Here is a 144,179-nt window from a genome sequence, read left to right on the forward strand (position 1 = left end):
TCAGTTACTTCTGGATTATTGCTGCCCAGCCTAATTCTGGTTTCCCTTACATTCTTGTTTCTGTGAGCCCCAAGAACCTGAAGTACAGTCAGGTTTGGGGGGATGATCGCTATGATATGTGGCTCCAGCGTCTTGCCTTCACTTCTATAAAGACTGGTTTATTTTTCATGCTCCAGCTCTGTGGGGTGGTGCTCTTGGGAAGGAAGGAAGCTCCTAACCCCACCAAGTTGCATGGGTACCTGGATGATGCTGCCCATTCTATGATCGTTGCCACTACTTTTTAGTTACTGCACCCCAAATAATTGTTCACCTTACTCCAACCCCCCAAAACAGAAGGAAGTTTCCTTTTCAAGTAGGAAAACTTTTTAAGGCATTTTCAGAGATGCCTGCGTGTTTATAACTCTTTAAGTGCCAAAGATAGCCTTTCTTTTTCAATTTGTGGTACCTTCCATTAAGCAAATTACATTAGGTTTCCCCACAGGATATGCTCTGGGATGATTTGTGTGCCACCATGCTGGTCTCACTCTTGCCAGCCTTTTTCTTAACAAGCACTTGTGTGCACCTATAACCTCTCTCCTACCTTGGAGCGTTCTGGGTTGCCTACTAAAATCCAGGGATTGAGGCAGTCATAGTCTGTCCTCTGTTTGAGAATGGATGTCTGTGGTTTAAATACTTTCCTATAGAACCACAGGATTTAGGGATTTCCATTCTAAATGACCTGGATTTCTAGAGTTCCTGATCTGGGTATGCAAATGAGCCTTCTTATAACCAGCACTTCTTTATTTTAAAGAGATGTTGCACACCCCTCATACTTTAGAGTTTGGATGGACCACATATTTCTAGAGCCTGGCCTTTGTATTCCTCTTTTACTGATGGTTTTAATTTCTTTGTTCTTTTAGCCTTGGCAAGAAAAATCCTATCTCTATTTGTGGCTTTAGATCCTCTGGTTTATCTAACTTGGATTAGTGATGAGAATGCCCTCCTATCTAGCTCTCAGAAGACAATGGATATTGCTTTGCAATCAGCCTCACTATACCCCACCCATTTTTTTTTTTTACAGTTTAATTTTTTAAATTGAGAGAGAATTGACATATATTAGTTTCAGGTGTACAACATAATGGTTCAATATATGTATAATGATATAGTTTACATTTTGTTGCCTTTTTTTGCTTTTCAGCCAGCCTAAAAATTTTTTTTAAATAACATGTCCTTTTATTTATTTATTTAATTTTTATTTTATATTGGAGTGTAGTTGATTTACAATGTGTTAGTTTCAGGTGTACAGCAAAGTGATTCAGTTATGCATATACATGTATGCATTCTTTTTCAGATTCTTTTCCCGTATAGTTTATTACAGAATATTGAGTAGAGTTCCTTGTGTCCTTGTTGATTATCTATTTTATATATAGTAGTGTGTATATGTTAATCCCAAACTCCTAATTTATCCCTCCCCCATACTTTTACCCTTTGGTAATCGTAAGTTTGTTTTTGAAGTCTGTGAGTCTGTTTCTGTTTGGCAAATAAGTTCATTTGTATCATTGTTTTAGATTCTGTCCCCACCCATTGTTAGTTTACACCATGTGGCACTTTTCCTGATTTTAAAAGATAAATTCTGGGCTTCCCTGGTGGCGCAGTGGTTGGGAGTCCGCCTGCCGATGCAGGGGACGCGGGTTCGTGCCCCCGTCTGGGAGGATCCCACGTGCCGCGGGGCGGCTGGGCCCGTGAGCCATGGCCGCTGAGCCTGCGCGTCTGGAGCCTGTGCTCCGCAACGGGAGAGGCCACAACAGTGAGAGGCCCGCGTACCGCAAAAAAAAAAAAAAAAAAAAAAAAAAAGATAAATTCCTTCTGAAATATGTTCTTACTTGTTTCTGGTTTTGTGTGGTTAACTTTGACACACAATGAGTATTGACTGGTAAAATTAACTGCTTATTTTACCTTGCGTTAACTACAGCACATATACATATTACCCTGATTTACTGTTTAGTGTGCAGAATGATGTGGCTTAGAAATAAGTTTAAAAATTTATTTCTCGGGCTTCCCTGGTGGCGCAGTGGTTGGGAGTCCGCCTGCCGATGCAGGGGACACGGCTTCGTGCCCCGGTCCGGGAAGATCCCACGTGCCGCGGAGCGGCTGGGCCCGTGAGCCATGGCCGCTGAGCCTGCGCGTCCGGAGCCTGTGCTCCGCAATGGGAGAGGCCGCAACAGTGAGAGGCCCGCGTACCGGAAAAAAAAAAAATTTATTTCTCAAGGGAATTTTCTGTGCAAAACATAATAGATGAATATGTAATTAGAACTCTATTCCTTTTAAAGGAACATAGGACAGCTTAGCACTTCCATGTGTTTGATTTTAACGTATTAAAAGTTAGAAAACATGATGAACAAGAAGGGTTAATTATGAGCTTATTATAACTACTTGTCTTAATGTTTACATTGTTCTAGATACATTTAGTTAGATTTCATGCTGACTCCAAAATGACAGAACTCTCTGGAGACCCCATTTTGTAGAATGATGCTTCTTCCATTTTCATTGAAAAGTGACAAAACTTTTTTCCACTTCACAGTTTTTGTGGACAGTATGCCAGCACTGCCCAATAGAAACTTTTAGAGATGGAAATGTTCTAGTTTTGCACTGTCCACATATGGCAAGTGACTATCATATTGGACAGTGCAGGCCTTGACTTTGGGGTTAAAACCATCCCTCATTTGCTAGCCGTGTAGCTCCTAACTTGTCTCAGAGAGCTTATTCTTCTGGGCAGACACAGCTGCACAATGAGGCACACAACTGGGCAAGTGGTCCAGCGCTTGCTGGATTCCAGCCCTGCCTCTCCCACTTAGTCACATGCCCTTGTACAGTGACAAGGACCATCCCCCTGACCACTCCTAGGCTCTGCACCTTGACTGCTAAAACAGGAGAAAACCCTGGTCCCGTTTCGCCAAGAAATCTCCCCAGTCACAGTGGGGCCCATTCTTTCCTGAGTTACAAATCAATGCTGAGAGGCTTGGCTGTTGACAAGGAAAATTGTCGTGTTAGAATTCTTCCTCTACCCAGATCTTTTAGAACTGGATTTCTGTTTTCCCGTATTCAGGAGGCCACGAACCAGCCAATGGATTATTTATTGTACCTACTGACTTATGAAAAAACTTCTCAGCACAGAACTTCTGAAAGTGATGGGAGAAAGGGATAATAGTGGATCGCTTTCTGGTCGAAAGCAGAGCTGCGTGGTATGGAGCTGGTCCATGCTGTTCTCTTTGGTCCCCACCCCTTCTTCTGGAAAATGAGATAGAGTGGGAGAGGTCTGACCCTTCTAACTTACTTCTCCCTGTTCGTTTTCAGCAAGCAAATCATTCACTGGACGCTGATTGTTTTTAATTCAGCTCCATCTTCACCGCACTTAATAGATACTACACTGCACTTAGTGTATATTATTCCCAGGTTCTTATAAATGGCTGGCTGCTCTTCTTGGTTTCAGAGCCAATTTTGAGTTTTTGCCTCTTTGTCTTTATGTGTATTTTAACTGGAAATTAGGTGGGGACAGTCAGGGAATTTGGGCTAATGTCATCTTTATTCAGAAGTCAGTTTATGACCATTTACAGTATGAGTTATTTAATCATAGCTTTTGCTTGTAAGGAAATGCCTCTGGTTGAACTGGCTGATCTCAAAGGTTTTGGACGTTAATGTTTCTTAAGAGGATTGACACAGCCGCACTGAGAGTCACGCGGTGTATAGGAATTACCTTTTGACAGATCAAATTCCATTTCCAAATGATGTAAAACCTGTGTCCTCATCCCTCTGCCTTCTTTCAAATTTATAATTTAAGAGCTTAAAAAAAACCTCTGTATGAGTTAGATATTGCCTTTCCAGTAGAGCTATAATATGATCTTGTGCTCATGAACAGGAAGTGAATTTAAGAAACCTCAGATGTGTTGTCCAGTCCTTTTTTTTTTTTTTTCCGTCCAGTCCTTTTTTAAAGGAGAGCTTGCTGTGGACTTCGTCAGAACTAAAGCTGTTGCGTTTGCCAGACACCCTTCACCATTCAGATGGAGACATTAAATAGCTCCACTCCACAGGCCACTTCATATGATGTGGTGGGTACATCGCAGCTCTTTTATTCTTATGGACACACAGTGGGATCAAGTCCTGCTCAAAAACAACTTGTTCTTAGCAGCTTCGCTAAGTGTGTTTTTAAAAAAGTGTCCAAGGTTTATGAATGGTTCTACCTGCCCTGCATTTTTCTGTGGTGTTTCAGTTAGTCTTTATTGAATAATCCAAAAGCTCCTTCCTGAGAAAATTCCTGGCTATCCTCATCATTGAATAGGTGAAATGACCCTCAATTTGGATTATAATCTAATTTGTTTTGTTTGTTAAAGAAAATTCCAAATGCCTGGTATCAAAAGCACATGAGGGGGCTTCCCTGGTGGCGCAGTGGTTGAGAGTCCGCCTGCCGATGCAGGGGACACGGGTTCGTGCCCCGGTCCGGGAAGATCCCACATGCTGCGGAGCCGGCTGGGCCCGTGAGCCATGGCCGCTGAACCTGCGCATCCGGAGCCTGTGCTCCTCAACGGGAGAGGCCACGGCAGTGAGAGGCCCGCGTACCGCAAAAAAAAAAAAAAAAAAAAAAGTATGTTTCAGGGGGTTTTTAGTATATTTACAGAGATGTGCAGCCATCATCATCATCTAATTTTAGACCATTTTCATTATCACAAAAGAAACTGCGTGCCCAATAGCAGTCAACTCCCATTTTCCCCTCCCACCAGCCCCTGACGACTGCTAATCTGTATCTGTGGATTTGCCTATTCTGGGTGAGTTCGCGTTTTTAGATTTCATACATGAGTGAGATATTATAGTATTTCGTCTTTTTCTTTCTGACTTATTTCACTTTGCATAATGCATTCTGGGTTCATCTATGTTGTGGCAAATGGCAGGATTTCTTTCTCTTTTATTGTTGAATATTCCATTGTGTATATGTTATACATATACACCATATTTTCTTTATCCATTTATCCAATGATACACACTTAGGTTGTTTCCATGTCTTATTGTAAATAATGCTGCAGGGAACATGGGGGTACGGTTATCTCTTTGAGATAGTGATTTTCTTTCCTTTGGATATATACCCAGAAGTAGGATTGGTAGATCATATGGTAATTCTATTTTTGATTTTTTGAGGAAACTTCATACTGTTTTCTGTAGTGGCTGAACCAATTTACATTCCCACCAACAGTGCACAAGGGTTCTTTTTTCTCCACAGTGTTGCCAACACTTGTCTCTTTTTGATAATAGCTTTTCTAAGGGGTGTGAGTTGATATATCATAGTGGTTTTGATTTGCATTTTTCTGATGATTAGTGGCGAACATTTTTCATATATGTGTTGGCCATTTGCATGCCTTCTGTGGAAAATGTCTATTCAAGGCCTTTGCCCATTGTTAATTGAATTGTTTGTTGTTTTGCTATTGTTGTATGGGTTCCTTATATATTTTGAATATTAACCCCTGACCCAGATAGATGGTTTGCAACTTTTTCTCCCATTCCATGGATTGCCTTTTCATTTTGTTGATGGTTTCATTCGATGTGCAAAAGTTTTTAGTTTGATGTAGTCCCACTTGTTTTTGCTTTTATTGTTTGTGCTTTTGGTGCTATATCTAAACTATCATTGCCAAGACCAATGTCTAGGAACTTCTTCCGTATGTTTTTTTCTAGTAGTTTTATAGTTTTGGGTCTTTGCTTGTTTGTACATACAATGTCATATCATTTGCAAATATTTTTCTTTATCCATTCATCTGTTGATGGATACTTGGTTTGCTTCCACATCTTAGCTATTGTAAATAGTGCTGCTTTGGACAGTGGGGTGCATGTATCTTTTCAAATTAGTGTTTTCATTTTTGCTACAAATATATCCAGGAGTGGAATTGCTAGATCATACGGTAGTTCTATTGTTAGCTTTCTGAGGAACCTACATACTGTTTTCTACAGTGGCTGCACCAGTTTACATTCCCACCAGCAGTTGTACAAGAGTTCCCTTTTCTCCGCATCCTCACCAACATGTTATTTGTATTTTGATGATAGCCATTCTGACAAGTGTGAGATGATATCTCATTTTGATTTGTATTTCTCTAATAATTAATGATGTTGAGCATCTTTTCATGTGCCTATTCACCATCTGTATGTCTTCTTTGGAAAAATGTTTCTTCAGGTCTTTTGCCCATTTTTTGATTGGGTTGTTTGTTTTTTGATATTGAGCTCTATGAACTGTTTATATTTATGTATTTTGGACATTAACCCCTTATTGGTAGTTTCATTTACAAATATTTTCTCCTATTCTGTAGGTTGTCTTTTTTTTTGTCAGTGATTTCCTTTGCTGTACAAAAGCATTTAAGTTTAATTAGGTCCCATAGAGAATAGATTGGTGGTTGCCAAGGAGTGGGGGCGGTTGGGAGAGGGTTGGATTGGGAGTTTGGGATTAGCAGATGCAAACTGGTATATGTAGAATGGGTAAACAACAAGGTACTACTGTATAACACAGGGAACTATATTCAATATCCTGTGATAAACCATAATGGAAAAGAATATGAAAAAAATGTATATATATGTATAACTGAGTCACTTTGCTGTACAGCAGTAATTAACACAACATTGTAATTCACCTATACTTCAATAAAAATAAATTAAAAAAAGAAAAGTTTAATTAGGTCCCATTTGTTTATTCTTGCTTTTATTTCTTTTGCCTTAGGAAATGGATCCAAAAATTATTGCTACAATTTATGTCAAACAGTGTTCTATGTTCTCCTTTAGGCATTTTATGGTTTCAGGGCTTACATTTAGGTCTTTAATCCATTTTGAGTTTATTTTTATATATGATGTGAGGAAATGTTCTAATTTCATTGTTTTACATGTAGCTATTCAGTTTTCCTAGCACCACTTATTGAAGAGACTGTCTTTTCTTCATTGTGTACTCTTGCCTCCTATGTCTTAGATTAATTGACCATAGGTACATGGGTTCATTTGTGGGCTCTTTCTTCAGTTCCATTGATCTATGTGTCTGTTTTTGTGCCAGTACCATGCCATTTTGAGTACTGTAGCTTTGTAATATAATCTGAAGTCTGGGAGCCTGACACCTCCAGCGTTGTTCTTTTTTCTTTTTTCTCAAGATTGCTTTGGCAATTTGGGGTCTTTTGTGGTTCTGTATGAATTTTAGGATTATTCTAGTTCTGTGAAAAATGTCCTGGGCATTTTGATAGGGATTGCATTAAATCTGTAGATTGCTTTGGGTAGCATAGCCATTTAACAATATTAATTCTTCCAATCCAAGAGCTTTCCATTTCTTTGTGTCATCTTCAGTTTCCTTTGTCAGTATTTTATAGTTTTCAGAGCATAGGTCTTTCACCTTCTAGGTTAAGTTTATTCCTAGATATTTTATTCTTTTGATGTGATTTTGAACAAGATTGTTTTTTAACTTTCTCTTCCTGAGAGTTAATAGTGTATAGAAAAGCAACAGATTTGTGCACACTAATCTTGTATCCTGCTACTTTGCTGAATTCATTTATTTTTTTAAATTTATTTATTTTTTTGCGGTACACGGGCCTCTTACTGTTGTGGCCTCTCCCGTTGTGGAGCACAGGCTCCAGATACACAGGCTCAGCGGCCATGGCTCACGGGCCCAGCCACTCTGCAGCATGTGGGATCCTTCTGGACCGGGGCACGAACCTGCGTCCCCTGCAATGGCAGGCGGACTCTCAACCATTGCGCCACGAGGGAAGCCCTGAATTCATTTATTAGTTATAATTTTTCAGTGGAGACTTTAGGATTTTCTATATAAGTTATCATGTCATCTACAAATAGTTACAGTTTCACTTCTTCCCTTCCAATTTGGATGCCTTTTATTTCTTTTTCTTGTCTGATTGCTGTGGCTAGGACTTACAATACTATGTTAAATAGAAGTGATAAGAGTGGGCATCTTGTCTTGTTCCTGAATTTAGAGGAAATGCTTTCAACTTTTCACTGTTGAATATGATGTTAGCTATGGGCTTATCATAAATGGCCTTCATTATGTTGAGATATGTTTCCTCTGTACCCACTTTGATGAGAGTTTGTGCCATGAATGGATGTTGTATTTTGTCAGATGCTTTTTTGGCATCTATTGAAATGATCATATGATTTTTATCATTACTTTTGTTAGTGTGGTGTATCACACTGACTGATTTGCAAATGTTGAACCATCCTGTGTCCCTTTAATAAATTCAACTTGATCATGGTGTATGATCCTTTTTATATATTGTTGGATTTGGTTTGCTAATATTTTGTTGAAGATTTTTGCATCTATATTCATGAAAGATATTGGCCTGTAATTTTCTTTTTTTTGTAGTGCCTTTGCCTGATTTTGATATAAGGGTAATGGTATGGCCCGGTAGAATAATTTGAGAGTGTTCTATCCTCTTCAGTTTCTTGGAATCATTTGAGAAGGATAAGTATTAGTTCTTCTTTATATGTTTGATAAAATTCCCCTGTGAAGCCATCTGGTCCTGGATTTTGTTTGCTGGGAGGTTTTTTTTTCCTTTTTATTAAAAGTTCAATTCCACTTTTAGTGATAGGTCTGTTCAGGTTGTTCATTCCTTCTTGATTCAGTCTTGGCAGGTTGTATTGAGTATGTTTCTAGGAATTTGTCCATTGCTTCTAGGTTGCCCAATTGGTTGGCATATCACTGTTGTAGTGTTCTCTTATGATTGTTGTACCTCTGTGGTATTGGTTCTTATTTTTTCTCTTTCGTTTCTTATTTTGCTTATTTGGGTCCTCGCTCTTTTCTTCTTGGTGAGCCTGGCTAGAGGTTTGTTGATTTTGTTTTTCCTTTCAAAAAAACAGCTCTTGGTTTTATTGATCTTTTGTATTGTTTTTTGATATCTATTTTATTTATTTCCTCTCTGATCTTTATTATTTTCTTCTGTCTGCTGAATTTGGGCTTTATTTGTCGTTTTTCTAATTCCTTTATGTGGTAGGTTAGGTTGTTTATTTGAGATTTTTCTTGTTTCTTGAGAAAGGTCTATCACTGTAAACTTTCCTCTTAGGGCTGCTTTTGCTGCATCCCATAGATTTTGGAGTGTTGTGTTTCCATTTTCATTTGTCTTGAGGTATTTTCTGATTTCCTCTTTGATTTCTACATTGACCCATTGTTTTTGTTTTTTTAATTATTTTTTTTTTTTCTGTGTTGGGTGTTCGTTTCTGTGTGTGGGCTTTTTCTAGTTGCAGCGAGCGGGGGCCACTCTTCATCGCAGTGCACGGGCCTCCCACTGTCGCAGCCTCTCTTGTTGCGTAGCACAAGCTCCAGATGTGCAGGCTCAGTAGTTGTGGCTCATGGGCCTAGTTGCTCTGTGGCCTGTGGGATCTTCCCAGACCAGGGCTCGAACCCGTCTCCCCTGCATTGGCAGGCAGATTCTCAACCACTGCGTCACCAGGGAAGCCCAACCCATTGGTTTTTTAGTAGCACTTTGTTTAGTCTCCACATGTTTGTTCTTTCTCCATTTTTCCTTCTGTAGTTGCTTTCTAGTTTCATTCTGTTGTGGTTGGAAAAAATGATTGATATTTCTATTCTCTTAAATTTGTTGAGACTTGTTTTGTGGCCTAGCATGTGATCTATCCTGGAGAATGATTAATGTGCACTTGAAAAGAATGTGTATTCTGTTGTTTTTGGATGTAATGTCCTGCAGATATCTATTAAGTCCAACTGGACTTGTTGTCTCTTTTAAGACCACTGTTGCCTTATTAATTTTCTGTCTGGATGGTCTCTCCATTGATGTGAGTGGGGTGTTCTCACCTACTATTATTGTACTGTTGTCAATTTATCCCTTTATGTTTGTTAGTATTTGCTTTATATGTGTAGGTGCTTTTGCATTGGGTGCATATATTGTTAATGCGTGTAACATCCTGTTCCTGTACTGATCTCTTATATAATCACCTTCTTTGTCTTTTGTTATAGCCTTTGTTTTAAAGTCTGTTTTATCTGATATGAGTTTTGTTGTCCTTGCTTTCTTGTCATTTATGTTTGCATGCAACTTTTTTTTCCATTACTGCACTTTCAGTCCATATATGTCTTTAGCCCAGAAGTGAGTCTCTTGTAGGCAGCATGTAGAAGGGTCTTGTTTTTTTTTTTTAATAAATTTATTTATTTATTTTTGGCTGTGTTGAGTCCCCATTGCTGCATGTGGGCTTTTCTCTAGTTGTGGCGAGTGGGGGCTACTCTTTGTTGCAGTGTGCGGGCTTCTCATTGCGGTGGCTTCTCTTGTTGCGGAGCACGGGCTCTAGGCGCGTGGGCTTCAGTAGTTGTGGCACACAGGCTCAGTAGCTGTGGCTTGCAGGCTCTAGAGCACAGGCTTAGTAGTTGTGGCACATGGGCTTAGTTTCTCTGCGGCGTATGGGATCTTCCTGGACCAGGGCTTGAACCCGTGTCTCCCGCATTGACAGGCAGATTCTTAACCACTGTGCCACCAGGGAAACCGGCTCTTGTTTTTTTATTCAGTTAGTTGCCCTATGTCTTTTGATTGGCGTATTTATTAGTCATTGACATTTAAAGTAATTATTGATAGGTATGTACTTATTGCCATTTTAGTACTTGTTTTCCAGTTGTTTTTGTAGTTCTTCTCTGTTCATTTTAAATTCTTTTTGTTTTTTTTTCTCTTGCAGTTTGATGGTTTGCTTTACTAGTATGTTTGTGTTCCTTCCTTTTTGGTTTTTATATATCTGTTGTAGATTTTTGATTTGTGGTTACCATGACGTTCATATATGTTGACCTGTAACTGTATCTACTTGCTTTAAACTGGTAGTCATTTAAGTTCAAGCATATTCTAAGAGATGTACATTTTTTTTTACTCCGCTCACCCCAATTTTGTGTTTTTGATGTCCTATTTTACATCTTCGTGTTTGTCCTTTTACTGCTTATTGCAGTTATAGTTGCTTTTACAATATTTTTGTCTTTTAATCCATGTACTGGCTTATTTATGTGGTTGATCCTTAATCCTTATCATATATTTGCCTCTTCTAGTGGGGTTTTCCCTTTCCTGTGGATTCTTTCTTTTCCATTTAGAGAAGACACATCAACATTTCTTTTAGGGGAGGTTTAGTATTAATGAACTCTTCTAGTTTTTGCTTCTCTGAGAAGTTCTTTATTCCTCCTTCTATTCTAAATGATAATCTTGTTGGGTACAGTGTTCCAGGTTTCAAGTTTTTCCCTTTCAGCGCTTTGAATATGTTATGCTGCTTCCATCTGGCCTGCAAATTTTCTGCAGAGAAATCAGCTGATAGCCTTATGGGGATTCCCTTGTATCTGACTTTTTTTTTTTTTTTTTCTCTTGCTGCCTTTAGAATTCTCTCTTTAACTTTTGCCATTTTAATTATGATATGTCCTGGTGTGGGTCTGTTTCAGTTCATCTTGTTTTGGACCCTCTGTGCTTCCCATACCTGGATATCATTTTCCTTCTTCAGGTTTGGGAAGTTTTCAGCCATAATTGCCTCAAATACATTTTTTGATCCCCTTCTCTCTCTTCTTTTTCTGGAACCCCTATAATGTGAATGTTGGAACACTTAATGTTATCCCAGAGATCTCTTAAATTGCTTTCATTTTTAAAAATTTGTTTTTCTTTCTGACTTTCTGATTGGGTGGTTCCCATTATTCCATCTTCCAGATCACTTATGGATTCTTCTGTATCACTTAGTCTGCTATTCATTCCTTCTAGTGTGTGTTTTATTTCAGCTATTGAATCATTAATTTCTGATCGGGTCTTTTTTATATATTCTAGTTCCTTGTTCAGTGTTTAAGTCAATTCTTTTTCCTAATTCAGTTAACGTTTTTGTTAGCAGTGTTTTGAATTATTTATCTGGTAAATTGTTTATTTCTATTTCATTATTTTTTCAGGGGTTTTCTTTTCCTCTTTCAATTGAGTAGTTCCTCTACCTTTTCATTTTGCTAAACTTTCTCTGCCTCTGTGAACTTAGATAAAACAGTTACCTATTGTGGTCTTGAAGGGGTGTTCTTATGTGGGAGCATCCCTATACAGACTGCTTTTAGCCAGTGCCTTTGGTGGGAGTGCTGGGTTTGACATGGATGCCATTCCCATCTTTCCTTAGGGTGTGCTGGCAGCTTTCACCTTGGTGGGGGTGGGGGTGCTAGAGATGGAGGGGCAAGAGCTGGAGGCAGGTGTGAGGTGGGACTTCCTTTCTGCTGCTCAGTGGCTGTCACTGCCCTGTCAGGGGTGGGGGGGTCTGATCCCAAGTTGCTGGGGCAGAAGCCCTGGGGGTGGAGCTCATGTTGGCTCTGTTCCCTTTAAGTGTGTGTTTTCCCTTCTCCCTTCACTGGGACTTTGCCCCAGAAGAGGGAAGTGCTGCAGCAAGTGGGGCCTGTGCATAGACAGAGGTCTAATGTGTTGCCTCCGTAGGTGGCTGTGGCTCTGCTCAGACACAGCCTCAGGTGTGAGCCCCCTTTGTCTCTCATAGCCGATCATTCTCCCCTTCCTTTACCACCCCTGCCCTGTTGTGGAACTACTCCACAGGGCTGGTGGGTACCCGCATGGATTCTCAAGGAGTGTTGGAGAGTTAGCTGTGGTAGGGGGACGCCATCAGAGATCTGGGCAGCTCCTGGGGCACTACCTAGGTAAGCACATTGCTCACGCATGCTCCTTATGAGTGGAGTCCAGTCTTCTCCAGCCTTTCTGTCTGACTCAGTGGTCTTCCAAATAGCCAAGGGGGCTTGTCTCCACTGTGTCGGACCCCAGGACTAGGATGCCCAGTCTCTGGCTTGACCTGCTGACTCCCCGGGGCAGGTGTCCACTTGTGTAATCTCCCTTTTTCTCTGGGTCCCTTCCCAGGGGCACAGGTCCCAAGCTGACTGCTTTTCTTCCCTTCCTACTTGACTACTTTTGTATCTTTCTTACAGCCTTGGATGTATAGGCGTCCTTCTGCCAGTTTCCAGGTTTCAGTGAGAATTTTTCCACATGTAGATGTATTTTTGATGTGTTTGTGGGAGATGATGAGCTCTACGTCCTTTTACTCGGCCATCTTGATCTTGTTCCCCATACTGTTTTGATTACTGTAGCTTTGTAATGAAGCTTGAAATCAGGAATTGTGATGCTTCCAGCTTTATTCTTCTTTCCCAGGATTGCTTTGGCTATGTGGGATCTTTTATGGTTCCATATCAATTTAGGATTGTTTGTTCTATTTCTGTGAAAAATGCCTTTGGAATTTTGATTTGGATTGCATTGAGTCTATAGATAGCTTTGGGTAGTATGGATATGGTAACAATATTCTTCTGATCCATGAGCACAAGATATCTTTCGATTTATTTGTGTCTTCAGTTTTTCTCATCAGTCTCTTGTAATTTTCAGTGTACAGATCTTTCACTTCCTTTGTTAAATGTATTCCTAAGAATTTTATTGTTTTAGATGCTATTATAATTGGGGTTGTCTTTCTTTATTTTTCAGGTATTCATCATTAGAGTATAAAAACACAACGGATTTTTGTATGTTTATTTTTATATCTTGCAACTTTACTGAATTAGTTTATTACAGCTAACAGTTTTTTGATGGAATCTGTAGGATTTTATATAGTTAAGATTGCATCATCTGCAAACAACTTTACTGCTTCCTTTTGATTTGGATACCTTTTATTTTTATTGTCTAATTGCTCTGGTTAGGACTTCCAGGTCTATATTGAATAGGAGTGGTAAGAGTGGACATCCTTGTCTTGTTCCTGATCTTGGTGGGAAAAATTTCAGTTTGTCATAATAGCCTTTATTATGTTGAGGTACATTCCTGCTATACCCAGTTTGTTTTGAGTTTTTATCATGAACGTATGTTGAATTTGTCAAATACTTCTTCTGCACCTATTAAGAGGATCATATGACCTTTATCCTTTATTCTGTTAATGTGGTGTATTACATTAATGGATTTTTATTATGTTGACCCATTCTTATATCCTAGAGATAAATCCCACTTGATCATGGTGTCTCATCCTTTTAACATGGTGTTGAATTTGGTTTGCTAGAATTTTGTTGAGAATTTTTGCATCTGTATTCATCAGGGATACTGGCCTGTAGTTTTCTTTTCTTGTAGTATCCTTATTTGGCTTTGGTATCAGGGTATGCTGGTCTTGTAAAATGAGTTTGGGAGTGTTCCCTCCTCTTCAGTTTTTTTGGGAGAGTTTGAGAAAGATTGGTATTAATTCTTCTTTAAGTGTTTGATAGAATTCACCAGTGAAACCTTCTGGTCCTAGTCTTTCCCTTTTGGGAGGTTTTGCTTTTTCAGTCTCCTTATTATTGGTCTGTTCAGTTTTTCTATTTCTTTATGATTCTGTCATGGCGGATTGTATGTTTCTAGGAATTTATCCATTTCTTCTAGATCATCCAATTTGTTGGCTTATAATTGTTCATAGTCATGACTCTTGTTCTTTTATAACCTCTTGGAACCTGGCTGAAACTTGTTTGGAGATAAATGGGATCCAGAAAGTAAGTAAATGATGGAATATCTGCCTCTGCTTTGAAACGAGCTTCTTGTTTGGAGAAACTTTCCCAGCTCTTGGTCAGTATTTCTTTATGTCTCCTCCATTTGATGGATGCACTACAGTTATTGCCTGGCTGTGAAAGAGTTAATGTTTCCCATTACCAGGCACTGACATAGGCAGTAGGGGAAGTCTGGCTCATTTTGTTTCAAAATACACCATACCTCAAATAAGTACAAACAGCTGCAATGTGGGATTGGGGCCAAAAGAAATCCATGTGATGCTCTGAGCTCCAACTGAGAGGAGTTCATGTAACATGGACCTGAGATCAGGCTCCAAAACAAAACCATCAGGTCCCAACAGGAGGAGAGTCCTTGCTTGTCATCCTGGTCACCTCCACAGCCACCGCCCAAAGAAACTGGTGTGGTTCGAGGTGACCTTTTCCTTTTCCCTCTGGAACCACTTCTCTGTAGTGGGTTTAACACTACATTCAGTTTCTTGGAGCCCAGAACTACAGTAGTGTAAATTGGAGACATCTTGGAACACAAAGCATTTATAGATATGTTGCCTGCTTATTTTATTTCCATGACTTGGCTTAAAATAGCAATCACACTGAGTCCGACCCTCCAGCACACTCCTCCTTTTCAAGCCCCCGTTTCAAGCCCCAGTTCTTGGTCAGGTAGAAACTGCTGCAGCTGAGTCTGTTTGGTTGTTTCTTCATCTTCCAGATTTTTTAGGTAATATCGGTTTAGCAAAACCTTTTTTTTTTTTCTGATCCCTTTTATAACCAGAATTTCATTTTTCATGTTATAATGCCTTATCTTCTCTTTGGAGTGGCCATATAATCCCTTTCACACTAGTGAGAAATATTCTGCATGACACTCTTCATTCTCCACATGTTTGGATTTCCCCCTGTGATCTTCTGGACATTCAGGATAGCATCTTTCAGGCTGATGGTTGGATGGTTAGAAGTCTTTAAAGTGGCACCTCACAGCTGTTTTTAGGTCTCCACTTGGTTTTTAGGTCACATCTCAGGCAGAGGGACTTGTGGCTACTTTGTGGCTTTATTATCGCCTCACAGTTTAAAAAAGGCTTCTTTTCCTGTCTATATTCTGCTTTTGTGATAAACAGCTTCAACAACAATCGAAAAAGATGCCAGATATCCACTGTTACATTGAAAACCCTTTCATAAAAGGAAAACAGGAGTTTGAATACCATTCACTTGAGAGTTAGGGAGGAGCCCTTTTTTGGTTTATTTGTTATCATGGTTACTGAGTTATTGTGAACAGAGAGGAGTCATTTGATTCCCTTTGCTTTTCACATTCCTGATTTCTTCCACAGGGTGATATGTTTGAAATGTTGCTCACAGAATTGTTACATTAATGAATGAGGCCATCCTTTCCTTGTTGACCTCTCAAGTGGGCAAAAGCATGTATGTGAATTCTCAGGAAAACGACAGTCTTCACGTATCTTCAACCCAGCTGGGAATAACTCATTCTCCAACACAATACTAGTTTTCTTTAGATTTCCCTCTATTACCTACTGTTTTAAAGAGGTATTTCCAAGAAGGACTTCACTAAAGAAAAGTGATATCTATTGTAGCAGGAAAGGAAATGAAATTTCATTTTTTTCCCCCATGGTGAATTAGATACTAGGGTTGTATTCAACAGGTTTGATTTTTTTTTTTTTCCCCTTAAAACTTTGGGCAGGATCTATAAGTCTAGATTTAGGATATACACTGATTTTCTTTTTTTTAAAAGCTGTTATCTCCGACTTAATTAGAAGTTAGTGAAGGAAACAAAGTTTCTTATTTGGTTCTTGAACTCTGAAAATAAACAAAAATTTCATATTTTTGAATAGCACACTGTGGACCAAACAACATCTGGAAGAGATTATTCTCACTAGTTGGCAGAAGAAATTTCATAATCCACCGCCTCAAAGAACATGGTACCTTGTCACATTTTCCCTATATATGGGAAACAAGACATTCTTAGGACCACATTTGTGGGGTATCTGCCCTTTTCTTTGTTCTGCATTGAATATAAATGTGTCTCTCTACTACTGTAGTGTTTCTTTAGCTTTTGGAAATACAGCAAAACTTGGTGGGATGTTGCTGCCTGCACTGTTTACTGTGGTCCAGATTTCTCCTTTTTCAAAAGACCTATTTGCCTTTCGGCAGCATGCCTCCTCTACTCTGCCATTTGTCTGACGTCTTTTCCTGTCTTCCCTAAAATAAGGCACATGTGTGTCTGGGATAGTCATGTAATTTGTAACAGTAACTTCTAACTAGATTAAAATGTTTTTTCTTTAAATTCAGTTTCTTCTTGTGCACATCTATTCTTATGGTTAGTAGTGACACAGGAACACTCTCTTCCAATTAAACACATTTTATTGTAGATCATGGGGCTTCTCCTCCTCCCCCACTCCTCCTTTCTCAAACTTACAGAAAAGTTGCAAGTGCAGTACAAAAATGCAAAGAACCTTTTATCTTGCCAAGTCAATTAGGAATGAATTACTGACATGATGTCCTAACACTCTCAAGTACTTTATAATGTATTTCCTAAAAACAAGAACATTCTTCCACATAGTCACAAAACAATCATCAGAGTTCAGAAATTAACATCATTATTATACTATCCTCTAATATTCAAATCCATTTAAGTTTTCCCCAATTGTCTCAATAATAACCTTTATAGCAAAGGATTCATTTCAGAATCTTGCATTGTGTTAGTTGGTCATGTCTCTTGTTAGTCTCTTTTAATATGGGGACAGTTTCTCAGTTTTTTTTCTTTTATGACCTTGATCTTTTAAAGATTATAGGATGGTTATTTTGTAGAATGTTTCGCAATTTGAGTTTGACCCTGTTTTTTTTTTGTTAATTAAACTCAGATTTTGAAACTTTGACAGGAATATCACAAAAGTGATGCCATAGTCTTCTCATTGCATCCTATCAGGTGGCACACAATGTGTATTTGTCCCAGTTTCTGGTGATGTTTACTTTGATCACTTGATGAAGGTAGTGTCTTCCAGACTTGTCCACTGTAAAGTTACTGTTTTTCCTTTGTAAGTAGTAAGAATTTTGTGGGCAAGTATTTGAGTCTATGTAAATATCCTATTTCTTGTCAAACTTTTATTAATTAATTTATGTTATAATGAACTCAAAGATTCCTGTTTTATTCAAAGTGTTATAAATCTGTTCTGTCATTTATTTTGAATCTCAAAAATGTCCATTTGAGGCCAGGGAGGGGCCCTTTAAGCTAATTTCCTTGTGTTTTTAACCTCTTCATAATTCTTTGAGTGCTTTCTTTCTTTCGGGCACAAGAAGATGTTCCAAGTCATTGTATACTTCCCTGGCCACAGCTCTGGACTCAGGCGTTTCTCCAAAGAGCCTGGTTCCTTTCAGTAGAGAATGGTATTTAGAGACCAAGATCGAAGTGCTAGGATACTCATAGTTTTTGGGGTGCCACTACCCCCAGACCTCTGACTTGCATACACACACATGTACACCCCACCACACACTCTTAAACCTCTATTTTTATTTCTATAGCTCTTGAAAACCATGAGTCTGTATCTCTCTCTCCTCCTCTGCTGGATGCCCCTTTACCTTTTATGCTCTGACAAGTGCTGTCAGCTGCCTTCCCATGGGGACATCCTCCTTACCTCACTTAACCTCTGACACTCGGCATTGGGCTGCCCTTGCATTGTTACAAATATATGTATATATTATAGTTGGTTCTCAGATTTTCTTATAAGCCAGTGTTTTCCTTTCAAGGAAAATATTCTTTAAATATTGTATTTTAAAAATCTGTATCATAGCATTTTTCTTTATTATAAGACATGCTTCGTATTAATACTTTTTATCGGGGACGTACATGAAGTGCATATATTTAAAATGTGCAATTTGATTTGTTTTGACGTGTGTATATACTCTTGAAACCATCGCCACCATCAAGATAATGAACATATCTACCACCCCTCAAATTTTCTCCTGTCCCTTTGAAGTCCTTCCTTCTGTTACCTTACCCTCCCCTCATATTTCCTGGCAATTACTGATCTGCTTTTGGTCACTATAAATTAGTTTGCTTTTTCTATAGTTTTATATAAATGGAATCATACAGCCATGCTGTGTTTTGTTTGGCTTCTTTCACTCAGTGTAATTATTCTGAGATTGGTACATGCTTTTGTGTCTCTAACTAGTTCATGTCTTTTTATTGCTGAGTAGTAATTCCACTGTATGGACGTTAGAGCAATTTGTTTATCTGTTTGTTTGTGAATTGACATTTGAGCTGTTTCCAGTTTTGGGCTATTAAAGATAAAGCTACTATAAACATTTGTGCTCAGGTCTTTGTGCTGACATACTTTCTTTACTCTTGAGTAAATACCTAGGAGTGAAATGGCTTGATTGGATAGTAAGTGCATATTTAATTTTAAAAAAACCTGCCCAATTGTTTTCCAAATTGATCCTATCTTCCATTCCCATAGCAGTGTGTGAGAGTTGCAGTTGATTCATATTCTCACCAACACTTGGTATGGTCAGTCTTTTAAATTTTGGTTATTCTATTGATATGTAGTGGTATTTCATTGTGGTTTTAATTTGTTTCTTCCGAATTGCTCTTCTGTGCTTATTTGCTGCCTGTATATTATCTTTGGTGAAGTGTCTAAATCTTTTGCCCAGTTTAAAAAGTGAGTTTGGTTTTTTACTGAATATTGAGATTTTTTAAAAATACATGTTGGATACAAGTCCTTTATTAGACATGATTTGAAAGTATTTTCACCCAGTTTGTGGCTTGTTTTTTAAATTTACTTAGTGTCTTTTTTGTTTGTTTGTTTTTTTTGCGGTACGCGGGCCTCTCACTGTTGTGGCCTTTCCCGTTGCGGAGCACAGGCTCCGGACGCGCAGGCTCAGCGGCCATGGCTCACGGGCCCAGCCGCTCAGCGGCATATGGGATCCTCCCAGACCGGGGCACGAACCCGCGTCCCCTGCATCGGAAGGCAGACTCTCAACCACTGCGCCACCAGGGAAGCCCCTTACTTAGTGTCTTTTGAAGAACAGAAGAACTTTTGATGAAGACTAGTGTTTCAGTTTGTTTTTTTATGGATCATGCTTTTGATATCTTTCCTAAGAAAAATTTGCCTGACCCAACTCCGCAGAGATTTTCTCTTATGTTTTCTTCTAGCAGTTTTATATCAATAGTCCTAGGTTTTACGTTTAGGTCTAATGAGCTAATTTAAGATTACTTTAAGTTAATTTTTGTGATTTGAATTATGAAGCAAAGTTGTTTTTTGTTTTGTATTCAAATAAACAGTAGTTCAGCACAATTTGTTGGAAAGGCTCTTCTTTCTCCACTGCATGGCCTATTTACCTTTGTCCAAAATTAGTTGTTTATTTAAGTATAGGGCTACTCAACTTTCTATTATGTTCCATTAATCTGTTTGTCTTTCTTTAGGCCCATACCACACTATCTTTATTCTTTATATCCTTTAATGTCTGTTGGGTCAGTAGTGACCATCCCTCTTTTGTTTCTGCCATTAAAAATTTGTGTCATCTTTTTTTCCTCTAACCAGTTTGGTTAGAGGGTTAGCAATTGTATTGATTTTCTCAAAGAAACAGCTTTTGGGTTTATTGCTTTTATTTTCTGCTATTATAATATTATTGTTATCTGCTGTTATTCACTGTTTCCTTTCTGCTTACTTTGGGTTATGAGATCATCTTTTTCTGGTTTCTGATGGTCATTTATTTGAGACTTCTTTTCTACTATAAATGTTTAATGCTATCATTTTCCTCTTCGACACTGCTTTAGTGGCACCCCATAAATACTGATGCTTTGTTTTTTTCTTCATTCAAAACACTCAAAATATTCAACTCAAAATACTTTCTAATTCCTCCTTCAATTTCTTCTTTATTGCATAAGGTATTTAGAGAGATGATAGTTTTCCAGCATTTAGTGATCTTCCAAAGATCTTTCTGTTATTGATTTCTAGTTTAATTCAGTTGTGGTCAGAGACCATACTTTATATGACTTGAATCCTTTTAAATTTATTGAGACTTGTTTTATGGCCCAGAATATGGTCTATCTTGGTACCAGTTCTTTTTGCACTTGAGGAGAATGTGTATTCTGCTGGCACTCAGTTAAGTGTTCTAAAAATGTCAGTCAGATCAAGTTGATTGATTATGTTGTTCAAGTTCTTGTTATCCATATTGATTTTCTGTTCTATCCGTTAATTACAGAGGGGTATTGCAATTTTGGCTGTAATTGCGGATTTATGTGTTGCTCCTCTCATCAGTTTTTACTTCATATCATTGGAAGTTCCCTTATTAGATGTATAAACTTTTATTATTGCTGTGTCATCTTGATGAATTGACCCCTTTATCATTATTAAATGACTTTCTTTATCCTTGGTAATGTATTCTGCTCTAAAATCTACTCTGCCAGATATTAATATAGGCACTCCAGTTTTATTTTTAGTGTCAGCTTGGCAGATCTTTTTCCTTTTCCTTTTAAACTATTTGTGTCTTCATATTTAAAGTATGGTTCTTGTAGGGAGTTGGGTCTTGCTTTTTTATCCAGTGTGACAATATCTGCCTTTTAATTGGGTTGTGTAGACCACTTCTTGTGTGTGTGTATTTTGTTATGGTTTTATTTAAGTCCATCATCTTGCTCATCTTGCTGTTTGCTTATTTGTCCTGTCCATTCTTTGTTTCTCATTTTTTTTTTTTGCATTTGGTATATTTTATGATTTTTATCTCCTCCTAAGCATATTAGCTATAATTCCTTGTTTTGTTTTTAGTGGTTGATTCAGCATTTATAGTAGGCTTAACTTTATTTTAAGGTATATTTATTTAATTAAATTAATTATATTAAGTGATATTTTCTTAAGTGATACTTTTAAGTGATATTATAATCCTTTATAGTATACAACAGTATATTTACTTTTCTCCCTCCTAACTTTTCTAAAACTTTTATTTCTGTAATAAATCCCATCATTATTATTTTTGTCAGTTCTCTTTTTAGCAGCTTTATTGGGATGTAATTCAACTATTTAAGGAATACAGTTCAGTGGTTTTTGATATATTCAGAGCTGTGCAACTATCACCACGGTGTTAGAAAATTTTCTCCATCCCCAAAGGAAACCCCACATCTGTTATCAGTCATTCCCTATTTATTGTTTCCAATCCCCTGGCAAACAACTAATCTACGTTTTTGTCTCAGAGATTTGCCTAGACTGGGCATTTCATATAAATGGAATCACAGTATTTGGCCTTGTACGACTGGCTTTTTTCACACAGAATAATGCTTTTAAGGTTCATGCATGCTACAGTAGCATTTATTATCATTTTTTTTTCTTGCCCAGTAATATTCTATTGGTAAGTCCCCTACATACGAACCCTCAAGTTGCAAACTTTCAAAGATGCGAAAGTGCATTTGCATGTCCAATTGTGTTAGTTAATGTGTCTGGTGTGAACTACTGTACTTTTCAAGGTACTGTACTGTAAGATTTAAAATGTTTTCTTTATTTTTCGTGTTTCTTTACTTTTCTGTCTTTCTGGTTCTCTCTTTTGTGGTACTGTGTTCTGTGAACTCTCGCTGCCTTGAGCTTCTTGGGTTCTCATATCTGCCTCTTTAACTCAGTAGGTTCTGTGGATCCCACCTGGATTTCCCCCGTACTGTGGCTGGACACTCTTGAGGCAGGAAGCTGGGGCAATCATAGGGCTCACCTTGTTCTTTTCCCGCTTCTTAGATGTCCAGTATTTTATAGTTTCTTTTTTTTTTTTAGACACACAGTCATCAGGTCCCTGTTGCTCTATCTTAGCCCTGTACATTACTTTTCTGTAGAAACTTAAAATACTCATACCACCTCAGGGCACAATAGATATATATGTATAATCTTGTTGTGTGTATGTGTTTCCCAAATGGGAGTGATATATAGATACCTAATTTCAGTACAATTTAATTTTTATTGTCTGTATAAAATTGAATTGCATGTGAACATAGTTTTAATAACTCAGTTGGCAAGCACTATATTATTAGATAGTTTCTACAATTTTCTAGTAATATATTGCATTAAGCCCTCTTGTAGCAAAATCTTTGTCCTTTATTAACACTTTGCACAGTATAAACTCCTAGTTGTAGAGTTACATACCCTCTGATTCAACGTACTTTTTAGGATCTTGATGCAAACCATACACACACATCCATATTGTATTCCAGGAAGATTATAACAGTTTATCTATACCAGAAATAAATTTGAGTGCCGATTCTCTTACGTTGTGGCAAACACATCAGAAAGCTGTCTTCCAGGCATAACCTTTTTATGTTGAGGTACGGTCTTATTTTTATTTTTAAAAATTTATTTTTTTATATTGAAGTATAGTTGATTTACAATGTGTTAATTTCTGCCTTATGGCAAGGTGATTCATATATATATATATTCTTTTTCATATTCATTTCTATTATGGTTTATCACAGGATATTGAATACAGTTCCGTGTGCTATACAATGGGACCTTGTTGTGTACCCATTCTATATGTAATAGTTTGCATCTGCTAATCCCAAACTCCCACTCCATCCTTCCCCCCATGCCCCCCAACTTGGCAACCACAAGTCTGAGGTACAGTTTTAAACGGCTCTTCTTCAATTCAGGCCCTCAGAATGGATTTTCATTTACTCTCTGAAAAGAACTTGAAATTTAAGCTACTGGAAACCTTAAGTCATGGAAGATGCCTCTGTCCACAGACTCCTTTGCTGTTAGTTTTTTTTCTTTTTTTAATATATTTATTTACTTTTGGCTGCATTGGGTCCTCGTTGCTGCACATGGGCTTTCTCTAGTTGCAGCGAGCGGGGGCTACTCTTCGTTGCGGTGCGTGGGCTTCTCATTGCGGTGGCTCCTCGTGGAGCACGGGCTCTAGGCACACGGGCTTCAGGAGTTGTGGCTCACGGGCTCAGTAGTTGTGGCTCACGGGCTCTAGAACGCAGGCTCAGTAGTTGTGGCACACGGGCTTAGTTGCTCCATGGCATGTGGGATCTTCCTGGACCAGGGCTCAAACCCATGTCACCTGCATAGGCAGGTGGATTCTTAACGACTGCGCCACCAGGGAAACCCTCCTTTGCTGTTGTTTACTGTTATTCTGGGCTGAATACTTTTCTTATCACAGCTGTAGACTTCTGCATTCTGGCCAGCTATTTTGACACTCTGCCCCCACCCGCATTTGCTTTCCCTTTTTCCCTCTTTCCCTTCCCCTTACACCCTTCTATTCTAAGTAATCTGGGAATTACTTCTGATTTTAAAACATGCGCTTCTCTTAGAAGGAACTATCCCCCAAGACTCCTCCATTGGCTCTGGTTGGAAGAGTCTAGCTCAGCCTGAGGGTTGGTTATAAAGTTGTAATCTCCTTGTCCTGAAACGTGTGGACTGCAGCCGCTCCAGCATGGCTCAGAGGCTCGCTCCATGAACACTCCTCAGTAGAAACGTATCAACCCTATCTATGCTTCCACTTTCTTGCGTGGAGCTCTTGATTACCGTTAGTCTTTTCAGGACTCTGGCTCTGGGTCCCTGTACAGCTGGCTGAGTCAAGGCATGCAGATACTAAAGAGATCAGGAGTTTAGACACTGTGGGCCTTGGGTAATGGAAAGAAACAGGGTGGTAGTAAGTAAAGAGTAATTCTTATTCAAAGAGTAATTCTTTTAATTGTCCTGTCTTTCAAGAGGATTTTCTCAGTCTTTTGAGTTGACTTCTCTTCCTTTGTTCTCATCACCTAGTTCTTCTTGCTCTCTCCCTTATGATTGAGCACCATTCTTTTATTTTTTTTTTGAACTTAGAGGGTGTGTTTCTCTTTTGGCCAATTTCTGACCCATTATTCCTAAACTTCAGCTTTCCCCCATTTTCTAAATAATATAGCACAAAGTAGCTTGAGCTTGAAACTGTAAATAGAGTATGGCCAATACATCCTTGGACCTAGTAGTGACAATGTTCTGAGATTTTTCTGAAAATTGTGTTTTTACCATTCCTGGTTATTTTGACAAGTTTCAGGATAGCATCGCTCCCCAGCAGGAACACTTTCCAAAAGGGAAAACTGTATGTCTGTCAATACAGGCTTTAAAATCCAAACAGTGAGTTTATTTAAATACTTTTTGGCCAGTTCCTTCCATCTGTAGAATCCTGAACTCTGAACTGTTAAAATACGTGTAAAACAGTGCGACTGTGGTGCTTGTGTTTCTTTTGTGCAGACAGCACAAGCAGGATGGGCTAGCTGTATTCCTGCCCTTGAATGCATTAGCTGAGTGCCACGTGGAAAGAACGGTAGACTTTTAGGCCAAATGTAGGTCTGATTGAAAAGCTGGAGAAGCAAATGGAAAAACTGATCCTATATGTGGAAAAGGAAAGATTTTTAAGAGCATGAAATATACTGTCTTCAGTGAGTATATTGAAGCAAGATCTTGGGTCTGATCCTTTGAAGAAGAAATCTGCTGCTGCCGTAGGTAGAAGGTGGTATTTTAAAACAAAACATGAGGAAATTATTTGGTCTCTCAAGTGCTTTTCTGACTTCCTTGTTCTAAATCTGCATGTGAAGCAAATGGACTCTGAAAGTGATCACAGCTTTCTTCATCCCAGCTGGACCATTTGCCTCCCTGGTTTTACGGGAAGCAGTGGTAAGGATAGGAAGCTCAGATAAAAAAGTGTAGCACTGCCATCCCTTTGTCACCCATTTCCCCTTTCGCTCTTTAAATTTGGCCTGAAATTCCTCTTTTAGCAACTTTAGAAATAAAACAGTATTGATTGACTCTCAAAAGGTGAAGAATGTTTTCTTTCTTCTTGCGATTTCCTGGAGTTTTTATCTTCGTTTATTACAGTGACATGCATTTCAGTCATATAGCTTTTCTTTCAGTAGTTATAATAGCTACATTTTTTGGTCACCGTTATTATCACAGATATCCTTGGTTTACATGGATTGAGAAGAAGCTCATGCCGAGGCTCTCCTGAGCACATTAATTTGATTTGACACATGGTTACCTGCATTATGTCGTCAAGTGGAGATTTCAGGGTGAAATAAATCCTGATTATATTTAATACACGTGCCTTGTTCTAGCTATTGCATGTAAATGACACCTTGGCCGAATGTATACTTTTTGAGTCATTCTATATTTCTGACAAAATAATGAAAATTGCTTCTGTGTCTTGTCATCTGTTGTGGCCAAGCTGATGACTGTGTCCAGCCTAAGTTTCTCCCTTTGTGATTTGATTTTCCCCCACTTTGTTTTTTAATGGGAATTCTTTTAGCTCTTGAAGTTTAGTTATTTAACAAACCTGCCTTTTAACTTTGGTAACATATAAATGACATGTAATTTACCATCTTAACCGTTTTCAAGTTCAGTAGTGCTAAGTATATTTACATTGTTGTGAAACAGATCTTCAGAATTCTCTTCATCTTGCAAAACGGAATCTCTCTACCTATTAAACAATTCCCTGTTCCCTCCTCCCCCAGCCCCTGGCAACTACCATTCTACGTACTGTCTTCTATGAATTTGATTGCGATAGGCACCTCATTAATAAGTGGAATCACAAAGTATTTGTCTTTTTGTCACTGGCTTATTTCACTTAGCATAATGTCCTCATGGTTCACCCATGTTGTAGTATGTGCCAGAATTTCCTTCTTCTTTAAGACTGAATAATATTCAATTGCATGCATATACTACGTTTTGTTTATCCATTCCATCTGTCCATGGGTTGCTTCCACCTTTTTGTCTATCATGAATAATGTTGCTATGAACATGGTGTACAAATCTCTCTTTGAGACCTTGCTTTCAATTCTTTTGGGTATATATGCCCAGCAATGGAATTGCTGGATAATATGATACTTCTATTTTTATTTTATTTATTTATTTTTTCAATTTAATTTTATTTTTAACATCTTTATTGGAGTATAATTGCTTTACAAGGGTGTTAGTTTCTGTTTTATAACAAAGTGAATCAGTTATACATATACATATGTCCCCATATCTCTTCCCTCTTGCATCTCCCTCCCTCCCACCCTCCCTATCCCACCCCTCTAGGTGGTCACAAAGCACCGAGCTGATCTCCCTGTGCTATGCGGCTGCTTCCCACTAGCTATCTGTTTTACGTTTGGTAGTGTATATGTCCATGCCACTCTCTCACTTCATCCCAGCTTACCCTTCCCCCTCCCTGTGTCCTCAAGTCCATTTTCTAGTAGGTCTGCTTCTTTATTCCCGTCTTGCCCCTAGGTTCTTCTGATAATTTTTTTTTTCTTTTTTTTTTTTTTAGATGCTATATATATGTGTTAGCATACAGTATTTGTTTTTCTCTTTCTGACTTACTTCACTCTGTATGAGAGTCTCTAGGTCCATCCACCTTACTACAGATAACTCAGTTTCATTCCCTTTAATGGCTGAGTAGTATTCTGTTGTATATATGTGCCACATCTTCTTTATCCATTCATCTGTTGATGGACACCGGTTGATTCCATGTCCTGGCTATTGTAAAAAGAGCTGCAATGAACATTTTGGTACATGACTCTTTTTGAATTATGGTTTTCTCAGGGTATATGCCCAGTAGTGGGATTGCTGGGTCGTATGGTAGTTCTATTTTTAGTTTTTTAAGGAACCTCCATACTGTTCTCCATAGTGGCTGTATCAATTTACATTCCCACCAACAGTGCAAGAGGGTTCCCTTTTCTCCACACCCTCTCCATCATTTATTGTTTGTAGATTTTTTGATGATGGCCATTCTGGATAATTCTATTTTTAAGTTTTTGAGGAACTGCCATTCTGATTTGCGTAGGAGCTGAACCATTTTACATTCCCACTGGCAGTACATAGAGATTCCAGTTTCTTCACATCCTTGTTTATTTTGTTAGCAACCATTCTAATGGATGTGAGGTGTTATCTCATTGTGGTTTTGATATGTATTTCCCTAACTATTAGTGATGTTGACTATCTTTTCAGGTGCTTTTTGGCCATTTGAATATCTTTGGAGAAATATTTATTCAAGTCTTTTAATTTTTAGTTCGCTTATTTGATTTTGTTGAATTTTCTTTATATGTTCTGGATATCAATTCCTTTTTAGATCTATAACTTGCAAATATTTTCTCCCATTCCATGGATTATCTTTTCACTCTTTTTTTTTTTTTTTTTTTTTTTTTGCGGTACGCGGGCCTCTCACTGTTGCGGCCTCTCCGGTTGCTGAGCACAGGCTCCGGACGCGCAGGCTCAGCGGCCATGGCTCACGGGCCCAGCCGCTCCGCGGCATGTGGGATCTTCCCGGACCGGGGCACAAACCCGTGTCCCCTGCATCAGCAGGCGGACTGTCAACCACTGCGCCACCAGGGAAGCCCCTTTTCACTCTTGATTGTGTTTTTGTGCACAGAAGTTTTAAGTTTTGATTTAGTGCATTTTATCTATTTTTTCTTTGATTGTGTTCTTTAAGCCTAAGAACTTATAATCTTTTAAGAAAAGTTTACTTTTATTGTTAAATAACTTCTGTTCCATTTGTTCTTCCAGTGGTACCAATTATTCTTATATTGAATCTCTATTTTCTGTGCTCCACAGCCATAATTTCTAATCAGTCTAGTAACTATGTTTAGTATAAGCACGTGTGACTCTTCTTAAGCTTGTCTTCCGTGGCGTTAGCTTGGTTTTCTGTAGTGGCACTTCTGCCTGTTGTAGTTTTAAATACATTTTTAGTTTCGGCAGTGATATTTTTTTGCTTTATTTTTAAATCAGTGTTAAAATGATTTAAATATTCAAATGTTTGAAATTTAAAGTGTCAAATAGCTATATGAGGCTTTCTAAGGGAAAGGAATTCTTTTCTCTCTCCCTGCCATTTACCTTCCCCATAGCTACCATTTTCAGTTGGTTTAGCTGCTTCATTGGGTATTTGCATTGCATCACTAAGACTTGTACTTTTTGATATATCAGTTTCAAGTATTGATAGACATCCTTCATGGAGGATGTGCTGCATGCATACTCCCCTCCTGTACCTCTTCATCCTGATATAGTTAGGTCGTGATTTTGATCAGACCATATTCAGTGTTAGTGTTATTATGACCTTGTTAATATCATTCACGGTGGAGCCACTTAGAATTCATGTAGAATTCTATGGATCCTTTTCTTTTTCTGTAAATTCTTCTCCTTTAAATTTTAATTATTCTTCTTATGTTTTCTTCTTCTTCTTCTTATGTTTGCTTATTATTTTTCTGTGTGCTTATTATTTTATTCTATGTGCTTAGGATTCTACGTGCTCATTCAGTCGCAAACTCTGTCAGTTTTAGAAATATCTCAACATACCCAGACAGATGGTTATTCTGCAAACCTACTTTGTGAGTCCACTTACCTGTCATCCAGCAATGTCCTTTCACAAGTAGGCCAGGTATTCCCTTTATTTTTCTCCTGAATCGAGCTCCTGTTCCTGTATCCCATGCCTTCATTTTGATTAGTTTCCTCCCTGTTTTGCAAAGGACATACTGCAATAAGACTGTAGACTGTAAATCACTTTCTTCATTGTCCATTGTCTTCTAGCTTCTAGATTGCTGTTGAGAAATGCAGGGACTTTCTGGTGCCTAATCCTTTGTTTATGAGCCCCCCCATCACTTTCTGATCAGTTACAGGAATTAAAAAAAAAATCTTGTGTTTAAAAAAGTTATGATGATGTGCTTAACGTGGGCATATTAAAATCGATGCAGGTGGGCAGGTATGCATCAGTGGACCCTTACAGTCAACAAACTTAGGACCTGTCACTTTAGGAAATGTTTTGAGTTTGTTGTTTGATCCTCCCCCCGCCCCCGTTCCATTTCCTTTATTTTTTTTTTTATTCTGGAATTGCTTTTATTTGGCGATTAGATCTCCTGGATTAGTCCTCTAGCTTTCTCATTCTTACTGTTCTATTTTCCTTCACTTTGTTTTTTGGCTGTACATTTTGGGCAAGTTTCTTAACTTTATATTCCAATCCTTCTCCTGCATTTCCAGTGATTGGTTTTTAAGTCTCCTGTTTGTTGTTTGAATGGGTGCAATATCTTCTTCCTGATGTTACTGTCGTTAAGGTCTTTTCATCTACTCAGATTCAAGAGAAGAATCTTCCAGTCTCAGGCTTTAGATGTAAGGCTGGCTTCAGATACTTAAGATAAATAAATAGATAAATAGAAATAGATAAATACTGAGAAAGACAGGCTATAGCTCTGACCTTCCTCTATCACGTCATCTTGTCCGTCCAGGCTTGAGGTTGAGAGTTTCTTCTGTTTGGTTTCTGCTGAACTCTATAGAGTAGAGAGCTCTCTGAAGAAGGATACACACATTTCAAGTCTGAAGTTTTTTCCTATCTGATCTAAATGGCTCTATTTATGTGTAACACTTTTCTAAAATTTTGAGGATATATGTATCCATTCCTGGTTTCAGCATTGATGACTGCTTTCCTCCTTTAGTACTTTGTGTTCATCTGTTCTGTTTTGAGAATGGAAGCTTTGAAATCTTTAGTCATGTAGGCCCCACCCAAAGCTCTGGTTTATCTTCTGCTTCAGCAATACCATTTTCTGCTTTTTTATTCTGTTTTCTACTTGATCGACTGCCTTCATTCCAGTTCATAATTCATAATTTTTTTGTTAATGCCGACTCATTTCTGATCTCACGTTTTTCTAAAGTTCTCTTTTATGTAGTATACCTATTTCTTAAGTAAATATTTGCTCTGATTCTATAGTCTTCCTTCTCTTGAGCCCCATGATATTTTTCATTTGCCTGGTGGATTTGGATTTTTCTCTTATCCTTAGAGAATGAAGTCTATGCATATTCAGTATCAGGTATTACCCTGCATTCTTTCTAGAGACTGAAATGAGTCACTGTTTGACTCAAGTCCAGATGAAGGAAAAAGGTTAGCTTTATAGTAGATAAATTTGCCGGTTAGAAATTCATCTTCCTATGAGGCCTAGGAAAAGAGCCAGCATCAGCTCCAGAAGTAATCGAAGGGAACATTTGCCTCAGAACCAGAGACTTTTTTTTAAGGTATTTGGTGTGGCACTCAGTAATTAGCAAGATCATTGTCACTTGGCATGGCTGCCCATATCAGAAAGCCAGCTGGTAGTGCTTTCTTCCCACATATTTTCTGGGCCAGTCATTATGGCCACATGTAAATTAGAAGTAAATACAGCCAGAGATTACTTGCTCAGTTGGAGCCATGAACCCCTTTTAAGGAGCTGAGTGTATTTTAAATGTACTCCAACACTCCCTGGCTTAGTTCACTCCAGCCGTCATCCCTCTGAACAGGGAGCATCATTGTGAGTCTATTGGGGTCTCATTTACTTATTTTCTGTCCACCTAATTACAGTTTCACATGAAGGGAATGTTGAGCCTTAAATGTTCTCCAACCTTCCATATTGATTCTTTCCAGTTTATTTCTGGAAGTTTAAGCAATAGCTGGGATCCATCTGTGGCTTGATTCAGGGTTGATTGATCAATGTAGAGTTGATTCAGGATATTTCATTTTCTTATATTCAATTGGTTATTTTCCGTTAATCTAGCACAGAACCATGAGCCTATGTAGCTTTCTTACTTGTAAATGGTATTTTATCTATCCATTTTTAAAAATATTATTTTTTTAAATTGAAGTATAGTTGATTTACAATGTTGTGTTAGTTTCAGGTGTACAACAAAGTGATTCAGTTATATATACATGCATAACTATTTCTTTCAGATTCTTTTCCCTTATGGGTTATTAAAAATATTGAGTAGAGTTCCCTGTGCTGTACAGTAGGCCCTTGTTGGTTACCTATTTTATGTGTGTGTGTGTGTATATATATATATATAGATATATATATATATATATATATATATATACATTTCGAACTATAGGGAGGGATTTTGAGGTAATTCATACCCAAAGACTGTAAGATGGATGAATGGGCAAGTCAACAGGTGACAAAGCTCATATTCTGCAAGTGAGTGGCATTAGATGTAGTTTTGCAGTTTTGAGAAGAATGATATAGATTAGAAGGCATGCCTAGAATGGAAAGTGGGGACAACTAGGGAAGAAGGGAAGGGGCAATAGTGACGGCCAAGGGCACCTGCGGTTAATGGAGTTGACTCACACTGCTTTGTGGTTTCCTGTACCTGGAGCTCAAGCAAAGGAAGTAGAGAGTTACGGTGAGGGCAGGCTATAAGAATTGCAGGGCAGGTATCTAAATACTTGGAAGAGTTCAAATAGGGATGAATTTCTTTAAAAATTCCGTGCAACTCTGTAGTTAGCAGTCTGGGGCTCTGGGAAAGCAGGACACAAGATGTCAAAGTAATCCAGCTTACTTGGCCAGAGACTGAATGGCATCATTATTTAGGATATTGTCTTTTTTGTCATCACATCTCTTCCCCCATGATTTGTACAGTTTTGTAAATAGGCTGGGAAGTAAATAGGTTTCATGAATGTAATTTTAAGACATTGCTCCCTGAGAGAGCTATTTTATACCCTTTGAGGTAGTATTACTTAGCTCTTATATTTTAAGAGTTAAGTAACCATATCCCATCTTACAAAAGGCTCTTATAATGTAAGAATAAGTTCAACATACACTTTTATGAATCTTCTAGTGTTATACACTATTATCTCAGAAATAAAGATCTCTTCGTCTGAAAAAAAAAGGTTTAACAAAAGCATCAAAACTCGGTATGTCTTAGATGCTTTAGGGGAAGACAGTTAATGTTCTTCTTCAAAATATGAAACTAACAATCTGTACTATCTACTATGTAGCTCAGGCATGTGTCACATAAATCAAAACTAGGGGCACATCATGAAAGTTTTATATGGATGAGAGCAGCCCAAGGTGCTCTCTTTCAGGGTTTGGGGAAATAGTTACTCTGCAGAACGTCTGACTTGCATCCTGCTTCCTGAAGGACTTTATGAAATTTTTGCTTAAAAAATCTCCAAGCACTTTCTCACTGTTAATTTTTGTACACTTGGAGGGTTCGTCTATGGAAAGGCCCTGGGGTGGGTCCTTGTTCAGGTCTCTGCTCCATCATTTCCTGACCACATGACTGGGAACAATGCATTGGGTTTCTCACCTATGAAATGAGTTAACAATATCTGCCTTAAACTGTATGTGAAATGATTGTGCCAGTGCTCAGCATCTAGTAGGTGTTCATTAAATCTCAGTCTCCTGCCCCTCCCCCTTTTGCTGTCAGCAGTGATGCCATATGGCATATTTGTCACATCCATTTCGATATCCCTTTCCCGACTGCAGGCTGGGTGCCTAGCATTCACCTTTTGGGCAGCTCTGTGTACTCTGATTATTGAAAATATTTTATGATTTTATCGCTTAATGATTTAGCTCGGCAGAAGTGATATTGGGCCAGCACACAGAGCATGAGTCTTTTAGAATAGAATCTCACTTGCCTGCTTGTTTTGCTTTTTGGTTATCATTGTTTATATATTTATATATTATATAATATATTTATATATTCATCTGTCCACTCCACATATAATAGAGCAAGAAGATGTGAATTGTCAATATGTGAGAAGGAAAAAGGAAAAATACAAAAGTAGAGGTGGCACAAAATGGTACCAGAAATAAGTTCAGTAGGAAAGAGTGCACCATAGGGCCCTGTAATTTTCCCAGGGTAGGCTCGGCTCTCTGGCACCCCTCATGAAAGAGGAAATACACTCTGTGGATGTGTGCCTTTCTCCTGGGCTGTTACTTAAAATCACAGTGTGATAAACAGCAGGTATTTTTCCCTCTAAAACTGGGACTGAGGAGAACATCACTGTTGTCTTAGGGCAGCTATGGAATTTTGTGTGGAATGTTAGACCAAAATGTGGCTTGACAGCTTTACTTCTTATCTATTAATAAAAATAGTCACTCTGGGGCTTCCCTGGTGGCGCAGTGGTTGAGAGTCCGCCTGCCGATGCAGGGGACACGGGTTCGTGCCCCGGTGCGGGGAGATCCCACATGCCGCGGAGTGGCTGGGCCCGTGAGCCATGGCCGCTGAGCCTGCGCGTCCGGAGCCTGTGCTCTGCAACGGGAGAGGCCGCAACAGTGAGAGGCCCGCGTACCGCAAAAAAAAAAAAAAAAAAAAGTCACTCTAACAGAAAGGTAGAGGAAGAAAATAGGAAGGTGCCACAGTTCTAAACAACTAAAACCTAAAGTGATTAAAACTACAGTATGAAGGCTAATACACAGAGACAGGATAAAAATCAGAATGTAAGGCTCAGAAATCAGAATGTAAGTTGCTGCCAAACCGTGATTGTTTCTTAGGAAACAGTTCTTCTGAGGTTATGTGACTTGCTCAGCGTAATCCAGCTCATAGAAAATAGTGCCAGAGGATTTGGCAAAGACTTGGGTTAAATATCCAACTCTGCCATTACTTAACTGCTCAAGACTTGGATCTTGTGATCCTGGTTCATAACTTTTACTATTATGAAGAGTATCCTTTGCCGATAGTTTGGAAGTATTCCAGTGTTATCTTGCATGCTGCTGAAACCAGAAAGTATATTTACAGACAAAAGCTCCCTGCGGGCAGGGGCAGGCTCCATTTTATTCATTGTGCCCTTAGTTCACTGTAGATGCTTCATAAATATCTTTTGAATAAAAGAAAGAACATTGTAAGATGGTATGAAACCAACCTAAAAATGAAAATTTTTCAATGCATGTATTTTCTTAAATTCTTAACCTGGAAAAAGGTCCCCTTCTGGACTAAATTGCAATGTGGAAATTATCGCATAGGTCTAGCATCCTCTCTCTAAGGGTGTCGAGAGGAATTGAGAAATGTACTCTTCCTCATACGTGTGGAAGTCTGGTTTACAAAGCCCCCCCCTCCCCCAATCCAAGTACTTCACTTTTTCTTGTGACCGACTCATGTCTATCACTTTGGGGCGTCTTGCCTTTCTTTAATCCTGAAAGTGGTAACAAGTTCCCTAAAGAAATGTAAACATGGAACACATTCACTTATGTCTCATCTGGGACTTGCTCGCTGCTCTAGGGCTGGTTCTGCCGTTAATGAAGAGTAAGGTTCCAGTCATCTCTCTTCTCCAGCCCACAGGGTTTTTCATCTGCTAATGGGCAGGGTTGAACTGGGTGTCTCTAAGACCCTTGATACTATTATTCTTTTTGCCCTTTGTCTATAAACTGTCAGCTCTTAATTGTGAGTCACTCAATTCCTTTGTTATTTAATGACAGGATGGCTCTTCCCTCTGCCCACTCTCCCTGTCTTCACAACTTGAAATCACCTGCCCAAAACATCTAGCTATCATACCAAGTTGGATTCAGACTTATGAAAATACATCAACTGATTTGGATGAGTGGTACAGAAGTCCTCCCGTGAGATGTTAGATGCTCCCTCCCGGGTTCCTCTTTTCATTAAGCTGGTAGTTGGCATTTGGTATAGGGGATTTTTCACTTCCCGTGGCCAAAGGTACTTCACTCGCATATGCTAGTCCTCTGAGGCTGACGGTGGGTTTTCCTATCCTTTTCCAGGTACACAGTTGCTCCTAGCATGACCGTGATCTGATCAGCAACCACGAGAATCTGACTCCCGTGTGGGGTGCCTTAGTGCTGGGGCCTGGTCACCGCCCACAACTCCAGAGCTGCCATGGCTGCTGCCTCTACGTCCACCCCTGTCATTTCACAGCCCCAGGTACGTGATTCAAACCTGCATAGGTTTGGGCTAATCATAGTTTTGTTGAGTATTTCAATTGAATTTCAGAAAGTGTGTTTGACTTTGGAGATCATGTGTCTCCTTTGAAGTATCATTTGGTGGGGAATTTTTTGAAGAGTATTTTTGTGAGGGAGGTGCTTATGGTTTTCAGTGCCTAGGGTGTCTGGCTGTTACCGTAGGCATCAAACTCCAAATCAAGACAGTCAGTAGTAAATCCTGCTGTTGGCTTTTTTAGGGTTTATTTTGGAACAGATCTAATCTTTTTTTTTGGCTGCGTTGGGTCTTCATTGCTGTACGTGGGCGTTCTCTAGTTGCGGCGAGTGGGGGCTAGTCTTCCTTGCAGTGCGTGGGCTTCTCATTGCAGTGACTTCTCTTGTTACGGAGCACGTGCTCTAGATGTGTGGGCTTCGGTAGTTGCAGCACGCGGGCTCAGTAGTTGTGGCACGTGGGCTCAGTAGTTGTGGCTCATGGGCTCTAGAGTTGTGGTGCACAGGGCTTAGTTGCTCCACAGCATGTGGGATCTTCCCAGACCAGGGATGGAACCCATGTCCCCTGCATTGGCAGGCGGATTCTTAACCACTGCGCCACCAGGGAAGTCCAGAACAGATCTAATCTTACAACAAGTTTTCTGAATGTTGTCTTGATGTCCTCCTCCTATAATGATGATTATTTTGTCTTGACCTGTTCTAGTAACTTTGAGAAGAAAATGCAATTCCAGAAACTTCTGAACCACAGTAATATGAGTTACTTTTTCTGTCCAGTGAAGAACAGTCACATGGCAAGAACATTGTTCTCACTGTTTTACAGTCTGATCTATTCAAGTATTAACTGGACTCTTTCAGTTTCAGCAGGCAGCATGGTATAGTGGGGAAACAGACTTTGGAGTCATTAGGCCTGTGCTCACATCTCAATTGCTGGATAAGGTGCCTTAGTCATGCTAACCTCCCACAGCTTCCATTTCTTCTCATGTAATCATCTTTCACAGCATGGTTATGGGGATTAAAGGAGAGAAGCTATGCAAAGCATGTATACTCAACAAGTGTGGTTTCCCACTTGCTCTTCCTTTGTCTTCGTCTCTTCCTTTTGGACTGTGACCTCTGATCGCATTCATGAGAATCACTTCTAGGTCAAGGTTGAAGAAAAAAGTACACCTTTGAGAAAAAGCCATATTGATTGAAATTTGAATCATTATGATACAAAATATTGTTCCATACTTTTTTTTCTTTGTATCATTTTGCAGGCTAAATTTTATATATATTTCTTTTTTTTAATTGAATACAAGTTTTATATGATATGGGAGCCTTCGTAAGGAAATGAAGATCTGAAGAAACAGACCTATGTATTTTTATGCTGGGTGGGGTTTTATTGTTTTTTTTTTTAATTTTTTTTTTTTTAAGTACAGTTGATTTACAGTATTATGTTAGCTTCAGGTGTACAACAAAGTGATTCAGTTATACATATATATAGAGAGAGCGTGTCTGTGTGTATATATATATATTTTTTTTCAGATTCTTTTCCCTTATAGGTTATTACAAAATATTGAGTAGAGTTCCCTGTGCTATACAGTAGGTCCTTGCTGTATATATTTCAGGTAGGCGTGTGTGTGTGTAAAGAAGGGGACGGAGGGAAAGGAAGGAGAGGGAGAAAGGAGGAAGGAGCATTTCCACTTTATTTACTATAAATGCTTTTCTTCTCTGAAAGACCTTGGAATTTTATCACATGGATAGTCGTTGCTGTTCCTTAACATTATAAAGTTTGTATATCATTTTCCAGGATGTTTAGTGTTATCACCATCATGTGTATTTCTGTTTTCTGGTAAATGGATCATTGTCTTTTCAACACCTCATTTACTTTGGGTGTTTGGTTTCCATTCCCCTTAGTAGTGTTCTTGGTGCCCGAGAGAGACATGGTAAATGGGTAAAAAGATTTACTGCCTGTTACCGGAGGTCACCATTTCAAAGTCCACTGCACCTGTTCCCTTGCAATGACTATTCTTAGCCTTTTGTGGAGTGAGTTAGGCCCTAGTACAGGTTTTCTGGACAGGTCGTTTCAGTATCCCAGTCTCACCGCTCCCTTTTGTCAGCATTTCCAACAGCATCATCTTATCTACACGTCTTCCCTCTTACACAAGCTACTATCAGCCGGTGAGTAATATAAATATTTTTAAATGACTCATTTAATGAAAACGTTTAGCACTGCCCTAGGTAGAAAGAGGTCATATTTAGTATAAACACTTGGGGAAATATATACTCTTGTAAAGTCTCTGTGGGAAAGTAAATTGGTCCAGTCACTCTGGAAAGTAATTTGACAGTATCTGTTAAAATTATAGACCTTTGCACATGCCCTGTTCCCATCTTGGTACCTATGTTAGAAACATGTGAGTCCAAGGAGATGTGCAGGAAGGTATTCATTGACACATTCGTTGAAGGCCAAGAAGTACAAAACTTTCTAATATTCAATAGTAGAAGGACTTAATCAAGTTGGTCACGTTGATATGATTTTAATACTGCAGTTAAATGATGGATATCTGTCTATCTCAGCACAACTCTGTCTCTTCAAGATATCTCGTGGAGGGAAAAGAAAGCAAGATGCAGAATGATACTTACAGGAAGATATCATTAAAACTGTGAAACAAAACCATATGTTTTTAGGGATAAACATATGGTACATTAATGTAAATGTGTATAGTGAAAAGTCTGTAACACACATTGCCAACGGGAAAGAGATTGTCCCCAAGAGGGCAAAAATTGGATATTGGGAGATGAAAAATCCCTCCAGAGCTTAACCTTGCCTGATGAAATCCTATTCCTTAATTTCTCCTTAGGGAGAATTTGAATTTAATTAAAATTTCCTCCTTGAGCATCACCAATAGAAAAAAAAAAAAGTTAAGAAACACTGGTCTAGAAGGATACACAAGGCTCTTCAGTCACATTGCCTAGGTTCAAATCCTGGCTCCAGTATTTCGTAACTGAGCCTGTTGGGGGAGAGGAGAAAAGGTATCCACTCTCTCAGTGCCTTGGTTTCCTCATCTGCAAAATGAACATCATCATGAAAAAGCCGACTTCATAGGGTGGTTTTAGGGTTGAAATGAGATCATGTGTGTAGAGCTTAGAACAGTATCTGACATATTGCTCAATACATCTCAGTATTGTTCAGCAAGCACTGTGGCAGGCCTAGGGATGCAAGAATAAATAAGATAAAGAAGGCTTTTGCCCTGTCAGAGTTTATAAATGTAGTGGGAAATACACAGATAGGGAAACAAAAAATTAGAATGCTGTGTCACAAATGCTATGATACAGGAAGAATGGGTGCTCTGTGGATAAAGTGGAACACCAGAAAAGACGTGTAGAATCAGGGGAGGGGCTTCTCGAAGGAAGACTGCCAGGCTGGGAGCTTGTGAATGAGGATGAGTTATTCTGGTAAGGGAGAGGAGACAGCCCGTGTGAATGTCAGGCGTCCCAAGGTGAGAGCTCACAGCATTTGCATGTGAGTTCAGGGGTGGTTGCCGTATACTGGGGTATGAGGTTGTGAGCAGTGATGTCTAGAGCCAGCTCTGCCCGCTTACAAGATCTGATTGTTCAACTTCAAAAGGAATTTCGTGAGCCAGTTGACTTCATGCTTATAGCCTGAAATCAGCCAGGGTGGAGTATTTACACCACAGAAATTGGCAAACACAGGCCCTCATTCCTGAGCACCCATTGTTAAATACTTATCGGCATACTTAAGGTTGTAGAAAAGGTAGATGTTTTAGGTTACAAAGTTGGAGAAGGTTTTGCAGGGTCTCGGAAGCCAAATGAAGGTATTTAACATTAACCTCAAACAAGCCTGGGTGGCTCGTGTGTCTTAGAGCTGGGTTCAGACCTTGACTATTAACAACTGTGTTGAAGCAATTAATTAAAGAATCTCAACCAGAGAAGTGAGTCCCATGATTCTCACCATGTGTTGGGAGCAGTAGTAGCTTCTGATAGTTGGGGGAACTCAAGCCCTCTCGGAAGGAGTCGGCTGTAAGCTGGGGTGTTAGGTCACAGAGAGAGGCAGCTTACCCTTCCGGAGAGATGCAGCTCATTGGGTCACTTGGTTCCCAGGATCCTTTCGCCCATGATGAGCATCTTGATTATATGTCAACTCTTCACATGTAATTTGTGCAGTCAGATTTTAATCCGAGGCTGATTTGCCCTTGCCCCCAAGCCTGTATTCATTGTAGTCTCTCCTATTATCAAGTTTTCCCCAGGTTCAGAGAAGGTAAAAGTAATTTAAATACAGCATCTCCTTAGGCAAGGCGTAATAAGCTGTTCACTCAATCAGCTTCACCCGGTATTGTCTGGCACATCAACTTGCATTCTTTTAGAGTGAATTCAGGGACCTGTGCAAAGTTAAACCCACATTCAAGTGTGAAAGGCCTGACAATCCTTTCCTAAGACAAAAACAACAATTTTAAAAAAAAGCTTTTGGTTTTGTTTGGTACTCTATTCATTTGGTAACAAAGCATTTTTCTAATCAAGGCTGCCTATTACTAGATATAAACTAATTAATATGAACAAAATAGCTGGTGATTGTTTCCAACAATAATAGGGAAGAAAGGTTCATTGTCACTCTTGCTGGAATTGCTGTTTAGTCAGTGAAAGATACGCCTGGTGCTTTGAAGTGGGACAAGTTTGTATTCCCTGCTTGACTCCTGCCTAGACTGTAAGATGGATTTTTGTTTGCTCATGCTGAGAGAGACAGCACTTGTTCTGAAGCTAGATGAATACTGAGGCGAAACTGGGCTAGCAGCAGCAGGAAGACTGTTTGTCGCTGCTTTGTTGTTCTGCTAGTCCAGATAAAGAGCACCCAAAGGAAGCTCTGGAGATGTTTGCAGACAGGAACATGCTCATCCTTTGGTTAAACGAATGCGCTCTTACCCTGCGGGGATGGGAGAATGTAGGGGATGGAGGTAGAATAGGTAACCAATGACCATTTTCTGTTTCTAGAATGCTGTTTAGCAGGACTTTAACGGTGGTTCATCCAGTTACTGTGGGTGGAGTATGGATTAAAAGTTTTATTTTCTTTTTGAATGGAGGGGTCAATAGTTCAATCCATGAATGGGTGGTTTGGGCTCTCTCAAACCGACCGGTATTAGAGATCAGAAGAGGTGTTTAAGAACTTCAAAGGCGTTCGGATCTCACACCTGTGATTCCAGTAAGGAAGGAATCTTTGCCATCAGTATTTTACAAGGTATTTCATTCTTTCTCATTTGCTAAGTGGCTGTCTTGGTTTCAAGCCAAGGAAACGAAGATATTTTGATCCCTTCAAGTGATGTCCCGTAGCTTTCATTAAAGATGTGAATTTGGATAGATGCTTAATGTCTTCATCTTCATCAACAGATTTGTTCCCCTAGTTCTTACCCAGTTCTCTGATATAACTAACAAGTAGGTCTCTACTTGGTGTCTGCTGGAAGACAGGTGTTTTTGAACATCATTACTGATAGGTTTTTAGAGGTTTTATTTCTGACATTAGAGAGTGGATACATTTGGATTAAAGCAGTTGAATTCCTTGTTCAGTGGGTTGTGTTTTTTGAGATTGAAAGACTTCTGTTTTGTTTTTTGGTTCTTTTTTGGAACTTTGTATTATGCAGTTTTCAAACATTCACAGAAATCAAAAGAATAATATAATGAATCCCAATATAGCCATCACTGAGATTCAACAGTTATTAACATTTGGCCAGACTTGCTTCACCTTCTCCCATTTTGGGGGGATGAAATATTTTAAAGCAAATCCTTGGCATCCTGTTATTTTATCTCAGTCCTCATACATCAATATGCATCTCTAAGAAAGAATTCACTTATATAACCACAGTCCCATTCTTACACATAGCAAATGATAAACAACATTTTAATGTCATTTTCTACTTGTCCATATTCAGAATTTCCCAATTGCTTTTCTCAAAAGTGTTTTTGCAGTTGGTATATAAAGTGTTATCTTTTAAAAACACTGATTAGATCAGTTTACTCTTCTGCCTGAAACTATTCAATGACTTTTTAAGGTTTAAAAATGGAATTGTTGCATTTGTTAAATTATCAGTCCCTAAAGTAAGGGATCATGGCTATCTTGGTAGTAACTTTCTTTTGGACTAAAGTGTGAGCAATTACTTGTAGTATGACGTATGTTTCCAGTGCCACATAATGAAGACATAGTGTGGTCTGGCTTCACCTACCCAGAGAAAAGAGAATGCGTGGGCTTAGATCCAGGTGAATTTTGGTTCAAATATAGGTTTAAATCCCTTTCAATATAGATCTCTCTTCAGCTAATTTTTTTTTAAATCTCTAGAATTCAAATAATATATACTGTGCTCACAGATTTAAATGGCAAAATGTCTGCTAGGTGCTTTGTACAGTATTAGCCTCTTAATAGATCCCTGACATATGTTAGTTCCTTCCTTTTCCCCCATAATTATTCCCCATAGTTTTTTGCAGGGAGTGAGTGGGTACCTCTACATATGGTCTGTGTGTATGACGCGCTTATGTGTAGTATGCCAGAAGATCCATCAGAGGAAAGCCAAGTTGGATAAACACTAAGGAAAACTCCAGTGTATTGCCAGGAATAAATGCGTGTGGAGATAAACACTGAGATTTCTGACTTACTCCACCTTGAACCATGTTTCTATTAGAAGTTAAATTTGTTCTCATATTGCAATTTGAATTCATCTCTGCCCCCTTTTGTGTTTATAAACACAGATAAAGTTTGAGAGGATATCTTATTTCAGAATCCAAGGGCACATTTGGAGTTTTCTATTCATAAGACAAAATTTTACTGGGATACCTAGGGCAAACCACAAATGAGACCTTTCATGTTTGTTTCTTTTTCTTTCTAATTGGTTTAGTCTTTAATGATTAATGGAGCCAATTCCTTATCCTTCAGAGTGATGTGGCTTCTTCCCTCTTACTGCCCATGATGGGGCTCTTGGCCTATTTTCCTTTTTACACTCCTAGCTTCTCCAGTTGTTTTGCTTTGAACGCTATTCCATGAATAAAAGCTAAGGTGGGAAAATGCCCTGCTGTTTTTACCAGCTGAGGAGATGGTAATCAGAGGGTGCAGGGGAGTTTTGTCTTTTGAGAACTGTACCTTGCTGTAATAAGACTGTCATTTAAAAATTCCACCTTGGGTGATACTACCAAGTGATGATACTGAGTGATGATACTACCATTTGGTAATCACATAGCATCCCTTAAAGAACTGCCTGTAAGCTAGACTTATTCCATTTCGTAAATGATTATCCTGGGCAGGCTCAGGCTGGGAGAGAAGCGATAGTGGGTTGTTAGCTGCTCCTTAGCATCCGATAAAATGTTTCTGAAAGGGATGAATTCCTGAAAGGCAAGGTTAGGTATTAAGCAACTTTCAAAGATTCAGACAACCTTTGGTAGCAAGAGCACCTGTCCTGTAGGAAGAGAGATAGGGTATGGTTGTTGGTGAACAAGATAGCTGCCCCATTTAAAAGTATTTGCACTGAGATGAACTTCCACCAGCCAGCAGAGGGAGGTTTGAAGCCTTAGTTCAAGCCTGGGAGAAAAAGTTATTCACCTGGATTCAGGTTTGGGCCCCAACTCCAAGGGCTTTGCATATTCTAGAACTCTGTTTAGCATTACCTTAACTGTGGTTGATCAAGTTACTGAAGTCACCTGGCAAAAACCTGGCAAAAACAAAGGGCCCAGGAAGAAGCCCAGCCCTGTGGCCTGTGCTCTGGGCTTACCTCTGACATGCTGGTTTGTATATGGATACACAGTGGGAACTCAGGACTCAGAGGTTGTGGTCAGGCATAGATGTGACAAGTCAGATGGAGACACTCAGCTGCTGGTCAGCTCACTGTCTCATTCAAGACCAGCTTGGAAAAGCAGAGCAACACAGCCTGCAGCTGGGAATTCAACTCTATATCAGCGGAGAAAAAAGGTAGAAAGAACAAGGTGGCGAATGACAGGGAATCTGAGAGGTTGTAGTCCTGTTGTGCCACGATGTTTAACTCAAATGATGTATCCGGAATATACATTTATTCTTATGAGAACTTTTCTGCATGATTTTTTTCTCAAACATATTAAAAAATTGCATTAAGTATTTAAAATATTAAAAACTGCCTCTTTTCAGTTGCACATCTTATTGCTTTCCTCTAAGCTAGTCACAGAAAAAGCATCGAGAAGCTGTTTGTAAGAATAAGAGAATACAGTAAGTATGGGTAGGAGAATACAACAAGAACTTAAAGAATAGGTATACAACCCTATTTTTTAAAAATTGAGAGGCGGGGCGCGGTAACGGACGCCTGGACCCCGTGGCGGCAGCGGCGAGTTTTAGTGAGGCCTGGCAGGGCTTAGAGGCCCGGCCGGCCCGTGGCCGCAGCCGCGGAGCCTGAGGCCGGGGCGTCGTGCGCAGGCGCTGCCCGGCTGGGCCGCGAGCCGCCCGCGGCCTCGGCGGCGAGGCCTTCCTGATGCCGGTTGGGGCTCTGCAGAGCAGAGCGGAGGATGCGCCCGGGCCGCGGGCGTGGTAGACGGCCGGCGGCCCGCTCCCCCGCGGGCGGTGGATGCGGCGGCGGCGGCGGCAATGGACGCCCTAGAGGAAGAGGGCTTCCCGCTGCCCATCTCTTCGCCTCTGATGCACAGTTTGATGCTGTACAGGGTTGGATATTAAGAGGACATTATCATGGATGGTGAGTTCCAGCTATTACAGAGGAATTGCATGGACAAGTACTACCAGGAGTTTGAAGACGCAGAAGAGAGTAAGCTCACCTACACACCTACTTTTAACGAATATATTTCTTTGGTAGAAAAGTATATAGAAGAACAGCTGTTGGAGCGGATTCCTGGATTTAACATGGGGGCTTTCACTACAACTTTACAGCACCATAAAGATGAAGTGGCCGGTGACATTTTCGACGTGCTTCTCACGTTTACAGATTTTCTAGCTTTTAAAGAAAGCTTTCTGGACTACCGAGCAGAAGGAGAAGGCTGGGGACTGGACTTAAGCAGCGGTTAAGTGGTGACTTCATTGTGCAAATCATCTTCTATGCCAACTTCCCAGAACAGTCTGCGGCGCTAGGTCCCACCTACAGGTAATGGGATCTTTCTAGACATCACCAGGCCAATACACTGGGAGAGGCTTTGGCTAATGATGTCAGAAGAATATGTCTTGGAAAGACTGACTCTGTTCTACAACTCTTCACTAATGCTGAGTATTGATGGGTCAGAAGAAAATTACCTGACTTCCTGGACACGTTCTTGTCTTCGGTAACCCTAGTACTCCTCCCTGAGTAGACACCTCTCGCAGGAGCTTCTGAGTCTGGCTCCTGCATCAAGCCCAAGACCAGCATTCCACCTGGGGGCTCTTCCCCAGCATACATGTTGGTGTGCCCATGTTGGAAGAACCCTATCATCAACTCTCTTGGCCCAGCAGGCCTTGCATGTCCCACCAGGCTTTTTGTGCACTCACAGCTTTTTATATGGGTCAGAGTTTCAGTCCTGCAGCCTCAGTGGGGTTTTTGACTGGGAGTATTTATCTAGGGGTTAACTCAAGCTAGCTGCCCATCTCAAGATTTCTGAAAATCCTATCACAACTAGTCTTGGCTGTAGGAATCAACTTAGATTCCCTTTACCTAAAAGGTGCATGTGAAAATTCCTAGTCTTACATGTACAGTCCTTGTATCACTGTCTTCTGCTGCTCCTGATGTAGTCCCATTGTTTCTATAACTCTCGTTTACGTGCTTTTTAAAAAATATTTTTATAGATGAATACTCAGGCTAAGCTAGTGGATATAATCTTGGAACTTCCATGATTACCCACTTCAAGATCAAAATATTATATGCTGTGTGCTTTTTAGCTGTTAGTGCTATGAAAGCAAACATGCTTGCTACGTTGGTGTTCCCATTTTACTGGGCACCAATGAATGTATGCTGGAAGTAGTCTGAAGGTTTCCTTTCTTAGAGCATGTTAGTGTTTGTGCAGGTTTGCTTAAAACCCTTCCTGTGTAAAACAGCTCCTTAGGTTTTCTGTTGGGGTAAGGGCTCTGCACTTACTTCTTACTGTCAAGATAATCCTACCAAGATAGTGTTCCACTGGTCTAGCTCAGTAGGAGGTAGCAAACAGCTTTACTGGTCATCTGTCTGCTTGGGTTTAGTACACTGGTTTAGTACAATGTTTGATAGAACATGACTGACAAGAAAACATGGATGTCACATCTCTAGAAAGAAAAACTGCTGTAGTTCAATTCCCAATGTGTACCTTAGTTGTTATTTTGTTTTCATTTTTCAAGTAAAAATAAGAATCTCTGCTGACTTTTCACTTGGCTGTTCTGGTTTTAAAGGATGAGCTATATAGGCTGTGTGTTTTTCTGTACCGATGTGGCACTTATTAAATACTTTTTACCATGAGTAAAAATAAAATAACAAAAAATTGAACACCTACAACTAATACAATGATCTATGTCAGTTATATCTCAATTTAAAAACTGTTCAATGAGAAAACTACCCCAAAATCCTGTATACAAATGCCTTGAAAGTATCAAGTATTTAAGAGTAACTCTAATAATAAATTTGGTATAAGGACTCTGAGATTATTTATAAAACCTTATTAATAGACATTAAAGAAGACTTAGAGAGATACCATGTCAATGCATTGTGAGATTCATTGATTTCATGTCAGTTCTCTTTAAATGCGTCTGGAGATCGAATGCAGTCACAGTAAAAATTCCAAAAAATTGTCTTGAAACCTCACGAGCTGATTCTAACATTCATATCAAAATACAAAAGGTCAAAAGTAGCCAATATCATCTTGAAGAAGATGACCGAGGTGGGGAAAAAGTGATCTTCCAGATATCAGAATTTATTATAACATTATAATAAATAAGTCAGTGTGGTATTTGTATAGGGATAGATAAACCATTGGAAGAAATAGAGCCTAGACACCAATCCACACGTATTATTGTAAGACAAATGGATTTGAAACAAGATAATAAAGAAAGATATTCTGTTCTTAGCCTATAGAAATAAAAAGGGCCACGAGAAAATAATTTTCTTCATCGGATGAATTATTTAATTATCTTGTTTTGATCTGTGAGTTCAAGAAGGCTGCATTTTAGAGGTGGTGTTTGATTTATGAAGGTTTAAACCCTCTGGGTTACTTGATTTAAAAGTTTCAGGAGAAATGGATATTACAGAAACTGAATAATAACTCAGTCCTTAAAACGTGGTGTGTTTCTCTCTATTTTACAGATGAGGAAACTAACTTCTAAGAGGAGAGTGTTAAATAATTTATTCAAGTCATATTATTAAACAAAACAACTGGAATTTGAACCCAGATCTCACCAATTCTGGGGTCTAAACTCTAAGCTACTAGAAATCTGTAATGTTATCTCCCAGGCCCTTTGCTGTCTCCCAGGAAATAGGAATGTTAAGTGAAGCATGATCATGTATTTCAGTTTAAGGTGTTTGTTTGTTATTTTAAAAATATGTCGGGATATATGTATAGCTGATTCACTTTGTTATACAGCAGAAACTAACACACCATTGTAAAGCAATTATACTCCAATAAAGATGTTAAAAAAGAAAATATGTCAAGCATACAGAAGAGTGTAGAGAGTGTTATAATACAATAGGATGTCTATTACCCAGCTTTTAAAATGTTAACATTTTGATGTAATTGCTTCAAAATCTTTTGGGTGAAGATGGTCAAAAGGTACAGACCTCCAGTTGTAAAATAAAGAAGTCCTGGGGATGGAATGTACAGCATGGTGACTATAGTTAATAATACTTATATTGCATTATTGAAAGTTGCTGAGAGTAGATCTTAAAAGTTCTCATCACAAGGAAAATTTTGTAACCATGGATACGGTGATGCTTCTTAACGAGGCTTATTATGGTGATCATCTCACAATATATACAAATATCGAATCATTATGTTGTACACCTGAAACTAGTGCTATATGTCAATTATACCTTAATAAGAAAGGTATATTTTGGTTATTTTACCCATTCTCCAGTTGACAGATATTTACATTGCTTCTAATATTTTGATATTATAGAAGAGTGGCAATGAAAATTCTTGTATATGTCTCCTTATGCACATGTGTGAGTTTTTCTGGCGTTAGAATCTCTCAATCACGTGTATGAACGTGTCCAATTTAAGTGGTTTTTGCCAAACTGTTTTGCAAAGCAGTTGCACTGAAATTTTATTCCCACCGTAACTGTATGACAGTCTTCGCCAACTCTTGATATTTTCAGACTTGTTAAATTTTGCCCACCTGATGGAATGATTAATTGGGTCTGACGGCAGTTTGTATTTAACTTTCTCTGATTCCCCGGAAGGGTAATTATCTTTTCATGTGACGACTGGCCATTTAGTTTTCCTCTTCTATGAATTGCCTGTCCCCATCTTTGCCTATTTTGCTATTGGATTGTTTGGCTTTTCTATTTTGATTTGTAAACTAAGCCTTTTTTATGTGCATTGCCAGACTTTTTACTATTCTTCAGCTTTTCTTTTCACTGATTAGGAAGTCTTTTGCTGCACGGAAGTCTTGAATTTTGTCAATGTTTTGGTCTTGTTTAGAAAAATCCCCCTATTCACAAATTATAAATATATTCTTTATTTGCTTTTTACATATGTCTTTATATCACCTGAAATTGATTTCTGGGTATGATATGACATAGACAGTCAATTTGTTTTATTTTTTCATATAGATGAACAGTTACACTGTTTTCCCCATTGGTGGGTAAAGCCATGTCTCTTATATCGAGTTACCATAGAAATGTGTGTTTCTGGTTCTTTATTCTATTCCATTGGCTGTTCATGTTTTTCTGTGCCAATATCATGTCTTATTTTATCACTTTAAAATAACATATTCTTTTCCATAGGGCATCGAGTTCTTTGTTTTCCAAGTTATCTTGGATACTCTGGTTCTTCTGTACTTCTGTAGCAGTGTTTAGGGAGCCTGTCAAACTTCGTGAAAAACCCTTTTGGGATTTTCATTTTATTGCATTGAATTTATATATTAATTTTGGGAAAATTGACATCTTAACACTTTTTTCTTCCCATGAAATATTCTCTCTTCAATTATTTAGGTTTCGCTGTAAGCTTTTGAATATTTAGACTTATTCCTAGATACATTAGACCTTTTGTTATTGTAAGTGGGTTGTCCTTGAAATAATAATTAAAAATTTTTTTTCTGGTGTTTCTGTAGGAACACAGTTGATTCATGTGGCTTGATAGTTAATCCGGCAAGTTTACTAAACTCTGTTAGTACAGTTTGTTTATATATTATCTTGCATTTTATATGTAACTGATTAATCATTTGTGAAAAAGAGTAAGTTTTTCTTTTCCAATTCTTTGTTTTTTTTCCTTATTGTTTTGGCTATAATCACCAATACATGCTAAAAGCAATTGGTGATTGAATCACCTTTGTTTTGTTTCTGCCTTAAAAGGGAATATTTCCATCGAATATGACAATTGCCATACATAAACCTTTTACCAAGTTAAGGAAGTTTCCTTCTAACCCTAGATTGCCAAATTATCATGAAAGGCTATTTAAATTTACCAAACGCGTATTTCCATTTCTAGTGAGATGATCATTGGCCTTTCTTCTTTCCTTGAATTTGTTCGTGTGATGAATTCTATTACCAGATTTTTAAATGTTAAATCATCTTTGCATTCTGGAATAAACTCTATTTAGTCACACCTCTCTCTCTTTCCCTATATAGATCTAGATCTAGATCTACAGATACAGAAACTATATTTTATTTAGGAACTCTTCATTTATGTTCTTAAATAATACTGGCCAGTAATTTATTTCACTCTTAATCTCCTTTTTGTTCTTGTACCATGGGTGTGCTGGCTTCATACAAATATAACCAAATAAACTGAGAATGGAAAATCAAAACAGTAATATGAGGTAATTTTAGGTAGGTTTCAAAACAAATGGAAGTAAAATGCTGAACCACAGTAACATGGGAGCCAGAGGTGTTGGAGTGAAAGCTCATCGAGGGAAGAGGATTACCTTTAGAATTCAAGTCAAGTATGCATGTTCAAATATTAAAGATAAGCATGAAAGAGTAGAAATGGAAATGTAACTGGAACCAGTTGAAGTGGAGAATGGAGAATGCAAAACCTCAATCGGTTCAGTCTTCTCTTTAGTCTGATATTCTTGGGTCCTATCCTACTGTGTACTGTTCTGCTGATTCTCATACATGGTATCCTTCCTGTGTGTTTGTAGTCTTTGGGATGATGAATTCATCATCAGTGGGGCTGATTTGAGAGAATCCTGTGTGGCTGTATTGAGGTCTGGCCCTCTGGAGAGGTTTGATGCTTGCTAGTACCAGCACGTGGATGGGAGGGGGGGCGGAGATATCACAGGCTAAGGACTGTGGTTTGTGTTAATTTCTCCTCCTGTGGGTTCTCAGATTTGGCAAAGGTCTAACTTCATTCTCAGACTTGGCAGAAGGTCTAACTTGAAATCCCATCTTGATTGGGAAGGGAGGGGTTTTGATTTCTGAAGGGAGTCTTTTAATTTATTTATTTCCCAACCTGGAGCCTAAGCTAAGACAAACTTCCTTGTTCTCCCCAGTGCACCTGGGTAGATTATTTTTTCTGTTCCACTCTTTTACTGATAGGGAGATCTTCAAGACTCCTAGCTTAACTACTGGGTCTCAGTTCTAAGTCACTTCCTCAGTCAAGGCCAAGGGCTCATTTTCTTTTTCCCAGTTATATTTAATGCCCTGTCTCCATGATCCTGACAGTGTGCTGCCAGGGCAGCCTATCACCTCAGTTTGCTGTTCCCTTTTAGCTCAGCAGTGTATCTAAAACACTATATTTTTTCTCCAGCATGTCTTAGTGTTTTTAGGCTTGTTTGTTTGTTTTCCATTTCTTCCTCTTGGGCCCAGACTCAAAATTCTCTCTGGAAATTCAACTAATATGATGTCACTCACTCAGCCTGTTACAAGGGGCCATAACAGATACAGAGTATTTTTATTGATTTACACTTGTTTTCCATAGTTTTCTTTTTTACATGTGTGTACATCATATTCACGTACATTGTTACTGTATAAGAAGTAGCATTTTATGTACGTTTTCAGATAAAGTTTAAAAACATCTAGTAGTTGCGCATTCTTCAGCTACTGTGAGGCTAACTTTCTAACTTCAGAACATTTTTAGTTTGCATCAGCATTGTTTTGTGTCCTATTTTCTGATTATAGTGGTAGATCATTCCTTTTTTTCTTTTTATTGTTTCTAATTTGAGACTCTAAAAAGTGTGCGAACTATTTTTCTTGTTAATAGAGACGTAATTGCATTTAATTAAATTCTGTGCTGTCTCTTTTCAGTCTTTTTTTGGTGGGGGGGGGAGAGGGAGGAAATGTGTGGAAGGTCTGATTATTTTAGATTTAAAAACTAGAATTGAAGAGCCCTTAGAGATATCTTATTTTACAAATGAGAAATTGACACTCAGAGCAGTTATGAGACTTACTGAAGCTGGTGGGCATCAGAATCAGGAAGAAGTCCTCACCCACTCCATTGTTGTACTTTAACAGAAGTGGGAAACCAAATAGGCTTGATTTACATCTTCTTACTGGTCCTTTATTCAGTATAAATTAAAATCTCCCTTTAGGATGTCAGTAGAGTACATATTTACATTCTTATCTAAATGCTTACTAAATCATAAAGGTTTAGTTACCAGTTCGTGAGCTTGTGCGAAGTGCTCCCTTCTCCGCTTGGCTAATGAAGATGTAGTTGTCTTTCAGGAGATTAAATACCACACTGGATGGACCGTGAGTGACCCCACACCAGGCGCCCAGGTGTTTCATGTTGGTACCCCTGGAAGGCATAGCGTAGTGTAGTGCCATGCCCCATACCTGGCATTCCAGAAACGTTTGTGAATGTGCCAATGAAGAAATGAAGTGCATAGCGAAGATGAAGACCCTCTGTGTCTCTTTAGAGTTCAGGCTTGGCAGAGTTGTTATGACTTTTGAGATCACACGATGGGTGAGGTAAATTTTTGAGATTTGGAACATCTGTTCTGTAGAGCAGCGAACGAGGCCTCCTCCCTCCACCCCATCATCCTGAAATGTAATTGGTGGATGTGCAAAAGGCGTGAGTATGGGCTTCTCTTTTTAGCTTTGAGGACAGTTTATTTTTGGAATCATTCTATTTTGTTTACATCTTTGTTTCTTGGGCAGGGCGGAATTCTGTAACTTATTACAGAGAAATTTCTAATTATAGTCATCGGGATTTTGGAATAATGAACTTTAAAAAAGTATTTGAGTTTTGTCTGATTATATTCTTGTTTCCCCCTAAATTTATTGCAACAGATACTACTTTTCTAAAGAAGAAAAGAAAATCATTTATAGTCTTACCTATATAAATTTCACAGAATTGTCATTCAATACATCGTTTTTTTACTCTATTTTCTCCAGTAATATGAAAAGTAATCATCTTTTAGTATATTAACTACTCAATTTGGTGGCTTTTGAATCGATTATATTTAAACTTATTTTTGAAAATTATTGTTACAACTTAAATAGTATGTTTTGATTCATACCTGAGTAATAAGAGAAAATGAACAGATATTTCCATACTTCTCTTCCCCTATTTTTAAGTTCTTATTGATACAGTGATTTTAGTTCCAGATTATTATTAATTTATTGTCTTTATAATAAGTACACCCTCAAGAGTTATTTTTGATATTTGTTTTATAACCATTTGGAGAGCAGTTACTTAGACTCGATTTTGTTTTGTGTATTTTTGATGCTTACTGCCAGTCTTTATTCTATTGTGGTTTTTATTTTTACTTTTTTCATGGCTTACTTGCATTTGTATTTTCTTTAGGAAGGAAATGTAGATGATGATCTTTTGGAGCTCCCACATCTCTGGGACTGTTCTTTATTATCCCCTATGAGAACATCGGTATAGCTGGCTGTGGAATTTATGGATCTCAAACATTTTCTCCATAGAATGGAGATTTTTTCCAAATTGAAGTATAATCGAAATAATGGAGATTTTGATTGGTTGTGTTCTATCTTTTGGAATTCTACAGCAGAAGCTTAGCAATGCCATATTTTCTCTCTTTCTCTCAATATTTGATTTGTTTGCTTTTTGTTTTTTTTTTATATTTTTAGAATTTCGAATGTTAACCTTGAGATTCCAAAATCTAACCTAGCTATATCTGAATTTTAGTGATTTTTTAAAAATTTTTATTTATTTATTTATTTTTGGCTGTGTTGGGTCTTCGTTTCTGTGCGAGGGCTTTCTCTAGTTGTGGCGAGCAGGGGCCACTCTTCATCGCGGTGTGCAGGCCTCTCACTGTCGCGGCCTCTCCTGTTGCGGAGCACAAGCTCCAGATGTGCAGGCTCAGTAGTTGTGGCTCACGGGCCTAGTTGCTCTGCGGCATGTGGGATCTTCCCAGACCAGGGCTCGAACCTGTGTCACCTGCATTGGCAGGCAGACTCTCAACCACTGCGCCACCAGGGAAGCCCAATTTTAGTGATTTTAATCGACTCTTTTGTAATTTATGTAAACTTAAACCAGTAATCTGAGGTCTTTCTCCTTAAGCAATAACTTTTCTTATGCTTCAAGCTGTGTTACTTAAGCTTTGTCCTAGGCTTACTTGGAAAGCTAGTTATGTTTGGAATGTTTTTCCTATACGTGCCTTCTTTCCTTTTATTCTTATCTCTGACCATCTTCTCTGAGCACTGAGTAAACTTCCTAAGTTTGTTTTCTATTTGCCATTTCAGTTTTCTGGAATTTTTTTTTTTTTTTTTTTTTGCGGTACACGGGCCTCTCACTGTTGTGGCCTCTCCCGTTGCGGAGCACAGGCTCCGGACGCACAGGCTCAGCGGCCATGGCTCACGGGCCCAGCGGCTCCATGGCATGTGGGATCTTCCCGGACCGGGGCACGAACCTGTGTCCCCTGCATTGGCAGGCGGACTCTCAACCACTGCGCCACCAGGGAAGCCCAGTTTTCTGGAATTTTTACACATCATTTCATTGCCTGAATTATTGTTTTTAATTGAAAAATAGTTTTTCATCTCTTTGGTGGGCTCAGTGATAAGTTCTAATGATGTCCGTTGCATATTTAATCCTGGAACCACTGAATAGGCTAATTTACATGGCAGAAGGGGCTTTTCAGGTGTGATGAAGTTCAGGATTTTGTGATGGGGAGATTATCCTAGGTTATCTGGGAAGGTAATCACAAGGGTCCCTAAATGTGGGAGATGGAGGAAGAAGAGTCAGTGTTAGAATGATGTCAGTGTGAGAAGGACTTGGCTGGCCATTGCTGGCTTTGAAGCTGGAATGGGGCCAGGAGACAAAGAATGTGGGCCGTCTCTGCAAGTGGGAAAAGACAGAAAAATTCTCTTCTAGAGCCTCTGGAAAGGAACACAGTCCTGCCAGCACCTTGATTTAGCCCAGTGAGCCCCACTTCGGACTTCTGACCTCCAGAACTGTAAGATAATAAATTTGTCTTTTTAAGCTACTAAATTTGTGGCAATCTGTTACAGTAGCAATGGGAAGCTAATATAATCTCTATGTAGTTTTTTCTGAAAAAAAAAAAATTTTTTTTTTTGTCTTCGTAATGGCTGGCTCTCTTTTCAGTGCTTGTACCCTAACAAAGCATTTTGAGGATCAAATCAGAAATATCCTAGTATTTAATCTTTTCCATTCCCCCCCTTTTTCTTTTTTAATAAATCTGCTTCAAGGGGAGGTATTTTCTGTTATTCTTTAGGATGGCCATCTCCTCCTCTGAGATTGTTTTCTCCCCATTGTGTTGGCTGATTTTTTCTGTTTGCCGTATCATTATAACCATGACTACCTGAATGTCTTGTAGTCCAAGCACAGTTGAATTGCATTCTCTCAGAGCTCGATGTGGGCTTCTGCCTAAATCCCTCAGGTCCTGAAAAAGGAAAGAAGCACTTTCACACTACCCTTGTGACTACCATTGAAGGTGCTGCCAGGGTATCCTTCACTTATTCTCCAGATCTGCTGCTTTTTGCAGATGATAGGAGAAAAGTTTTAATTCTTCTTTCAATTCAGTCCTGTTGTACTAAATCTAGCTGAAATTCCTGAAGTTTTTCTCAGGTATATTCTACCCTTACTATTTTTAATTCCTGGTGTATTTTCTACTGCTTTAATATTTAGTTGGCAATTTGATTAACTATAGAGTTCTAACCCACAATATTCTTAGTATAGACTTTTAAATCTGAAATAGACCTTATGTATAATTTAGTCCAATTTCCTCATTTAACAGATGGTAAAACTGAGAGGTTCAAAAAATCATGTAAGTTATGTCATTAAATACGGTATGATTTTTATGGTATCACTACTCAATTTTTGAGAGATAAGAGATGGAATAGAACCAGGTCACATGCCATTTGCTGAGTAAACACTGGATACCTTCAGAGAAAATTTTTCAGTTTTATTCATCTTAGCATATTGTGGCTTAAAAAGCCAATTTATACTTTATTTTGTCATTCTTAATTATATGGTTTTTCTATGTGGGAAAAGCAAAGAAGCTGTTCATATCACTGCTTGACTTTGTTGGCAGTTGGTGTTTAGAAGTTGGAATGCTGTGAAATACTACATGCTTCCTGTTTGATTAAGAAATTTCTTTCTCTGGAGAAAGTAAATGGTTACAGGGGCTAAAGGAAAGAACAGAATTTTCATTTATATAATATTTATGATTTTTTTAATATCCTTTGCAGAAAGAAAACTTGTGAAGTATAAACGTTTTTTGAATTATCTTTAATTTATTAAAGCAATCAGTATATAGTTAGAATCTAATCTAATAGTTGGATGCTATACAACAGTGAACAAGAAAGCTAGAATCTCTGCCGTCATAATGCTTACAGCCTAGTGTGGGGAGGTGTCAATAGATAGTGAAGCAATTATTATACAGTGTGGTAAGTGTTGTTATAGGAGTAATGCAGGGAACTGTGGTAGGAGGCACCTTGCCCAGACATGGGAAGATCTGGGGAGAATGACTGGAAATAATAATATTTCAACTGGTACATGAAGAATGAGTATAAGGTGAAAATGGGGGGAAGATTGTTCTAGGCCAGTGGTATTCAAAGTGTGGTCCTTAGCCCAGGAGCATCAGCGTCATGTGGGGCCCCACCTCAGATCTGCTAAATCAGACAGATGTGGTCATCAAGCTGTGTTTTACAAACCCTCTGGGTGCTGATGCAGAAAACCTCTGTTCTCAGCGATGCTGAGAACCAGAGGTGAGAGAGAGCACAGTATATTAAATAGAGCTGAAGCAGAGAGTTTAAAATCATTAATAGCTTGAGTTGAGGCTGGAGAGGCCTGATAAGGAGGCCTGATAAGGTGGCTGAAGAGTATGGATTTTTAGCTTAAGTGCACTTGTTAGCCATTGAAGCGTTTTTAGTAGAGGAACAGTTTGGGCAACTTTGTCTTTTAGAAAGATCACTAGAGAAGAGATTGGTGCTAGGTAGAAAGAACACCTAGGAAGCCAGTGTAGTAGTAATGCTGGTGGCCATGAGGATGGAATAGTAAAAGGTTGAACAGATACTTAGGAAGGAGAAGTTACAGGGTATGGTTATTGGTTAAATGATGAAGATGAGGGGAAAAGGAATTCCCACGTTTAGCATTCAGGCCACTAGAAAGATAGTGGTTCTCTAGCCTCTGAAATAGTGACCGCGGGAGGAACAAGTTGGGGAAGGATATAAGTTTGAGCTTGGTTTTGAGCACAGAGACAGAAGTAATTATGAGGTTGTCAGAAATAACAGTGGGCAATTTGGTATTTGCTTAGAGTTAAGGGAAGAAATAAGGGTCAAATATGTAGATGTGGGAGTATTTGAGATATATAAGATAATTAAAATCTTGGAAGACATATTAGAAAACTCAATGAAAGTGTGTTGAATGAGAATATAGGGTAGAAACAGTAATGTTGCACAGAGGATGGGGAACCTCAGAAATGACTGAGAAGGACCAACCAGGGAGAGAGAGAGATCAAGAGCCAGGATAGTATGATGTCATGATAGCTAAAGAAAGAGAATTTTCTAAAAAAGAGGCTCCCAGTCATGTATCTGATGCTTTGAGGGGTTAGTAAGGTGAGAACTGAAAAATTTCCATTGGAACAGCCACCAGATTGGTGTGATTTGGGGAAGTTAATGTGAAACTCAAGAATTGACTAGAGTGGATTTGATGGAGGGGAAGGGGGAGAAGCTGTACCATAGGTAATTGAGAAATTTGTGTGTGTCCAGTGAGACACTGGAGGGCAATTGGCTATGAAGGGGAAAAATCATCAGAGCTGGAAGCCAAACATGAAGTTATATGGGGATTTCTTTCTTTCTCCCTCCCTCTCTCCCTCTCTCCCTCTCTCCCTCTCTCCCTCTCTCCCTCTCTCCCTCTCTCCCTCTCTCCCTCTCTCCCTCTCTCCCTCTCTCCCTCTCCCTCTCTCTCTCTCTGTCTCTTTCCCCCCCTCCCTCCCTCCCTCCTTCCTTCCTGTCTTTGGTAGAGATTAAACTTACTTGAATATGGATAGGAAAGATTCAAGAGAGAGGAGAAGGAGTGAGGAGGGACTTGAAGAAAAAAAGCAATTTATAGAACAAGGTTCTGGAAATAGTAAGAATGGATGGGATTCAGAACACTGGGATGGCAAAGGGTACACCTTTTCCATTGTAACAGAAGGGGAAGAAAAAAATGGGTTTTTGAATAGGTAATTTTAAAGGAAAAAGAGTTTCAGTCTGATGATTTCTAAGTTTCCTCTTTTGGCAACTGCTGCTGGAGAGAGGGAAGGTGAGACTCGAGACAGAATAATAAATTTAGAGTATTTACTGTGAAGAAGATACAGAATAATAATTAGGGGAAATCAGATTTCTTGTGGCATTAAATTCTCAGTTGGGGCAAGACATCATGTGAATTTATAGCAGAATCAATCTGCCAGATATGTTGATTTTTCTCTAACATTTCTCAGAAGCCTTGGTGTAGGTGTGGAAGTGGGAAGCAATTGCATTCATCCAAGACTGGTGTTATTCTAAGAAATTGTTACAGAAGTGCAGTGGAGCAAGTAGATTAAAAGATAAAGTCTCTACTTCCTTATCTGAAACGATAACATTTAAGAAGATCTGAAAACTGATGATTTTTTCTTAACGCAGTGGCAAAAGTTGCTCTGAATGAATAGATATGAGGCTACTTATAACCTTTATTTATCAAACTTAGTGTATATATTCATATGTTTTACTTTAGAGATTAACGTGTATCATTATGGAGTGCTGTCTCAGATTTTGGTGGGGCTGTTACGTCAAACATAGATTATGTCCTCTATAACTGTATTTTTGAATTCTGAAGGACATCTGACCTCAAAGTCTTCAAGAAGAGACTGTGTTCTTGCGTTAGCAAAAAAAAAAAAAAAAAAGAGGTTGAAACGATATCCTATGGAACCTAAGCCAGATAGGGAAAAGGGGGAAGATAGGGAGGTAATCCATTGGGAAAAAGTAGGATGCTTAAGGAAATAGATGGCTTCAAAGAACTGATGTAGGGGGATCAATTGAGAAATTTGGAAGAATGGGAAGGGAGTACTTAGAATGTATAAATTTGGAAGAATGGGAAGAGTAATTAGAATGGAAAGAGTATTAGAATGTATCAATCGATTATTTCCAAAGGGAGACAGTTCTGAGTGGTTACAGAGTCCAGGGTGTGACCTTGGAAGTGGGCAGCTGAGTTGTAATGGAATAGAAAGTCATGAAAGATGAGATCAAGAAACTGAGAGGCTAGAAAATTAGATGAGATACCCAGAGTGATGGCAAGATTTGGAGTGGAATGGAACATCACAAGTTCTCAGATCGCCAATGAGTGGGGCTCTGTGGAAGGTACATTAGATACCAAGATGTGTAAGACAAGGTCTTCACTCTTCCCCTGGACTATCATCTTTTTAAGAAACAAGGTGATACATAATTATACAACATGGTAAGAGTGATTATTATAGAAGCATAATCTAAAAGCTGTTTAGTCTAAATGAGGAAAGAGACCCTAGATGTCTGGACAGGTCAGGAGACTAACCATTCAAGAAGAGTTTCACACACTGTTTTGGAACTTTCTGTGTTTGGTAAACATTAAGGCACAACTCACGGATATTCGGTAGAATATTCAATCAAAAATAGTGGTTAAAACTGTCATATTTGCTAGGTAATTTACTAAATGCAGTGCAAGATATGAAGAAAAAGGTTGGATGTGAGCTATCTTCAAGAAATATTCTCTAATTTTAGGAGTCACAGACAAACCTAAGGCTTTAGGAAGGGTGATTTATTCTATTTGATGTGTAATTTTCTAGTTTCTCCGTGTTACTTTTTTTTTTTTTTTTTTTTTTGCGGTACACGGGCCTCTCACTGTGTGGTCTCTCCCGTTGCGGAGCGCAGGCTCAGCGGCCATGGCTCACGGGCCCAGCCGCTCCGCGGCATGTGGGATCTTCCCGGACTGGGGCATGAACCCGCGTCCCCTGCATCGGCAGGCGGACTCTCAACCACTGCGCCGCCAGGGAAGCCCTCCGTGTTACTTTTTCCTTTCTAATTTTGTTTTAATAGTTTTATTGACACCTATATCATTCTATTAGAAACTTCCTCAATCCTTTAGAATTTAAGTGAGAGTATAAGTAGTTCATAAGCAAATATATTCTGATTGATGATGTTAAAAATAAGAAAACACATAATGAAACATTATCGCTCAACATTTTAGAAGGTGTACTTTTAGAGCAGTGTCAAAGTATGAACTGCTCTCTGAAGGTTACATTAGTTACATATTTCTTATGTCCTCCAAGAAGAAAAACGTTCTCAAACGTCATAGATTGTTTGATGAATGCTATTCTGGGGTAAGGAGTTGTGGGGGAAGACAGTGCTGACCACAGGAATGTTGAACAGCAAATGCTGGCTTTGGGCATAGTAGCTTTGATGCATAGTGACCTCTTTGAAATGTTGGGACTGATGGTCCTTGTGGGGACTTGCGTTACAAGATATCTGACACAGATTGAACATACTATGTGAGAACAGAAATGCAGAATAATAGGGCAATAATACCCTATCTATAAACCATCTGTGTTTACAGATTCCCTAAATAACGGGCCAAAATAGATTTCACTATGGTAAATATTCCAGTTGCAACGCTCTGCAAAATTCTCATCTGTCTCATGTATTTTAGGCACGATTTCTGGGTCGTGTGGCTTTTCTAGTAGACTTCAATGATGTGCAGCCACCAAGAACAGACCTTGTCATTTATTTAACTCCAACTGTCTTTAATCTCGAGAACAGTAAAACAGTAAGAAACCTTGGGGTTTCAACATAATCATAGAACATTACACAGGATCAGATTTTCAAATTCTTTGCTTTTGCTCTTTTTTGGCCACGTTTACCGTAGAAGACTTGCGTTATCTACACATCTTTAAATTTGGGTCCATGGTTTTTCTCTTTTTTAACCTCTCTTCCTTTCTCTTTTAGTTCACAGCCATGAATGAACCACAGTGCTTCTACAATGAGTCCATCGCCTTCTTTTATAACCGGAGTGGAAAGTACCTTGCCACAGAATGGAACACAGTTAGCAAGCTGGTGATGGGACTTGGAATCACCGTCTGTATCTTCATCATGTTGGCCAACCTGCTGGTCATGGTGGCGATCTATGTCAACCGCCGCTTCCATTTTCCTATTTATTACTTAATGGCGAATCTGGCTGCTGCGGACTTCTTTGCTGGGTTGGCCTACTTCTACCTAATGTTCAACACAGGACCCAATACTCGGAGACTGACTGTTAGCACGTGGCTCCTGCGTCAGGGCCTCATTGACACCAGCCTGACAGCCTCTGTGGCCAACCTACTGGCCATTGCAATCGAGAGGCATATTACGGTTTTCCGCATGCAGCTCCACACGCGGATGAGCAACCGGCGGGTGGTGGTGGTGATTGTGGTCATCTGGACCATGGCCATTGTTATGGGGGCCATACCCAGTGTGGGCTGGAACTGCATCTGTGATATTGAAAACTGTTCCAACATGGCACCCCTCTACAGTGACTCTTACTTGGTCTTCTGGGCCATTTTCAACTTGGTGACCTTTGTCGTCATGGTGGTTCTCTATGCTCATATCTTTGGCTACGTTCGCCAGAGGACTATGAGGATGTCTCGGCATAGTTCTGGGCCGCGGCGCAATCGGGATACCATGATGAGTCTTCTGAAGACTGTGGTCATCGTGCTCGGTGAGTTGTGTCTTGACTGTAACTTACTTTACGGATTCTTGATGTCTTAATACAAACCAGGGTAGTTTATGATAGTGGTAAGCAACAGTGTGAACATCAGCGGGTATATATGCAGGAATTACAAGGGGACAAGGCACCTTTATAGCAAATGTTTATCATGAAGTCAGCATCCCAGTCTTTCTATAATTACAGAACTGGTTTCAGGGATGAAGTCAGCATCCCAGTCTTTCTATAATTACAGAACTGGTTTCAGGGAAATAATGTCTCAGTGATGTGTTATAAATCATGGTGATGTGGAAGATGTCATTGACGAGTTTGGCTATCAAGTATTGAAAGATATCAGCTTTTGAAAGGTTTTATTACAGCCCAAATTGTGGAACTTTTGCCTATAGTCTCTTTATTACAGATTCTCAGAAAGTGTTCTTACTGTCCCATTAATATGCTTTCACACAGCTATTTTTATGAGTCTGTTTCCAAATAAGGAGTCTTTCACTTTCTGTCATTGTTACTGCACACACGTAGGTAAGTATATCAAGTTCTTGTATAGATTTATTGCGCAAAATGGGTTGGAATTAATACCATCTCTGACAGTCACCTTTATGAAAACTTACTTTTTTTCCATTAATTTTCAGTTTTTAATGGTGGAAGTTAATTCATATTTCAAGGTGAAAAGCAGGATTTTATTCTTTTATGTAATGTATACTCGAATAACTTTTGCCTTTAAATAACTGTTGTTTTTCCTGGGTGAAAAATTCATGGTTAATGATCACAAGGAATATATTTATTCATTTATGTATTCAGAAAATAGTTAAAGAGAACCTCATACGTTCCAGGCCCTGTGCTAACTCCCGGAAATGTGTCCATGAAGACAGCATACACAGAACATTTCTTTTGGAGCTTAGAGGGCCTATTTTTAAAGTTCACCCAGTGAGAATTTTAAATAATTACCCTATTGAACTATATTTTCTCCATGGGCTATATTTGGGTTAATGTCTGATCACATTTTAAAAGTATCTTTAAAAAATCTTTAGTAGTTCATCTTTCTCCATTGAAATTCAGTGGAAAGTTCCTCTAATGCTCTTTGTTCCAGTTTGTAAAGCAGGGTTGAGTGGATGGAACCTGGGATGGTGTGGCTCCTCTGAAACTCTGGGAGCTACTTTAACCTTAGCCCCAGGAAAGAGAGCCCTAATTATGGCTCTAAGAATAAAGACCAGGCCTTGGGATTGCCGACACAACTAAAGCCCTGTCTGTAACTAACTGGCACGTGTAGGTAGTATCCCCACTGAGGCCCCCACCACCTCAGATGTGAAATTTTCTTATTCCATCCAACAAAGTTCAGTAGAAGTATAAAAATGATTTCCCTCTATGTTTAATTATCAACAAAAGCCTTGAACATACCTGTGCCCCAAGTATACATTCTCCATGATGGGGATGAAGCACATCTTTGTTTACCGTGGATGCTATTTTTTGTATTAAATTAAAAAACATGAGAGATTTCACTTCTGTATTGACTCAAGTATTTGTTTGTTTACTGCTGATCTCAATGTTGGTTGAAACTTTTCATACGGGTGCACTTTTTCTAGTATCATCTCAAGTACTGCTTGTAGTTCATAGAACCACCAGCAGAAAATGACTACTGAACCTGGACTATGAACCTGCTAAGTTCTTGTTTGAATTTTGACCTTTGTATAATGCCTAGCATTTTCCGGTGTGTAGTATGCTTAACGATTCATATAAAATTAACTTTTGTGCCTCATTGGGTGGTTTTGCAGGTTAAATGAGAATTATTATTATTATTTGTGTGTGTGTGTGTGCGGTATGCGGGCCGCTCACTGTGGTGGCCTCTCCCGTTGCGGAGCACAGGCTCCGGACGCACAGGCTCAGCGGCCATGGCTCACGGGCCCAGCCGCTCCGCGGCATGTGGGATCTTCCCAGACTGGGGCATGAACCCGTGTCGCCTGCATTGTCAGGCAGACTCTCAACCACTGCGCCACCAGGAAAGCCCGAGAATTATTTTGAGGGTTTATGGGGCCACAATTTCAGTGCACGTTGACCCTAAATGCCCCTTCTGCCCTACCACACCAACCCCAGACTTGAAAATAACAGAATATAACGCTGGTTTCTGAGGTTAAACTAGTGGGCTCCACAAAGATTGAATACATGTAGCTGCCTCTGGAATAAATGGCATTATCTCTATAGATGTGTGATGGAAGAAGTTTAGAACATGGAGAACTCCCATCAGGGTGATAGGCAGAGAAATTTGGTGAGGCAAGATGTGTATGGGATTGTAGTATACGAAGGAGAAATTAAATAAATGGACTGTCACCTTGCAGAGAAAAGCAGCAAGAATGGGAGAATGGGCAGGGCTCGGAATAGGTAATTCACCACACTAAACAGCCAGGTGTTTGTCAAGTCGGTGCCTGTTACCATTTGTACAACGTACTCCCCTGCTTGAATTCTATGTAGTCGTGCTTGCATGCGAAAGATGGGTTGGTCTTGTAGGAACAAGTTTACTGACCATCAGGTTTTTTGTGGTGCACGTTCGGTTTTTTAATGTCTTCTCTGCCAGCTTGTCAGCTCTGCGGCAGTGAGCAGGAAGTGTGATGATGTGTTGTCCAGTTTCTCTACATTACCTGTTGTGGGATGTGGCACAAAGTAGGTACTTGTAAAATAACTGTTGAATGAATGAATGTGGTGACAAAACAAGGTTTTTGAGCCTTCAGAACTGAGGACCAGAGAAAGCCATAGTGAATTCACTAAGTTGATGCCACTTGGTTCAGTCGTGTGGCAGAAACCAAACCTAGCTGCACCGCTATTACGTTTTGTGCCTTCCAGTCAAATACAACAGCTTGGAAAGTGACCACAAGGGCTGCTCAATAAATAATGTGTATTTTGTTCATTTATTCTGGGGATGATTACAGTTTGATGAAGTGTCAAACCTTCGGTTTCCATTTCACCATGTCAAAATGACCTCTGGGGTTTAGACCTATTCGGTTCAATAAACCAGTGTTTATTGGTTATTTATCCTTCAATAAAAGGATTTGTTAGTCAACAAGTTGAATTTCTAGGACTCAACATAAAATAAAGGGGTCTTTGAGATTTATGATGGCAATACCAGCAGCAGTTTTGAAGCACAAGGTTGTGTGTAAGCTGCTCCTGAGTGAGTACTGGATCTTAATAGTTTTATTTGTAAAACACATACAGCATCAATCATGTGCCTAGCACTACTCTGCCTTAGAAATGAGTTTTTGTAAAGAGCATCCCTGTGGAGTCTTGGTTTGTTAGCTTCATTTTTCAGAGGTGAAAACTGAGGCACAGAGAGGTTAAGTAACTTTCCCAAGATCACACAGCTAGTTAAGTACAGGAGCTGGGATATGTTTCAGGCAGTCTGGTTCCAGAGCCCATGTGTTTTTCACCTCCATGCTATCCTGCCTCTCTATAATACAAACAGCTACCAGCACATGCTGGATTGTTTTATAAAGTTTGAACAGCACTGTGCTATTAAATTGAAACATTGTGATCCCATTTGTTTCTCTTGATACTGCCTAGCTGCCTGTGCTTCATTTCCTGGGTAGAAGAAAGCTTTCAGGGAGCATTCCTTTCCTCCTTTTGCTTCTGATCATGATCGTTATGACTCTCATCTCATTGGCCCTTTTCCACTCTTTGGTGTTGGAGCACCAGTAACTGACTGCTTCTGATTGAAGGAGTGTTTAGTTCAAGGTGTAGTTAACTTGAGGGTTCATTGTCCTAGTGCGAAGTCATGTAATCCTTCCCCAGGCTTGAATTCTCCCCACTTGACATTTTACCAAGAATTCCTTTTGAGTCTGTTCCACGGTTGAATCAGAGTGGTAGTCAAGTTCTTCCTTATTTGACCACAGTCTATCTTGAGTTGTAAGTCCTTGCCTTTCTTGCGCTGTTCCTTCTGATGACACTTCTGTTGGGGATAATTAGAGAAGAGGGAAACCAGGATTTGGAAAGAGAAAATAATGGTTATGGTGTAGAGGTTTTTGCATCTTAATTGTGGGAGAGAGTGAGGAAAATAAAGCAAAATAAATCCAGGTGGAGCCTATGTCTTTGGGGAAGAAGAGAGAGACACTTTTTCTAGTTGGATCTGTTCTGGCTGGAAATGATCACCACTGAAGCTAAATTACTGCTTTTTACCTACGTACCCTGTGCCAGGGTCAATACTCGGCATTACTCTTCATGCACTGTTTATAACCTTACACCAAGGAAAGTTGTGTTTCTCCCATTTTATACTGAGGGAACTGAGTTAAGATAGGGTAAGTAACTTGCTCAAGAGTGCTTATTTTGTAAGTAGCAGAACTGGAATCCAGCTGTAAGAATGTTGTGGACCATGACCTTCTATCATAGGACACTGGTCACGTGCCATATAAGAGACTGTCACTGGTATTAATAATAGTAGTTGGGGCCAGATGAGTTTAAGCCCATTGTTTTCTCGTTACTCTGATGAAGGATAATTTGGCGAATATCCTGTAAGCAAATCTTTATGTACTTCTCTGTTCAGTTTAATTCAACAAACATATTGTTGAGGGCTAATTATGTACTAAAGGATAAAAAGATGAATAAGGTAAATACCATTTATTTAAATTGAGGCAACATTGTTTTATAACATGATATAAGTTTCGAGTGTACGACATTATATTTCTACAGCATCCTCGTCACCAGAAATATAGTTTCCATCCATCACCATACTGTTGATCTCCTTTATCTGTTTCACCCTCCTCCCCACCCCCTCCCCTCTGGTAACCATTACTCTGTTCTCTGTATCTACGTGTTTGTTTTTATTTGATTTATTCTTTTTTTTTAATTCCACAGTGAGAGAAATCATATATTTGTCTTTCTCTGGCTTATTTCACATAGCATAATACCCTCAAGGTCCATCCATGTTGTTGCAAATGACAAGATTTCATCTTTTTTATGGCTGAGTAGTATTCCAGTGTGTGTGTGTGTGTGTGTGTGTGTGTGTGTATGTACACACATATATACTACAATCTTCTTTATCCATTCATCTGTTGATGGACACTTAGATTGTTTCCATCTCTTGGCTATTGTAAATAATGCCGTGATGAACATGGGATGCATATATCTTTTCAAATTAGTGTTTTCGTAGTCTTTGGATAAATAGCCAGGAGTGGGATAGCTGGATCATATGGTAGTTCTACTCTTAATGTTTGAGGACTCTCCGTACTGTTTTTCATAGTGACTGTACCAATTTCCCACCAACAGTGTAGGAGGGTTGCCTTTTCTCCACATCCTCGCCAACACTTGTTACTTTTTGCCTTTTTTTTTTTTTTTTTTTTGCAGTACGCGGGCCTCTCACTGTTGTGGCCTCTCTCGTTGTGGAGCGCCGGCTCAGCAGCCATGGCTCACGGGCCCAGCCGCTCTGCGGCATGTGGGATCTTCCTGGACCAGGGCGCGAACCCGTGTCCCCTGCATCGGCAGGCGGACTCTCAACCACTGCGCCACCAGGGAAGCCCTATTTTTTGCCTTTTTGATAACAGTCCCTCTAACAGGCGTGAGGTGATATCTCATTTTGGTTTTGATTTGCATTTCCTAATAATTGGTGATCTGAATATTTTTTCATGTACCTGTTGGCTATCTGTATGTCTTCTTTGGAAAAAATGTATGTTCAGCTCCTCTGCCCATTTTTTAATCAGATTTTTGTTGTTGTAGTTGAGTTGTGTGAGTTTTTTATATGTTTTGGGTATTCACTCCTTACCAGATATATCATTTGTAAGTATCTTCTCCCATTTAGTAGGTTATCTTTTTGTCTTGTTGATGGTTTCCTTTGCTGTGCAGAAGCTTCTTCATTTGATGTAGTCCCATTTGTTTATTTTTGCTTTTTAAACTTCATCCTTTGCTGAGCTTACAGCGTGTTAGAGGAGACTGAGAAGGAGTTGCAAAGCAGTCGGGTCCATGTGCTAGTTGATGTCTGGGCAGAGTGGAGGGAAGGGAGGCCTCACACAGGAGGAAATATTGAGTTGGGTCTTGATGCATGTGGAGGAGCTTGTCCTCCTGTAGGGTGGGGGTAGAGGAGAAGCTAAGCAACAGCTCACCTTTGGGGGACTGAAGGTAGTCAGGTGTGATTACCATGTGATGGGTATGCTGGATAGAGTTTTGGCTTAGAGCCTTTATAACGTATTAAGGAGTTTGAGTTTCTGCCTTTAGGTGATCAGAGATGCTAAAGGATTCCCTAAGATAAAGAACACCAGTTCCTTATAGGGATAACCATATAATTTATCATCCAAACTGAGACACTTCTGGTAGTGAAAACAGGCACTAACTGGGACAGTGGGACAACAGGCCTAAACCAAGACTAGTCTGGCCAACCCAGGGTGTACAGTCACTCTCCTTCTAGGCTCTGCTTTCTGTTTGTTTCTATTTTTTCTACATTTTCTTTTGGCTTTGTAAATGTAGAGCTCAACACTGGACTTGTTCCACTGTGTAAACATAGTAAAGAACAACTTCTTCTTCGTTTTTTTTTTTTTTTTTTTTTTTAAAGCAAGGATCTGTCCAGATTTAGAATTTTAGAGCTGAAAGGTCCTTTAAAAATCACGCTGTCCAACTTCCTAATCCTACAAATAAAGGGACCGAAGCTCCCAAGTTAATTGAGAAATTCAGGTCTGAGTTAGCTGGTGGCTCAAACCGAGAACTAGGTTTGTTAACTTCCAGTCAGGTGCTGTTCCTACTGCCTAGGCCTCCAGCTTGTTCATTTCCATCCACACCTTCCATCATTTTCTTCCTTGTGAACATCAGCATGTATTTCTGTGGCTACCCAGGTTTAGGTGTAAACATTGTGGCTATAAAGGTACCCGGAACCCACAGAAAGGGTTCCCTTGAATTTGGCCTTATTATAAACAGCTGGTGATCTCTGAAATGAAGCTTTGATAAAAGTCATTGGAAACTGAATTACTGGCACATTATGTAGTTTTTACACATTTTTTTTAAACTAATGCGCTTTATTTTTTTTAATTTTATTTTTTTAATTTTTACTATTTATTTGGTTGCGCCGGGTCTTAGCTGCGGCAGGCGGGCTCCGTAGTTGCAACTCACTCTCCTTAGTTGCAGCATGCATGTGGGATCTAGTTCCCTGAACAGGGATCGAACCCGGGCCCCCTGCATTGGGAGTGCGGAGTCTTATCCACTGCGCCACCAGGGAAGTCCCAACACCTTCTTATCATCCTGTTTGCTTTCTTCATAACAGCATTGTATTAGTTTCTTATTTATCTTGGTTTTTTATTGTTTCTATTTTACTGTGTGTGTGTGTGTGTGTGTGTGTGTGTGTGTGTATGTATAGTTTTCCCACTTACATTCATTGAGGCAGGATGCCTCTGGGATCTACTCCTAACTCTTGTCATTAACTGTCTGGGTGATTCTGGGCAAGTCACTTTCTCTGTGCAGCAATTTCTCTGTACTTTCATTTCTAGGATGGAGTTGGCCAATTTGATTTCCAAGGTTATTTGGAGTTCTACTTATAACTCTATAAATAAAACGATAAGGACATAACTACGGTGGATCAGCCACGTAGAGTTTCTAGTGGAAAACGTAGAAATAGAATTGGAGTAAAAGCAAGGGACTATGATTTTTCTCCATATCAGCTTTTGAATAACTAGGTTTAGGTGTACTCTCCCCCATTAAAGGGAGCGGCACATTGATAGAGGAGAGTCTCAAAGAAACGATTTAAAAAAAAATGACTCTGCAGTAGAGAGCTGTGTGGCAAGAAGGGAGGGTTTCCCAGTTGGTCTTGTTGCTAAGGGAAGGGACTAGACACAAGAGTCTCTTATTCCCTGAACACAGGTGACCAACTGCACATCCTGTTGCTCTGAAGAGGAACCAGAGCTACCCCGAGTCTCCTCAGGTCCCCGTGGCGTCCCTGTTAAGGCCTCTTTGAGGAAGGACCTGTGAGACCATTCATGAGAGCCTCTGTTGGATGAACCACGGGGCTGGCTGGCACTGCGGGTGTGGTCAGGAGAGAGTCTCTGCGGAAGCCCCACAGTGCTGCCCAGACCCCAGATCCTGGGCCTGGTCAAATGAGAAAACAACTTGCAAATACCAGCTCTTTGTACCCTTTTGTTGCCCAACTCCATTCAAATATTTTTACTCAGAAGAAACTTTCAAACAGAAACAGAAAACAAAAATACCACATGAACCTAACAGGGTTTCTTCTGAGGTGTGGACAGAGCAGGCAGAACATGAAGCTCTTTCTTACTTTAGGTCTGATGAGAGTGATTCAGACCGCGTCTCGCTGAGATGCCTGTCAGTCCCAGAATGAACCTTACACAGTCATTTGTCCTCGTCCTTAAAGGTCATAGAAGATGCAAAGGTTTCCTGAAGGAATTGTGGCAGCTGCTGGAAATCACTGTTGCTTAGGGCTTGAGAGCTTCGATTCGGAATAAAACAGGCCAGAGTTTAGAATTGGAATCCTGACCCCTCACTTATTAGTTTCATAGCCTTGAGGAAATGACTGAACGTCTCTGAGCCTCAGTTTCAGGATTAATAGCATAGGGATAGTAGGACCTTCCTATAATAAAGTGATCACGAGCATTAGACGAGGTAATTCATGTAAAGCACACTTAGCACAGGATCTGGCTAATGTAAAACACTTACTGAATGGTAGCAAAGTACTGTCATTACCATGAGGTCTTGTCTGCATGTGCCTTTTCTCCCCCTGCGCCCCGCCCGCCCTTTCTGTCTTCTCTCTGACATACCTCCACTCATCCACACAACAGCATACATACAATGGTGGGTTTGGTGGCTGTGATGGTGCTTCATTTCTATGACATGGTATTAAAGTACTGTTGTGGTTTAGCAGCTCTTGGCTCCAAAACAGGCTGTAAATTTTATTCTGAGTGGCCTTTGCGTTCCCAAAGATACATCTGCACTGCAGAGTTGCCTGCGTCTTATTTGTTGAGCCTCAGCCATATGTACGAAAAGTCCTGTTACCCCATAAGAAGTGACAGTTTTGACCTGGTAACTCTCTGGACGTCTCCAGATTAAACAGTTAAATAGTGTTGGCCATTAAAATGAGTTTTGAAATGGAACAGGCCACTGTGTCAATATCTGTTAGAAAGGGTCATTAGCTCCTTTTGGTGGACCTGCCATGCTTAGGGCACAGCTGGCAACCCAGCCATCATTCAGGGCACCATTCTGGTTCCTTTTGATCTGAAGTGAAAGACTGTGTCTGGCATAAATGAAAGAAATGGCAAATGGATAGGGTCATGAGACCTTATTGCTGTTCCCTAGCGAGTCCCAGCTTTATTGTGAGACCACTTGCGATTCCTTTAGTCTGGGTCCCATCACTATCCACCTAGAAAGGAAAAGATATTTCACTCCCCTTCTAATCTCTCACTGCTACTTTACATACCTCTTTGGAGTACTGTTTTGGGAATTCAGTGATGGCGAGGTTTTATCTTATTTCCCAGCCCCTAGAACAGGGCCTAGCACTTGGAAAACTCTGGATTTTTTTTTTTTGCAGTACTCGGGCCTCTCACTGCTGCGGCCTCTCCCGTTGTGGAGCACAGGCTCCGGACATGCAGGCTCAGCGGCCATGGCTCACGGGCCCAGCCGCTCTGCGGCATGTGGGATCTTCCTAGACCGGGACACAAACCCGTGTCCCCTGCATCGGCAGGTGGACTCCCAACCACTGCGCCACCAGGGAAGCCCTCTAGATATTTTTTGAATGAATAAATGAACTACACCTTTTATTCTGGATGGAATTTTACAGATTCCCTAGTAACAATAGAGATATACCTGTGTAGCTTGAAATTCAATGGGATTTAATAATGAGTCTCATTCGAAGGAATATTTGTTTAAAGGTAGTTGTAATAAGGCAGTTCCGCATCCTGCCTGTCAAGGGCATTTCTTTAGGCTAAGTTCCAGTGTGAGCTTGTTAATAATAGTTTGTTTTGTTAACAAACATGTATTGAATGTGTACTAGGCCCTCTGTTAAGGAGTAGGGAAGCGGAGATCAGTGAAAATATGGACCCTGTTCTCAAGCGGCTCTCATTTTAGGAGATCATAATGGATAATTTAAGTAAATAAAAACAATGTAATTTGGTAAATAAAATATGGAAGGTGCTGTGGAAGTGCTGTCTTCTGATTGGGCAATGTCAGGATATTTCGTGATGAAGGAGATTTAGGAATAACATCTTAGATGTTGTAAAGGAGTTTGCCATGTGAACCCAGGCAAAGAAATTACTACTATTAGCTATTGTTTGCACTCTGAATTAAGTATTCAGTTACTTCCTTATATTGCAATTAATACGTTACTTAGATATGGAAATAACCCATTTGGCATTTTTAGGGGGGTGGGAGGGGAAGCTTGCATGATTTTAAGACAACATTGTGCTTAATAATTTTTTTCCCTGCATTTTGCACTGTATAATTCATTTTTTGAATCGACTGTAGTTAATCAGATTCACATTAAATTGGTTATGAAGTAAATGAGTTTGCATGGTTACTGACCTACAAGGAAAGGGATGATTTTTCTGCGTGTGCAAATTAACATCTTGTAGCAAGTAAGAAGTGCTCTGTAGTGACAGGTATGTTTTCAGGACTTGAAAGATCATTGCCTGGAGCTGTGGACACTTACACTTCTGATGAACACACATATAGGCATGCAAATTGCCATATTTAGCAAATATAAGTAATTGCATGAGACATACTCATACTAACAAAAGTATTCATTGTTTATCTGAAATTCAGATTTAACTGGCTTTATGTATTTTATGAGGCAACTCCAACACACACAGCATTGGATGGGAAATAAAGCATTTTAGATGGCAATCAACTCTCTATACATAGATTTTTTTTTCTATGTATTACAGGTTTCTGTATTATCCTGGAGATCAATTTAAGTACACAGGGTTTTCACTTATTTAATATTTCTGATTTTTATTTTGGGTTGTCTAGAAATAAAGGGACATATCTGCTTTAGAGAATCTTATATTTATCAGCAATTATATATGTTTACAAACAGGTAATGTATACCTTCAATTCAAAACTGAATTTTTCTCTCCTTTTACATATACTTTGTCATGCCCTTTGAAAAAAAGTATCTTAACAATTTGTTTTTCCATAGAAATCATCTTTTTTCCTGTGTTTGTACCTTTGCTATTTTTTTCTTTGAGGTCTAAACTAGAGTCTTATACTCTGAGAAGCTACTTTTTATTCATGTATTTCAGTGAAGATGATACTGTCTAGACTGAGTGTGGTCATGGCTTTACTTAAACCCTGGCTGGTCTCTTCCACCAATAGAGGAGTTATTATAATGATCCAAAGCAAATATGAAGTTCTAATAGGGTTACACAGCAATAACAGGGTCTTTTTGAAGAAGTGGGATTTAGTCTGGCATTGGGAGACTGGAATTTCACGGCTTCACCTATTTATCCTGCCCAAGTAGACTTTTGTTGACACAGAGAACACTGCACTTTAAGTAGGGTTTTCCATGAGTTCATTCTAAATGGGTATTTCTACACTTCAGAAAGCTTCTCTTCATGTGGCAGGCAGGAATTCATTTGCTCGAGTTATTTTCCTTTCTTGGGGGGAGAGGGAAGATAGCCACTCAGGAGCCCAGCCTTACAGGACCCGCACAGGAAACTGATGAGGTGCAAGGCTGACAAGCGTTTGCTGTGGCCAACAAGTGATTCACCACGTTATTCTGGAGGGATTTGCTTTGCTAACCTTGCTAAGCACATGATGCCCGGGAATGCTCCTTTGTATATTGCCCCAGCCCCAGAGGAGAAGCCCAGCTATAAATCGAGGCTCTGGAATCTGAGTTTCTGAACGAAATAGGGGAAGCCTGTATTTGGACATCCTGCAAAGTCCATGTGTAATCATCAAATAAACAAAAGTCGTAGAGATTAGAGCACTAGCTTTATTTAATTAGGCAAATTCTTATGTCTTGGGAAAAATGAAGACGTTTTCATTGAAAAACACTATTTCTAAGGCACCATGCATGTACTCTAGCATATCTACAAGTACTAATACATAAGATCAGCTTATTTAAAATAGAAGAGAATACTGTAGAAATCAAATTGGAATAGCAAGTCTAACTGTAGTATAGATGATTACATTGCTATGCTAAATTCCATAACGGAATTTCTTAATATTTTAGTTCAATCTGAATTGGTTCTACCACTTTTAAGGCCAGAAATCTGTCACTAAAGCATGCATATATTCAAAAGACATGAGAATCAGGAACAGAAAGAATTTGAAACAGAATTAGAAAATACATTCATTTATATACATTGATTTGTCTATAAGATATCAAATAGTAAATGATTTGCTGTGTTACATTATAATACATTGTATGTTCAATGTGCTGTCCCTTCGCAACTATTGAATTATAACATTAATAATGTTGTATGTAGCTTTATTACTAGGTAGCCTATAGAAGTGATGGAATATTTTGACCCATTGTTTTAATTTGACTTCAAGGACATTTTTGTACTATCTTTGTGAATATAGATATTTAAATCAAAATTACAGTAACATTCGATTTTGGTTGAGAAGATATTTTCTAGAGCGTATATTAGTCTACTTTAATCCCTTCAACAATTTAATATACTTAAAACATTTCTAATTCGCTATACTTTTCCAGATTTAGTTTAACTGAAATTTTCATGAACATCAAGTGTTTTTGTATAGATTGTAAAATGAAAACTTAATTTATCCATTAGTTTGTTGGGAACAAACCAGATTGTAACAATTAAAGTGTCTACCATTGTGAGTTTTCATTCTTCCTCTCACATTTACTTTCCTTTGGCTTTATTTTACAACTAAGTTTTATCAAAGATATTTGATTTTTTTTTTTTTTTTGTGGTACGTGGGCCTCTCACTGCTGTGGCCTCTCCCGTTGCGGAGCACAGGCTCCGGACGCGCAGGCTCAGCGGCCATGGCTCACGGGCCCAGCCGCCCCGCGGCATGTGGGATCTTCCCGGACCGGGGCACGAACCCGTGTCCCCTCCATCAGCAGGAGGACTCTCAACCACTGCGCCACCAGGGAAGCCCAGATATTTGATTTTTTAAGGTTTTAATACGTAATAGATTTTGTGTAGTTTGGATGTTAATTTTATTTTTAATTAATTTTTATACCTATTTTAACTTTACCTAGGTCAATATTTATAGTTTTGAGAGTTTCTGAAAAAAAAAATGAGGATAATAATAATGGTTAACATTTGAGTGCTTAGTAGTCATCAAGACTCATTAAATTCACTACTTTGCCTCAAATATATATTATATAAAAATTTAAGCAAGAATCTTAAACTCTCTGAATTTCAGTTCTCTCATAAGTCAGATATAGATAATATATTTTTGTGACGATCATATGTGATAGTGATTGTGAAAGCTCTTTTTATAGGAAGTGTCACATAAATGTAAGCTATGAATGTTTTCGCAGCTGCTGCTTATAGAGCAGTGACAAAAAAAAAAAGGTTGGAATTCTAAGCATGAAATGTGATGTAGTTTGGTTGCAAAGGCATTGACTATGTTCTGACTCCAGATTTGCTACTTACTGGTTGGTGTGACTTTGGGCAATCCTATTAACCTTTATGGCAATTTCTTCATCTGTCATGAAGGGCTCCGCTACATCAGTGTTCCTCCAGGTGTGGTCCAAGGACCACCTGCATCTGAATCCCCTGGGATGCTTGTTTAATAAGCTGATTCCTGGGCCCCAGCCCAGACCTACTGAAGCAGAATCTTTGTGTTGGTTTCCAGGCATCCATAGTTCAGTCACACAAACCTGGCATTAAATCTGCCCTTGCTCATTTCTAAAGTCTGTTTTTCACCTTTCCTGCCAAAATGTATTGGTATCATTTAAACAGTGAGTGAGGACCTGTGATCACCCCTACACACATGTGTTTGTACACCTGCTTTACAAGAGGATGAGAAGAAAAGGTAAAGGAAAAGGTAAAGGTAAAGGAAGGTGGAGGTAGGAGAAAACACAGAACTACTAAGATGAAATTCTTGGCTCCTGAAGAGCTTACTATTAAAGAAAATTGATACTTTTACACTTAATAGACTTTCCTCAAAGTATTTGAAGTAGCCACACTGATTGTTATTATCATCCAAGAAAAATGTCACCTTTAAATTTAGTGACCGAAAATGTGACTGACCTATCATTAAGATACCTTGAGAAATCATGGCGTAGAATCCAAGATTTTTTCAGGTAGGCATGTGATTTTATATTATTCTAAGGAGGAACCTTTTCTCTCCCACAAGAGAGGAGATAAAACAACAGTGTTCGTTTGTTTTTGCATTAACCTAATACAGTTAGTTGTATTTATCTACAGGGAGACCTTCACAGAATAGGATAAATCAATCATTTAGTTCATAGGCTACATAAAGGATATCCTGTCTCCCCTTTCCTTTTCTTCCAGAGGTAGCACGGGGTAATCTAAAGAGCATGGGATTAAGATTTACATTACATGTACATGGGTTAAAAACCCCAAGTCAGCTGACATGCAGACTTTATGACCTTGGACAGTATATTTGACCTTTCTGAGCTCTGTTTCCTATTGGGAACAGCATTACTTATCACTCTCCCCCCAAATGGGGAGGTGGTGGGAATTCAATAGATGTTAAAGTACTTAGAATGCTATCTGGCACATGTTACAGTGAACATGAAGTTCTCATGCCTTACCTGTTGTTCTGCATTCATAAAAGTGCCACCTTTGGCCAGTAGCAATTAGTCTTTGGAACTGTTTTCCCAGGGTGGTCATTCCTTGGAGCCATTTACCCTCTTTTATAGACCTATATAATCACTAGTGGCATTTCCCCACTGTCTGCCCATAGAAACGGAATTGAGTGTCCTATATGGGAACTCAACCCATTACTGTGGTTTGTTTATTCATCTATGCATTCATCTCTTAATTACTTGTTTAACCAATGAATGTAGAATCCTGGTGTGGAATGAGACTGCAAGGATTATGGCATTCACAGCGTCTTCCAAAGCCAGGCTTGGCTTGTCTGTACAGTAGTAATACGTTGTCTCTCAGCCTTTCCTCAAACATCTTGGATGCAGGAAACATTCTTATCTCCCTAGAGGCCAGACTGACTTCATATAGCTCGGACTATTATATATATTGAGGCAAAATCTGGGAGAGAGCTATATTTTAGGGTGCCACCCACTAGATCTAGTCCTTTCCCCTTTGGTGCCATAAAGAATGCTGCAACTATTTACAAACCAATTCAATTCAAGTGACATCTGTTGCCTCTTGTGTGTTGGGATAACAAATACCAAAATGTGTAACCCCTACTCATTTACAGATATGACTAAACTACAAGGCAGAATGGGAGTAAGGCCTAAGGCAGATACAGTTACAAAGCAAATATGGCCCTGCCATCCTAAAACCTGCAGTCTGGTAGGAAAGATGCCACATGTACATAGATGATTATTATAAAACAGAAAAGAAGTCTGGATAAAGCTGTATGGGAATTTAGAGGAGAGAGGGAATCCCATCAATAGTATAATCAGGAAAGCTTTATGTCAATGAGTTTTTTGAGTTGAGTGTTGAATCATAGGTGATGTTCAAGGAATGAGGTAATCTGTTAGACTGCATTTACCCCCTTAAGGACTGAATCCTATTTTAATGATCATCTTGATTACCAAAGTAACACATATTTATTGAGGGGGGAAAGGCAAAATTAAGAACTTAAAAATTAAGAAGTAAAAATTAAGAAAATTTAGAATTCTGAAACCATTCAGAGAAGAACCAAAATATTAAAATGAATATGCTGTTTCTTTCCAATCCTTTGTTCTGATTAATACTTTACAACTGAAATCATATGGTACATACAATGTTGTTGTATGATTTTTAAAAGTATCCTGTGCATGTGACCATGCCATTAAGTAATGTTTGAAAGCATGAGTTTTCTACACAAAGTTCAGTACATCCAAATGATGGAATATTATATAATCACTGGGTATTTAGGTGTTATCTCTTACTCTCTTTTTTTACTATTATAAATAATATTGAGATAAATATTATCTAATATGAATCTCTGCTTTCTTCACTGAGACTTTGTGAATCTTGACTAACTATGGTTTAATGTTCTGTAGAAAGTCTGCACCAATTTACACTCTTACCACAAGGGGATGAGAATATTTTGTTACATTCATGCCAATATTGGGTGGCTCTTTTTTCTCTCTTAGTGGTGTCATGTTGTAACCGTTAACATTATTTCTATTTGTGAGGATGGATATTAGCAAAACTAGAAAAGAGATGGAAACTTTTTCTGGGATTTAGAAACTAAGACTAAACAAAAATAGAAATGCATTTAGCCCCATTTAAATGTATGTACTACTTTGAAGTACTTCGTTCCGTGTAAAAGTCTGAAGTATATTTATTTCTTAAGAAACTAAAGGCCTAACAGCTGAACAGTATAACACAGGGGACAACAGTTATCTCTCAAGTGCCAACTGCCTCAGTTCTAATCCTGGCCCTCCTACATACCAGCAGAGTCAACTTGGGCAACATATTCAACGGCTCCAAGCTTCCGTTTTCTTGTCTGTACGATGAGAGGCAGGGCAGAAACAGTAAAACCTCAAAAAATTAAGTAAGATTATTATATAAGATACCAGGCATGTAAGGACTTGGTAGATACTATTATGAAATACAAAACGTGGTGTTTTCATTGAATGATCATATAGCTGTGTTGAAACCTAAAGTCCCAGGATTAATCCTTACTGTTGTGAATCTTCATTATGCTGTGAGAAGAAGAGGCAGTCCAGAAGGATTAGGACCCATCGTGCTTCTGGGATTCAGTGGGACAGGTTTTCCTTGGACTGGGTGGTACCACCATGTCAGGTGATCCTGAATGACCCCGAAAACAGATAACACAACTTTCTTCTGAGATCTGCCGTGTTTCTGTCTTCCCTAGACAACTTGAATCCCTAATGCAGATGTTCCTATCATCCCTCAGTGCCCTTTATTGTCTCAGTAATTTTTTCACAGTGCTTTTTAGGCCAGAAGAAGTACCTGACAGTTTCACTTATTAAGCGGTTAAATCAACCTAATAAGTAGATAGGTCCTGATAAATTAGTAGCCATTTCATAAAACAAAGCAAAAACACATACACTGAAAGGAAGAAAATAATTTTTAACTAATTCTTAACAGCAGTGACTAAGGAATGTGAGTGCCTTGTTTGGCACTGCACGGCTTCTCAAAACCTGACTTGGATGGGCCACCGCCATCCTCATTTCCTGTTCCACACTGAGTTTTAGGCAATACTTGCTTCTTTTCATAGCAGACAAACTGCAGAGACATGATGTCACAGAAAGGAATGTAATGCCACCTAATGTTGAAACTGTGAACTACTTCAAGCTAGCAGTTCACATGGTTTCTGAACATATATGTATATACACACACACACACACACACACACACACACATAAAGGGGAGGGAGACAGTGACATTCCACGTATATCTATATCTAATCTATATCTATATTTATTTATCTATCTGTTTATCTGGCTGTGTTCTTTTAAATCAACTGGAACTCTAAGGTGCCTCGGGGCACAGTTTGGGAACCAGAGCCCTGCTGTATTCCTGCTTTCTGGATTTACTTCAGTTTTGTTTTCTTCCAGTTACTCGACTTCTCTTGTTCTCTGGTTCCTGTTTCTATTTAGCTCTTAGTTCTAGCTGTCCAGTTTCCTTCCCCTTTGCCCCGAGCCTGGCTCCGCTTCTTCCGCATCAAGCAGCAGCCGTCTCTGGAGCTACTCCTTGACTTTTGCAGACCTAGAGGCAGCCCCGGAGGGACTCGTATGGTTTGGTAGTTGGCTGTGGACCAATCACTGGGCACAAGATCTTACAGGACTTCGTCAGTTCACAACTCTAGGGAGCTTCATTTCCTCTGCAGGCTGCCCAAGTGGTCTGCCAGTGATGTGCAGTCTCTTTAGGTATCGGTTGGTGGCCATCTCCCTGTGGTGTGGACGGGCACGTGCTCCACACCAGATGTCCCAATCCACCAGGGCCGCTCGTGGCCTTATGGCAACAGAGGCCTGCCCAGGACACATTTCACTGTCCCTGTTCTTGGCATGTCAATCCAGAAAATGTATTTGAAGTAGTCGAGTGGTTAATTGTGGGCTCTGGATTAGACTGCTTGCTTTTGTATCCTAGGTTACCACTTATTGCTTAATTTCCTGAAACTTCAGATTCCTCATCTGTAAAATGGAGATTAACAATAGGACTTACTTTGTATGAAAAATGAGAAAATAAAACGAAATAAAATAAAATCTGGTGCCTAAATGTTAACCGTTACTAATTTTATTTTTCTGAAAGCACCCATAAAATTTATTTTCAATTATGTTGATTTTTGTTAGGAATAAAGTAACAATGGCACTCATTTAAAAAATTTAGTATCTGTCTTTTTACCAGTTTATGAGAGAGAACATCAATATTAAAATGAAAAAACACCTTACACTCATAACATTTGATTTATATAATTAAAGTATTCTTTTTTTAAAAAATAAATTTATTTATTTTTGGCCGCGTTGGATATTCGTTGCTGCGTGCGGGCTTTCTCTAGTTGCGGCGGGGGGGGGGGGCTACTCTTCGTTGTGGTGCGTGGGCTTCTTATTGCGGTGGCTTCTCTTGTTGCGGAGCACGGGCTCTAGGTGCACAGGCTTCAGTAGTCATGGCACGCAGGCTCAGTAGTTGTGGCTCGCGGGCTCTAGGCGCGCAGGCCCAGTAGTTGTGGTGCACGGGTTTAGTTGCTCCGCGGCATGTGGGATCTTCCCAGACCAGGGCTCGAACCTGTGTCCGCTGCATTGGCAGGTGGATTCTTAACCACTGCGCCACCAGGGAAGTCCAAAAGTATTCTTAATAGACACGTAATCTCAAGATTTTCATGACATAATAGGTATATACTTTACGCACATGACATTATGCTCATTTTAGAGATGATAAAACTGAGGCTCAAGAGATTATGTGAATTGCTCAAGATAATTCAACATTTGATGAAAGCCACACCCTCACTCCAGATTTGCAATTTCAGTGCCCCTGCTCCTTACTTTGTTGCTTCCTTTAATATTTAAAACGTTAAAAACGAGAGAGGAAGGAAGGAAGGAAAGGAAAGAAAAAGATGATTGTTACTCTCTTCGATTTTTCTAAGCAATGAAAATTTGCTGTTTCTGCTGTGTCTAGTACATTTAAGTGTTACAGTAGTTTTAATTTAGTGTAGAAGAACCACAGCAGTTTGAAAAAAATATCGCCAATGCTTCATTAGAAATAATGCCAAGAGAGAAAATGCCGTGTGGCCTTGTCGAACTGCATGTCACAACATTGTATTCATCTATCAAAAAATATAATACAAGCATTTTTAAGTTCAGTTTCCAATGGACAGAAAAGTGCTTCAGAAAGAGACAAACGTTCCCTTCCCCCATTCTCCTTTTTTCCAAATGTTCACATGCCTAACCCTTTCACCCATGCTAGAGCCATTGCTGCCTGACCACTTTCTGGGCACAGAGGCATGGAAATACATCATCAGTGTATAATTTTGCACACAGCAGAGAGAACATGCTATTATGGAACCGAGTCTCAGCTGAATAGCCTGGTCTTAGACTGTGTTTTCATCTCAGTGTAAAAATGGAAGTGAAACCTCGGCTCTCCTTTCAGGTCTGTAGGGAGTTTGCTGGTCCCATAGTTAATGTAGTTTTCATGCCCAAATAGAAGCTGAGGGGAGAACCAGTGGTCTTGTAGCTTCGAGGTAGAAGGCGTTGACTCTCGAGTGCTGAGTCACTGTAACAATGTAAAGATGTAGCTCGGTTCTCTCTTGGCTTACTAGAAAATTGTGAAAGTCACAGGCTAGCAAGCTAAACATTTCCTGGCCTACTGGAGGTGAGTTTTTTTGGGCAGGCAAACACTGAACCCCTACAGTGATACAGTGTGGTGGTCCTCCAGTCAAGCATCATGGACATGGTGGCAGAAGCTTTAAGTATCTGGAACATTTAATGTGGGAGAGCTTGGCTAAGTAGGATGTGAGCAGTTAAGAGTCAGTTGTACCTCAAAAAGAGGTTTAAAAAATAAACATTAAGGGGGCTTCCCTGGTGGCGCAGTGGTTGAGTGTCCGCCTGCCGATGCAGGGGACGCGGGTTCGTGCCCCAGTCCGGGAAGATCCCACATGCCGCGGAGCAGCTGGGCCTGTGAGCCATGGCCGCTGAGCCTGCACGTCTGGAGCCTGTGCTCCGCAACGGGAGAGGCCACAACAGTGAGAGGGCCGTGTACCGCAAAAAAATAAAAAATAAACATTAAGGCTACCAAAAAAAAAAAAAAAAGAATATAAATGATAGATACCTAGAAACTCACAAAAAGAGTCTGAAACTTCCATTCCATTTTTTTCTGTTAGTATTTTAAGGCAATTCTCATGCAAATTGACTTTCTTTAGATGTTGTATTAGTTTTCTGTGCTGCATAACAGATCACACGCTTGGTGGTAAAAAAAACATCTACTTGCTATCACACAGGTTCTGTAGGTCAGAATTCCAAGCGCACCATAGTGGGTTCTCTGCTGAGGGTTTCACCAGGCTGAAATCAGCGTGTTGACTGGGCTGCCTCCTCATCTGGAGGCCAGACCAGGAAAGGATCTGCTTCCAAGTTCTCTCAGGTGGTTGGTGGAGTTCATTTTCTTGTGGCTGCGGAATCATGGCATCTTGCTTCTTCAGAGTAAATAACCAACAAGGACCTACTGTATAGCACAGGGAACCATTCTCAATATTTTGTAATAACCTATAAGGGAAAAGAATCTTAAAAACAATATGTGTGTGTGTGTGTGTGTGTGTGTGTGTGTGTATAAAACTGAATCACTTTGCTATACACCTGAAACTAACACAGCATTGTAAATCAACTATACTTCAATAAAAAGAATAATAAATTGGAAAAAAAAGTCAGCAACAGAGAGAAAGAGTCTTCACAGTTTCCAATGTCTGACTTCTTTTTAAAAGAGCTTACTTGATTAGGTCCAGCTGACCCAGGGTAATTTTCATTTTGATACATTTAAAGTCAGTTTAATTACATATACAAAATCCTTTCACCTTTGCCATGTAACAAACCATCAAGGGAATGATGCATAACCTTTGCCATATTCTGTTTCTTAGGAGCAAGTTACAGGTTCTTCCCACACATGAGGGGAGGGGACCGTACAAGGCTGTGACTCATGGGGGGTTGTGTAGAGTGCGCCCACCATAGATGTGCCATGTGTTTTAATATGAGCACAGTTGGAAGAAAAATTGGCTTTTGAAAAGCACCATTTTAAAAGGAATTAATGTTATTCGATGGAAGACTAAAGGATGGAATATTATATATTTAAATGTACATTAAAAAATATTTGCTTCATAAATATTTGCCCTTCCTTAAAGAATGTATCATTGGACACAACCTTCTTGAATTTTTCTCTTCTGTTGGCTGCTGAGACATTACTCTTTCCTGATTCTCCTGTCTCTTGCCCCATCCCTTCACTTGCACTTCCTCCGTCCACTGTTTGTTTTTCAGATGTCACATCTCCAACCTGACAATTCCCTTGGTCCACTCACCTCAAGGATAGCAGAAGTCTTACATCCCTGACCACTTAGTTCCTGAGCACAGTGGCTCAGAAACACAAAATCAGGATGTAATTGTGACCCTGCAGATAAGCCAGCAACTCTGTTGGGGTCAGTTGTCATCTGAGTGTCTGCTGAATGGCCTGTGACAGACCTTAGACTGGACCTCACTGTTAAAATAGAAGTGAAAATGTATTTTCTCCACTTTGGTTTATAGGAGACATGCTGATTCCATTCATGTTGGGTAATTGTTATGTCCAAATAGCAGTATGACATAAACAGTCTTACAGACGTGTGCAGAGTATCTGCCTATGTTTGTTTATACTTAACCTTGTATAAAAAAAAAGGACTTAAGGCAGCTTAAAAAGATGCATACAGTTCAGAAGACAAAGTTTAAAATAAGCAAGAGAAAGGAGGGGAAGGGAAAAATAAATGTAAGGAAGTGCCATGTAAAGATATACTTTCTAGCAGTTAAGGCAGATAGAATCATGAGTTGGTGGCCATAAGGTATCAGGAGAAACAGCACTTTTGAATACTGAGCCCAAAGAGACATTTCTGTTACGGGTCTTCGTCTGTGATGGACACATCGGTTACGGTGTGAGGTACTGGACAGCTAACCATGGTCAGCACGTGCAGTAGTACCACACATCATAGGGCCATTTTTTATAATATTCCTTCATGAAGGCAGGGGTTCTGCTGCCAGAGTGCAGTTCAGTGAAAACATTTCTGTGCAGCTTGACTTTCTAATATATTGGCTGATTCAATCTAGAGTGAGGTTTATTAGAATATTTCTTAGACTTTTAAAATCTTATTGTCCTGCACCTCAAAAGTTTAAGAAAATTTTAAAATTTCATTTTCCATACCTTGGGTTATGTTTTGAAAAGATGCTGTTGGTAATCTTCTAGCTATAAAGTTGTTATAGCATTAAAAATGAATATGCCCACCACTCGGAATTTTGCTATATTTTCTCTCAACAGCCTTTAAGAATCTTTATTTTACCTTATTCAGAAGAATGAATTATGCAGTTTGCCAAGCATATTATACTTCCTTTTTCAAGGTTTTGTTTTTCAGATGGTATTTCCTGATAATATCTGGACCACTGTTATCTTAACATTTCAAGTTAAGTATAAAATGTTTGGAGTCAGTGCAGTATTTTCGGTGGGGGGGGAGGGGCAGGAGGTCAGGGGCAGTAATTAACATTCTCTAAAGAAAACCTGAGGGGCTTAAGGAGACACCTGCCTCTTTAGAAGACTGTACCACCTCAGTCGCAAGGAAAGGAGGAAGAGAACCGGGGCCAAGTGAAGGATTGCCTCATAATAATAATGATGTCCTGGAGACCTTCAAGATGGCGGAGAAGTAAGACGTGGCGATCACCTTCCTCCCCACAGGTACATCAGAAATACATCTACATGTGGAACAACGCCTACAGAACACCTACTGAATGCTGGCAGAAGACCTCAGACTTCCCAAAAGATATATATATTTTTTTCCTTCTTCTCTTTTTGTGAGTGTGTATGTGTATGCTTGTTTGTGTGATTTTTCTCTGTATAGCTTTGCTTTTACCATTTGTCCTAGGGTTCTGTCTGTCTGTTTTTTGTTTTTCTTTATTTGTATTACTTAAATTTTTTTTAATAATTTTTTTATTTTAATAACTTTATTTTATTTTTTTCTTTCTTTCTTTTTTCTCCCATTTCTTCTGAGACATGTAGCCGACAGGGTCTTGGTGTTCAGTCCGGGTGTGAGGTCTGTGCCTCTGAGGTGGCAGAGCCAAGTTTAGGACATTAGTCCACCGGAGACCTCCCGGCTCCATGTAATATCAAACGGTGAAAGCTCTCCCAGAGATCTCCATCTCAACACTAAGACCCAGCTCCACTCAGTGACCAGCAAGCTACAGTGCCGGACACCCTATGCCAAGCAACTAGCAAGACAGGAACACAACCCCACCCATTAGCAGAGAGGCTACCTAAAATCATAATAAGTTCACAGATACCCCAAAACACACCACCGGACGTGGTCCTGCCTACCAGAAAGACAAGATCCAGCCTCATCCACCAGAACACAGGCACGAGTCCCCTGCACCAGGAAGCCTACACAACCCACTGAACCAACCGTAGCCACTGGGGTCAGACACCAAAAACAACAGTAACTACAAACCTGCAGCCTGCGAAAAGGAGACCCCAAACACAGTAAGTTAAGCAAAATGAGAAGACAGAGAAACACACAGCAGATGAAGGAGCAAGTTAAAAACCCACCAGACCAAACAAATGAAGAGGAAATACCTGAAAAAGTCTACCTGAAGCAGTCTACCTGAAAAAGAATTCAGAGTAATGATAGTAAAGATGATCCAAAATCTTGAAAATAGAATGGAGAAAATACAAGAAACGTTTAACAAGGGCCTAGAAGAACTAAAGAGCAAACAAACAATGATGAACAACATAACAAATGAAATTAAAAATTCTCTAGAAGGAATCAATAGCAGAATAACTGAGGAAGAAGGATGGATAAGTGACCAAGAAGGTAAAATAGTGGAAATAACCACCACAGAGCAGAATAAAGAAAAAAGAATGAAAAGAATTGAGGACAGTTTTAGAGACCTCTGGGACAACATTAAATGCACCAACATTTGAATTATAGGGGTCCCAGAAGAATAAGAGAAAAAGAAAGGAACTGAGAAAATATTTGAAGAGATTATAGTTGAAAACTTCCCTAATATGGGAAAGGAAATAATCAAGTCTAGGAAACACAGAGAGTCCCATACAGGAAAAATCCAAGGAGAAACAACGCCAAGACACATACTAATTAAACTATCAAAAATTAAATACAAAGAAAAAATATTAAAAGCAGCAAGGGAAAAGCAACAAATAACATACAAGGGAATCCCCATAAGGTTAGCAGCTGACCTTTCAGCAGAAACTCTGCAAGCCAGAAAGGACTGGCAGGACATATTTCAAGTGATGAAACAGAAAAACCTACAACCAAGATTACCCAGCAAGGATCTCATTCAGATTCGATGGAGAAATTAAAACCTTTACAGACAAGCAAAAGCTAAGAGAATTCAGCACCATGAAACCAGCTTTACAACAAATGCTAAAGGAATTTCTTTAGGCAGGAAACACAAGAAAAGGAAAAGACCTACAATAACAAACCCAAAACAATTAAGAAAATGGTAATAGGAACATACATATTGATAATTACCTTAATTGTAAATGGATTAAATGCTCCAACCAAAGAACATAGACTGGCTGAATGGATACAAAAACAAGACCTGTATATATGCTGTCTACAAGAGACCCACTTCAGACCTAGGGACACATACAGACTGAAAGTGAGGGGATGGAAAAAGATATTCCATGCAAATGGAAATCAAAAGAAAGCTGGAGCAGCAATTCTCATATCAGACAAATAGACTTTGAAATAAAGACTATTACAAGAGACAAAGAAGGACACTACAGAATGATCAAGGGATCAATCCAAGAAGAAGATATAACAATGGTAAATATTTATGCACCCAACACAGGAGCACCTCAATACATATGGCAAATGCTAACAGCCATAAAAGGGGAAATCAACAATAACACAATCATAGTAGGGGACTTTAACACCCGACTTTCACCAATGGACAGATCATCCAAAATGAAAATAAATAAGGAAACACAAGCTTTAAATGATACATTAAACAAGATGGACTTCATTGATATTTATAGGACATTCCATCCAAAAACAACAGAATACACTTTCTTCTCAAGTGCTCATGGAACATTCTCCAGGATTGCTCATGTCTTGGGTCACAAATCAAGCCTTGGTAAATTTAAGAAAAATGAAATCATATCAAGTATCTTTTCCAACCACAACACTATGACACTAGATATCAGTTACAGGAAAAAAATCTGTAAAAAGTACAAACACATGGAGGCTAAACAATATGCTACTAAATAATCAAGAGATCACTGAAGAAATCAAAGAGGAAATCAAAAAATACCTAGACTTCAGTGGGTCTTGGGCCGCGGCTGCAGGCGGACCAGCCCACGCAGTTTCGGTTCCCTGCGTCTGCGCTCCCCGACAGCGAGGCGGTCCATGGAGCGGAGTGCTGCGGAGCAGGAGGCAGTGCCCGTCGGTGGGCTGGGGCAGCGCGAGAGCCCACCAGGAGGCTCGGGCGTGGCAGGCCGCAGGACCTGAGTCCTACCCCACGGGCAGCAACCTGGTGGTGGGCGATGGGGACACAGCGGGGCTGCCGCCGCGCTGAGCCATGAGCGCCGCACTTCCGCTACCACCGCCTCTTCGTTGCCACCTTGGCCCCTCGTGAAGCGCCAGGCAGCTTGGGAACATGGCCCTGGAGCAGCTCTGCTCGGTCCTCCAAGTGTTGTTAATAACAGTACTTGTAGTGGAAGGGATTGCTGTGGCCCAGAAGACCCAAGATGGACAAAATATTGGAATCAAGCACATTCCTGCAACCCAGTGTGGCATTTGGGTTCGAACCAGCAATGGAGGTCATTTTGCTTCACCAAATTATCCTGACTCATATCCACCAAACAAGGAATGTATCTACATTTTGGAAGCTGCTCTATGTCAAAGAACAGAGTTGACATTTGACGAACATTATTATAGAGAACCATCATTTGAATGTTGGTCTGATCACTTGGAAGTTCGAGATGGGCCGTTTGGTTTGTCTCCACTTGTAGATCGTTACTGTGGTGTGAAAAGCCCTCCATGAATTAGATCAACAGGGAGATTCATGTGGATTAAGTTCAGTTCTGATGAAGAACTTGAAGGACTGGGATTTCGAGCAAAATGTTCGTTTATTCCAGGTAAAGAAGTTACTGTTTCAGTGGCTAGGGCTCACTCTGGTTTTAGAATCTTAAGGCTAGAAAAGAGATAATTCAGTCAGGGTAATCAAATCAAGGCTTTAAAGAAGTTAGCAAGGTCAAAGGGAAATCAGTCCATGAATAAATAAAAACTTAACAAAAAATTAGAAATAAAACTGTCACTAGAATTTTGAAGCATATCACAGATGGTATCACATTATTTCTTAGATTTCTATATGTTTTATAGCATATATCAAATGCCAAAGACATCACAACAAATACATTAAAAAAAAAACACCTAGAAACAAAAGACAACGAAAACATGACGACCTAAAACCTATGGGATGCAGCAAAAGCAGTTCTAAGAGGGAAGTTTATAGCAATACAATCCTACCTCAAGAAGAAACATCTCAAATAAACAACCTAAACTTAACACCTAAAGCAATTAGAGAAAGAAGAACAAAAACCCCCCAAAGTTAACAGAAGGAAAGAAATCATAAAGATCAGATCAGAAATAAATGAAAAAGAAATGAAGGAAACAGTAGCAAAGATCAATAAAACTAAAATCTGGTTCTTTGAGAAGGTAAACAAAATTAATAAACAATTAGCCAGACTCATCAAGAAAAAAAGGGAGAAGGCTCAAATCAATAGAATTAGAAATGAATAAGGAGAAGTAACAACTGACACTGCAGAAATACAAAGGACCATGAGAGATTACTACAGGCAACTCTAGGACAATAAAATGCACAACCTGGAAGAAACTGACAAATTCTTACAAAAGCACAACCTTCTGAGACTGAACCAGGAAGAAATAGAAAATATAAACAGACCAATCACAAGCATTGAAACTGGGACTGTGATTAAAAATCTTCCAACAAACAAAAGCCCAGGACCAGATGGCTTCACAGGTGAATTCTATCAAACATTTAGAGAAGAGCTAACACCTGTCCTTCTCAAACTCTTCCAAAATACAGCAGAGGGAGGACACTCCCAAACTCATTCTACAAGGCCACCATCACCCTGATACCAAAACCAGACAAAGATGTCATGAAGAAAGAAAACTATAGGCCAATATCACTGATGAACATAGATGCAAAAATCCTCAACAAAATACTAGCAAAGAGAATCCAACAGCACATTAAAAGGAACATACCCCATGATCAAGTGGGGTTTATCCCAGGAATGAGGGATTCTTCAATATACGCAAATCAGTCAGTGTGATAAACGATATTAACAAATTGAAGGAGAAAAACCATATGATCATCTCAATAGATACAGAAAAAGCTTTCGACAAAATTCAACACCTATTTATAAAAACCCTCCAGAAAGTTGGCATAGAGGGAACTTACCTCAACATAATAAAGACTGTATATGACAGACCCACAGCCAACATCGTTCTCAGTGCTGAAAAACTGAAACGTTTTCCTCTAAGATCAGGAACAACACAAGGTTGTCCACTCTCACCACTATTATTCAACATAGTTTTGGAACTTTTAGCCACAGCAATCAGAGAAGGAAAAGAAGTAAAAGGAATCCAAATGAGAGGGGAAGAAGTAAAGCTGTCACTGTTTGCAGATGACATGATGCTATACATAGAGAATCCTAAAGATGCTACCAGAAAACTACTAGAGCCAATCAATGAATTTGGTAAAGTAGCGGGATACAAAATTAATGCACAGAAATCTCTGGCATTCCTATACACTAATGATGAAAAATCTGAAAGAGAAATTAAGGGAACACTCCCATTTACCACTGCAACAAAAAGAATAAAATTCTTAGGAATAAATCTGCCTAAGGAGGTGAAAGACTTTTACTCAGAAAACTGTAAAACACTGATGAAAGCAATCAAAGATGACAAACAGATGGAGAAACATACCATGTTCTTGGATTGGAAGAATCAGTATTGTGAAAATGACTATACTACCCAAAGCAACCTACAGATTCAGTGCAATCCCTATCATACTACCAGTGGCATTCTTCACAGAATTAGAACAAAAAATTTTATAATTCGTATGGAAACACAAAAGACCCCAAATAGCCAAAGAAATCTTGAGAAAGAAAAATGGAGCTGGAGGAATGAGGCTCCTGGACTTCAGACTCTACTTCAAAGCTACAGTAATGAAGACAGTATGGTACTGGCAGAAAAACAGAAATTTAGATCAATGGAACAGGATAGAAAGCCCAGAGATAAACCCACGCGCATATAGTAACCTTATTTTTGATAAAGGAGGCAAGAATATACAATGGAGAAAAGACAGTCTCTTCAATAAGTGGTGCTGGGAAAACTGGACAGCTACATGTAAAAGAATGAAATTAGAACAATCCCTAACACCACACACAAAAATAAACTCAAAATGGATTAAAGACCTAAATGTAAGGCCAGACACTATCAAACTCTTAGAGGAAAACATAGGCAGAACACTCTGTGACATAAATCACAGCAAGATCCTTTTTGACCCACCTCCTAGAGAAATGGAAATAAAAACAAAAATAAACAAATGGGACTTAATGAAACTTAAAAGTTTTGCACAGCGAAGGAAACCATAAACAAGACGAGAAGCCAACCCTCAGAATAGGAGAAAATATTTACAAAGGAAGCAACTGACAAAGGATTAATCTCCAAAATTTACAAGCAGCTCATGCAGCTCAATATCAAAAAAACAAGCAACCCAATCCAAAAATGGGCAGAAGACCTAAACAGACATTTCTCCAAAGAAGATATACAGATTGCCAACAAACACGTGAAAGGATGCTCAACATCACTAATCATTAGAGAAATGCAAATCAAAACTACAATGAGGTATCACTTCAAACCGGTCAAAATGGCCATCATCAAAAAATCTACAAACAATAAGTGCTGGAGAGGGTGTGGAGAAAAGGGAACCCTCTTGCACTGTTGGTGGGAATGTAAACTGATACAGCCACTATGGAGAACAGTATGGAGGTTCCTTAAAAAACTAAAAATAGAACTACCATACAACCCAGCAATCCCACTACTGGGCATATACTCTGAGAAAACCGTAATTCAAAAAGAGTCATGTACCACAATGTTCACTGCAGCTCTACTGACAATAGCCAGGACGTGGAAGCAACCTAAGTGTCCATCGACAGATGAATGGATAAAGATGTGGTGCATATATACAATGGAATATTACTCAGCCATAAAAAGAAACGAAATTGAGTTATTTGTAGTTAGGTGGATGGACTTAGAGTCTGTCATACAGAGTGAAGTAAGTCAGAAAGAGAAAAACAGATACCATATGCTAACACCTATATATGGAATCTAAAAAATAAAAATAAAAAAGGTTCTGAAGAACCTAGGAGCAGGACAGGAATAAAGACGCAGACGTAGAGAATGGACTTGAGGACACGGGGAGGGGGAAGGGTAAGCTGGGACGAAGTGAGAGAGTGGCATGGACATATATACACTACCAAATGTAAAATAGATAGCTAGTGGGAAGGAGCCACATAGCACAGGGAGATCAGCTCAGTGCTTTGTGTCCACCTAGAGGGGTGGGATAGGGAGGGTGGGAGGGGGACACAAGAGGTAGGAGATGTGGGTATATATGTATATGTATAGCTGATTCACTTTGTTATAAAGCAGAAACTAACACACCATTGTAAAGCAGTTATACTCCAATAAATATGTTTAAAATAAATTAAAAATTTTTTTTAAATGTCCTGGGATCATCAGTAATGGTGGCCTGGAGTCACAAGGGCTACATGTAATATTTATTCACTCTTCACAGATTTATGCCTGCCTAGAAAAGTACATCACATCTAACGTCAATGTTTTATAAAGGGCAAACATTTAAATACAAGTAAAGCCACCCTGCCTTTGACCACCACCATTGGGACATATTTCTACCCAGTGTGTTTTTTCCCATTGCAGTGTAGCCTTGTCGCTCGGAACAAAGGCTTCCGGAGGGATTCGGATCTGGACTCAGATCCCAGCTCCACCATTTCTTAGTTGTGTAGCCCACAAAAGCCTCTTGAGCTCTCTGAACCTGAGTTTCCTCATTTGTGAGATAGAGACAGTAGGAGTGTCTGTCTCCTGAGGTTAAAGAACTACGTGAGCAAGTACGTGGGATGAGCTTAGCACAGGGCAGGGCATGGCGGGCGCCTTCAGCAGGTATTGTGTGTGTGTATACATGCACATAAATATATCCAGTCGTGTTACAAAATTGATATCATACTTGATACTTCTTCCTTTATCTTTAATATTTAAAGTCTGCCTAATATTTACCATAGGGTTATTTTATTTCTATACTTACCTGTTTGCTTTATTTTGGTCGTTCATGCTGTTACTATGGTTTGATAATTGATTAAATTGTTATGTTGACAGATACTCGAAGTAAGCAGGAAGAGGTAACAGAAGGCAAACTTGTTCAATTTCTCTTCTTAGGGAAGTCACTGTTTCATTCTCCATGATAATAAGTATAGAAAATTAGCTAAAAGCTCCATTTAGAGACTTTATTCATATCCTTTTATGTCTTTGTACTTCTAGGAATTTATTCTGTGGAAAAAAATGTGTACAAAGATATGTATATGGTTGTATGTATGTGTACACACGTATATGTCTGCGTGTACATAGGTGTACACATATATATGCTGTTCACAGACTTGTTCTCAAAGACGGTATTATGAATTTTGTTGTGTATTGCATTTTAAAGGGTTCTACATTGTGTAGAACTCTCATGATCACAAAATAGCAGTAAAATTTTTTTTAATGAAAGAAGATAAAGAAAAGCTATAAAAAGCTAAACACAGTAGTTTTAAGAGTACAGTTAAACAGAGTTTAGAAACAGTCTAAAGTATTCTTGAGGACAGTGTCTGTGTCTTAGACACGTGACTCACATGCTGCACATCAATGTGGTTGGCACAAAGGGGCCCTTATCATCATTACAATCGCTGAATTCAGACTTTTATTTTTAACTTGTGAAGTCTGTTTCATCCAAGGTTGCTATGCAAGCCAGGTGGTTAGAACTAAGGACAGTTTCCGTTTTCAAGGATTAGCACCTGACCTAGCGGAAGAGGTAAAAACATCCTTTTTTAAGGAGGAGGAGTAAAACGCAGAAGCAGCACCTCAGCAAGCAAAATAAAGCAAGCTTCTTTTTGAGTCTTTAATGAGGAAAGAAGTGGAAAGAGAGGGAGAAGACTTTTGTATTCATACTGTGTTAGGCATCTTCCATGTAAGTATCTGGGAATATCCATGTAAGCCTCTGTGATGCTTACATGGATACAATCTGGGAAGGAAGGTGTTTCTGACAAACATCTAGAACAATCCTGGTTGAGAGAATAACTCATGGGTTATTCTCTCAACCAGAGTAACCCATGAGTTATTCTCTCAACCAGGATTGTTCTAGATGTTTGTTAGAAACATGTTTATTAAAGACATTTGCATATTCAGTGATAAAACAGTTTAAAAGTTAGGAAGCTACATAAGAAGACAAAGGGAAGTATGGTTAGAATCCAGTGGGAGTTTGTAAGTTCTTGGGTGTGGAGGTTGCTTTTCCCCTCGGGAGAGACACCTTTTAAGATGATGGCATCCTTTGTGGGCAGGAACCACAGGAAAAATGCAGTGGAGAACTTTTTGTTCCTCATCTCCTGCCAAAGATAAAGGGCAGTGATGATACTTGTCAAGCTTGGACATGTCCTGTTAATACAATCTAACAACAACCAGCCTTCCTATGCAGGAGTGTGACCACTTGAACTTCTTAGCCATTCTCTCCACTTTCAGCATCTCACCCTTCCACATCCTGCAAAATAGTCCCTTTGATCTTCCTAATCAGTAATTCAAATGGATCCATCCGCTTTGCCTAAGAAGGAAAGCTGAAATCTCTTACCCTAATAATCTCATCCTTCCAAAATCATATTGCAGCCTGTTCTTCAGACTTATTTCCCATAATTCCCCTTCACTTACTTTGTTCCCTACAAAATGGGCTATTGTTTCTTGGGTGTATCATGCACTTATCTGCTGTTCTAGTCTCGTTATTACGTGGGTTTGTAATATCTAACGCTAAAAATGGATATGCTTTAAATATATATAAAACCTCTTATCAATACTTCCGTAAAACTTTGGCTTAGGGACTTTTAGAATTGTGTGTGAGTGTGTGTGTGTGTGTGTGTGTGTGTGTGTAATGACAAGTTCGTGCTAATTTTCATTTCTCTCAGGAAGATGAACCTTTCTGATTTGGCTGTAAGACTGACTTGTAATATGGTAAATTGGCTTTTACCATAAATACGACTTTTGCAAACCTGTACCTAATGTAATGGTTGCTCTAGAAGTCTGTACTTTTCATGTGGCATGGTCTGGTGGAAAATTATCTTGGAATAAGATAGTTCAACACTTTATTTCCATAAAGGTAGGTAGATAGGTAGTATGTTACATGCCAAATGAGTTTCAGGGTCTGGGAATACAATGGAATATCTGGATTTGAACACAGATTTAATTTGAATGGTAGCTTGACAAGTCAATTGAATCCAACTTTAGGTTCCTCATCAGAAATAAGACAGCTGACCCTACTTTATACACTGTGTTGAAGAGTAAATGAAAAATGTTCTGCCATGGAGTCCTTGTTCCTGTGCCAGACCTTCTTATGGCTGAAAATCTGACCCTCGTAAGGTTGACCATTTGCTCAGTCCAGTTGAGGTCAACCCTTTCACCAGTTGGGGCAGTCCCAAGAGAGGCAAGATTAGCAAGCACCTTGTGAACTAAAAGGGCCCAGTCTCATCGGGAGGTTGAAGAAGGAAGGACAGTGTCCTGGTGACATTTAGAGTGGAATCTCTGGCCCTTCCCTCGGGGCAGAGTTACTGAGTAATGAAAAACTGTGATGTTGAGACACTGTCTCCAGCAAGAGCCATAGGGCTATAATAGTTCAAATTTAGAGATTGCCAATTCCTATAGTTGGTGAAAGCCTGAACATCCAAACACTAGCTCCATTAACAGCATTTCAGTGCTGTCGGAATGACGAATGTCTGAAAAGGGGTTTTATTATGAATGGTGAAGCTCATTTAATCTTGCCTCTTCTCTCTTTGCTTTTAGAAGTAAAAACAGTTGAATGAGAACTCTTTAGTCAACAAAAGGTCTTTGACCTCTCAATTCTCTTCCTTTGTAAACTGTCATTAAAAGACAAGGTTTTCCCTTTTTCAAAGTTTTATATTCTGTCTCTGGGTCTGGGATCAGACATTTGCATCTGTAAAGAGGTCAGCATTGGTTTTGAGGGAGGTAGATTCTTGGCAGTGTCCAAGTTTCCAAGTTCCAAGTTTCTGTGATACACAGTTCTACAGAGGCAGAGGATCGCAGCAAAGAGGTCTGGGCTTACGGGTGGTCAAAAGTGGGTGTGTTTGGAAAGATGTTATGTTTGTCTTTCCATTTTCTATTATTAAGTATTGAAAACCTGTGATTTAGCTGTTTTGTTTCTGCATTGCTTTTTGCTTTCCTCTCTCCCTTCCCCAGTCCTGGGTGACCCAGATGGCTTTGGATCTATCTGTCCACTTCCTCTCTCACTTGGGGTTTTCTGCCTCTGAGGTTTACTCTGAGGGAGACTGAGATAGTGTCTCCCTGGCCTGTCTGCTTTCTTGCTGACCCTTAAACAAACACCCAGACCTTTTGTATATTGCTGAGTGTTGGATTCCAATCTCAGCTGAGAAACAGAAGGTAATAGGAATATGGGGAAGGTACAAAAAATGGTTCAGACCATCCTGATCTTTACCACTCTGGTGTCTGGTCTCTAGTTCTCTCATCCCTTCTGAAATGGAAACTAAAAATCCCATTGAGCTTTTCCTGTTTTGTTTTTTAATTTTTATTGGAGTATAGTTGATTTAAAATGTTATGTTAGTTTCTGCTGTACAGCAAAGTGAATCAGTTATACATATATCCACTCTTTTTAAAATTCTTTTCCCATATAGGTCATTACACAGTATTGAGAAGAGTTCCCTGTGCGATACAGTAGGTCCTTATTAGTTACCTATTTTATATATAGTAGTGTGTCTATGTGCATGGAGCACACCAACTGTCCTAAAGGGATGCTGGGCATGCCTGTCCTTTTTCTTCAACAAGGGTCTTGCCAGCACCATGGGCTTCCCAGCACCCTTAGGAGCTGTGTCTGAATTTATAAGGCTTTCTGGGAAGTTGTGCCCACGTCAGAGAGTTTTTGGTCCGCAGAGGAAAAGGCATTGCTTTACAATATGTAGTTAACCCCACTACCTAATGAGTTTCTCTCTCATAGACTAGAATGTTTTATTCAATCCAGTTACTAAAATGTGTTTATCCTCTTAGGTTATTATTTTATTTTACATTCCCCTCTGGGTTTCTTTCAAAGATATTATGTGATCAGGCATTCATTTACATAGGAGTTTCCTATTTTAAGACTTTAATCATTAAAATTAAACTATTTAAGATATTTTAATAGTAAAAACACCCATCTAAATAATAATTTATTAATGTTTTAGTATTAATAAATCATAAAATCATTTAAAATTGTCTTAAGTATTTTAAAATAATAAAAATAAAGATATTTTAAAATAGCTGAGTATTTCTAAATATTTAAATAAAATAGTTAATATTAATAGTACTTTAATTCCTAGTTTAAATGGAAAATGTTCTTAAAATAAACTTAAGGGAAAAAAAAAAAAAAGAAAAACACTGAATAGTTATTTCCGAAGGACAAATAAACAAAGAGCAGTAGATGGGAGGCTGAACTCTTTGGATTGAAAAAAAGCTTAACCTTTTTCTATTATAATCTTTTAATGAATCCATTCTGAAATCATAAAAGGGATATGTGAATGTGGGGTGTGTGTGTGTGTGTGTGTGTTTTAAGGATGTCTGTCTTTTTTGGTAGGAAAATTTTAGAATGATTAAACTGATATAAATCAGAAATCTCAAATGTCCTTTGGTTATAGCAAGCCATCTTCTACTCTCTTCTTATTCTGCTTTAATAGCTAAGTTTTTATTAATGGTGTTTATTTTCTTCCATTGTGAGGTAATATATGATCAATACAGATAAATTGGGAAATATTGAAAAAGAAGAAAATAGTCACCTATATAGTCCCATCACACAGACAGTAACATAATCTGAGAGGGTCTTTCTGTTATCCTGACATGTGAATGAGGGAGAGAATGTAGAATTAATGGATAGAGATGTTTCCTGCAAACCCTTATAGATGTTGCTTTACTGGATCCTGATTTAGAAGAGTCTGAGGTCAGTCTGATTATTCTCACTTTACGGGTAACCTTTTTATTTCCATGTAGGTGGTTGTATGGTTCTTTCACTGTCTTTCTACTTCTATCTCTGCACTTTCTTCCACCAAAGAGCAACCTGGAAACTTTACCCCTTGCCGTTTTACAGCACTAAGGGGATTAGAGCCCTCAGTGCCTGGGGGCCTGCCAGGTCTCTAATGAATCCTTCTAGGTTGTCCTCCACCCATGTCTGTTAGTCTTAGTTTCTCTCTACCCATCCCTTGATGGTTCCATGATGCTATTCACTGAACAGTGCATTATTAAGAACATTGATTGTCTGTGACATCATTTCCATCAAATTCTTAAATAAGATTTTATCTCATATGGTGTTATGCTTTTGTCCTCTTTGTTAAAGTGATATGATGAATACATTTTTAATATTTTCAAACACGTGTTAGCTTTTGTGGTTAGGTGTCTACACTGTAATAACAGTAACTGTAAAGACATCTGTTGAAGTTATTTTATTCTTAATTTTAAGGTTTCTTTAAATTACAAAATTAAAATATTGTTCCAAATCCATCTTGCATCAATGAAGGATTTCCTCATATCATAACTTTCCGAAACTTCCTTTATCCATAAGTTGGCCTCTTAAAGTGTATCCAATATCACTATAGAAATTTTGGTCTTACTTATATTTTATCTGATCTATCCCTTATATTTTATACTTTCTAAATATATTTTTATTTTTTAAATAGAAATCATTTTAATTTAAAGAGTCTTGTCCCAGAAGAGGCCTAGAAGAAAACTAGCTGGTTATCAACGCTAATGCTTGTGAGAGTCAAATCCAAGGAAAATATTTAAATATGACAAAAGTTCTACCACAGAATCATTGGAATGTGTGCTTTTATTAGATCATTTTTTTAGGTAACCATTTGGCATCTTTTTGGTATTAAAAAAGAGAAGAGAAGCTTACATTTCTAGTACACGTTAAAATTATGGAGGTACTGTTTTTAATGATTACATGTCTTTACTCAGTTTTCCCTCAAAGAAAAGGACACATGGCTTGAAATAAGCTTTTAAAAAAAATCACCAGTGTCAGAGTTACATCATACAAATGAAGTAGAATTTTACCCTATTTTATGGAACATGTTACACCAAGTTTGGGAGGAGTTAACGACTGTACGACTGTACTAACATAGGAGACAGAGGGTAGCCCAGCATTGTAGTCATGTGCTAAATGATCTGAGAGTCCCAAATGTGAACACAGGAGAATTTTGGCTTCAGAAGTAACATCTCTAAGAACTTGTATTTTTGTGCCATAACCCATAACCCAAGAGGCCATCTGACCTCTTGAAATGCTTCACTTTGTTTCCAAAATTACGTTTTTGCTGTAGAATGCTTCGTATATCCCAAGCACTTGATGTTTGTAACTTCATTTTGTTCTTACAGCAGTCTTGTAAAGTAGGTATTACCATATCTTTTTTACAAATGAATAAACTGAGACCCAGGATGTTAAACTAGGACACTCAGCCAGCAAGTACACAGACCAGGGCATTTTCTAGTCCAGGTACATCTGAAATCAAAGCCTGAGCTCTTAACCACCAAGCTAGACTGTCTTGTTGAGTGGTTCCATCTAATTCTGTTTAGGAAAAATAATTAATTCTGGTCACATAACATGAGAGATTGAAGGAAGTTCATAGTCTATTTATATATATATATATATATTTTTTTTTTTTGGCCACACTGCGCGGCTTGCAGGACCTTAGTTCTCTGACCAGGGATTGAACTCTCGCCCTCATTAGTGAAAGTGCAGAGTCCTAACAACTGGACTGCCATGGGAATTCCCTAGAGTCTTTTTAATCCTTACACATTACTGATAAGAAAACAGAAGGCTTTTAACCTTTATGATAAAGTTAAGGTGTTTATACTTATTTATAAAGCATAGTGAAGGCTATTTTTGTATTAAATGTATTTCTTTGTCTAATGTACCAAACAGTCCATATATGACCTAGCACTTCCCAAAGGTAAATTATTTTTGGACCACTGATGCAGACTTGGATTGGGGTAGCATGGCCAGCTGAAGAAGAAGTGAAAGCATGTTGAATCGGTGTACTGTGATGGGAATCAGCCAGTTTTCCTCTAATCCCTTTAGTTTCAGAGATTTGATATAGGTTGATCTAAGAAGAATGCTAAGTGAACAGGAATAAATACTTTGCTTACTTTCATTTCCTACCAATGGCGGGAAAGGAATGAATAATTCCTCTAAGTGGACATGGTCCATACTCCAATGGGTATATGTTATATTTAAAGTCTCTTCCTCCTCTTACTTCTTCTCTTTACTGGAATCTGTGAGAGCCTTGAATGTGCATACAAATAAATATGCACAGTTTTCAGAGCACTTTTAGAGACACCTGAATCATAAGGAATAACACAGGGTGGATGAGAAGAATGGAGATCCATAATTTATGGAACAATCACATTTTAGCCCTAAAAATGGCCCAGGTTGTCTTACAGACCTATTTCTCTAGCCAGTTCTATTTCAAAGATGTGGAAACTGATGCCCAGTAAGTTCTGGTGATCTACATTCTCAGGTAGGTTCAGATCATGCTGTATTCTAGATCTGTCCCAGAGTGAGGTAGCTCCCAGTCCAGGACTTTTCCCTGAATGACTTTATGCTTTTGTATACATTTAGCCACCTAATATACAGAATCCCAAGTAGATATGCAGGGCTTTTAGGATTGCACCTTGATTTACAGTGTTATTGAGTATCTCTTTGTATTGTTTTCTTAATGGTTGCTCTGGGTATTATGACCATCGACTGATATCAGTATTTTACCACTTTGAAGTGTGGAAGCCTTATTTCCTTCTAGGCCCCTGTACTTTCCCCACTTTTAAATATAATTATCTTGAGTATCAGGCAATATTTAGTGTTTGTTTCAGTGATCTAATATGTTTTATAAAACCCATGAGGAGAATCGTCTATTGTATGTAGCCATATTTCTGTTCCTTTTGTTGTTTTTCCTTTTTTCTTTTTTCTGATGTTCCAAGATTCCTTCCTTTACCATTTCTTTCTGTTTGAAAAACTGCTTTTAGCCATATTTGAAAGGAAGGTCTGCTAGCAACAAATTCTTTTTTTTCCTTCCTCTGAGTTATGTCTCTGTTTTCGTTTCATTCCTGAAGGATAGTTTTGCGGGATATAGAATTTGAAGATGACCAATTCTTTTTTTTTTCCCCCAGCACTTGGAAAATGTACCACTTCCTTCTGGCCATCATGGTTTTAGATGGGAAATTTGCTCTTATTTGAATCGGTGTTCCCTTATGGGTAATGTGTCATTTCTCTCTGAATGCTGTCAAGATTTTTTTTTTTTTGCTTCATTTCTCAAAATTTAATTTTGAAATGTCATGTCTTGGTGTGGATTTCTTTGTATTTATCCTCTTTGGGTTTCATACTGTTTCTTGAATCTGTAAGCTTTATATATATTTTTGCCAAATCTGGACATTTTAAACCATCGTTTTCTCTAATATTCTTTTAAGTTTACTTCCTTTTTCCTGTCCTTCTGGGACTTTGATAATGTATATAAATGTTGGATCTTTTGTTATCATCCCAGTCCCTGCCACTGTGGATTTTTTTTCCTTTTTTTAAGTCTATTTTATTTCTCTTGTTCAGATTGAGTAGATTCTATTGATGTGTTTGTCAGGTTCATTAATATCTGTCCTCTGTCATCTCCACTCTACTGTTCAACCCATTGTTTATTCTTGTTATTGCATATTTTAGTTTTAAACTTCCATTTAGTTATTTTTTATAACTTCTAGTTCTTTGCTGAAATATTTGTTTTTACATTCTAAGGAATTTGCAATCGTGTGTTGAAGCTTTTTTATGATGGCTGCTTTAAAATCCTTATCAATAATTCTAACATCTGACTCATCTCAGTGTTAGCGTCAGCTGATTCTTTTCTCAATCAGGTAGTGATTTTCTTAGTTTTTGATGTGATGGGTGATTTTTCATTGTATTCTAGACATTTTGGCTATTATATTTGGAGACTCAAGGTCCTATTTAAATCTTTTATCAGGCAGTCGTCCCATTTGGGCTTAGCATTTTCAGAGACTTTGTGATGCTGTTTTGATCAGCTTGGTTTATTTGGGGCTGCTCAGGGTCCCACGGTCCCTGCTGGTTCCACCTGAGGGGCTGGAGGAGTTTCCCTGGGTATGGCCTCCCAGTGTCTCTGGTGGGGGTGGGGAGAGGAATTCTTTTGCCAGTGAGAACAAACGTACTTCCTGGCGCTTGCTGTGCTGTGATCCTCTTTTCCTCACTCCTTCCCCTACGTTGCAGGGAAGGAGAACACTTTCCAGGTGGGGCGTTTTTGTGTCAGGACCCTCTTTGCTGGTGCTGCTAACTGCTTGCTGCCTCTCACTGGGCGAAGGGAGTCTTAGGCCTGGTGAGAAAGGAGAGTGCTTTCCCTGGCTGTTTACTGTCAGTGGTGCTCCCAGTCTATCCCTTTTGCCAGCTGCTTGCTAGCCTGGTGGTGGTGGTGGTACCCCATTGGATCTGAGGGGGGAATGAGCCTACCTGGGCTGCCTTCTGTTGCTAGCCTGGGGGTCTGGAAGGTCTGGGCTTGGCTGACCTTCTTATGTTAGGTCTGGGATTGCAAGAGCATTTAGTCCTAGGGTCTCTAATCCGTTCACCTTCCTTTTCTGCATTTCAGAGTTCTCTTTGGTTGCCTCTTTTATTTTTTCCAGGGTTTATGTTTATATCAATACTTAGCTGGGAGGTGCAGGAAGAAAGTTGTTTGTGCCATTCACGGACTTTTCCATGAATGGAAATCTCATTCATGGACTTTTGGGGAAGGGAAACCCCTAAGACTACCCATAATAGAAAAATATGAATTTGGTCAGTGGCTTTATTTCAGCAGAAAGTACTCTATTCTGGTACATTTCTACCTCTCATAGGTCCCTATAAATGAAACCAGAACACAATCTACCTGCTCCTTCTTCCCCCTCCTTCCTCCACTTCTCTAATCATGCTACCACTATAGACTTCCATGAATGGAAGTTCTTGTATCTTTGAAAGTGCAGAAAAAGAGTTAAATTAAAGCCTGGTTTCAGTTTGCCACCCTTTGTGGTGGGAAAGTGAGTCAGCAAATGCTCTATCCTTGGGCCACCACTTCTTCCTCCACCATGACCTCTTGTCAACCTCACCAAGCTTAACTTCCCAAGACTGGGAAAATGGGCTTTTAAAGACAATTTGTCACATCTTGAACATCAAACTCAAAAAGAGAAAGAAACCTTAAGTGTAGATGCCATCTGCCTTTATTTACTCTTCATCACCCTTCTCTTTCAGAAACAGCTGGACAGATGCAAACGTTTACTCTAAAGAGCAGTTTATAGGAACAGATTAAAGAAAGGATTTGTTTTTAAATTTTTGAACACTAACTTGATTTAATTAACATAGTCACTAATTGTATTATAACTGAAAATGCCCCAGCCCTTGGGCAAAAATCTGAAAGATGCAGGGAAGTTGCTGATGAAGATTTTGCATGAGGGTTCAGAAAATCAAATACTCATTTCATTTCTAAGGGAAATAATAAAAAAAAAAATCTAAAGGAAATTTAAAGAATTAGTAAATATAACAGCTGTAATCTGTTGTGTCCCTCTCAAATTCATTTGTTGAAACCTAACCCCCAAGGTGATGGTCTTAGGAGGTGGGGTCTTTGGGAGGTGCTGAAGGTGGAGCCCCTATGAATGGATTAGTGCCTTTATAAAAGAGACCCCACAGACCTCCCTAGCCCCTTCCACAGTGTGAGGATACAATGAAAAACTGACAGTCTGCAACCCAGAAGAGGGCTCTCCCCGAAACCTGACCATGCCGGCACCCTGATCTTGTACTTCCAGCCTTCAGAACAATGAGAAGTAAATTTGTGTTGTTTACAAGCTACCTAGTCTGTGGTATTTTGTTATAGCAGTGTGAATGGACTAGAACAATAACTATATACATATATAAATGGAATTCTCAAATTCTAGGAAAAATCCAAAGATCTAGAAATAAGTGGTATTTTCTCATTTGTTGAGTGTTAGAAATATAAACAATATAATTTTATACTAGTGATCTCAACAGGGTTGGGGAGGCATGGGGCAGTGCATGAGAACTGTAATAGTAAAAGTAGAAAAACTTGATTCTCCCTTAGATGAATTTATGTATGAATGGAAAACGCTATAAAATGTTTTCAGGTAGGAAAGTACTTGCAGCACAGAATAAAATCACAGTTTTGCAGGACTTCGGGGGAAAACTTTATTTACTGTTTTAAGTTTTCATTTTAATACAATGAGAGTGAGAAAAATAGCCTATCAAGGATATCTGTATTCTTCTCCCTGGAACCTGTAAGTCCCCTTACACAGCAGAAGGGACTTTGTAGATGTGATGAAATTAAGGACCTTGAGGTGGAGATTATGTTGGATTGTAGGCTCGGGAGATGGAGGAAGGGTCCATGAGCCATGGAACACAGGTGGCCTCTGAAAGGTGGAGAAGTCAAGGAAATGGGTTCTCCCTAAAGCCTCCAGAAAGAATGTCCAGCCCTGCCAACTCTTTGATTTTAGCCCATCTCAGAATTCTGACCTTTAGAACTATAAGATAATAAATTTGTTGTTTTGAGCTCCTAAGTTTGGGATAATTTGTTATGGAAGCAGTAGAAAACTAATTCAAATACTTAGGTTATATTTAAGGATGTTGCTGTTCACCTCATATGCTTTTCTATATAAAAGCATTACTCCACCACTGACTTTGCCCTCCCCCCTCCCCCCATTTGGCAATGTCTGGAGACATTTTTTATTTTCATGAGTAGGGTGGGTGCCATTGTCATCTAGTGGATAGAGGCCAGGGATGCTGCTAAACATTCTACACTGGAAAGACCAGCCCCTCAACAAGAAAGTATTATCCAGTCCAAAATGTCATTAGTGCCCAGGTTGAGAAATCCTAAATTAGATTGATTTTCATAAGTATGCAGGAAGTTGAGGCCTACCATGCAGTTTGCTCTAAATTAACTGCATAGTCTATCTAGACCTGCACTCTCCAACAGGATGGCTGTTAGACATATGGCTATTTAAATTCATTAAAATTAAATAATTTTACAATGAAGTTTCTCAGTCACACTTGTCATATTTCAAGTGCTCACAGGTCACGGTGCCTAGTGACTACCGTATTGGATAACTGATATAGAACATTTCTATTATTGCAGAAAGTTCTGTTGGGTTGTACTGGTCTTTCAGACCCTTGCTACCTGGAGTGTTATGTATGGACAAGTAAAATCAGCATTAGCTAGGAGCATGTCAGCAATGCAGACTCTCAGACCCCATCCCAGATCTATTAAACCAGAATCTGTATTTTAATAAGATCCCTAGATGATTCATGTTCACATTCAAGTTTGAAAAGTCTCAGTGACTTTCTCTTGCCTTGTTTCCTTTCTCCTTCCCTCTGGTGCTCCTTCTGTTTCCCTTTTGGCTGCACAAAATGCCTTTCTTCTCAACTTTAGTTTCTAGGCTTTTCAAGCCAGAGCTATGTCTTATTTCATCCCCTCCCCCCTCCCCCCTCCCCCAAAGACATTTCACACACTGTCTTGCACAACATAGTCGCTTGGTGTTATTGTTTCTGGACTGAATTGTATTGAAATAACTTCTGAGCAATCTTAGTATAGGTCCTTTTTCTTTTAACCAAAAGGATGGCTATTTTCATCTTCTACTTTATAATATGAGCATTTCCTAGAGTTTTGATTATAAAAAAAATAAAACCTTTTCAAATATTGTGAATTAAAGATTCATTGTGAATTAAAATTCCTAGTGATTCCACGATGTGAAGCAGAGAATGCATCATAGTATGCTGTCTCTGGGTAACAAAATGAAGCAGCACTTTTTACTATTAATATTAATTACAGACATCTCCAGAATCATCATGTGTTCTATTGGAATAATTTGTATCGCGTTAAAAACTAAATGCCTCATGTTTGAGTCATCTAAGAGGATTATCAGGTTTTTTTTTTTTGTATCAATCAGAATCTGTTACTTTATGTGGTAGCTACCACTGCAAGGAATTAACTTATTCTTTCTTTGCACCAGTGCAATGAAAACATTCATCAGATGTTTTGAAGGTAAGGTGACGTAGACTCCATGAATGGCTTGATTTTATGAGTGTTGCAGCTTGTAGCATACATAAGAATTAACTCCTGTAGCAAAGGGACAAATTAAAAATTGTAGTTTAATTAGCCATAGACTATTCAGACTGTAAGGGATCTCTTTCATTTTGCAAATAAGGAAACTGAGACCCAGAGAAGTCAGTGTGGGGCAAAAGATGGTCCCATTGCTTGTGTTTTGTGGAAAGGGCAACATGGAAGACCTTTCTTTTAGACCTCTTGTCTTCATTTCATAAATGCACGCAGTGAGTGAACCAGAAGATCCTCGCATGCCCCTCGCAACTTTGAAAACATTTTTAATCCAGTTCTCCTTATTTTAAAAGTAATGTTCTTTTTATAGTTTCACACTGCCTCTCTGTAGACTATTTCCATCTGGGTGGAAACCCTCACTACAGTACTGGTATTGAAGTTGGATTTAAATTCATGCTTCTTTGTGCATATTAATCTGAATTTTAAAAGTTTTAATTTCATACATAGGTGAATAAAAGTGCCAAATTATGTAAATTCTCTGTTAGAGTTCTGCAATTCCAAACTTATTAGACAAAGCCAAACAGACTTAAAATTCCTAAAAGCACAACTAGCACTGCAAAAAAATAATTTGGTCCAGAGACTTTGGTGTGGATTGCCTAGAATTGTAAGCAAAAAGTTGTTTTAGGACACTTTTTTTTCCCCTGAGGATAGAGCATTGCCTTTCATTGGACTCTGAGAGGGGCTGATGTCATAGAAATGATTAAGAACCACCAGTCTTTTCAACTCCTGAAATACATATATGCAATCTGAGGGCTGGTGAGAACATGACTTTTGCAAGATTGCAAGTTTTATTAGTAGGATTTCTTGAAACCCCCATTTTTCTATTAAACATTTTCTTCCTTCCTCTAAAATTTCTATGATTGTGAACTTTATGTAACTTCTATGAAATAATCCCCAAATGATGAAAATTCGACAACAGTGCTGTAGAGATGACGGTCATTGACAACAGTAGTGTGGGTATCTGCTTAGTTAAAAAAAACTTTAAAGAGCTCATTTTAGTCAAAACCCAATTCTTTTTCTTGCTGCCTATCCTGCCTTTCTCCCTGTCTTTCTAGTTGTCTTTTTTTTTTCTTCTACCATAGGTCTTATGCTCATCAAGGAAAGTATGATGAGAATACTCTCGTTTGGAGAACACAGGTGTCTATAACTTACACAAGAGATAGCACTGATACAAAGGTTTCTTCCTGTATGATCTGTGTGCAATTCTGATCTGTTGGAGCTTTGTGAATATGCTAAGGGGGTTGGAGGGTGGTAAGGCAGGATGCAGGAAAAAATTTCTGCCTGAATAAAACGTTGCACATCCATATACAAGTTACTCACCCTCAGCCCCAACTTTTAAGCCATGCTTACATGTATTATTTATTTGATAAATGTTCATGTGTAGTACACTCTTCAGAAGTCTTTAATCAAGCAACCTCACTTGTATTATAATAATAATAGTTCCATCTTATTGGAACTTTCTAATCTTATACTATTCCATCTAATAAGATGGAATGGTCCTATTTTTGCTGATCCTTTGCTTTGTTTTTCTTACCAATTTAAGCGTTGGGTTACTTTCCATGTTGTACCCTGGAGCACAATGGGGAATTTTTAAAAAATCAAATACTTAAGTGCAAACTGCAGAATAAACTGTCAGCAGTCAGACTAAGCAACTACATTTCACACTTTGAGATGTCTTGTGTATGTTTCATATGTGGGTTGCCCCTGAGTTCAACTGGGCATTATAAAAGATACCTTGTAGAAATGCATTTAAAAAGTGTAATTGCACTTTATAACTTTACATCGTTAAAATCAAAAGCCACAAAAGACTGGAAGAAATAGGAGGTGTCTGAAAAATAAAGGTTTATTAAAAGGAAACCATCAGTAGTAATTTTGAAAATTTAGAGCACTGAAAAATATCAGCAGAGTTTAAAATCTTAAGAGGTAACAAGACTCTACAAATTGGACTTGAAGGTCTACGTCGGCATCATAGCCCTAGATGAAATCAGGGAAGTCCATTTCTCTCTCCAGTCTAAACTGGAAGCAGATATTTTAGTGACAGCTTGGAGCAAAAAGTAGGCAGATGAATCGCCACAGCTTATATCTTCCCTAACAGGATTTTTCTCTCTGTAAGCCCGAACTGATTAAGGTCTTTTATTAAGAAATGTATATGAAGTAGGTGGGTGAATGTAACGAGAAAAGCAAGAGAAATGTCTGGGGTGGTCCAAAGCGTCCCTTCCCTTTCCTTACAAAAGCAAACATGCAACCCCTCTCGACTTCATTTGTTCTTAGGAAAATTTTTTGTTTTATCTGTTTTCTTTTCCCCTTTTGCCAAAACTAGAGTGTGGTGGAATTCTCTCAGCACTGGCCCTTTCCCAGCAGCCCAGCTGTTTCAGGAGGGTGGGGTCCAATCCTACTGAGGTGGCCGGAGGGCATCGAATGCTGACCACCCACCCTCAGTGCTTTCATGGTCTGATCCGTCCCCACCATCCCCTCCTCAGCCATAACCTATGGGCAACAGAAATGTAAGGGCCGCGTCCGCTCCCTGAAGAAGTTCCTTCCCTGCCTGTTTTTTTCGAACATCTCAGCTGGCTCAGACCCTGTCGTTAAAAACAAGACAGCCTCACCCAGCTTCACAGTTAGGAGGAAGATCTGGCCTCCGCCTTGGGCCTTGACCGGGGGACTCAGTCCTGCCTCTCCTCATGGAGGGGCCCACGCTGTCGCGTGGCCAGGCAGCAGCATCCACCCCAGAGAAACTTGGAGCAAGCTGCCCAGAGACCCCCCCACTGGCTGGCCAGCTCTGAACAGGCTCGGAGTACAGCGTCTCCGATTCCTGTGTTCCCAGGCTCTCCGAAGCCAGAAGGATTTCATTGTTTCCAGAACTCGAGAGCAGCAGAACAGGCTAAGGGGGCCCATTACTCTTTAGAAATTGTTCCCCTCTGCCTGAAGCATAGGAAAATCAAGGATCACTTAAACTTTGTATTAATTTGTCTCTTACCTCAAATCCTTTTTCATATGAGGTAGGCTCTAAAAGTAAGAAATGAAAAGAAAATACTCCTTTTATTTCCAACTAAAAGAAGAAAGGGGATGACCTGGAATTTGAGAGCTCATCAAGAAATGCTTGTGGGGACTTTCAGAAGGCTCTTGAACTGAAGGAAAGCAGGCTGAGGGTCCCTTTGTGGCTGAGGTGGCAGTGTACCAGAGAACACAGCCCCGCAGTTTGCTCTCTCTAGGCTGGGAGAACCAATACCGGTTTGCCCCGGATATCCATATTTCTTATAGATTTATTCCTTGAGTTTTCCCTGAAGGAGAACAAAAGGGGAAAAAATGGAGGGAGCCTACTAGGTGGCCTCATGCTTTATATTCTACCTGCAGGGTGTCTCATTCTGTCCTCGCAGCAGTGTTGAAAGTACATAGTATCCCCACTTGATAGATAAGGAAACTGAGGCTCAGTGACATTGAATAACTTGTCCATTGTCACACAACTAGTAAGGGAAAGAAACAGTATGTGACCTCAGGCCTGTCTCTTTTCTCCTATAACATATGAATACTGACCCTTAAAATCCTCCTGTTGTGGGAGCCTTAATCCATCCTCTTCCTCACCAAGTAGCTTCTTTTTTTTTTTTTTTTTTTTTTTTTGTGGTATGCGGGCCTCTCACTGTTGCGGCCTCTCCCGTTGCAGAGCACGGGCTCCGGAAATGCAGGTTCAGCGGCCATGGCTCACGGGCCCAGCTGCTCCGTGGCGTGTGGGATCCTCCCGGACCAGGGCACAAACCCGTGTCCCCTGCATCGGCAGGCGGACTCTCAACCACTGCGCCACTAGGGAAGCCCCCAACTAGCTTCTTGAGTGCCTGTGGGAATAATGCCTGAATATTGACAACTGTTTCCTTAATTATTAAAGAGAAACATGCTCTTTGTAAAAAACCCAAAATTACAAAAATATTTACATTAAAATTTAAAGTCCATACTGCCACCCTGCCTCCTTGTGGTAACTCCTGTCAACAATCTGGTGTGTATTCTTCTAGACTTTTTTTGTAATACATGTAAGGTATATATGCATATCTATAGAAGTTTTATAACAAATGGAATATTGTAACCTTACAGACTTAATACAATTTGTGTATCTTCTGACGTGGGTCAGTACAGTAGAGCAATGTCAGTCTGTGTGATGGTTTCTTACTACTCCACTTATATATAATGTCAGCGAATGTTTAGATTTACAGTTTTCCCCCAGTACAAATATTGCTTCATCAAGCATTCTGTATTCATAGTATATGCTGCTTCAAGTATTTCTGGATGGGATGCATTTCTACAGGTGGAATTGTTAGATAGGACATTTTAAATTTAGACATTGCCAAATTGCCTCCAAAAAGATTGTCAGATGACTCTTCTGTCAACAGTATATCAGTGTGTCCATGGATTTACTACTCATGCCGTCATTAATAGGATTATAAATCCTCCCCAGTCTGTTAGCTGTACTTTTAAGATAAGAATATAATATTTAATGCAGATGAGCTTTAGTTCTGAAGCCAAAAGAGCTTTCTAGCATTTCATTCTTGGATTGAAAGACTCAACCACCCAGCCATGGACATTGCTGGACAACCATGCCCCCGCCCCCTCTCCCTGCCCACACACACAGTCTGAGCCACTAAGCTCCCTGCATGCTTCTGAGAGGGCCAGACAGATGCTTCTTACCAACAGATGGGAAAAACAAACTAAAGATGATTTGGTGCTAATTCAATCTTTCTTATCTCAGTTTCTCTCTCTCTCCCCGCCTCCCTCTCCCCCTCTTTTTATATCAATTAAAGTATAATTGACATATAACAAGCTACATATATTTAAAGTATACAGTTTAGATATAATTGATAATAATCAATTTCTGATATAGCAATCTAAAAATCTGTACGTGGGGCTTCCCTGGTGGCGCAGTGATTGAGGGTCCGCCTGCCGATGCAGGGGACGTGGGTTCGTGCCCCGGTCCGGGAGGATCCCGCATGCCGCGGAGCGGCTGGGCCCGTGAGCCATGGCTGCTGGGCCTGCGCGTCCGGAGCCTGTGCTCCACAGCGGGAGAGGCCACAGCGGTGAGAGGCCCACGTGCCGCAAAAAAAAAAAAAAAAAATAATAAAGAAATAAAAAATAAAAATCTGTACGTATATGAACATATATGTGAGGGATATGTGATGCACACACACACGCATACAGAGTATATACCTATTCTTAGCTTTCCCTTAACCAACTTGATTATTAACAAAAACTTTGTAAAACATAGTAATTCATGCCCATAGCCACTTTTCTCTTATTCCTTTCACAGCACAACTGCTAAAAGATTTGTCTGTACTTGGAGGGTCCAGTTTCTCTCCTGTTCACTCTTGAATCTACTGCAATGAGGCTTACATTCTCAAGACCCACTGAACTGTCCTCAGTGACCTCCTTATCGCTAAATCCTTTCCTTCAGTTGCTTACAGGTTTCCTCCCCTCCTCTCCCTCTTCCTAGCACTCAGTCTATCAGCGAATCATATCAGCTTTACCATCAAGCTTCTCATGTTCAGAACCACCCTTAGCTCTTGTCTGGATCACTGTGTGAGCCTCTAGCTGCCCTGCTTCTTCCTCACTTGCTCTCCCATAGTCTCCAAATACTGTCCTCCTCTGAAAGATATTTTACTGATTTATTTTGTTAGTAAAGGTCCCTAGAACCTAAGCTCCATGAGGGGAGATAGTTTTTTCTGTTTGGTTCACTGTGGCATCCCCAGTACCTAGAATAGTACCTGACATATAGTATACACTCATATATTTAGATGAATTTTTAAAAAAGGGTTAGTTGACTATAGCCTTAAGACCAAGTCATTCAGCTCTGACAGTTACCAAGAATCAATTGTTTTTGCTCCTAAAGTGCCAGGTTATTCTAACAATAATGTAACTAGGTAAGTATCACGTTATCTAATAAAAATGAGGGCAATGAGAAAACGTTTCTGGGAAAGCTAAGGGGAAGGCTTTGTTAATATTCAATGAAGACAAGTTGCAAAAAGAAACTGCTTTAAGTTTGCTGGGGAGAACAACTGGAAGTGTGGGGAAAACCATAAAAAATCAGCAAGGTTTTTGTACTCAAATTGCTTTGCAAGAATTTTAAGTTCTGACTCCACTTTGAAGAAGCCAATTTGGAGGGAGTTAGTATGTGATGCTTTATTGGTGTGGCTTTGCTTGGAAGGTGATGCAGAACTCCAGTTAACAGACCCATATTCAAATATAAAGCCTTGGTTCTAGGTTAAAGGATTGGCAAATGAATACAAATCGGTATTTTAAATTCAAATAAAATATTGAAGGTATCATTTTTATAATTTTGTGTTCTAAACATTTTTTAAATTAATTGACTGTTAGCCTCAACTGAAGCTTATTATAGGGTATCTGTGTTTGCGTGTGCACACACTTTTTTTGTCTCTGTTGTTAAAGCATAATTGATACCATTTTATGTGTATGTTTTAACACCTTGTTCTTCTTATTTAGCAGTGTATCTTGGAGATCATTTGGTAAGGATAGAATTTCTTGAGAACTTTAGAAAGTTGAATAGAATCCCACTTTATGAATCAACTTAATTTATTTTACTTCTCTACTTGTGGTTGCCTAGATTATTTCCAATTTTTAAAAATAAACAGTGCTGCAAAGAATTCCTGGCACATACATAATTTTATTATGTGTAAATATATCTGTAGGATAAATTCTGAGAAGTGATCTTGATGCAGTTTATTTTGATGGCTTTAGAACTGATTGATTTTTATTCAGGATTTATGTGTTAGAACTTGCTTTGTGATATTTTGTCTTAGTTTTGAGCAACCGATATTTCCCTCTGAACGTGTAGTTAAACTGATTGAAACTCATGTACAAAAATATGTTTATGATTTGAATTTGGAAGTCTTTAGCCTAAATGCCCACTTCCCAATTGAATAATCATTTTTATCACTTAAAAAGAACTTTTTAATACAAGTTTCTGATAACAAGAGATATCTTAGGCACACAGCTATCTCACTGTAGAACAGACTGTGCCTCCCTCCTACTCTGCCAGGAGTCTGTACTTCATAAGCATCAATTCAGAGCATTTAGCAACTGTAAGAGACATAGCCAGTCTCCAAATGCACTATCATATTTACAGTTTCTGCTCTTCTTCTTTCTGTGTCTTTCAGCCATTAAGTGTGTGTGTGTATATATATATATATATATATATATATATATATATATATATAACCATTTATATATATATAAAACCATTTATATGTATATATATATACACATAAACACATACATAATTTTTAAATAAACATTTTTAGATTACAAGAATATTTCTGAATATGCTTTTGGATTAAATTTTAATTTTTCCCCTCATTTTGTTAGTAAAATAATGAATTATAAATTAAATTCCCATTATGTTTTTTCGTCCTCGAATTTTGTCTTCTGGGTAACACATATCTTGTCGATCCATGAACTACTACATCCAGTAGTTCATGAACTGCGAAGAATAAAATCCACAGGATTCTGTCATCAGCTATCTTCTGTGCGTATTTTCAGCCAGATTTCAGTGGTCGTTTAGACTTGTACCATTTGGGGAGAATCCTAATTCATAGCTGAAAAATTAAATATGTTGTAAAACCAATTACAAATTCCCTGTTTATGTTGAACTTTTTCTAAGGAAAGATTCTGGGCAGGGGGAGTTTCATTTATCCTTTAAGGGATAAGTATTATTCAAATCACTTTGGTAACAGCTAGACCACAGTCATGCAATAAGTTTAGTATCATTTTCTCAGTTAGACGGTGTTGAACTGTGGCTGACAACACTGATTTTCTGTGAGATTTAAGATTGATCATTTTTAAAATAAGGGAGGGAAATCTGTGTTTGAGAAATTTTGTAATCACTATGTTTAGGAGGCAAAACAGACTTAATTGTTCTGAGAATGGTGAATTATCTCCTATGTGAAGAATATGCAAGTGACATTATCCCTTTTTCATTGGGTCTCGTGTGAAAGAAAATAAATCTCATTGTCTTTTTTTGTTGTTGTCTTTTTTAAGACACTAAGACGCAGTGACTGTTTTGAATGTGTATGGGTATGTAACACACATACATATTTGTTATATAGACATTTATATAGTATATGTATGTGTATATATGTATGTATGCATATATATAAATTATATATTATTTTAAGTTTAAAATATATCTGTTACTTAAAAATGATAAGGGCTTATAAGAAAAACCTTTGTTAGGCATTTAGAGTAGCATTGTTTTTTAGATATTAGTGGGTAATAATGCTCTGGTGAGCCAGTCTTATTCTAGTTAGTTCACTCCAAGACAGAGCTGGGTGGAAATCCGAAAACATGTTTAGGGGGGGCAGAGGAGAGGCGGGGACCCATCTTAACATGGTTTAACACGCATGGATTTCGTAGGGAGGACTGAGATCCTCATTTGAGAAGCAAGAAGAGCGAGGCCAAGGAGAGGTTAACTCGGACACAGCAGCGGTGTAGCGTGGATTTACCTTGACTCGTTTTAGATCTGTGAGATGTCTGATTTTTTTGTCAAAACACAAATTTGCCAACCAGGCTGGAAGTGCTTTCTGTTTTTTTCATCAAAAACCTTGGACTCCCTCCCTTGAGGTCTTCTCTGTCAGACATTTTTTTCTTTTTAACTTTGGTTCTTATGTTCCAAATATAAGCAAAGTTCAACTGGTTAGGAAAAAGTCCCTCTAGAAAAAAGCCTCTAATTGTGAGACCAGATGGTAAGCATTATTCAGCTGATGGGGGTGTGTAGATTTCAGGGAAGGTGTGGTAATCTGATCTTGCTCTGCAGCTGTGACCCCTTCTTCCAAAACAGCCTCCTTCCTCACTGCTTTTTGCGTCCACATTCCAGCATCTCTCCTTCCATCTTCGTGGACACCGGGGCCCTCACAGACTGGTTTGACAGATGTAGAAGAAAGGACTGAAGCTCGCTCGAGGAAGAGCGACTTCTGCTATTTATTCCAAACGACAGATATATTTTGATTATTCTCCTCCCCATGTTACTTGCAATATTGGCAGATCATGCCAAATGTAACCACTCTTGTTCAGCCCACTGAGAAACAGTCTTAAAGGACTCAAATTGCCATGAGCCCATCAGGGTGTCTTTAAGGCCTCTCCATCTGAAGTCATGCAGGTACCTCAAGCTGAAGATAAATAAAACCTAGAGGGCACCATCTGTGTTCTCCTCACCTACCCTGAGAAAACACCAACTGACACTTTCTCCTGTATTTCTTCCTTCAGTGGAAGGTAGCACCATCCTTCTGTCACCCAAATGGAACATCTGGGAATCCTTCTAGACTCATATCTTTCTCATCCATTCCATGCAGTCCATCTTCTAAATACTTTTCCAGTCCTTTCACACCTCTCTTCTCCCATTGCCACTGCTTGTGTTCAGGCTCTTCTTTCACTTCTGGAATTTGGAAATATCTGATGGTTTTGCCTTTATTTTTATCCACATCATTTTCTTCTTCCCTTCTCTTACAGTGTTGTATATTAAATGAGACTCCGGCCAATGAAGCCAATGAAATTAAAATCTCATGGGAGGAAGGATAGATGAAGATCATTATTTCTTATATGTTCTGCAGGCCATTGTAGTATGTGGCTGGGGCTGAGAATAAATGCTAGACTGGAAAAATTTCAAATATCTTTGCCAGGCTATGTACAAGGTCTTCACGGTCTTGAACATCTTATCTTCTGCTACTTCTGCTTCTGACTTTACCATAAGCAACCACAAACTAGTTGTGCTTCCTCTTTCTTTCATGCTATTGCATACCATCCTTGGTTTTATGCCTTGATCTGTGGGGATTCGTCCATCAGAAATGTTCCAGAAATATACAAACTACCTAAAGGACTGTCCCTACTGAGTACCACATTATCTTATTCATCATCTTGGTAGGTACTGAGCTGACCCATGAGAAACTCCAAAATGATTTCGGGCTTCCATGCTTCTGTGTTCCTCTCTTTTCCTTCTTGTTATTCTTGTCACAAGTCCTAGGAATCTCTTATCATTAGGATGGTGTCATCTCAGAACTTTTTGAAATGCCAGGTCTTCATGGTCCAAAACATGCTTCCACATTTTGCCCTGGAAGAAATCTGCCCTGGAACTGTGCTACACCAGCCTACACACATTATGCTTCCCATGATGGCAATAGGTACTGTAGTCAGGTAGACGTGCAGTGTGTAGAGGGCTTTTATGTGTCATATCTATCTCAATTTGATCCTCGCCACACCCTATGGAGTAGGCAGAGAGCTATTATTTCTCCACTTTACAGATGTGGAGATGGAGGTTCTTTTCATTCTTATCAACCTGCCTTATAGGTGTGCACTTGAGTCTCTACAGATTATGTGTTGGTAATCTGTCCACAGGTTACAGATCAAGGGTCCCCAATGCACATCTCAAGTTCTATGACCCAACTGGATTATGGTTGGCTCCTTTTTACTAAAGGGGCTTGGTTGTAGTTTTTGTTTTTAGAAACTTGGTGGTAAATCCGTGATTTGAGCAAAGTTGATCTCATAATGTTCAATCACGATTGTTTAGAAGCCTAATCACCTTGGAATTTTCCAGGGCCCATTTTCCACTGAGGTAGTCCACCTTCAGCTTTTGGTCAGTTTGATCCTCGGCACCTCTGTGAAAGAGAGGGGAAGGGAGAAGGAAAAGCTCTGTATGATTGATTTTAGATGTTGATTTTTGAGGCCTGTACTATGAGTCTCTTAAATTACTCAATCAGGTCTCGAAGATCCAAACACAGAGTGTTGGGACGGTGTGGTTGGGCCTAATTATAGTACTACTGAAAACAGTTCCTTTTAATGAAGAAGAAGGGAGGGGAGTTCCTCAGTGAAGCACCCATGTGTATTAGCTCCTGGTCAGGCTATGGTGTCCCCACTTCCTGTCTCTAATCTAGGCTCCTGGCAGGGTTGATAAGGCCCATTGGGCTAGTTCCTGAGACCATCATGGGTTTTATCGCAAAAATCTTGCTCTTTTTGAATTTAAAAATTAGAAGAAGTTATAAACAACAAATGACTGTATTTGAATTCTGCCACTTTTGAAGAAAGTCAGACAGCTTGAGCAAATCCATGAGAATAAGGGTCTTCCCTTCTGCTGCCTGGAAGGAGAAAAAGATCGTGTTATTTAAAATAAATCTATTGAGATACACGTTGCTGGTATCTAATCAAGCTCTGAATTTGAGCTCAACTAGGGCTTTGATAAAAGAAAGGGGAAAGGAGACTTGAAAGAATGCTGTCCCATTCATGAAGGGCCTGCATGTTTTTAGTTTCCAAGTAAATGGAATAATGGGACCATGTATTTTCCATCCAAGCATTTTCCATCCTGAGAATAATTCCCTTCCCAGCTTCTCAATGAATAATGCATTATTTCTGAAACTCAAGAGGCATTCCTTTGATTTTCCTTTATGTTTAGCTTTCTGAGTGATTTTCAAGCAAGGAAATTCAAGGACTTGGAATGAATGCTTTATTAACATTTTTACTTGAAGTTCAAATAGCTCCTTGGCTATTATCTCCTGATTTTTGAAATATTTTTTTTTTCTCCCTAAGCAAAGTCTAAGGTATTGTATTTATTAGAAAATGAAGCACCTTGGCCAGTCTTCAAAGCGAACAGCAGTTTAAAACCAATACACATTTGTGTTTAGAACAAAGAGCTTTATGGGGATACTCTGCTCCTTGCTTTATTTTCATTTCCCCGCTGAAAAGTTTCAAAAAAAGAAAGCTCACATTCAAAACTGGGCTGTTTGGAGACTAAATCTCGTTTGTTTACATTTTGTGAAACTCATGCCTTGAGGCTAGTCCAATTCACGACCCCAATCCAAGCCCGCCTTCACCTAGGCCAGTGCCATTTAAATCAAAAGCTTCAAATGCACTTCTGGGATCATCCCTACTCCCTGTCTGCTCATTGTGTAGCCTAATTACACATAAGGGACCCATCAAGTAAGATGTAATGGGACATGATGGTGCCCACCAGTTCACGTTCTCTTAGCCGAGGATCCCCAGCTCATTCCTGGGGTAATACGGTGGTAGATTTTAATGCTATTTCACAACCTCCATTTCCCCTGAGAGCCAAGTGAGTGGTTTCAGGAGCTAAATAAGTTGGAACTAAGAACGTAATTTGCATTTCCATCCCTTTAGAGTTATAGTAAAATATTCATGATTTAGAAGAGTTGGAAAAGCAAGAGAATTTAAATAGGAAACATCTAGAGCATAAAATTTTGGTTTAAAAGATTTAATTTTATTAATTTAAGAAGTGGGAATATAACATAGTGTTTTCTGGAGCATGGACTCTGGAGCCAGCCTTTAAGAGCAGAACAGAAACTCTGGGATTTGCCTCGGGTCTGCCACTTTCCAGGACCGTGACGTTGAGCAAGTTATTTTACTTTTCTGTTTCTCAGTTTCTTCCTCTGGGTGATGAGATAATAGTTTCTATCTCCTACAGCTTTGGTACAGATTAAGTGAGTTAATGTTTGTAAAGCACATAGAAAAGTACCATTTAAGTGATAGTTGACTTAAAGTAAAAGTAAATGTGCATCTTACTGTTGGAAATTGCTATTTCCAAACAGGCCCGTGCCACTGAGCAGATAATAACAGTATTATTGCTACTGCTGTTTCTGGTAAGATTTACTGGGTGATTATTTTCTGGGCACTCATTTACTCCTGCCACACCCCAAGTGAGGCAAATGGAATCATTTCTGTTTCTCAGATGAGAAAACTGAGGTAAAAAACTCATTTGCCAACACAAGGACCTATGGCGTAGCATAGGGTACTGTGTTCAGGATCTCGTAATAACCTATAATGGAAAAGGATCTGAAAAAGAGTACATATATATGTGTATCTACACACATACACACACACACACACACACACACACATATACACAAAACCGGATCACTGTGCTGTAAACCTGAAACTAACATAACGTTGTAAATCAACTCTACATCAACTAAAAAAGGAAAGTAATTTGCGTAACTTCGCCCAGTTTGTTAAATAGCAGAGCAAGGATTTGAGCCCAGTCAAACCGAATCCAGAAACTGTGCCTCAACTAAACGTTAAAGGGTGTTTGTCACAGTGCTTTTGCCTGAAAACAGTCTTATACTATTAAAAACTGTATTTTTGGGCTTCCCTGGTGGCACAGTGGTTGAGAGTCTGCCTGCTGATGCGGGGGACACGGGTTCGTGCCCCAGTCTGGGAAGATCCCACATGCCGCGGAGCGGCTGGGCCCGTGAGCCATGGCCGCTGAGCCTGCGCGTCCAGAGCCTGTGCTCCGCAACGGGAGAGGCCACAACAGTGAGAGGCCCGCGTACCGCAAAAAACAAACCAAAAAAAGACCTGTATTTTTATAAGTATCAAAGTGTGTATCCTGACTGCAGGATGTCTCGATTTCATACCGCAGTTGCTTAGCAAACTCTGTTTTGCTCAAAATAATCATCATCAGTGTCTCAGAAATACTCAATTTTAGTAAGGTCTGAATTAATGAGATTTTATTCAATTGCTCATTTTATCATCAAAACCTTTCCTGATTATTTCAGAAAATGAACATTTTATTGCAAATGATGATCCTGTGGCTTTGAAGCTCAGTATTTTTACCTTGAACTGAAATCGTGTCACCCCATGGCTGTTTGCCTCATCATTCTATTTTTCTGTTCTCTCTTTTTTTCAACCTCCCGATCCCGCTCCCCGTCCTCGCAGGTGCCTTTATCATCTGCTGGACTCCTGGACTGGTCTTGTTACTTCTTGACGTGTGCTGCCCACAGTGTGACGTTCTGGCCTATGAGAAGTTTTTCCTTCTGCTTGCCGAGTTCAACTCTGCCATGAACCCCATCATCTACTCCTACCGCGACAAGGAGATGAGCGCCACCTTCAGGCAGATCCTCTGCTGCCAGCGCAGTGAGAACACCAGCGGCCCCACGGAAGGCTCCGACCGCTCAGCGTCCTCCGTCAACCACACCATTCTGGCTGGAGTTCACAGCAACGACCACTCCGTGGTTTAGAAAGGAAACTAACTAAGATGAGACGCGGCCACCATCTACTGAGGGATGATCATCCTCCCCCTTCCCAAAGGCACGGGCAGGGTGAGGTGTGAGAGAGAGGAAAAACACACTCGTGTGCTTAAACACTAACCCATGGCAGTATTTGTTCCTAGACCCACCAAGACTTGATGTATATTGAAAAATTAGCTTATGGGACATCCCTCATCCTACTCCCCGTTCCTTTTGAAAGTAGAAAGTGGAGACCTTGCAATAGAATTCATAAACAGACTCTGGAGTGTCCATTTACACTACACTAACTAGTCTTCAAAAGATTTTGTGTGGTTTGGTGCAAGTCAGAATCCATTCTGACTAATTGAATCCACAACTTCATTTACATGCAGGCTTCCCTGTTTTTCTTTTTAAAGGATACATTTCATTTAATAAACATGTTTATGCCTATCAGCATGCTTGTGATGGATAAGACTATAGACTGTTTTTAAACGATCATAACTCCATTTTTTTCCTTATGTAGGAAAACTGTAAATTAGAATTACTTTTCTAGAAAGCATGCATGTAATGTATGTATGCAGTATGCTGTACTTAAAAAGATAAAAGGGTATTAATTTTAAATCTTCTAGGAAATAGAAAAACCTAGATGTCAAAGCCAGTATTTGTTTAGGTTATGAAACAAACAATGATCTAATCACAATATTACCTTTTTTATTAAAGTGTTGTAACATGTATAAAACAAACAGGGAATGTAAGTTTATTATCAGAAGAATATGTTGTACTCTATAAAAGTTATAGAGATGAGCACAGTGGTATTGTTCCCACATATTTATAATATCCAAGTACATTCTAATTATTAGTTCATCAGAGGAATTTTTTAATGACCTGTGTTTTTCTGTATTATAATACATAGTCATTGTAGAAAACTTGAAAAATACAGAAATGTATAAAACATTCAGAAAAAATACTGATAATATCACAACCCAGAAGTAACCACCATTAACAGCTTTTCCCCTGTGTATGCCTATATGTATATTATATACCTTTTTATATAATTGGGATCATACTGTAAACAGTTTTATAACCAGTTTGTTTTTTCCACTGCATAATTGCCACATTTTCCTATGGCATTAAAAATTTTACAAAAACATAATTTTAATGGCTATATAATATTCCATTTAATGGATGCAACTCAGTTTATTTAACCATTCCTGTATTGTTGACTACTTAGGTTATGTCTGATTTTCACTATTATAAATAATGTTGCAAAAATTTTATGTACATAAAACTTTGTCCATGTAATTGATTATTTACTTAGGACACATTCCCATGAAGGATTTTTTTCTTTTAATGTGAAATGTCTTTTTATGCTCTTACCTTTTATAAAAGGGGATTTCCTGCTTTTGCCCTATGTAGGTGGCAATTGTGAGGAAAGCCAGTTAAATTACCTTTTTACAAAGGAAATGCAGTGGTTACTTTAGTTGAGAGTGACTTTTTTATATAACAAGATGGACTAGAAACAGTCAACTGCCACAAATAGCCAGGATACCCTACTTAATATGTCTAGCAATTCCAAATTTCATTTGAGCAATGGATGATCCAACTCTCGGTAGCCACAACTCTAGTGTAGAATTGAAGACAATGCAAAGAAATCAAACATGCCGAGTGAATAAAGGATCATCTTCATATTAAATAGCTTCTGTAGCAAATGGGTTGAGCGTGTTGGTATGTGACTGGATACTGTGTATTCTCTAAGGTCACCCCTACAGATGCCGCCATATTAGGTGATACCTGTTCAACTGTCCGGGTAAACTAATTATTGCACCAGTTTGTCGTAATAAGTAACCAGTAAAGTCACAGTCACGAAGCAGGTGTGGGAAAGTCAGGAGTATGTTTGAGAGAGAGATGTCCAGAAGAAGAATGGTTATTTAGGAAGGAGGAGGTCAGTGCATGGTCACCATTTGAGCAGAGGGCAGACCCAACAAGTGCCCAAACTGGAAAGAATATGGGGAACCGGTTAGCAGAAAGGTGTTTGCACAGACTTTACACAAAATACAGAGCATTTTATAGTGGAAGGGAACCAAATGAACTTGGACTTTTACTCACGCGCATTTATTCTGAAGGAGATGTGGACTATTTGAAATTTAAAAACATACTAATTGGACTTTAATAAATCATTCTCAATCAGTGTTTGCTAATGTGTGGTTCTGGTCAGTGCTGTTTCTTTTGTTGGAGAGTCATCCTTGCACTGCATGGTGCCTGCATTCTTTGACCTCTTTTCTGTTCCTGCCACAAGGGCTTCTGAACTCACAGGTGAAGCCACCATATGCTTCCCCAGCTCAGAACTGCTTTTTTTTTTCAACCTGAGTCATAAGTCTTTCCAGTGTACAAGAGGTGGTGGTTTGTGTTGCATGAAAGGAGAGGTAACATCTTAGGACAATACTTCACTTGTCAGCAGTATAACTATTAGAGTGAGTTTCTTTTGGAAAAACTGATTTTATAAAAACTTTACAATGACTTTATAGAAAACTCTCACTAGGAGTTTATAAAGTTACAGTGGTCTTTATGTTTTTAGATTTAATGACTAACAGGATAAAAGTGGTAGGTATCTTCCAGTTATATGCTAATTGTATTTTCAATATATTGCTAAGACGGGAAAAATAACAATGGTTATTCAAATGAATGTCTCAATGAGTATTTGGAATAGAATACTGAACCTTTAAATTTAGGTGGTTGTAAGATTGTTAGAAATCAAATGTCTCAGGAGTCTTCTTCACAAATTAACCATGCTTTTTTTTTTTTTTTAGTGAAACCGTAATTTCCTAGACTCAAAACCTCAGCTAACGTTATACAATTAGTGAGTCTTAATCAGTTTTCCCATCCTCTTTCCCAGTTAGCTATTGCTTTAGGTTCCATTGTTCATCATCTTTCTCATTTATTCCATTAGTCTCTCAGCTTCTGAAATGGAATTTTGATACTGTTTCCAGCCCTTCTTCTTAAACCCAGAGTGTGACTTGTGCTAGATAAAAACCGTAGAAATGCTCCTCGATCAGGTCCCTTCATTATACCAAGGTAAGCAGAACATTTTTACATTAAGACCGTTTGAAACAAATTGCTTATTTTTTAACACCGAGTTTACCTGATCCCAAACCCTAGGAAGGCTTGGGGTCAGTTTGTGTGTTGGGATGGACTTGGATTCAGGCACCATCTGACAGAAGAAATGTGTGTAACGAGGAGCCAGAATGGCTCATCAGTCTTCCAAAGCAGGGACCATTCAGTCTGTGACATTCATCTGTACTTTGTATAGTCTGCATATAAAATTCTCGAATTCTTACATTGATGTTGCTCATATTCACAGATTACTTACTGCTCATCTGTTCAGTGATATGGCAGATAAAGACCCATTTGCAAATCTAAAGCAGAGGTTGGCAAACTAAGACCCACTGGCCAAATCTTCCTGTTTTATATGACCTATGAGCTAAAGATGGGTTTTACATTTTAGTGATTGGGGAAAAAAGTATTTTGTGAAACATGAAAATTATATGAAATTCAAATTTCAGTGTCCATAAACTAAAGTTTTATTGGAGCACAGTCACACTCACTAGGGCTATGTATTGTTTATGGCTGTTTTTGTACTGCAACAGCAGTATCGAATACTTGCAGCTGAGACTGTCGCTTGAAGTCTAAAATATTTATTCTCTGACCCTTTACAGAAAAAGTGTGCCAACCCCTGATTTAGGGAATTGCATTTTCAGTCATTGCTATCCTCATTTAACTGTATGTTCATTGGAAGAGTTAGCAGAAATTGGGCACACCACGATCTCTTGAGCTCTAGACTGCAGAGAAAATTGTCAATTGCATTCTTTATAATAAACAATTTTTATTTTGAAACAATCTCAAACTCACAGAAGAGTTTGCTGAATCTATGGAACATTTTCCCTGAGCCATTTGTAAGTTGCCAGCGTGATGCCCCATCATCCTTGAATACTGTGTAATTCCTACAGACAAGGACATTCTCTTTCATAACTTCAATACAACCATCAAAATCAGGAAATTAACACTGAGACATAAACTACCACTTAATTCACAGACTGCATTCAAGTTTAACTAGTTTTTCCAATAATGTTCCTCGTAGCAAAGGAATCCAATCGAGGGTCACTGGTTGTGTTTAGTTGTCATACCTCTTGAATCATCTTCAATCTTGAACAGTCCCTCAGTCTTTTCTTGACCTACATGACCTTGTCATTGAAAGATCACAGGCTATGCATTTTACAGAATGTCCCTCACTCTGGGTTCATCTGATATTTCTTCATAATTAGATTCGTATTATTTATCTTTGACAAAATAACATAGAAATGCTGCTGTGGTGCTGCTCACTGCATCCTGTCAAGGAGCACATGATGTTGATTTGTTCCATTACTGGTGATGTTAACTTTTATTACTTTTGAAGTCTGCCAGGTTTCTCCACTGTGAAAAAAACTATTTTTTCCCTTTTTGTAGGAAATATTCTGTTCTCATCAAATTTTAACATCTAGTTTTAGCATCCATTGATATTTCTTGGATGAATGAATCATTACTCTGATGATTGCCAAATGATGAATTTCTAATTCTTTTCTTTTTAAAATGTATTAGTTAGCTGTCTACTGTGAAAAAAAGCTTTGTCCTCTCCTGCTTGTTTATTCATTTATTTATACCAGTATGGGCTCATGGATTCTGATTTTATTCAATTGGTTATAATGTTGCTATTATTTTTAAATTAAACTTTTGAGATAATTTTAGATTCATATGCAGTTGTAAGAAATAATATGGCGAGATCCTTATACCCGTAACCCAGTTTCCCCCAGTGGTGATGTCTTACAAAACCAGAGTATGACATCACAGTTGGGATATTGACATGGATACAGGCAAGGTACAGAATAGTTCCACCACCACAGGAATCCCTCCTGTTACACTTTTATAGCCACACTCATCTCCCTTACACCCATCCTGACCCCTAGCAACCACTAATCTGTTCTCATTTTGTCAGTCACATTTTAACTATTTTTTTCATATTCCTAAAAACTTCTATACAACAACAGTTTCAGGGTGGGGGGCTGATACTTCCCAGAGTACTGAAGTGGTGTTGTTGTGTGTGTCTGTGTATGCAATTTCCAGAGAGAGAGAGAGAGAGAGAGAGTTTTGTGATTATAAAAGCTACACAAACTTAATATTTCAAGGAATACAGAAATGAATAAAGTAAAAAGTAAGAATCTCTCCTGTAGGATGGAAGCTAGACCACAGATATTTGTTGAGCACATTACCTGTCAAACAGACTTTCACAAAGTGATTTTACGTCTTGTTTTGTGCAACTCCCATGTCTTCCCATTGGCATCAGGGGAGCCAGGCTTCAGGTTTGTTACTTGTTTTGCATCTTATCTCTTAACTTGCATCTTTCTTTCTGGAAAGGAATCTTATTTCACTTTGTATTCTCCACCTCACATCACACAGTGCTAAATAGTATTTAGTACTTGCTTGTTTAAATGAAAGAAAATGTGTGACCCACAAGGAAAGGTATTCTTGACCAAGAAATGCTCCTTAGTTCCACAAGCCTGATAAAGGTTTCCCTTCATGTTTAAGAATATTGCAGTTAAAATTAAGTAAGAACAATGAAAAACCAAGGGCAACGCCTTTGAATAATACAACGTTTGTGCTTTCTGAGTGTCATGTTTAACTTATTTTGATTTTTAATATTACCGTATGTTGAATCTGTAATGTTATCTACAGCTTACAGAAGACATTCGTATAATTTGTATTTTGATCTTTGCGATAACCTTGTTACACATGAGGAAACTGTGTCTCGGGGGGAAAATTGGAAGCCTAATATTTGTTGTCTAGAGGACTTTTTGAATCTAATTACCTATTCTTTATATTGTCATTCATAATTCCTCATATGTACTTATCTATCTTGATCCTCCAAATTATGAGTTCCTTGATCAGTGTGATGCATTACATTTAAAAATTCCTTTAAAGAACCCAGAACAGTAAAAGTTATAGGTAAAATGAGGTCCTGAGCAGGCACATGGATTGTTCTGTGTCGAGTTTATGTTGTTGCAAGTATGCCTATATCGCAAGCTAGGTTATAAATTCTTTGAGAATGAGATAATCTTATATTTTCCACCTCCTTTTAATGATTCATATCACTCGAACAAAACTAAAAATGGGGTGCCATTTACTAAATGGTTCTTGACTGAGGACTGTAAGACCATAATCAGGTGTTGTCATTGTTATTACTATCACTTGTTCTTCAATTTATTCATCCAGAAGGACTTTTTTGAGGCCCTCTGTATACCCTTAGGATACTGCTGTGAAGGAGATACGCAAGATCTTTACTGGAGCTTGAAATTTAGTAAGAGTGAGGGAGCTAAGGGAGAGAAATAAGTAAGTTAAAAGTAAATTACAAGTTGTATTAAGAGCTATGAAGGAAATTATCACGACACAGAAATTGAAGATAAAAGAGATAGAGAAGGCGGGGAGAGGAACTACCTTTGAAAAGAGAGTCTAGGAAGGCTCCCTATTAGGACAGGAATTGTCCTCTCAAAGCCCTCACCTTGAGCCTGAATTGCACAAAGGTGTGGCTCTGTCAAGCTCTTGAACATGAACCCACTTTGGTAACCAGGACACATCAAAACAACCCATTAGAGAAATGGACATGAATCCAGCATAGGTAGATAGGAATTCCAGGCAAGACATGTAAATGCTTGGTGAGAGAATGCATGCATTTTGGAAAGAAGGGCAGTAGAGACTGTGAGAATGAGGCTTGTAAGGCAGTAAGTATGGTGTCTTGAGTGATTTTGAAAGTCATTTTATGATGAGAAATATGGAGAATGAGTTAAAGGACTTACATAAGGGAGTGACACAGTCTGATTTATGCTTCTGAATAAATTGAAGAGGAGGAACCCTGGAGGCAAAAGACAAGATCAGAGGTTGTCACTTTAATGAAAGATGAAGATGGTCATGGAGGTGTAGAGAAGGAGGTGGAAGGATTTGAGAGGTGTGCGGGACCTAGTGATTGTGTAATGAGGTCATACCTCAGGTTATGACCTTGGCCTCCAGACAGATGGTGATGTGATATGGTGAGATTAAGGAACATGGGATGAGGAGCAAGTTTACAGAAAGAAGATATTGAGTACGTTTTGAAATATCTGAGCCACCCGAGGAGAACTTTGAAGTAGGGAAGTGCCTTTGTGATACATGAAGCTCAGGATGCATCTCTGGACTAAAGATCTAGATTTTGGAGTCCGTAGTCTTCTGCTGTCATCCTGCCACATTGTCCTCAAGATAGGAAGCACAGAGCCTTTGATCTGTTTGAATAGGAAGAAAGAAAAGGAAGGAAGTGGGGAGGAATAAAAGAGCAGAACTTAATATCTGAAAATATTATCTAGAAACGTGGAGATGTTTCTTTTTCACAAAATAAGGTTAACTATATATAGTATATTTGGTGGGTGTTCTTTTTACTTGATAGTACATTACAGAGATAGATACAAGGTTGATAAATATGTATCTGCCTCACTGTGTAGTTGAGGTAGAGTTGTTTAGAGCCTATTAATATCTTATTTTCTCCTCCTTCCTGGGCTCTGGGAAAACTAAAGTTCTGTTAGGCAGGTCCAATGTGACTAATTTTGGCCAGTAGACTGTGAGTGGATGTGACAAGTGTCATTTCTGGGCTGAGGAAGTAAAAAACCCCTGTGCTACTCTCCAGATCTTTTTTCTCCCTGAAAGCCAAGCACAGAGATGTGAACATGAAGAGAGTGAAGTCCCCATCAGCTTGGGACCTTGAGTGACTCTGTAGAGCAAAATCCCTGCCAACTCATAATGAATGTATAGCATGATCAAGAAATAAACATTTTTGGTGTTTATGGTGAGATTTTGTGGTTCATTCGTTACTGCAACATAACCTAGCTTTAATACTAATAAATAGTATTAAATTTTGATGAATGTTAGGTTTCTAATTTTTTGTTTTTCTGGACCATAGGGAATGTACATTTAAATTTTAACTTTTGTAGACAATACAAAAATACATTTCAAAAAATCATACCAGTTTATAGTCCTGCATATATGAGAACATTTTTTAATCTGTATTTTACCAATACTGGATGCTACCAATCTTTGAAGTTTCTTTAGTTAAAAGAAGTTTGGATGAAAAATCCCCAAATACTTGGATATAAAGAATTCCTATATAACGTGAGTAAAAGAAGAAATCTCAAGAGAAATTTTAAAATATTTTGAACTAAATAAAAATGAATATACAACTTATCAAAATTTGTGGGATGCAGTGAAAGCAGTGCTTAGAGGGAAATTTATAGCAGTGAATGTGTATATTAGGAAAGATGAAAGATCTGAAATCAATCATCTAAGCTTCTACCTTAGGAAACTAGAAAAAGAAGGGCAAATTTAAACCAAAGTAAGTAGAAGAGAAGAAATAATAAAATTGGGACAATGAAAAAAAATCAGAAGAGAAAATCAATGAAACCAAAAGCTGATTCTTTGAAAAGATCAATAAATTGATAAGCCTATAAATCAGACTAAGAAAAAAAAGAGGAAACAAGTTACAGATATCAAAATGAAAAAGGGGATATCACTATAGATCTCATTGACTTAAAAAGGATAATAGAGAAATACAATGAACAACTCTTATGCTCGTAAATTTGATAATCTATATGAAACGGGTCAATTCCTTGAAAGACAATATGCCAAAACTCACACAAGAAGAAATAGACAATCTGAGTAGGTCTGTATCTATTAAAGAAATTGAGCAAAGGGAGTACTACTTAACTCATTCTATGAGGCCAGCATTGCCCTAATAAAACCAAGTAAGACATTACAAGAAAACTAGAGACCAATGTCTTTCATGAACATAGATGCAAAAATTCTCAATAAAATATTCAATAAATATAGTAAATGGAATCTAATGATGTATAAAAAGAATTATACACCACAACCAAGTAGAATTTATCCCAGGTATGTAAGGCTTGTTAAACATTAAAAAAACAAAAAATGTAATGCATCACACCAACAGGCAAAAAAAGAAATATCACAATCATGTGAACGGATGCAGAAAAAGAACAAAATCCAGCACCCAGTCATCATAAATAACTCTCAGTAAACTAGAAATAGAGGGAACTTCCTCAACGTGGTAAAGAATATCTACAAAAAAAGGTAAAACTAACATTATACTTAATGGTGAGAAACTCAAAGCTTTCCCACTAAGATCAGGTACAAGGCAAGGATATCCTCTCTCACCAATCCTTTTCAGTATGATACTGGAAGTTCTAGCTAATGTACTAAGACAAGAAAAATAAAGGATATACAGGTGAGGGAGGAAGAAATATAAAGGTCTTTGTTTGCAGATGGTATGATTGTCTTCATAGAAAATCTGAACAAATCAACAAAACACTGAAACTAATAAGCAATTATAGAAAGGGTATAAGATGTAAGATTAATGTGCAAAAGTCAATCACTTTCCTGTATATCAGCAACAAACAAGTGGAATTTGAAGTTAAAAACAACACCATTTACATTAGCACCAAAGAAAATGAAATACTTAGATATAAATCTAACAAAACATGGGCAAGATCTATACAAGAAAAACTACAAAACTCTGATAAAAAGTCAAAAAGAACTAAATAAATGGAAAGATATTCCATGTTTGTGTATAGTAACTCAGTATTGTTGGGTGTCAGTTTTTCACAAGTTGAATGCAATCCCAACCAAAATTCCAGCAAGATATTTTGTAGATATTAACAAACAGATTCTAAAGTTTTTATGGAGAGGAAAGAGACCCTGAATAACCAATGCAATAATGAAGTACAAAGTTGGAGAACTGACACTATCCAACTTCAAGATTTACTGTGGAGCTATGGTCATCAAGACAGTCTGGTATTTGTGAAAGACTAGGCAAGTAGATCAGTGGAACAGAATAGAGAGCCTAGAAATAGACCCACACAAATAGAGTCCACTGATCTTTGACAAAGATTTCTTCCAATACAATGGAACAAAGGTAGTCTTTCTAACAAATGATGCTGGAACAACTGGATATCCACATGCAAAAACATGAATCTAGGCACAGACCTTGCACTCTTCACAAGAATTAACTCAAAATGGATCAAAGACATAAATGTATGTAAAAAGCAAAACTGTAAATCTCCTGGAAGTTAACAAAGGAAAAAAATTTAATGACCTTGAATTTGGCAGTGATTTTTAAGATACAACACCAAAGGCATGATCCATGAAAGAAATAATTGATAAGCTAGACTTCATTAAAATTAAAAGCATCTGCTCTGTGAAAGATACTGTCCAGAGAATGAGAAGACAAGCTGCAGATTGGGTGGAAATACTTGCAAAAGACACATCTGATAAAGGACTGTTACCCGAAATAAACAAAAGAACTCTTAACATTCAATATAAACAATGCAATTAAAAAATATGGGCAAAAAACCTGAACTGGTGGCTCACCAAAGAAGATACATAGATGGCAAACATAGGAAAAGATGCTCAACATCATTAAGGAATTACAAAGTAAAAGAACAAGATACCACTATAAACCTATTAGAATGGCAAAATTTAAAACACTGACAACATCAAATGCTGGCAAGGATATGGAGCAGTAGGAACCCTCATTCACTGCTGGTGGGGATGCAATGTGGTACAGCCACTTTAGAAGACAGTTTGGTGGTTTCTTACAAAACTAAACATATTGTTACCTTCCAGCATCCAGCAATTGAGATCCTTGGTATTTACCCAAAGGAGTTGAAAATTCATGTCCACACGAAAATGCTGCACATGGATTTTTATAGCAAGGACAACACTTTTTCTTTAGAAGGCATGTTGTTTGGATGGTTCTTGGAGGTACCAACTTAGAGCTTTCTGAAATCTGAAGAAAATATTTTATGGTCACAAACTTAGCTTCATCTTTAGACCATGTTTTCCTGACAGTGCCCTCAATTTGTTCTTTGCCCAAAGCCATTTTTACTTAGCATTCTTTACCATTTTTAGAAATTGACAGTTTTCAAACCAAACAATTCCTGGATCCTTTATATTTAACAGTCCTTTCTTTAGCTCATCTCTCTCTCGTTGCATTTTACTATAAATGTCACAAAAAAAAAAAAAGGCACAAGCAAAACCTCCAATACTATATCTGGAAATCTCCTTAGTTAAACCACCCAGCCTTATAGGTACATTTTTTAGTTTTCCACGTTACTTTAGGTATTAGTGTTACTAAACTTTCTGCCACTGTTTAAAAAGGATCCCTTTTTTCCAGTTTCCAATACCATTTTTCTCACTTTCTCTTAAGTCTTCACCAGCAGCAGCCTTGAAGACCATATTTATGATGCTAGCTTTGGAAATCTCACATTGTTACTTCTTTGGTGTTATTAGAGTATATTATCGAATCATTTCTTCTGCTGGGGTCCCCTAAGTTCAATCCTGTGCCTATCCTCACAGGGCTTACAGTTAGAAAGGAGGACAGCCATGGGAAGAGTAATTAATATGAATGAGATGAATAGGGGACTCAACTTTGTCTGAGAATGGGGGTGAGGCAGCAAACAAGGCTTCTCTGAAAAAGTAACTTTCAAGTTTACAGCTGAAAGGAGTGTGTAGAGGTTATCTAGGTGAAAGGGGGACATGGAAAGGTTAATGGAAGGTCATGTATAGAAGTTTTAAAGCATGCTCTTAAGTACTTGAAAGATTGTATATATGGAGCATGAAAAAAAAGGGGGCTAGAATTGGGATGATAATTAAGAGCTATATTATCTGATCGGCAGAACCCTATCATTCATGCTAAGGAGTTTTTCCTTTAATCTAAGGGCAATGAGCCACTCAATGGTTTCAAGGCAGGGAGGGAAACCATGAGCTCTCCTGGTTCCAAAGCTTGCTAATTGGATAATAGTTTAGATGGGGGCATGAGTGGATGAAAGGAGACCAGTAGGACACTACTAATGTATCTGAGGTGAAAACTGATGTTACCTTAGACTAGGATGTTGGTGGTGGAGATGGAAAGAAGAGGGACAATTTGAGATATATGTAAGAGATAAAAACAACCAAGATTTAGTAATTTGATGGGATGTATTTTGTAAGGGGAAACAAAATAATAAAGAAAATTCTCTTGCCTCTGGATTAAGCCTGATATTGGTGCCATTTACTAAGATAGGAAAACTTAGATAAGGAGCAGATTTGGAGTGAGGGTAGGGAGAAGAATATGAGTTCACTTATAGATGTGTTTGGTAGTTGCTGCCTCTGATATCTTCAAGGAGATCTGTTTACCCCTGAATGCAGGGCTGAGTGTGTGTCAATAAGTTTTCCTTATTAAAACATATCAATTTTGTATTGGTTATAGTCCCTTCTCACTATTAATGTATTGACATTTCCTCTATTTCTTGATTAGCTTTGGTAGAGGCTGTCAAATATATTAGTATTTTCCAAGCAACAGCTGTTGAGTTTTGTTATTCCTCCTACTGTATTCTTATACGTGAATTCAGTAATTCTTGATCCTATTTTTGTTCATTCTTTTCTTCTCATATCCTTGCCTTATTTTAGGACACATGAGTTGAATGCTTCATTCATGTAAAAATTTGTACATTTTAAAGATGTGAATTTACCCTGAATCCTGAATTCAGATTTGGAAGAATCTATTAGATTTTGTTTAATTTAAAATTAATTTACTGTGTAAAATTTAAATGACCGTTTCACAGAGAATAATAGAAAAAAGAATGATATATTCAGAATAATCATATCCATATATATGGAGAAATTGAGCATATTTTAGTTTTGGAAGTGCTATGGGAAATAGAAGAATACTAATTTTTCACTGCATTCAATTATACAAGTATATCGAGCAGAAACAGCATGATAGACTTCAAGTATCACCTATACTAATGAGGCATTGGCCCCACCCAGGCCATTAAATAGGAAGAGTTCCAGGACTCACCACTATGACAAGGCAAACCTAAGTAAAGCCCAATGTCATTGTCTCTACTGGAGATGTTTTCTCTCCTTGATGACCAGAGCACAGGTCCCTAGAGGAAGCAGACTGGTGCAATGCAGTGGCTCTCAACTTTATCAGAGCCAGTGCCTACCTTTGTTAACAATTTTTTGTTTAAAAAATTATTGGGACTTCCCTGGTGGCACAGTGGTTAAGAATCTGCCTGCCAATTTAGGGGACACGGGTTCGAGCCCTGGTCCGGGAAGATCCCATGTACCGCAGAGCAACTAAGCCCGTGCACCACAACTACTGAGCCTGCACTCTAGAGCCCGTGAGCCACAACTACTGAGCCCGCGTGCCACAACTACTGAAGCCCACACGCCTAGAGCCCATGCTCTGCAACTGCAACAAGAGGAGCCACCGCAATGAGAAGCCCGTGCACCGCAACAAAGAGTAGCCCCTGCTCGCCACAACTAGAGAAAGCCTGCGCACAGCAACAAAGATGCAATGCAGCCAAAAATAAATATATTTTTTAAAAAATTATTATTATCCTGAAATGAGAGTCTTAGGTAATGCAATCTACCTAATTCATAATTTTTTAAAAAGTCAATATTCTTAATTCTCTAATATAATGGAAAACATATGAAAGGAAACTAATTTACAATAAAGTGATGCTTCATATGTAAATGCTCAGAAAGGCACTACAGTAGAGGAAATAAGGAGGTAGTCAGATGTTTGCATTACTTAGGTTGAGTAAGTTCAGATTTAAGAGAGATAAGACACTACTCAACCAAATATCGTAAATCCCAACAGTAATGCAATCAGTGAAGTCCATTTAATTTAATTGCTTTAAATGCAGTATCACATTATTTAAAGGTCAATGAAATGATTAAATTGCAGTGAGCCTTCTGAGATTTCCTGGGGTTTGCTACATGGGCCAAAACTATCCCCTCCCTTTTATAGTTTGGAGCCTCCTGGTGGCAGTTGCTCTGCTCCAGCTTAATACTAATGGGAAGAATTCCAGATCCTATACTTTCAATTCTCCTTTTTACTGAATTGTAACATCTTATTGGTTCCCTCGTTAATGAGCTTAGTAAAATCTTTGCCATGTATTATTTTATTTTTGTATGAGAGTCGTGATTTTATCTCCTAAAAAATAACCACTTAGCACTATCATCCCCTCAAAAAACCATGTTGTATTGCACAGATTGCTGAGAGACCTGGTGGGTGGGAAAAGTCTGAGGATCTGGGTTGGAGGAGGTACGTCAGAACCACAGACAGCAGCAGGGCACGCTGCAAACACACAAAAGAGCAAAGCAGGACTTGTTACTTAACATCTAGGCAGAAGCCACTGTCTAATCCTCAGACACCAGGTAGGATAAGCCTGGAATCAATGCAAGTTTCAGAGATAGACCCACTTCCTTTTTCCAATGCCATGATATCCATGAGCTCCCCCCACCCCCAATACCTAGATGCCTCAGGCAAGAAGTTTCCAAGATAAAATAAAGAAAATGGAGTGCGGAGCAAAGTTTTCCAGAGGAAACTGAGTTAAGCTTCAATAAACTAAATTTTCAAGTAATTTTCAAAGTTACTCTGCATGAGTGGGATTGATTTTTTTTTTTCCTACCACTGAATGGAAATAGGACCTCAGAAGATCGAATTCAGTTATAAAGAAATAAAAGTTACATTTTTGCACCTCCAAGATGTAACTATAAATTTTAATCTCATCAGGCAAAAATTGGATCATGGCATACCTATTGCCTCATAATCTGTTTTTCTCCCTTATTCAGGGCAACATTCATGCATATGCATACACACGTATCTCAACTTTTAAATTGCTGCATAATATTCCATTGTGTGCATGAACTGTAATTAATGCTTGGTGAACATTTAAGTTTTTATCATTTTTCTTTCATAAAAAGTGCTGGAATCTTTTGTATCTTTGCACGCTTGTCTAATTATTTCCCTAAGATAAATTTCTAGAAGTGAAATTGCTGATACAACAATTGAGTATGTGCACTCAATTTTTGATTCTGCTTACTGGATGTCCTTGAAGATTTCCAGTCATTAGAGAGCCCATTCCCCATGCCTTCACTAAGAATGGTCCTAAGCAGTCTCTTGATTCTTAACCAAATTGACATGTGTTTAACAGTTTCTCACTTTAATTTTAGTTTATTTGTTTACTGGTGAGATTGACCTTTTTTTCATAAGTTTCTTATTTTTCTTTGCATACCCTTTTTCTATTTTTTTATGAGTTATTGGTCATTTTAATTTGGAAGTTGTTACACTAACCCTTTGTCTTTCTTATATATGGTGAATGTTTTTCCTACCTTTGAGTGTAATGTCTTTGGCTACATTCATTTTTCCCTTAATAAATTCCATATTATTTTCATTTATGGTTTCTGCATTTTGTGACAAGATTAGAAATGCTTTGTCCTCCCCCCATTTTATAAATATATCTGATCTTTTGTTTCATTTATTTTGTGCTTCTATTATTTTTAGTGGTTAAATATTAACAATCTTACTGCAATTTTTAAGTATATGGTAAGAAGTGAAGATATACCTTTATTTTTCCCAAGAAGAAAGTCAATTTTTCTAACATCAGTTGCGGAGTTGTTCATATTTGTGTGTGTGTGTATATATATATATGCTTTATAAATATATGTGCATATGGAGAAAGAGAAAGGATGAGAAAGAAAAAGTAGCCTGTTGATCTCAACTCTTTTAGTTAAATAATTTATATATAATAATTTAATATTTTAATTATTACAGTGTTAAATGTTTTAATATAAGACATGGAAACTTACTTTTCCCATTCCTTTGTGTCAATATTTTTGTAAGTATTCTTACACATTTGTTCTATTTACAATTTAGAATTAATGTGTCAAATCCCAAAGTAACTTGAAAAGCATGTGAGTTCTTTGCTAGATACACAGATCTATATTTTCTTTCTAATAAAATTTGTGACTGGTATATTTAATTTAATATATCATAAACTATTCTCTTTTACATTAGGTATCCCATTAGGATGGTTTGCCATACTGTCCCATTATGATTGTGAATTTGGACAGATTTAATGCGTATGGCTTAGATGGACATTGTTGGGCTTTTTTTTTTTTTATCAACTTGATAACAGTATTTTTTGTTTGTTTGAATTTAGATTTCTCCAAATGTTAGTGTTTCCAAGCCTGCTGTTTTTTTCTTTATTCATTTTCCAGCTCTATGTTATTTTGTCTTGGGCATACAGTTTATAAACAACAAAAAGCTTGGTTTTGCTTTACTATTCATTCCATGAGGTTTTGTATAATAGAGTTATTTCGTTGATTCTCTTTATTTTTCTTTACTATGCTTTTGTATATCCTTATTTTTCTTTTTCTAATTTGCCATCTTTAAATTACTTTTTTAATCTCTTTGAAGTTATATATTTCAAAATATTTTTCAAAACATTTTAACTTCTATCAGTGAAAAGAATATGTGTATTTCTCTTCTTCAAGTTCAGAAATTTAGCAGTTTTACTTCCTACCCTTTTCTCCAAAATTCCTCATATACTAAAAAAAACTGCATATTTATTTCCAGATCCTCTTTCTCATAATGCAGTTTCTCTTTGAAGGATCTTTGCTAACATAGGCCAACAAGTCCTTAGAAAATGGTACTTTGCTGGTTATATAGCCCATTAGTTTTTTTTTGTACTATGTCTTCCTCTTTCTGTAAATTTTTATGCTGAATCATTTTTCTTTTTGCTCCCATGAATGATTTTTTTCTTCCAAGAGGCGTACCTTGCGATTGCTTGTATGTGTTAAAACATGTTTCATTTTCCCTCTCACGTGAACATTTTTTGTCCAAGTTTACAGTTCTTGGGTAATAATCTTTTTTCTTAAGAAAATGTTAAACATTGCTCAGCTGTCTCTACAATTGATTGTTACAGGAGTGATAACTGATGCCAATCTGGAACATTATTATAGTGTAGGATTTAATGTTTATTTTGGAATTCAGAAATCAGGAATCTCTATCTTAGTATCTATCATTTTTCTAAATGTCTCTTGTAGGCTTGAGAAGAAATAATGTTCTCTAATGGTTGAATGCAAAATTTAATGTTTTCTTTAGATCAAGCATATTCATTATATTTTAATGTCTTTGATATTTTGCTGTTTTCTGCTTTTCCTGTCAATAATCAAGAAAGCAGTATGGAGGTCTACTTTGATAGTGCATTTGTCACTTTTTCCTTGGGGGTTCTATCCATTTCTTCTTTATGTATTTTGAGGCTATTTTATTAGTGTTTATATTTAAAAAGATCTTCCTAGTGAATTAAATCTATCATTATGTAGTGGTTTCTGTTATCTCTAATAATGCTTTTTAACTTGTGTTTTTAAATTTGATATTGAATGCTTCTTTACCATTTCTCCTCAGGATTCAGTGAGATTTTCTGATGTAAACCTCAATCAACTCAGAGAAAATTTCTTCTATTATTTCTTTCCTGTGCTCTCTAGTCTCCTGAAAGACCTAATCATATAGATGTTGGACCATCTTCCTCTATTATTCATGTTAGTGAGTATTCCTCTTATCATTTACATAATGTCTGTTTTTGTTCTAAATTCTGTAATAATTCCCACTAGAATGGAAGCTCCATAGGAGCAGGGGTTTGTTTGCTCCTTGTATACCCAGTGTCTGGATGTGAGCCAGAACAGAGAGCAGAGGAGGTGCTTAAATAATATTTATTGAATAGATGAGTGAATTCTTGGTGTGCTTGTTCTAATTTGTTTTCAGCAGTCTAGTGTCCATTCTGCTATTTCTGGCCTCTATTATTTATTTTTTAATTTGATAAATCATCTTTTTTCCCCTACAGGAACTCATTCTTGTTCTCTGATTACTCCTTTTCCCATAGCCCCCATGTTAGTTCTATGCATCCCTATAGTCTATTAAATTGCTCTGAAAATACACATTGTGATTTTCTTTTAAGTTTTTCCTGGTTTTGCTAACTCTGTGTCTCCGAGAGGGTGAGCTTAGGCACTAAGCTAGTGATCCTCTTTATTGCAGGGTACTTTGATGAATATATATATATTTTTTCTTTTTTTCTTTTTTTTTTTTTTTCGGTACGCGGGCCTCTCACTGTTGTGGCCTCTCCCGCTGCGGAGCACAGGCTCCGGACGCGCAGGCTCAGCGGCCATGGCTCACGGGCCTAGCCGCTCCGCAGCATGTGGGATCCTCCCGGACCGGGGCACGAACCCGTGTCCCCTGCATCGGCAGGCGGACCCCCAACCACTGTGCCACCAGGGAAGCCCTGATGAGTATATTTTTTATCAGTGAAGGGTAAGCTTGATCTGAGCCCTTTCAGTGACTGTACATGTCATTTTTTTGGCCTCCCCAGTATGGCTCAATCTGATTGGCTACTTACTGGAGGAGTCTGAGAACAAGTTTTTCTCTGGGTATGGTTAATGGATGGAGATTCTAGAATTCACGCAGTGTCAATTTCCAATCAGGAATTATTGAACTTCACTGCCACTCTGAAGACCCTCTAAGCCGTACTATTAAGAAGAATAGAGTTGAGGAGGAAAAGAAGGCAACATTTAAAGCTTTGAAGGCACAAGATTTCTTAATGAGGATAACTTAATGCTGGGATAGAGTGTGCAGATGCAACTCCACTCTTTAAAGACACAGTACCTGAAAGAGAGGTGCCAGTGGACCTCTCCAAGGCAGCCAAGTTCTGACTCTGAATTGCATTTCTAAGTATTCACTGACAGGCTCTGCCCACACAGATATTCTTTCCCCCTTTTGGTTACATACCCTGAGGTGGAGTGTACACACTCCTTGATGTAGATTGAGGAGAAGAGAGACATCTAGTGGTAACCTGCAACTAGGAGGACTGTTACCAGAGACAAAACTTTGGTACCAAAAATCTGAGACAGAACTCCTGGAGTGACATTCCATTAAATATTGAGTTGACTGTGTTTGCCTCTCAGGAATTTGCCCATCTGCCAGCATCAAGTTCAGTAAGGAGAGTGGAGGGGGCTGTGGTTGTCCACCTGGAAGATATCCAGAAGCATATGACAAGGGTGATTTCCAATGTCCCCAACAGAAGAGAGAGGGACAGCTAGGTTGTAAATAAAAAGAACTTCTGGGATCCCCACTTAGTAGAAGAATTTTCTTGTCTGTGTGTGTATATGTGAGTGTTGGGGGTGTAATTTTGAAAAGAGGGGCAGGGAGACATAGTCAGAAATTATTAGTCTATGTAAATCATTTTAGCATCCCACCTTACCCAGGAGAAACCTCTTGTCTCACTTGGCTATTCCCCTTCTACTTCTCTCTGAGGAGCATTTTTCTCTGCCTCACTAGGTCCTGGAAAGAGTGAAAGGGGCCAGAAAACCCTAACTGGAGATGGGAGATGAAGAGGGGAGAAGACCTCAGGGGAAAAGATATGAAGTTGATCTCCATAATAAGAGAAAAGGCACGGGTTTTGAATTGGGTACAATTTATTTCTTTTTTGTTTTGAGTTGTGTGTTTAAGATTGACATTTTAAAAAATTATTATTTTTGGCTGTTTTGAGCGTGCTGCCTTGAAGGTGACATCATCCAGGAACGAAGTCCACTTGTGTCCAAGATTCATAATAGTCACAGCTTCCGTTCATGCTGCCATATCCCCATTGCTGCTTATACCTAACTTGAGTTCAGAATTCTGGCTCTTTCCAGAAATGGTTCTCTAAGCCTCGGCACATGAACCTCTGACTCTGACTTCTCTGCCTCTATCAATCATAAGAAGAACCTGACTGTTGACTCCCCAGCTTATCAGTTTGGCCCATCTCCAAACTGTTCCTGGCAAATCCAGTCCCAATCCTCTCTTTCCTATATTCTGCTCTAAGTGTTTTTGTTCAAACAGTTCTGTCAGCTCTGCGAGGCAAGAGGCATATTCCCATCCCATTGTTTTGTAAAGCTTTATATTCCCTTTTATTAGTCCCCAAAGTGAATCTTTTCTAAAAAGCTCTCTTGGTATTTTGTTATTCCTACAGGAATCTCATACTAATTTCTTTGTTATTACAATCTGGTTGTTCCATAAATAGATTACTTCTAATCTGTTATTTGAAACAGATTCCTATTAGCACAAAGATTGTATTTATTGCATAACATCGTGCCTATGTGTGATATCCTATAAAAGAAATCTACATTGGTAGAGAAAGATATCTTTGTTTGCTTCCTTTCCCCACGCCACCCTACACTCTGCTTTACAGTAAGGCGATGCTGGGGATATTTGCACCAATACTGAGTATTCCTTTTCGATATCTTCAATTTAATACCAGTGGGGAGATAGCCACAGGTATTCAGAAAAAAATTCACTTCTCTCCTGGCAAACAAATCCTCAGTGGGAAAGCCAAACATAGCAGGTGAATTCATTTGAATAAAAAGCTGATGGACCATTTTAACATCAAGCCTGTGAAGGGTTACACGGGATTGGGACCAGCTGCTTTCACTCACCCTTGTTAAAAGCAGGAACAGGCTGCAGATAGCGCATGGAGCTACCAAACAGAGGACGCCTTGGCTTTGGAGATGAAGTCTGAAAATTCATCCTCTGAAAATGAAATAAAAATGAAGCTTCTAGTTTCTGTGTACAAGCGCTCAATAAAAAAGCAGAGTACTTTCGCTGCTGAGATATTTCAAGACCTTCGGCTAAACATCCAGGTATGTCCCATGTTTAATCAAGAAAACCAGTCCTGAATCTGGAACTGGCGTATAATCGAAGTAATTGTAATGTGTTGGAAGGATGGTAGTCTATGTGGAGTCTAGAAATCGAGAGCCAAAGAGTGAGTCATTTATCTCCAACCCAGTTTGGAGATGGGACCACACCGACTGGAATGAGAGGAGTGGAGTCTTGATATGAGTATCTCTATGGGGAGACGCCAGGGAGTTTTTCATACTGCTTTGTTCTGGTTCAACGCTCACTGAGAAACCTTTCTTTTAAAATTTTCGGCGTTTACTTGTATGCTGTTTTATGTGAGTTATGTTTTTACGTTGACTGTTTTGAAAACTAGAAACACTTGGAGACTGACTCTTCATTTCACTTACCTAACAACTATTTTGGGCATGTATTTTCTTCCAGTCTGTTTTCTACGAATATGTATTATAATAATGGTGTGCAAGCCATTTTGTTTTCTGTTTTTTCATTTAACATTCTATAAGAAGCCTGCCCCATACAGCTAAATTATATTCATAATCACCATTTTAAATATCGCCACACACGTATCATAGACTTGTTTGTATATACAGCACAAAAGAATTAAATACAAAATTTTTGCACCATGGGCTTCCCTGGTGGCGCAGTGGTTGGGAGTCCGCCTGCTGATGCAGGGGATACGGGTTTGTGCCCCGGTCTGGGAGGATCCCACGTGCCACGGAGCGGCTGGGCCCGTGAGCCATGGCCGCTGAGCCTGCGCGTCCGGAGCCTGTGCTCCGCAGCGGGAGAGGCCACAACAGTGAGAGGCCCGCGTACCGCAAAAAAAAAAAAAAAAATTTTTGCACCAGCATGTGAAGAGCTTGACATTAGAGGTTGTCCATGCCAGCATGACTCTCGCCTGTGCCTGAGGCTGCACTCCCTAAAGCAGTACAGCAATACCTTTTCATCAGTGTAAGGATGGGTACCCAAGGTCTGTCTCCAGACTCATTCTGGGGTTCTCTGCCCACCTATTCATCTGGGTTTGGTGATGAGTTTGGAGTAGGGGCTGGTCTTTTTGATTTAGCATCTCCCCAAGACAGTGCCTTTCAGATTTCTGCTCTCACTGACAAATGTCCAAGCTACCATGACCCTTGCAAGATACAGGCTTTGGGAATACTGAGCCCAGTGGAGCCCAGTGCGCAACACCTTACCTTGTGGCAAAGAAAAGCTCAGACAAGAGAGAGCACTTGGAAAATAAAAGTATTTTTACTTGTGAAGTTTTTCGAGTTACTTCACACTTTAACAGAGCTGGGCTCCCCAAATAACCGAGGTTAAATTAGCTTTTTCATGGCAGAAAAACATGTTTCTTCACTTGTTTGTCATCTATAAATAAAGGTTTACATACATGTGTCGGCATCAGTCTTGTAAAAGTCAAGGGTAACATTGTTTTGATTGGAGAGTTAACCTAAAGGAAAGGGCTCAAGGCTTCCTGTATTTGGAGGAGCAGTGCCAGGCAGGGTGTTCTTGCTTTTAAAAAAAAAAAAAAAAAAAAAAAACTTAATCAGAATGCACAGAGGAGTTTTTTCTCCTCTGGCTGAAGTTTGTGATGTGCTTAGTGGTAATACTGGCAGCTGGGCCAGTTTTGCTTTCTTATCTGTCTCAGAAAGAAACTGGACAGAAGCGTGCAAGGATGCTGTTGGAGGACAAAGAAGAGACAAACCACATTGGCTTCTTGGTTAATCTGTTGCTAGAACATACTGCCAAACAAGCGATCACAAAATCTCAGTTCCATGTAACTGTGAGCATTTATCTCACATTCTGTGGGTCCTCTGAGGGTCAGCTGATCAAAGCCAGACTCAGGTCAGCTCGCTGGAGAAGTTCTGCTCCGTGAGTTTCTCTTGCTCCTACTGGGACAGGCTCAGACATGGTCTTCTCATAGCGATGTCAGAAGTTTGTTTAAAAGGACATGGAACTGGCAGGTTATCATCTCTGCTTCTGTGTTATTGGCCAAAGGAAGGCACAAAGCTGACCTCAAAGTTAAAGTGTGAGAAAGTATACTTTGTACGTGATGAGGCCATGGCAAAATGTAAATGCAGAAAATGGTGAAGCGTTGTGAGCACAAATGCAACCTATCACACTGAGGATAAGGGAAGACTTCTTGTGAACGGGGCAAATGAATTGATCCCAGGAGGATGAGAGAAGAGTAAGCTTAGGGTTTTGGAATGACATTGCAACAGAAGGAAGGGAGACAAGTATAGTGGACGAGCATGATGTTGGGAAAATAGAAGTAATTAACTGAGGTGCAGGGAATGTGGGAAGGTGATTGCAGATGAAATTCTAGAGATAGGATGAGGGCAGACCATGAAGGGCCTTGTGTACAAAATAAGGGAGCTTAAATAATTATAGAGCCACGGAGAGCCATTGAAGAGTCTCAGGTTTGTCTTGGATAAAGGTCCTTATGGCAGAAGTATGTAGGAAAAATTAGCCTGGTCCAGAAAGGTGTTAGGGAGACTGTTGAAGGAGATGTCATAAGATCTTGAATTAAGGCAGTGGAGGTGGGGATGATGGGGAGGAAAAGGATATCAACAAGGTGGACGTTACAAGACGTGATGATCTAGTTGTTGGGATTATAAAAAGAGGCCTTGCTTCTCAAACCTTGCTACTCAGGGGTCATCCACAGACCAGCAGCATCATCCTCACCTGAGGAACTCATTTTCTGATTTGGACAGTGTAGGAGGCATGGGGGTAGATGTTTAGTTCAGCCTGGGGCCTGTTGTGTTCGAGTCTCCATGGTTTGTTTCAGTGGAGATGTCCAGTCTACAGTTCTGGGTCTCAGGAAAGAGGTCTGGGACTTGAATCTGTGAATTTGGATGAGGCTACCCAGAGAAAGGGTTTTCAACCCAAATAACTGAGCGCTGAAGTCAGATCCTCGATGCAAGGAGTGAGTTAAGAATAAGAAGAATCATCTGACGGATAGGAAGAAAACCAGAAAGGTGGTATGATGAAACCCGGGGAGGAAAGGCGATCTGCAGAGTCTAAAGCCATAGAGAGATTACGTGAGATTTTTAAATAAAAGGATCTATTGGGCTTAGAAACCAGCAGGTTATTGGTAACATTGATGAGGATAATTTTAGGTGAATGTGGGGTTAAGTGGCTCAGCTAAGATTACCCTCGATATTTAAATGGAAAATCTGAGACTCAGACCAGGGTTTGGACTCCAATTCAGTTTTCATCCTGTGCACCTCAGCTGTTGATCTACTTCTGAAGATAAATTAATATATTGACAACTTACCCACAGAAGCCTTTGTGGGAGGGAGGAGAGAGAGCAAAGATGCATAAATGACAGTTTATCAAAAAAATATCTGGTAAGTTTGTTAGGTCAAAGCTCTTGGAAGTCCTGATAGCCTCTAGTTGAACAGATATGTTTGGGCTCCAGGATAGGCAAAGCCATAGATTCCCTTCAGCCTGGATCCCTGGTGACACCAGCCGTCTGTGAGATGTGCCAAGACGTTGTCACTCTAATTTCCTCAGAGTTACACGGACATCAAAGGAGAGGTCCTTTCTTTTTACCCTACGCACCTGGAGGTTTTGACTAGTACGTCAGGGAAGAAGGGAATATGCAATGTTGGCCCTTACCTTTTCCACTCTTCCTTTGCAAAAGTTCTTCCTTTTTCCATGTGGGTGATAAATCCTGTAACTAATAAAATGTCAAATCACTGTAACCAAAAGAGCCATGAAAAATCCTCTCCTCTTCCAGTTAAAATACTGACACACAAAAATAAACAGCACATCTAACATTGTGGTTTCAAGTATTTTTCCAGGCAAAATAGGCAAGGGAAAAGAATGTAAAGAATCTTAACTGGGATGCATTCTTGCGAGGTGAAGCAGGACTTAATGATTTCCAGTTTACGGGGACCATACAGCCTGAAAGACAGATTTGAGCTCTGAGCTGACTCCCATGGGCCAATCCCACGCACATTTATCTCGTTTTATTTTTCACAGTCTTCTATTCAATTTCTTAGATTACTGGAATGTTGTATTACCAAAAATGACTTAGAAGTTGATTTTCTAGTATTTTTCTATTTATATATTCTCTAGAAATAATTTTTTGCATTTTCTTTTTCAAGAGAAACGTCATTTTTTTTCTTTTTACTGACTTATTGCATTGGATGAAACTTCTAGAATAAATTCGTTAGGGTAATGATAATGGACGTGTTTTATTCTTTATTACTTATGGATGGCTTCATTGTGTCACTATGAGGTATTATATCTATTTGAGATGGTGTATAAGCATTCTTCTATTCTTGTTTAGGGTTTTTTCAATCTTTTTCTTTTGTTTTTTCCTAGAAATAGACATTGAATTTTATCAAATGCTTTTTGGCATATGATTTTTAAAATTGCAATTATTGATGTATTTTATTACTAGGTTTATTCAAGTCAAACCATTCTTATATTATTGGAATAATTCCTACTTGTTCATAAATTTTAACTTTTGTAATGTAATATAGTGATGGTAGCATAACATCATAGTTAAGAGAAGTGTTCTTAAGGCAGACTGCCTAAATTTAAGTCCCAGTTCCACTGCTGGCTGGTTGCGTAAACTTGGGCAAGTTTCTTAACCACTCTGTGCCTCAGTTTCCTTACCTGTATGGGGAGGTGGGTATTAGTCCCAACCATACAGGGCTGTTGCAAGGATACAGTAGATTAGGCATCAAACATATATTTTGCTTAGGTTGATTGGTGGAGGTGGCTGGCGACAACTTAATGGTGTGGATTTTCTTTTTGGGGTAATGAAAATGTTCCAAAGTTAATTGTGGTGAAGGATGCACAAGTCTGTGAATATACGAAAAGCCATTGAATTGTATACCTTAAATAGCTGAATTGAATTGCATGTTGGTGCCCAGTAAATGTTAGCTAACAATGTTAATAACACTATTTAATGCTAGAATTGAGAGCAGGGTTCTATAACCGGTTTGCCTTGCCCAGCTCAACCACTTATAAGTTGTGTGACCTCAGGCAACTTGCTTAACCTTTTTTGGGGGTTAGGTTCCCTCAGTGTAAAATAATAGTATCTACCTTTTCACTTGTTATAAAGAGTAAATATATCAATACATTTAAAGCACTAAGAATAGTGTCTGTCAAATAGTAAGTTCCCAGTAAATGTTAACTTTTATTAAAAATAGTTCTCAGCTAATATTTTACTTAGGATTTTAAAAATCTTTACTCCAAATTATATTGATTTATTCTCCTTTTCTTTATAAAAAAGCAACCTTCTTTCGTAATAGAGGAGTTACTATGTTGTTATGTATCCATTTTAAAATTATAAGCAAGAAAAAAGAAATAAAATTAACCCACAATCCCACTGTCCTGAGATAGTCAGTGTTATCATTTTGGAGTATAACGTTTTTTCTCCTTACTCTCATTCTTTTTCCCCAAATAAATATGTGTGTGTGTTTGTGTTGTCCTAGAGCATAAATTAAATATGTATATTACATGTAATATATCTATTAATGAGTATAACACAATTTACAGGAATAATTCA

General features: G+C 38.8%; 2 protein-coding genes across 2 annotated transcripts; both read left to right on the forward strand.

Moving 5' to 3' along the window:
- Positions 1 to 35,030: 35,030 nt before the first annotated feature.
- Positions 35,031 to 118,056, forward strand: LPAR1 (lysophosphatidic acid receptor 1; the record flags this gene model as incomplete). Its single annotated transcript, XM_082842807.1, has 3 exons — positions 35,031 to 35,088; positions 59,552 to 60,299; positions 117,755 to 118,056. Exons 1-3 carry the CDS (start codon positions 35,044 to 35,046, stop codon positions 118,054 to 118,056), a joined length of 1,095 nt encoding a protein of 364 aa, XP_082698933.1. The 5' UTR covers positions 35,031 to 35,043.
- Positions 43,774 to 44,106, forward strand: LOC309964030 (ADP-ribosylation factor-like protein 2-binding protein; the record flags this gene model as incomplete). Its single annotated transcript, XM_082842660.1, has 1 exon — positions 43,774 to 44,106. One exon carries the CDS (start codon positions 43,774 to 43,776, stop codon positions 44,104 to 44,106), a length of 333 nt encoding a protein of 110 aa, XP_082698786.1.
- Positions 118,057 to 144,179: the final 26,123 nt, after the last annotated feature.

Source organism: Leucopleurus acutus (assembly GCF_964270905.1).
Source record: "Leucopleurus acutus genome assembly, chromosome: 7".
In the NCBI taxonomy this organism is placed as follows: domain Eukaryota; kingdom Metazoa; phylum Chordata; class Mammalia; order Artiodactyla; family Delphinidae; genus Leucopleurus; species Leucopleurus acutus.